This window comes from Pyrus communis, chromosome 13 (genome assembly GCF_041283825.1).
Source record: "Pyrus communis isolate YQ-2024b chromosome 13, ASM4128382v1, whole genome shotgun sequence".
NCBI classification, from domain to species: Eukaryota; Viridiplantae; Streptophyta; class Magnoliopsida; order Rosales; family Rosaceae; genus Pyrus; species Pyrus communis.
The window spans coordinates 27804865-27907935 of record NC_142577.1 but is presented as its reverse complement, the minus strand read 5'-3'; the positions used below and the strand labels follow the sequence as shown (position 1 = coordinate 27907935).

The following is a 103071-nucleotide window of genomic DNA, read 5'->3' as shown; positions in this document are numbered from 1 at the left end:
ACGTGCATGCATGCAGGCGTATCTGATAAGGAAGTCAGTCGGTGGATTGGTCTCACTAGTTTTTGGCATTGCTCTCAAATCTGGTCAAGGAAATGTATGGATTATAAGATTAATCCTGCATGTCATCTCACGGATTAGAATGATCAAGTAGGTATAGGGTAGGTAACGCCTTCATCCTTTATAAGCATTAAGCAACGAGGTGATGATTTTAAACAATTTTTATGACTATAGAATAGTGACTCATATTTTTGGCAAAGATGATCCTATATTGATTTATATATACACAGTTTCGATAAATAAGTACGAAATTTTGTGAATCGGTTATAAAGAGTTTTGAGTATCTGTATCCTAGTATTGTTCATATATTTCCCATATGGCTCGCACTAGCATTGCACACATCATCAATTAACAGATTTTGTAATGACAGGTGGTACATAGCTACAAAACACAAATTTTTGGATGGTAAGTTGTAAAATATTGTAATTCAGGTGGTATTTGGCACTATTTGCACATTTTTCTAAAAGTTCAGGTAGTATTTATGCAAATTTCTCATACATATATATATATATATATTCCCATCCATTACATGCAATTTCTTCATTATTTATTCAATTATTTAAAAAAAAATTGGCCTGGATCGCATCGGATGCAGGCATATGTATCAGTTTAAAGGGCTTTACATTTAAATATCACTGCTTGTGTGTCAGTTTATTATTACATGGGGATTCCAAAACTCTCCTTTTGCTTAACTTCTTTAATTTGTATTTTTGTTTTGTGAGTTTCTTTGCTTTTTATGTTTTTATTTTTTGTTCTGCATATTGCTTCTATTTTTTTTATTTATCTCTACTGCATATGGCCATATGGGAATCCCAACTGAATTCTCATGAAATATAAATTTATAGGTAGGTAAACTATGATGGAAGTAACAGTATCCAATGTGCGTTTGCATTTGCAATATTAAATATTTGGGAGTTCAACTTTTTCTATGTCGTTCTCAAGGAAGGAAACCTAAATAAAATATGACTCATGCATCTTTTTGTTGTCTTCATGCAATGGAGCTCCAAATGGAGTGTTGGGAGAATATTTCTGTGTGTATTTTTATTTTCCTTACCATCTGTTAATATTTTTGCATATTTGCGGATGTGTGTGGTTCTGTCGTCTACCATCATCCAACCATCACTAAGGCTTGCTGCACCACTTCCACGCCGCCGTTCCATCGCCGACAGACTGCAGCGCCATCGCACCGCTTTGCTGAATGTTTCGTCTCACATGGATAAACAAGATTTTCAATACAACAGTTTAATCATTCCAAAGCCCATGATCCATGCATATATCAGTGGGAAGTTTTCTGCAACTCCCCGAGGCTAGATTCAGTTTCACCCTTGCAAATAAGTTGGTCTCGTATTATATAATATGACATTTTGTATTACAATTGGAAGTGCAGTGGTGTATGTACGCAATGGCAAAGAGAACGCATATTCGATATGGCGGTGCGGCAAGACGGAAGTGGAGCAGCAAGACGGCCGAAGTGGAGCTGCAAGCCTTGGTGATGGGAACGATGGTGCGACTTGCGACCGCAAAGTTTGGGAACGATGGTGCTGGACTTTTGATCAATTAGGTTTTAAGTGTTCTTATTTTCTTCCTAAAATTAATTAACCCTCAATTACTTTTTATCGAAAAAATGCAATTAAATCCAAGTTGGAATTGAGTAGTTAAATTTTAATGCCATGGCAAACGCTACATAATTTGGTACTCAAATTTGGTGCACAAGTTTGACACCCGAAGCAATATTATACAATCTAAAATTGTAAATAGAAAAGCCACACTGAATCAATTATACAAATGAACAGATGGACCGACGTTAGCCTGTCTTTTTTAACAATAAAATTTTTTTTCTGGTAGCAGCTGGAGGCTGGAGAGTTCAGTCACCATTCAACGAAAACAAATCACAAGAGAAAAATGGGAGTCAATAGCTTTTAAAGCTTGTACACCTTCATGCAAACCAAATTTTCAAACTTAAGTTTGTTGAAAATGTTCTGTGCTTGGACTAAGAACACGAGATTTGATTTCCACGCCAAACTTAATTAATAAATAATTGTCTTGTAAAATAATTAGGGATGACTGAATGATTAATCATAATGTAATCGTTCACATTTAGTCAATCGAAGAGTTTATAAACAAGGCAAATCTAAGAGTGAAATTAAATAGGAATTCTCTTTAGTTTTTATAACAATACTAACTAGTTGGAGTTGCTGTCATAATGGGTCATGGGATGCAACTACCATGCAAATATATTATGAGAATATATAATTTCATACTTATAACTTACAATCACGATCAACTTTTTTCGTCAAACATCAACTACTTATTCTTTTTAATGGTCACACAATTTAACTATATTTATAAAAACAGATTGACTTTTTTTATACTAATCATCTCGTTTCTTGTAAACCATACATAATGTGTCAATGAGGGTTTGTTGAGATAGTGAGGATATCGTTATCCTTGTTAAACCAACGTTTAGATTCGAGTCTCGCTTCTGATAATCCCTCTTAGTAAGTGATTTGTAAAAATTCAAAAAAAAAAAAACTAAGACCCCCTCTATAAATCCTCAAAAAAACTTGTGATATGTCGTGGCCCTGAAATTGGATAACTTCCCCTTTCCCTAATGAGAAATGATGTTAAAAGTCTGTTTGATATAACGTTTAGCTTTTTATTTTTTGTGTTAGTGATATAGGGGTAATACGTGCATAGACAAAATGCATAAGTCATACAATAAGAATTGAGCCAGCTACGATTATATATTGAACTTGCATCCATTGAAATCAAATTTGAGATTTTCATTTATAAGTGGCAAGATTATCTTTAAAATTGAAGTATTATGTTTAAGGAAAGCTATATTTATAATTTTATATACATGAAATAATAAGGTACCCCAAATTCAGTTCTTAACAATTCAAATAAGAAGAACAACCACTATTGGCGTTACCTCTACCAACATGACTATATAATTAAGTAGTACTTTTTGTTTTTTTGTTTTTTTTTTTTAAATTAGCTAATGGCTTCACCACGACAATTCATTTTAGAGCCAGAAAAACATTATTTCTACTGTTCCATGAGCAATCATTTCATACCAATTCCCCTACCTATACAAATTAATTCCACCAAATTAATTAATAAAAACACCTTTAATTTGGACCACAAATCTATCAATTCTCTCGTTTTAGTATGAACTTAAATCTACTCTCCGACATGACCAGTACCAACAATTCCACTAAGAATACAACACGTCGTACACATACAGAACTACAAAATCTGGTACAAGATTGCGTGCCGAATTTTCTTCCAATCAAACATTAAATTCATAGAGTTCCCACCAAACTATGCTATATAATCATAAAGATAAAACACTATGCATGCATGCATGTGTCCAGTTCTACATGCATTCGTTATTACCGAGATTCATAACTTCAGTGATAGAACACCTTACTCTAGCACCAACACAAGAATCTGACTCTCGTTCTTCTCATGTCTAGCCGCTAGACGATGGAGGATACTTACGCGACCACCATCAAATAAATTAAATAAAAGAAGCATATCTATTTCTGAACGGCAAATAAGCTTATATCCCAGAAGACAATAACAATTTTTTTTGTGTTTCTACCCGAGTTGCGTCTCCCCAAGAATATAACCCCTACAAATGTGAAGGTGACATGGTCCCAGGAGGCCAAAGTTTCCAAATCAAGCACCAACCCTTCACATTAATATTTTATATTTACATATACTTATCACCTTATAGGAAGTCTTTAAAGGAAGAGATCTCTACTTTTTTTTTTTATGAAAATGGGGATTAGTTGTGAGGTCTACACTACATCAAATTTTAACGATATGAACCCTTTATTTTTCAAATTGCACCTCATAGATCATTCTTACAAAATAATAGTCAAATCGGAAATATTTAAGACATCTAATTGGGTTCAAAGAAATTAATGAATACTTTGTTATATAAGAAACAATGAAATTTTATCTTGATAATTAAATAGGCAAATGATTTCGGATTGAATTGAATTTTTGCAAGGATGATCTATGAATTGAGACTTATAAAATAAAAAGTTTGGATCGTTAAAGTTCAATATTGAGTGGGCTCACACCTAATCCCCATTTTTTTTAAAAAAAATTTAGAGATCCTTTTGCATAAAGAGTCTGTCACCTTATATATAGGAAACCTTTAAGGGAAGGGATCCCCATTTTTTTTTATTATAAAAATAGGGATTAGTTGTAGGGTCCACGCCACATCGAACTTTAACTATCCGAACCTTCTATTTTTCAAGTTGCACCTTATAGATCATCCTTGCAAAATATTAGCCAAATCGGAAATGTTTAAGACATCTAATTGAGTTCATAGAAATTAGCGAATACTTTGTTATATAAGAAATAATGAAATTTTATCTTGATAATTAAATATGCAAATGATTTTGGATTGAATTGAATTTTTGCAACGATGATCTATGAATCAAGACTTACAAAATAGACGGTTCGGATCGTTAAAGTTCGATGTGGAGTTGGCCCTTGGATTGTTGACTTCTCCTACGTGATGAACTATGGAAAGCAATGAACTGGTGCTGCATACTCGATCAGACGATCTGTGATGGCATTGGATTGCATTCTTACTAATTATCTTTTTAATACTTAGGGTTCTTAAAGACTTTGTATATCTCTCTGTCCTTGCGTGATTAAAAAAATTTAACATAAAATATGCATGATTCAAAAAAGTTGACATAAAATAAAAATATGCTATGGAAAAAATTCTCCCTAGATCTTTTTTTAGGAATCTAAGAGATTTTATGATTGTGACCGTTTATCGTATATCGTGTTTTCAGAAATCATTTCAAAATTTAAAATTTAAAATTAAATATAAATAATACCTAAAGAAAACTGACTGCACGTATACGATGAACGATCACGATCACGAGATCCCTAATAAAAGAATCCGGCGAGAATCCTTTTTTCAATATGCATGCTTCAAAATAGTTGACACTTGGCATTCTACCATAAGAAGTAAAAATTAGGTGGAAACTTGCAGATAAATGTTCTAAGTACGCTGTATCTTCTAACTAATACCCTTTTCTCAACCAAACCATATTTATGAAAGGAGAAATGCTAAGAAAATTCTCTTAAAAATATAACTCTCCACAGACTTCACTATCTATTTTTGGGCACAATTTTCGTACCAACATTATAAAATATTATGTCAAAAACATGAAGTGGCAAAAAATTCATGAATAGTTTCACTTTTAGAGAGTCTACTTCATGCATATTGGAAAAAGGATTCTCGCCAAATCCTTTTTTTAGGAATCATAGAGATTCTGTGATCGTGACCGTTTATCGTATATCGTGCTGTCAAAAATCATTTTAAAATTTAAAATTAATTATAAATAATACCTAAAGAAAACTGACCGTGTGATATACGATGAACGATCACGATTACGAGATTCTTAGGAAAAGAATCCGGCGAGGATCGTTTTTCCAATATGCATGCTTCAAAATAGTTGACACTTGGCATTCTACCATAAGAAGCAAAAATTAGGTGGAAACTTACAGATAAATGTTCCACATTAGCTGTATCTTCTAACTAATACCCATTTCTCAACCAAACCATATTTATGAAATGAGAAATGCTAAGGAGATTCTCTTAAAATTATAACTCTCCATGGACTTCATTATCTATTTTTGGGCATAATTTTCATAATAACATTATAAAATATTATGTCAAAAACATGAAGTGGCAAAAAATTCATGAACAGTCTTCCTTTTAGAGAGTCTACTTCGCATTCTTAAAATGGAATAATTACTTTGCTTTTTCGTTTCCAATTTTTCAACTTTTGTGTTTTGGCCGCTGAAGGGGGTGAAAGGAGAGAAAAGAAGAAAAAAAAAACAGAATGAATGAATGAAAGAAACTTAACATAATTTTTTGTTTTCGTTTGTATGCCTTTCCTTGTATGTTTATTCTACAACTGTATATACTACCATCCTTCCTTCCCCCTTTTCTTATCTCCATTCCCCGAATCCCAAACACAAAAAGTAAAAACTAAAACAAAACGATCATTACACGAAATCTTAATGATTATTAAAGTAAAAAACACAAATATTTTGTCAAACTCACTCCATCATGATCATCACTATCGTCAAAAGATAAAAAAGAAACTTGCAGCTCAAACTTTATAGTTGACTCCCACCTAAAAAATGAAGAAAATGTTCCCACTTGGGCTGTCTATGTAAGACTAAATATAGGCATGACAAACCCTAATTTTATTGCGGTGGTTCATGCATGCTTTGGCAAATGGCATTAATAATCACTAATTGACAACATAGAGAAACTTCATCACGTAACCGCACTGATGGAGACTAATCCGGCCCTTCAGACCAAGGAATGGTTTATTCACAAAAGCCATGACTGCTTCTTTATTTCACTATATTTTAGGGTCTCAAAGGTGAGAAGAACTCCAATGCAGGAGTGTCACCGTAACAGTATTTAAAACAATTTATGCATTGCTATGTCTAGGAATTAAAATGCATAATAATACATGATTAACTTGAGATGTCGCCACGCGGACAGTAGTATTAAGTAACTTCCGAAAAGCAAGGCAAGGGCTTTGGTCTTTTAGTTTCTTCTTGGGTTGGGTTTTCATAATTTTCATTAACTTCTGGCTCTACTCAAGCCTCAAATCCAAAATTACATCACATCACAAGGACAAACTGATTTGAAAAAAAAATATACATATTTCATTCATAATTCATATTTGCTTCCTGCTTCATTTACCATTTAGCAACAGCCATAATCTGTGTAGTAAACTTGGGTAAAGATCGAACTATATATCAAAGGGATTCATCAAATTTAGTAGAAATCGTTGGGTTTGCCAATTTTGATGTTCTGCTCGCCTAGGAAAGCCGTTATAGCATTCTTTTGCCAGCTTTTGAAACTCCTGCAACGAACAATCAAAAAGTCGTATAAGATAACTTGGCAATAATACTTCTACAAGAGGATCCAATCCCTGCAATCAACGGTTGATGGCTTGCATAAGGGTTCTAGCCTTCTTCCTTCTTGTGTTTCGCACGACAATTTTCGGCATATAAAATGTTTGACGTGCAAGTCACATCTTAAAACAAACCTAACTTACTTCTGATCAAGATGAGCTATAACTTCCCCACCAGGGAAAGCAGACTGGGTAGCCTCAAATGCTGCTTTGATCGATTGTTTCCAAGTTCCACCAATGTCCTTCGTATCTTTTGCATTTGTTTCTGCTTTGGACTGGTTTGGATCTTCCATCGGCAAGGAATAACCCGAAAGTAGATGGCCTACCCACACACCGTCTTTCCTGTACTTGCAAAGAATGGGACTATTTTCACGGAGTAAACCAAATCTCCTCGCTATATCTACCATCAATATTTCTATATAACATATCAAATCAAGACAGCATCCACACTAGTATACGATATTCACAGAATGTGACTTTCACATGTAAAAAAAAGGTAAATGCAACACACTCATTTGATAGAGATGGAAGAGGAAGCAAGAAGGGGCTGGGAGGGTAATGCAGGACTTGGTACTGGTTTGGTACTGAGGTGCTTTTATAAAAAGTGGGTATCAAAAAAAGCTGAACTCAAAAAAGTGTTTGTAAACACTTAAAAACAGCTCATTTCACAGTTTTGGGTGAAAAAAAGCTGAAAACGTGAACCAGCAAAAATGAGCTTATTCTCACAGCACAGTAGAAACAGTTTTTTTTCAAAGCACATCAATACCAAACCAGCCCTAGGGGTGTTGCGGAAGCTGCAGAGACAGAGAAAAGGAAGGAGTAAGCAGATCAAGCCCGAAGTTCCGAATGGGATGAAGAAAGTATCATCTATAGTCTGGTAATCCCATTCGTTTTTAGCAGACTCATTTATCATATTTACTTTGACACGATCAATCAAAATGAAGAGTTTCAGTTCACAGTTAATAAGTTATGCATCAAACCGCACATAGAAGGAAACAAAGAATAAAGCTGGATGCCATGCCACATTGCCACTAAGAAAACAATGCTATATATTTGAAAGAAAATGGACGAACTGTAAAGTGACTATAACTTACAGAACTATATCCATATGCCGAGGAGCATAATGTCCACCGCCTAATCCAAGAAGAACTTTATTCTTATCCTTCTCCCTAGAGCGCCAATAATATAGAAAATGAAGTTAGAGAAGCATCAAACCTTGGTTAAAATTGCAAACAAAGACTTGAGCTTTTCATGAAAATCACTATACCCGTTCCAGTTTCCAACAGCAGCTTCCCCTCCAAGCCCAAGTCCTTCCCAAACTAACTGCAAGCACAGAAATTGCCACCAATTTATTCTCATGAGTTGTTTGTTCTATTAAACTTTATAAGCTCAGGGAAAACCAGAAACATTACGAAGAGAGGAAAAGTATTTGTTAAAAAAAAAAACCAACAGTAGGACGTATCAATGACTTGCTCAAATCATTGAAATTGGTAGTCGTCTACTTAACTAGAGCCATAACTTGTGCTGCATCCTGCCTCTTCCAGTACTCATCCGTGCTGCCTATATCAACCAAGTAACATCAAAAAACAAGAAATCATCAAATGCATAGTAAAAAATACGAAAAACCATGTCACATATAGAAGCCTCAGACTGAGCAGTTACAACGCTACCTTTAGCGGAAGCAGTAAACTTTACCCTTTGAACAAAATAAATCAATCCTACAAACTGATCACCAAAAGGAATAAAAAATATGTTCATACGTTCGCTAAAAACGCATCGGAGCAAACATTCACACTACGCAACCGAAAATATGTATAATTCTCCCTTCCAACCGAAAAAAATAACACCATGCAATATAATTCCACAACTGAAAAGCATAAGAGTAATCGGGTTCATCAAAAACTCACCAATCTCCAAGAACATAGTAAGTGTATTCGTGACCGGTCCATGATGTGTACCCTCCAAAGTAATCTACATTCAAACACGCAAAGCACTATAAATTACAACACACGTTTCCACAAACGGAAGATTAACATATAAAATGGAGGGCAAGAGAGTGAGAAACCTCGAACTCAGGAACCAAGTTGTGGGCTTGGGCAAGCTTTTTCAGGTGCCGGAGCCAGGGACCAATGCGGGGGCTCGGCGGCGCAGCCCAACCGGGCTTTCCGCCTTGCGGTCCAGCCTCGCCTTCACGCAGATGAGGGATCCCGATCGGGTGCACGGTCAGTGCCGGCCGGTTGGAGACGGCAGTGTGTTTGCTCAGAAATATCACCTCGTCGACTCGCTCGCCGGTGGCCTCCTCCCACCGCTTGTCCAAGTCGTCTTCTTCCACAATTCCCCTACCGTGCAGCAAAACCCTGACTCCTCCTCCTCCTCCGTTGACAAACCCCTTCATGTCCTGTTAATTAATTCGTTAATCATGATTAGCGATAGATAGTGTTAATTACGGGTTAATTGGTGATCAAGGAAGGTTATTGGCAAACCTGTAAACAGGAAGGGGAGGGGTCCCAGCCGGGCATGGCTAGGAGGGCATTGGCCGGGTTGACGGAGGCCGGGTCGGTAGTCGTCGCCACGATCAGCGTCACCATCTTCTTTGTCGTTTTTGTGGCTGCGTTGCAAAGGGGAAAGAAGCTTTGTTTACTATTTTCCCGCGGCCGGCAATGAAGTGAGATATCGCCTTAAAAGTGGTGCCGTCCGCTGGTTTTAAAAGGTGGTGTCGTCCGCTGGTTTTAAAAACGACATCAAGAAAGCACACTGATTAAGGGAAGAAGTGTATTTAAATAATTGAAAATGTGTTCAGAGAGAATGTTTTTAAGTTCTAAAAGCATTTGAAGTGCATTTTACTAAAAAAAGTTAATTTTGTGTTTCTTGTTGAAAGCATTTCAAGTATTTTTCCATAATGCATATATGTTTTTAAATTCTAAAAACATTAATTTTCTTCACCAAAAAAAAAAAATATTAATTTTGTGTTTCTTATTGAAAACACTTCAAGTGTTTTTTTCAGAATTAGGGGGTGTATTCAATCGGAATTTTAAGGTATTTTAATTCTTTTAATGAATATAAAGGTATTCAATTAGGATTTGAAGTGATTCCCTGAAATTCAATGTGTATATTTCAAAATTGTTTATTAAAATCCTTAAATATCTGATGTATTCAATTAAAATTTTAAATAAATTTATAATATTCCAAATGAATTTAATTAGAATTTGATTTTCAAGAATTTGAAAAAAAGTTGAGGAATTAAAGAAAATTTGAGAAATTCACTGCTGTATTTTAAGCATCTATAAATATTACATCTCCTCATGAAATTTCGAGAAAATTGAACCAAAACTTTACATGAAATCTCTAAAAATCAATTAAACTACTTAAAAATTTTACATGAAATTTCTACAAATCAAATTCCTAATTGAATACACATCTCTTAATATGCATTTTTACTAAAATTTAATTTTAAAAATATTTTATCTCAAACCGTCGTTTAATACATTTCCCATACGGGACAGACGTTGAAGTTGCAGCGCTTATCTCTGGCGACGGCTCTCAAACCCCACCGCCTCCACTCCAGTCAGTCTCTCTCTCTCTCCTCTTTCTCCTGAGTTTTTATTTCCAATTAGGCTCTTCGTTAATTTACATTGAGAGAGTAATTGGCTCGCTCACAGTAACAAACACGACGTCGCAGAGCGTACCGAAAATGGCGACGACGATGAGCACTGAATCCTCCTCCCTGAAAGACGCCTTCTCCAAACACGCCGATTACCTCAACAATCTCGTAAATCCCTGATTTAATGTCCCCCAATTTGCAGCACTGCGAGCGATTTCAAGGGTTTTACAATGTGAGTTTTTACCTGTTTTGTTTGTAGAACGACAAGCGGGAAAGGGTCGTAAAAGCAAGTCGCGATATCACCATTAACAGCAAAAAGGTCATCTTTCAGGTCCACAGGTAAGAAAGCTGCCGCCTTTTGCTTCAAAATTTGTTACTGTTTTCTGGGTGTTGGATTTTGGGTTTTTTTTTTTTTTTTTTTTTTAATTTTGTTTTATCATCATTGAAATGTTGTTGCTGTGGAATTTGAACTTGAACAGAATCAGTAAACACAACAAAGAGGAAGTTCTGCAGAAAGCCGAAAAGGATTTAGCAGCTGTGACGGATCGGTACATTTCCCGACTGGTTAGAGAGCTGCAGGGGACTGATTTTTGGAAGCTGAGACGAGCATACTCACCTGGGGTGAGTGTGGAACTCTCCTGCTTCTGCTTCTGCTTTCAGTCTTTTGAAATTTCGGGTTTCGGTTATACCTGGTTAATTCACTTATCAATTTATGCTTGGACTTGTGCAGGTACAAGAATATGTTGAAGCTGCAACCTTTTGTAAATTTTGCAGGACTGGGACTCTTTTAAGTCTTGATGAGATAAATGCCACCTTCCTGCCACTCAGTGATCCGTCTCTTGAGCCGTTGCAGATCAATGTACTTGACTATCTTCTCGGGGTATTTTCTTCAACTTCGCTGTTACATTCTTTTTGTGAAGAAGGAAACTATAGGCCAGTTGATTAGTTGAATAAGGTTTTGGGATTAAGCGGACTGAATTCATTGTGTTAGTTTAACACAGGGACACACACATGTTGACATGTATACATACATATATTGGGAAGTTATGTTTTTATGCACCTATTAGATTTAACAAGAGCTTTCGTATAAACACATGCTACATCCATTTCTCAACGACATATATCCATTGGCAGAAAAGCGGGTTGAAGGAGATCATGTTACGTATTCGAATGTTGGGTCTGCTAGGGTCTTCGTACCTACTATGAATAGAGAAAACTTTCCTCATTACCCTCACTAGCAGCCCAGGTCTTTCCATTCCTAATGTGGATGTTATGGAATTATCTACTGGCTCTCGTCCACTTACGGTTGACCTCGCCCCCCATTACAGCAGTAGCGCTGGCATGTAATAAGTTTCTAACGAAGTGTTGTTGTACTATAGCTTGCAGACTTGACTGGAGAGCTGATGCGGTTGGCAATTGGTCGAATTTCAGATGGAGAACGTGAATTTGCTGATAAGATATGCAAGTTTGTGCGTGAAATTTACAGGGAACTGACCCTTGTTGTTCCACTTATGGATGATAGCAGTGACATGAAGTTGAAAATGGATACAATGATTCAAAGTGTAATGAAGATAGAAAATGGTATGTTTCGATGACCGAATCTGATAATTATATTTGAGTTCATGCTTTAGCATACTGCTATCTAATAAAGATTTGAATATTAGGAATAACTAATAAAATGATAAAACAGGGAAATTTTCTACTTCCAGTTTGTGAATTGGAACAAATTTGGCGTCCTTGAATTCAAGAATAAGTAAACTTTGAAACTTCAAAAAACATTTCAGAAGTAGTAATCAACCGTAACTAAATTCTGAATTCATATTATGGTCTTAAATTGTGATTCTATCAATTTTGCGTGTATACTAGCATATAGCCCTAACAGCTTCTTAATTCTTCTTTGTAAAAGTTTTATCACTCTTTATTTTTTCTCCCAAAAGAGAGAGTTTTTGATAACTTGAGATCTTTCTGTAGCTTGCTTTGGTGATCATGTGAGAAGATCAGAGTATATGCCACTACCTGGCTCTGACGATCAAACTTCGTTCTTATTGGCACTGCCCGATGTTGAAATATGAAGTAACTCGTGATCATTACGTTCTCATTCTTACCGCTTAAGTACTTATATTACGTGTGTTCTAATTAACTAAGTAGAAAAGTTCTTGATTTCGACAGGGAAAGGTTAGGATTTCAAGGAGCGTATATGGGCACCTGCATTATTGTTCGGATGTGTTGCGGTTCATCATCATTATCTTGTGGTCGCTGCTTGATGAACAATTCCTGCGTATGTTTTCTTAGTAAATCTGTAAGCTTTAAAATTTCTTCTCTTTGTCAATTTATGGGGATTAGATTTTTAGAGCTTGGAGTGAAACCCTTTCACATGAGGTTCACTTGCGATTTATGTGCATGGTTAGTTCGGCGAACCATGATGGAACACTGATGCAGCTGTTGTACGTACTAAGGCCTTAAATATATAACCATATGGCATAAAACTACGAACATAAGACATGGACACATGTAGCTATGTCAAATGAATGGTGTACCTGACGGACTTTGACCTGTTGCGCCATTTTCGCTACCTACCTACAAGAAGCCACGATGAGCCGCAGTTTTGTATTGAGCTCACTAGAAATATATATTGTCGTTGCATTCATGTGAGTTGAACATATCGATACCTCCTCCGACCAAGTGTCGTTAAATCATGTAATCATGTGCATTTACTGTTACATTGCCACTTGAGGAGATGGACTTGTGCTTCTGATGTTGCATGTAATTTTCATCCCTGGCCACTAGGCAAGAATTTACGATTACAATCAATTTCAATTGGACTACTCTTAATATCACAAGTTGTTGGGTGTTGGGTATGAAAGTCACATAAACAGGAACGCCAAAATGACGGTGTTACAAATCTCTCTTTCTTTGTCATATTACTCTTCTTTCTTTTTCTTCTTCTTGGTGTTTTCTAACTACAACATTCCCCCGCAAGAATTAGTGTATTATTTAGATTCCCTATATTTTGATCTTGAGAAGCCAATTGAGATCCATTCCGAATCTGTGTTCGGAGTCCAATGATTCTAAAACACGGATCATTTAATTTCAATCATATAGCCTTTATTAGTTCATTCCACTGACTCATCTGACAAAATTTCAAAAATTTAAACTGCCCGGATCTCTTTTTCTCTCTTGAACAGTTGGATTTCAGAGTCCTTTAGTCCATTCCACTGACTCATCTTACAAAATTTCAAAAATTTAAACCGCCTGGATCTCTTTTTCTCTCTTGAACAGCTGGATTTCAAAGTCCTTTAGTCCATTTCACTGACTCATCTTAAAAAATTTTAGAAATTTAAATCGTCCAGATTTCTTTCTCTCTCTTGAACAGCTGGATTTCGGAGTCCTTGGACTTTAAACATTGAGATCTGGAGAGATCTCAGTCCTTAAGAAGCAGCCCAAATATGTCGGCTACTTAACCAACATCACCAAAACAAGTACGTGGACGGACGAGCTCATTATTGCATTGGTTTATAATTTAATTGAGTAGTGGGCGAGTCTGGAGCTGGACCCTCTGCCATTGTCTCCGTCTCCATTTCAGTGAGAGTGACCAATCTGAACTTGTGTTTTCTTCACCTAACAAATCGCTCTCTTCTCCTCCATCAGAAGTTCGCATACTCTCCACAATCATCATTCAACGTGACTAGTACTAAATTACCAAGACGGTCCTTATGTTTGTATCCGAATTCACACTCACCGATCTTATTGACTATTAGCTTTAATCTAGCAGTCCAAATCCAGGTGCAAAAGGGGATATCATATTAAATCGCATCCATGATTTAAGTGATTGAAAGCATTTTCATTTTGGATTAGGAAATGGATACGATCAAGGCTAGCTAATGTCCACTATCACCAGCTGGGGAAGATTTTCGTTGATTGACATGATCACGAAGCAATGTATCTGGACAGCCGTGTTGGGACGCATCTGGACATATTCGAGCCATATAAATACAAGCTTCGAATAAGAGAAAAGGATCCTCGATCAAACGCACAGCTTGTCGTTCTATTTTCTCTTCAATTCCTATCCTAGCATAATGAAGCCTTAGTTTAGATTATTTTATTTTCATCCAATTTACTTCCCGGATTTGTATTTGAATTCCTTTACATTATGCAATTTATATTACGTATTGCATGTCAATTTCTTATCTTTTATGCAATTTAATATACACACTTCTTTATTTTAAGCATTTCATTTCCTTCTTGTCATTTTTATTCTATTTAATTAAAAGCACCTTTATTTCCTAAGCACTCTTTATTAGTTTAATTTACTTTCTTGCAAGTAGATTAATTTTTAATTCTTTTTACTTTCTCGCTTGACCTTCACCATGACCATAACATATCATTTGGTTGTTCGTTTGAAGCCTTGTCTTCGAGGAAGAGAAAGAACCTAAGCCGAGAAGAGGTTCCTTGCTCGACCATTCAATCGTTTGATTAGAAGTCAAATCCAAAGCGCAAACACAATTCATATTGACGTCTTTTCTATGTCGACCAACGTGTAGCATGCTCACGCATTTGTTTGGGTTTATATTTGACATTGGGCTTGGTTATAATGGAGGCCCAAAGACACAAAAGCAAATGAAGACTTGCCCGAGCCGAGTCGATATGCCCAAAGTAAATTGGGTGCCATTTTAGCCACAGCATAAGCCACATGCCTATGATTGAAGTGATGGGTGACAGAGGACAACTTACCACCAGCCAAAAAGCACTTTTCCTAGGGCATGACAAGTAAATAGATGATGACTTATTGCCCTCCGAAAGTTATCAACTAAAGGCAAAGCTGGGACAATCAGGCCAAAATGCCTATAAAAGCAGAGAAAGACACCAGAGACAAGGACACTCAACCAATCAATCAAAAGACATACAAACTCTGCTCTCAGGCCAGTTTGTACCCAGAAAGCTGAATTTTGTCCAGATCCAATTTGTTTTAGCTATAGTTCCCTTATAGAAAGCCATCTCTTGTCTAGTTTAAAAGCTCTGCTACCTTCCCTTAGTGTTGTAGTATTGATTCCCTATAATAAAAACCTACTTACTTGTTACTTTTTCATCCCTTAGAGTATAACTTGTAAACATAAAGAGAAGCAGTTGCAAGAAGTTAAGCCTTGCCCGACAAGGTTAAATCTTACCTGAGTCTCTTTTGTTTGTACTTATATTTAGTAGATTTGTCATTTAATGTACTTTCCTTCATGTACTTAAGTCATTTTCAATTGTTTTCTACTTAAGAGTTTCATTTGCATTCGAATCTGGTCAAGTTATTAAGCCTGTTTTCATTAAAGTGAACTTTGATTGAGGAAATGGTTGGAAGGGCCCTGGACTCCCTTCATTTTGGACATACAAAACTATGAATTAAAAGTCCTTGTTTACAAGGCAAGAAAAGAACTTAATGCAGACTTAACCCATTTGTGACAATCCTTTGATAAACAAGAAGTCTAAGTAACTTGTGGCGCAAGTAACCAACTTAATTCACTTCCATTCAACAATCTGTTATACAAAGATAACAGTGGCACGCTCAGATCTTTGTTAGTTTTGATTGTGAGCCTTAAGGCCTACACCAAAAGCCCCACAAAAGCACCTTTCAAACTAACTACAAACTCGTCATGCAACACACCAAGCAGCAAGATCTTGCTTGACAGGCAAGAGAAAGCCATCTCCCTAAGGAGTTGTGCAAAGGACCATATCCAAAATCCAGCCTGAACAACATCTAAATAAAGAAGGACAAAAAATCCTCATAGGCCGCCGGTCCGTCCGAAAAGAGAGAAACACCCTATTAATACTTAATACTTAATAATGCATTGCTTGATTTAAAAAACATGCCTTGATGGTCATAGTTACAAACTTACAATCTTATTATTGTTTGTTTTTTATTTTTTTATCTCATCTTATTTTTTTTCTTCTTCCATTAAATCAATCGATCATTGACATTTCTATTTTAGGAGTTGGACTTGTGCTTCTCAATATTAATATACGTCTCAAAATACTTGCCCACCATGCCAGAATTTATAATTAATTACAACTAATTTTAATTGGACAACTTTGTAAAGTTGGGCAGCAAATGTTATAGCATTAGCTGTAATATTACTATTAATTAAATAGTTTATGTTTGCTACCAAATCTTTTGGTTGTCAAATTAACTCCCAACCAATAAGAACAAATCCTCTTCCATTTGATAAACTCAAGTAGTACGTTCCACCAAAAGATTAGATGATGCTTTAAATTGCAATTACGATATTTATAGGCCATCAAAGTATAAAAAAATCCGTACTTTGGTTTCTATATTTACGTACCATATTTATGTTCCTCATGTTGTCCACTTCGGGGAGAACATTTTTAGTGTATCGGGAATATAGCCCTGTAAATCAAGTGTTACAAAATAATTGGTTGAAAGTTTTTTTTTAAGTTATCCAACTAATTGTTTTGTTACATTTGATGTACCGAATCGTATTTTTGATACACTAATAAATCTCTCTTGAGACCGATGCGATTATGGTGATGGTTTTATATACCGATGGAAGAAAACTTTAGGCATTATTAATTGGAGTAAAAATTCATCAAAGAATCCATGCAAACGTGTTATCCATGTTAGAAATTTCTAGTTGTTAAAGATAGTACATATGATTAAGCAGGTCCACTAAACTAATAGTTTGTGATTTAATACGTAATCAAAAGAAATTGGAACGCATGATGAGTTATTTGGTCTTTTTCAAAGGTAACATGTCGATGAGGAGAGTCAGGAGACATATCATGTTATCGTCGACACCATATTTGTTGTTGGTTGCACACTACAGTTGTTAGCAAATTAAATTATGAAACTTAATTAACCATGGTGAGGTGGTTTAGTGGTTGGTTAGAGACGAATATCAGACTCATATTTCACACAGTACACTATGAATTCAATTCTTAACGCTAGTGAATCACAAGATGGTGGTCAGGGAGAGGCTGAAATACCTCTGTTATTCTTCTTGGCTCCTAAAAAGATAGATTGCTGTGACAAAGCGACCTATTGGTCCCCATAACAATAATCGTTCAAATAACAAATCTTACTATACAACTTATGAGGATCTTACACACATAAAATATGGCTTATTTACAAAGCAAACATTTAAGAGCAATGAATGCTAGTTTAAACATAATTAGTCAGCGAGTTAGGTGGTACCAAATAGTCATATCCACTCACAGATGTAATGCAAGGGAAGGGGACTACGTTTGTTTCTTAGCTGGCTATGGCATATCGGCTATTGTTTTCTTTTGCCACGATATGCATGCATGCGGCATGACGTGCTCTCAAATCCTCCTACCGTCTTTCACTACGGGCTATTACTTAATTAAAGTCACTCATCGTTTAGCCAAGTGTGGATTTATTGTTGAGTTCGGAGAGTTAAGATTTGAAGAGTTTCTTGATTTTATAATCGATGTTGTTCAATTTTTCTTATTTGGTAGTTACCTGTCACATATTCATTTAATATCCTGTTCGGCACCTTTTTTGTGTAGTGAAAGGAGTATTCTTAAAGTCAATTGCTCACAATTTTTCATGCATCAATTATTAAAATTAGGTCGCTCTTAACACTTATATATTACTAAAGTCAGTCGTCCACAATTTTTAATTACAAATCCAAACACATATGAAGATCACATTATATATATTATTTCTTTAAATTCGATTATGGACGGGAGAAAACATAACCTCTTCGCATAGTATTTTCCGAAATGACAAGCAATGGTACAATAGTACTACAGTTCGGTGGTAGAGGAATCCGGATGCAGCCACATCTAGCAACAGAGAGACAGCAGGAGGAGGGAGGTTCTATCAATCAGCATTGGGCTCTGGCCTCTGGGAACGTGGTTCCCTGTCGTTCTGTTGCCCCTCTGGCTGTAGGGTACCCTCTCCTCTATTGAAATTACAGGGTGGAAGTGGACCATATACACGTTCATGTTGGGACCAAAGAGGGCATGCCCAACTCTTCGTAGATTATGTGTAAGAGGTGTTCTACGTTCGAAACGTGTACAGTCTAGACAGGTAGCCCTCGGCTTTTAGGACATCCGGTTTTCCACTTTGGAACTAGCAATAGTATTGTCAATCACAACTCAACAAACGCCGAATGATCTTATAGACATGAGAGGCAACTGCCTATTCCATCTGATTCTCAAGTACAAAATTTGATTCCCTAGGCGGTAAAATATATATAGGAAAAGATTTGTAACATTACTTTTTTTACACAATTTTTTTACACACGGTTTTATGGAAGTCATTACATAATGTATTTGAAAGATCTAAATCGGCTATCTTTTAGACATTATTCATAGATCATTTTTGCAAAAAGTCACACAATTTGAAAAACATTTAAACATTCATTTGTAGTGTAGAAAATGAACGAATAAGATTATATAAAGAAACCCTAAACCTGTAATCTAATGGTCATATAGTTTCATATTTGGGCATTTTCGGTAGACTTGATCTTTGAGAGAATATCTAAAAGATAGACGGTTCAAATTCTAGAAATACATTACGAAGTAACCTCCATAAAAACGTGTATAAAAAAGTTGTATCACATATTCATCCTCATGTATGTGTGCGCGTGCGCGCGCATATATTTAGGTGCACTTATACTCCATTTGATCGTTGTTAATAAATTTTGTACGCATATTATTATCAGAGTCATTCATTTCTTTTAATCACAATTTAAAAATGAAAAACATCAGTTTAATTGGAGATTGTTCAATAACTTATTGAACAAATCAAGTTTGGTAACAAATAATATCAGTCCAAGTTGCATTCTCGACTCCTTTGAAACTTCCAAAAATATAAAAATGACAAAATATCCGTGGATGTCTCCCCTAACTTCATTTTCACATGGATAAGTTACCACATAATGTAATATAAAATGACTAAAAAATTAAAATTTGTTTATCTTTATTGAGCTAAGAAATATTTCATCTAAGAAATGTTTCACTTCATTGACTTGACTTTGAAGTACGTGCACTAAAATCTTGTAATAAGCATTGGTGATCAAAGCCCCTTTTCGATTAGTATACTTCTTATATATCAATTGGGATGTGCTATTCACACACCCCAAATTACTTCTCACACATTTCTTGTTAATTTCTGTTTGTTGATCTTCTTTAATTCATCTGATCCGACGACCGAAAATTAGAAGAGTATTTGAGAAGTAAAATGTGATGTGTGAATATCACACCCCTATCAGTTATGGGGAAAATGGTTTCTAAATATTAAGATTGATCTACACTAAAAATGTTATCATGCGTTCCTAAATGCGTTATGTTTTTTCTGAACAATAAGGAGTGTCAAATTATATTTTCAGAAAAGAAATTTGTATCGAGTTCTTTTAACGTGGTATATGATTCCACTTGAGCTCGTACACTCTTTTGCTTGATACAGGAGGGATCAAGTAAATCTCCAGAATGAGGAATGTTAAGAGGACTATTTTAAAAGTATGACTTTTCATGAACTCGCTACCACCTGTTTAATGTCAATTTTCGTTTAAGCATTACAAACAATTGTGTCAAAAACATGAGGTTATAGAAAATCTATGAATTGGAGCGTCCCTTAGCATTTCTCCTCGAGAATTATTCATTTTCAAATTATCAATGACCCTATTTTCAAAACTTTTGTCAACTATATAAACTACATTGTTTAAAAAAAACTTATATAGAATTAGCAAACACACCGTTCCTTAAAAAAGGGGTCACAGCTCCCAACTCCAAACCGGCTCAGTAGCCCACACAGCCACATTTTACCCGAACCCGGTTTACGCGAACCAGAAAGAAGCTAACAAGATAAAACAGATCGGGTTAGCAGATGTTTAGGAATCGGATTCGGACCACTTCCTTTTTTCACGGCTTTTCTGACGTGGACTGGAACTGGCACGTACTAGAGGACACTTAAAGCCATTTACTAATTTCTTAAAAGAAAAAAAAATTTAATTAATTAAAAAGGGTAAAATACTGAGGGATAATGACATGCACGTGTTACGTGCGTGACTGACATGCCAGCTCCATGTGTAAACCTGCAGACTGGTCTGCCTCTTGTCACGTGCTTTGTACGGCCACCCAAAAAGGTCTTTTTATTTAAAGACAAAAATATACATTTTTTCTTTTACAAAAGTGGTCGGTGCTTGTTCATGCAGACATCGATTATCGTCCATCGTACGATCAGAAATTATTTTAAATTTTAAATTAAATATAAATAGTACTTAATAAAAACTGATCGCACGATATACAATTAATGATCATGATCACGGAATCTTAGAAAAAAAATCCAGTGAAGATCCTTATCTGTTTATGCATAATGCATACCATAGCTATAGGTTGTTTGACCGTTGACCAATACTACTAGTGGGAAACCACCTATATCACCTAGGTAAGCCCATACTTTTTAGTGTGTCGAAATTACGATCTAATAAATAACATATAATTAATATGATTGTTTGAAAATTAAAAAAAAATATAACGAGTTATATTATTAAGCTTAGTGTACCAAATTATGTTACTTACACCTAAAAAATATTTTTCGTAATTATGATTTCGATGTATTGAATATTTTCATGGGATTGGAGACGGTTAGAATGCTAGTTAGTAGTTAACTGTGTGTACTGATGAATCATGATGATACGGATTTGGAGATAGTCGTATAAAAATGAATAAAATGCTAGTCTTATTCACTTGGATTTGATTCAAAGGAATTAGATCCTTTTCAGATTCTTTTATTTGAGATTCTGGAAATCAATTAATAACAACTGTTTATCAAATATTGTATAGTCACAATGTTTCTTTTTTTTTTTTTTTTTTTCACATAAAACAAGGTTGTTTTACTTTTGAAAAATATAAAAATCATTTAATTATGACCGCACGATCTTATATGAACGATTGATATTAATTGATCCTCCTATTCCTCGATGAGAAGATTCGGAGAGAATCTAAATCCTGATTCAAAGACAAGCAATTGTTATATAAAATTGTTGTTTGGGTACACCGACCCGAAGTCTAATGATTATCATAAATTTTAGTTGGTGCACGTCTAAAAAGCAAATATCATTAGGAGGAATAAATATTATCGCGTACTTTTTTTTTTTTTTTTTTTGGGCACAAAATTATCGTTTATTATCTTAAAATCTAAGTTGATATGATAAAGATTTGATTCAGAATTTTCCTTTTATGGACAAAAGGATAGTAAGCCGTTTGATAGTCCTTCCGTTCATGTTATATATATGGACCGAGTTATTGTATAGTTTTCATCTCAATCAACTCTTATTTTTCACAATTATACTTGTTCGATCTTGAGTTTATCTGAAATTTCGAACGGTTTTGGCGTATAAATGAATTAGCATGTATTGACTTAGATTCTTGATTTAACAGATATCTCATTAGAAAAAAAAAAAATTGATCAATTATTCTCCGAATAGCTCCAAATTAAGACTTAGTTTAAGAAAGACCTCTACTCAATTATTAAGGACAATTGAAAAAAAGGGTGGCTGATTAGGACCTTCCATGATACGTACCCTTTTTGGCCTTGAAACTACATATGCCATACATTTCCTAGAAGAAAACAAAGGGTGGCTGATTAGGACACCATTTGCATTTTGAGTAGGGTTTCGAATTTCGATTCATGGACGTGGTTTTTTTACCCGTTCAAATGGGGAACAACACATAGTGCCCGTAGTGGGGTCAGTGTATGGCAGAAAGACAAAGTCCGAGACTTAACGGTTGGTCTCAATTAGGTTTTCTGTGTGTCCCTAAGCTCTACAGCTACGCAGAAATTACCTCACATGATGATGTTAAGATGACGGTGTGTGCTGTTAAATGTTTTAATTTATTTACATTATCGTCATATGATTAATTTAAAACATCATCACTTTAACATTTATGTTACAAGTAAGTTATTTCTCTGTATCATCTCCGCAGAAAAATTTGGTGGACATTTTAAGAGACAAATGGCTAATGCCCTTCTTGGTAAGTTTTCTGTTGTGATGTGCCCTAGGCCAGTTGGCCTCTTGCGTAGAAATCAGGCCAATTGCCAATAAGTCAAGTGGCCGTGGTAATAGATGTAGCACCACTTCCACCACCTCAACCTCTCAGTCTCAGGCCACCCAATCTTTCCATTACCCTGCAATGGAAGACACCAAACTCACACCAAATTTCCATTGTCAACATCGGAATAATTATATCGAACCAAATTTCCAACGTCATCGTTGAAATAATTATATCGGATTAAGTTAACGTCACATTCCTGAAAAATGGGAACCTGTAATTATAAATTTCATCCAACACATACAAATAAATCGAGGCATTTTTTTACTGCTAGAGGGTAATTTTGGTCGGAGGAATTCGTGGGACGGGATAATGGAGGATGATGAGATGAGATGGGATGGGACTGGACTATTATAGTGAGGGTTACCCTGTATGCCCTAACCCTAAAGAAGGAGCAGAGCTAGGGCGGCGTGCGAGGGTGGGCAGGAGGCCGGCATGAACCACAAGACACGCTTAAAGGGCTGGGGTGGAGCAAATTGAAGGGAACCGGTCCATTTTTTGGCCTGGGTGCCGGTGCCGGCCAAAAGAACAGCGGTGGAACTGTTCTTATGTGTGCGCGCACCAAATATTTTTGAGAGTTTTAACGAAATATTCTCAATGTTATTCATTTTTAACGAAAAATTACATTTTTATCTTTTCCTAGTATTATTCACTATACCTTTATTTGTCATTTTTCATTAAAACTAAAGTTTTTTTTTTTCGTTAGTTTTCCTAATATTTTTTTTACTCAAATATATTAATCAGCAATATTATTATTTAAGCAAAAGAGAGATTTGTCCCAAAGTGTGTAGTGTAACATTAGGTATCATTATATAATTAGAGAAACATTTAAAAAAAAATTCTTTCAATTGTATAATGACATATGTTATTTCGTACCGTGTTTTGGTACATTGAAAAACCTCTCCAAACAAAGAGCCAAAGGAGAATGGTATTTACACTTGACCACTGTTCTATTCTAGTATATGATATACTTAATTGATAACTGACATTTTTTTTTGTTTGTTATAATATGGTTTGCTTGCAATTTGCCTAATCATGTGGGATTGGGGTGTGGACGTGGGACGCTCATATCCACTGAAAACATTGACCTATGATTTAGAGAAATATGAATATATGGAATTTCGACGGCTTAATTAGACTGAGTTCTTCTATTACATATATAATCTCTATTAATTAATGAAATTCTCTTTGTCAACCAAAAGATGATGAAAAGACTACTTAGTCTTCTATCGCACTAAAAAAAAAAATTTGATGACCAATAATGTAATTTCACAAGTCCAAATTTTATTGTTTTTTATTAAGCATCACCTACCGGTGATGTTAAAATACTTCCAATATTAAAATAAAAACAAAAAAACAAAAACATCTCACTCCTCCCACGTTCTCTTTCTCTCTCTCTCTCTCTCTCTCTCTCTCTCTCTCCCCTTCTCATTTTCTAAAAAAATGTGTTCATACACACAAAGTGTGTAAGCAAATGCTAATGTATAATTAACTTAACTGATTTGATTAACGAATACATGCATGGGACACCGCTCATTAATCGTGGATTGTAATGAATCGTGACACAGTTAATTGATTCTGAATCTCTAATTATGTTTGTATACGATTAGTATAAGAATTACTCAACACTTATAAACTTAATTGACCATTTATGTATTGAGGTGGGCATTATATAATGAAGATCATGGCAACGTTATGGAGTTAGTTTAGTGGCTTGTGCAGTGAAACCAACCCAAACAACATCAGAAATTGCGATTTGACAGTGATACTGTTTCAGTTGAATATTATTGCATATACAAAATGCCAACTATTTGTAGACATGCAACATGTAACAAAGATAAATAAATGACAAACCAGTTAATTGTTCATTGTTCAATGTTTAAAAAAATGGAACAAGATAACGATCATACAACTGTGTACTATATCTAATGAGAAATGTTAAGGAAACTTTTTTGATATACAAGGACGTATGTATGCAACGTGTTTTCATATTAGTTAATGCCACTAAATATTAATTAAGACTCACAAACATTGATGAAAGTGGGGTGAAACTTGGAGATTTTGCCTCATGGCCTACCCCAAGAGCGAGTCTGTTTTTGTTCACCTCCTAGCTCGAGGTAATTGTCATCCTTACCATCTAGAATCACGTTGGCAAGTGAGAGGTTTTAAATTTGATTCTTGCTAAATGCGAATTTAAACCACATTATTGCTAGCACATTGTGAGGCTAAGCCCACCCCCTCCCCATAGTTTAGATAATATTGATTGCTAAAAAAAAGAATCATGTTACGTGTATAAGAATTGAGACCCTCTCCAAATCTACCTAGGAATCCAGGTTGTTGAAGAGAGAGAGAGATCTAGGCCGTTCAAAAGCTTGGTTTGTGTGAGGTGTATTGGTGAAATGAGCTAATGGGGCCGTATGATTTAAATTGAGTGGATGGATTTCCGAATCTATTAGCTTTGGACAAAGAGATTCGGAGAGGATCTCAATTCCATATCTAAACACCAACCATAGTAAGCTTTTCTATTTAATTTAAAACTTATGAGAAACAATAATAATTGAATTAATTAAGCAAAGGAGCTTACCATTTTCACATTCTTTATTAATTATCATTAATTCATAACTGATAGCAATCATTATTTTCCCTTTCTGCTCTTCAAATCATTATTTCCCCTTCCCTTCTTCAATCTTCCCATAATTTGTCGCCCCCCTTTCTTTGAAGAGAGCATTAAAACTTTTGGGTTTGAGATGAGGGTTTAGAATGTTAAGAGGCTTGTCTGTGGCTGTGGCTGTCGTCGACCCGTCGGTTGGGTTGGGGACGGTGAGTTTTAACAACGAATACGGGTGGGTTGGTAATTGTCGTTGCAATCAATTACGAATTGAATCAATTTTTTGAATTGATGGGGTAATGATGAAAATATAAATGTTTAAGTTTTATGTTAATTCACTCAAAGTTAGTGATTGATGCGATCAAATGCTCTTGTAATATTATATGGCCATTAAAAACCATCATCGAAGACATCAAATGGCTGGCTATTTTTTGGACTCACTTTTTTAGAGAGGCAATTTTTTTTTGCAGATGCGATTACTAATACTGGGTTCTATTTCAGTAATTTTCATGCAATGGGTGGATCACTACCTTCCACGGCCAAAAAGACCTATTTATTTGAGGGTAATGTTAGAGAGACTAAATTTGTAGACTTAAATTCAAACTAAATGATATGTTACTAATAAGAAATAAGTATGTTAATCAAAATAATTCAATCATCAACATACATATTGTTTAATTTACCATTTATTTGATTGTCCAGAAACATTTTGTAATTGTAATCACTCTATTTAATATGTTGTTTTTTTCTCAAAAAAAACACGCGACAAAAATTTAAAGAAATGAGTTAACGGTTTTAGAACGAGAAAAAGGGACTCCCCAATAACCAAATAAAAAACAAACAAATATGGGATTCTAACGTGTGCCGCTCTTAAACAACTAAATATCATTTCATAACTCAAAAAACAAAAGATGCAGATTCAGATTCCACATCATTAACCGTTTTCACTAAGTAAAGAATTAAAAAGTCAAATAAATAACCATTAATTCGTGAGCATTAACTAAAAAGAAAGTTATAAAAAGTTGGCACAAGAGATTGACCGAAACGGTGCGTTTGGCAAAATTTACCCGCGTTCTGAGGCGATGGGGACAAACCGTTAGTAAAAGTCGACAGACCAGACAGTGGTCCAACGTTGACTGCGACCCAATTGGTTCAGTTGGTGCGCTCCACAAACCTCGGAGTTGGAGTCCATGATTATTTTTTGACTTTTCTACCGTTTGCTTCTCAAATCAACCCCCCTGCGCATTTTAGCACGGTGACACGTCATCAGCCGCGCAAAGTCGGAGGTCCTTGCTAAAGTGCGCGGGTGTAGTTGGTTCATTGGATTCAAAGAGTCAAAGCCCCCGCGATCAAGCCATCCCCCAACTCCGTATTTTTTGAAAACTTCCTCTTTAAGTCCCCTTTTTAGAGAGAGAGAGAGAGAGAGAGAGAGAGAGAGAGAGAGAGAGAGAGAGTGAATTTCGTAAGCCACAGAGATTAGAGAGAGAGAGAGAGAGTGAATTTCGTAAGCCACAGAGATTAGAGAGAGAGAGAGAGAGAGAGAGAGAGAGAGAGAGAGATTACAGAGAGGTTAGAGAGAGAGAAAGAGGAGGGAAAGCTGTGCGAGTGTGTTGAGTGGTACTTTTTGGAGCTGCAGGTTTTTGGAGTATTGTGTCGGGGGTGTCTGGTTCCGGGGAGTGTTTTAATGGGTTGGTTTTTAAATTTCTGAATTATTATAGTTTATTTGTTTCCTTAGTGAGAGAGGTCAAGAACAGGAAATCCTAAGATTCTAAGATCTTCTTTCTGTATATATACACACACATATAACCTCCACTTCTCCTCCCTCTCTCCTCCCCCCTCTCTCTCTAGCCCTTGTTCTTACTCTGTCTTGAGACAACCTAGAAGACAGGAACAAGCTTTTTGGTGTTGGAGATCAGGAGATCAGGAGATCACCAATCCTCAGCAAATCGACATGCGTAAGTGCTGTTTTTAACGTTTTGGTTCTCGTGTTCCGTTCTTTGATTTCTGTTGTCTGCCTGCTTCCGGGTTGCTTCGTGATTTTTATTTTCCGGTGTTGGGGCGATGGTTTTCCGAGAAAGTTAGGATTTGAAATGATGGCTTTTTCAATTTTTTAAATTTCTCTTTTATTTCCTGGAATTTACAAGTCTCTTTTCCCGATTGGTTACAATGGTTCTGTTCATCTCTCCGATTGGTTTTTTTTTTTCTTTTAAATTCTGTCTAACCTTTTTGTCTAATTTTATTTTTGATTTTTTTTGGGTGGCTTTCTGCAGAAGTTAACATGAGCTTTTCACATGACATGGATGATGAGTACGAGAAACTCATCCGGAGAATGAACCCACCAAGGTATATGCCAAATATACCTTAAATTCCTCAAAAGTTACTGCAATTATTTACCCTATCCCGTCTCTTCATCCGATGTTGTTTTGTCTCAGGGTTGTAATCGATAACGAAGCCTGCAAGAATGCAACGGTGATAAGGGTATGTCCTTCTTGCTATGTGTCTTTTTTGTGTTCTTATTGGTACGGAAGTTTTGGTGCTTAAACTGTTACTGTGGTTGCAGGTGGATAGTGCAAACAAACATGGAATACTTCTGGAAGTTGTACAAGTACTTACTGATCTCGACCTTATCGTCACGAAAGCTTACATATCTTCGGATGGTGGCTGGTTCATGGATGGTAAGAGTCCTTTGATTACGGGCTTTGTTATTGCTGTGAAAATCGTGTCCGTTTTTGCTCGATGTAGAAACTGATTCTGTGATTTGGCTTTGAAATCAGTTTTTAATGTCACTGATCAAGATGGAAACAAGGTTGCAGATGAGGAGGTTTTGGAGTATATTCATAAGGTAATTTGTGTTGATATTTGTTTCCGCTGTTTCTATGTGAAAAGATACTAATTACTCGCTTGATTTTCAGTCTCTTGGTCCGGAGGCACGCTTTGCATCTTCGATGAGATCTGTTGGTGTGAAACAATCAATGGACAGTACTGTAATTGAGCTCACTGGAAGCGACAGACCGGGATTACTCTCCGAAGTGAGCGCTGTCCTAACCAATCTCAAGTGCAATGTAGTGAGCGCGGAAGTCTGGACGCACAACACAAGGGCTGCATCTGTGATGCGCGTCACCGATGAGGAGACGGGATTGGCAATTACCGACTCTCAGAGGTTGGCTAGGATTAAGGAATTATTATGCAATGTGCTAAAGGGCAGCAACAAAACCAGAGGAGCAAGGACTGTTGTCTCTCACGCTGTTACGCACACTGATAGGAGGCTTCACCAAATGATGTTTGCAGATAGGGATTACGAACGAGTTGATGATGATGTCTTGGATGACAAGCAAAGACCGGATGTGAGTGTTGTTAATTTGCATGACAAAGACTACTCGGTGGTCACTATTCGGAGCAAAGACAGGCCAAAGCTTCTCTTCGACACGGTTTGCACTTTGACAGACATGCAATATGTGGTTTTTCATGCTAGTATTGATGCTGAGGGTCCGGAAGCTTATCAGGTTTGCGACTTTTGCTTTTTCAACTTGAATATGATCGTGTTTTTGGGACGTGCGGTGTGACTATCCTTAAGTAACTTGCCTAATTACTTTTTTTTGATTCGCGTGTAGGAATACTATATCAAACATGTAGATGGATCCCCTGTGAAATCAGATGCAGAGAGACAAAGAGTGATACAATGCCTCGAAGCGGCTATTGAGAGAAGAGTATCTGAGGTTAGTTGGACTATGTTATTGCAAAAACTTTTGCTTGTCTCAGTCTCTTTGGCTGCAAAGTACACATTTGAGATTATTAATATCTCCAATTCATGAGGAGTGAGAAATTTTGATTTTCCTATGTTGTAACCTAGTCATTGTAACCGTATAATTTCGAGTCAAATTGTAGTTTTAAATCCATGGACGTCGATCCTTTTGTCTCATTATGTTCCATTGCAGTCCTCTGTTTGATTCTGTTTCGTTTTTTAATTCGCTTTTCTTGAGAGGCTCCGTTGAATTATGGACAACTAATCTTGTTTCTTCCTTGTTCAGGACTTGAAGCTAGAACTCTGCACTACTGACAGAGTAGGGCTGCTATCTGATGTCACTCGGATCTTTCGAGAGAACAGCCTCACCGTAACAAGAGCAGAAGTTGCAACGAAAGCAGGCAAAGCCGTGAATACATTTTATGTTCGCGATGCATCAGGCTATCCGGTTGACTCCAAGACCATAGAGTCCATCCGGCAAGCAATCGGGCAGACTATACTCAAAGTAAAAGGCAACACTGAAGACGCAAAAACTGGTTCTGAGGAATCTCCAACAAGGTTCCTCTTTGGCGGTCTCTTCAAGTCCAGATCTTTCGTCAACTTCAAGCTGATCAGATCGTATCCTTGAGACATCGGTCAGATCTTGTACATAAGAACCCGTCTTAGTCGAAAACTTCACCAAATTAGACCGTTTTAGTGGTTTAATTATTCACTTGAGTTTAGGAAAACAAAAGCAGCCACTATTGAAGGAAAAGCCATAGAAGTGTGAAGTGCTTGTATATATCTCCCCTTTTCAGCTTCTGCGTTTAGCCTTCATTTGTTACTGTGATCCAACCTTGGGTTGGATCATGAAAGCAAGGAAGGATCGTCTGGTTTGTGTAATGTTCAGAGAAAGTCAGTTTTAGGGTTTTAAGCTTTGTACATAATATTTCTCTATTCAAAGTTTATGGTAGCTTTTGTATTTACCATCAACTTCCATTTAATTGAGTTTTTTTTTTTTATTTTTATACTACCACTAATCTAATTACTCTAATTATGAAGAGAGAACTTTGAGTTTTAGTTCAAACAGACGGATACACGTAAAGAAATGTCTTAATTCACGTCAACTAAATTTTCTCTGGTTGTTGGCTAAGTTTTCATTCAAAGTTTGGTTTTGAGGGTGCCAAACATTGACCTATAAATTCCCAATTGGGCAGGGGAGAATTTTGAATCTTATGGTAGCTTTTATATTTAGTAATTTACCATCAACTTCCATTTTATTGGTATTTGTTTTTATACTATCGCCAATCTAAATTACTCGATCTATAAATAGAGAATTTTAAATTTTGATGCAAAGGGACTGATACACTAACGTAAAAAACTGTTACTCACGTCAGCAACATTTTCTCTGGTTGGTGACAAAAGTTTTCATTCAAAGTTTGGTTTGAAGGGTGCCAAACATTGACCTCTGAATTCCCAATTGGACAGGAGTTTTCCAACTTAGTTTATGCATTCAATCATTATCAGACGACGACAGAAACTCATTCAAATTTGCGGGATTTGAATCTTTGGTGGTAAAACTTTCCAGACAATTCCAAGAAATTGGGCTAGAATTCAAGGAAACAGATTGGGACTTTCTTCACGTTTGCATTACGCATTGGTTTGAACTTGGAATTTTCGCAGTCCAATTTTTTTAACTTTCATTTTTCACCAAATGCTGAGCTGAGGAAGAAGGAAGCGTGTGATGAAAGCACAAAGCACCCCCGCCCCCCAAAAAGCCAAAATATATGGAAAAAAGAAAAAAAAGCAGGAGGAAACGCGCCATCTTTTGAAGTTTTGTAGGCTACTTTCTATGCTAATTTTAAAAATATTGTATAATTTTGGTCGTTGTCTTTGGGAAAAGGATCCTCGCACTAGAGATTCTAGGATCTTGCCATTGTGACAGTTCATTGTATATCGTGCGATCAATTTTCGTTAGATACTATTTATATTTAATTTTAAATTTTAAAATTTGAAATAATTTCTGATCGCACGATATACAATAAACAATCACGATCATGAAATTCTTAGATTTCCACAAAAAAAGAATTCGACGAGGATTCATTTCTGTTGTCATTGTGATAGGAGCCAACATTATTGGCTGGCGCGCAGTAATCATGCAGGGTGCAGCCACTTGGCTGATCAAGGAGAAATCCAGGCCTGATAAGTAATCTTGTTGACCAAAAAACATGGATAAGTAAAATGCAAAAGTAGAAGGATACTGGAGTTGAAGTGAGAGAGAGATTTTTCGGGGATTCTCTGTCATTTTATTATTTTTGGCAAAATTCCTGATAATATTACAATGAAGTTTTAACGAAAAATACTGTTTATTTTAACGAAAAATCACATTTTTTACATTAAAAAGTCATTCCTCGTACTATTTATTTTACCCTTTATTTTATCATTATCGTTAAAACTCAAAGTTTTCAAATATTTTTCATTAGTTTTCCTATATTACAAAGCATTATGATAAAAACGTGAAGTAATAAAGAGTTCAGAAAAAGTTCTATTTTGAGAGTCTTCTTAATACTCTCTTGGTATTTTATTAAGAAATGATGTATATAGTTGTGTTTGATTGTGGCCAATTTGTTTTTGTTGACTGCCTTTGGTTGTCATTGTCAATCTAATTCATGGTATGTAAGGTACTGCGTATTTACTTGATTGATTTTGGTTATACAATACATAATGTGAAAATGAGACAATACCATAAATTATAATTTTATTTTGAAACACAATTGACTCGCATTGTAGAAATAGTATATCTGGTTCAAGTATGCTAGTTTTTAATGAAAAAAATATATCCACAAGCCCTTGTAACATTTAGTACAAGAGTCTAGTTTGACCGTGCAACTCGGCCCAAACTACATGAAGGGAGCGGCTTGTATACTGGATTAAGAGAGTTGATATTACGTGCGACTGAACATATTAGCGAGTTACAAAATGATCATCGCTAGACTAATGTCAATAGAGTGAGCTAACGAGAGAAGCCCCTTTTTGAGAGCAATTTCTACCTAGGAGCTCTTAATAAAATCATATTTTGAGCTATGATTTGGATGAATTTGGGATCATGGGAAAGTAAATACACTTGCTTTCCAAAATATGCACACAATATGGAAGTCAGAACAAAGCATGCAAGTATTAAGTGCCATGCTGCATTCTGCAGCACAGCACTGCAATTATTCGAATTTCCTCTCCATGCTATATATGCTCCCCGTATTTAATTGACCAATGTGCTTCTCTGTTTCTTCAAGTCTAACACTCCCCTCCATTTCCTTTTTCTTTATATGTTTTAAACTCTGATATATTTCACATATATATATGCATCCTGCAAGACAAAGAAACACCAATTTTCAAAGAAACAGATGCCCTACTGCTTCTTCTGTCTTGTGCTTGGACCGGTCAACAGGCAACTCCACTAACATGTCGACTTTGTTTGCAAGTTGTTATCTCCCTTTAAAAAATATCAGTATCCACGTTGATTAATTTAAACCGGTACGATTTTTTTATGCACCGAATTTGAATTACTTTTGGATTAGTTTATGTATATTACAGTAAAATAATTATCCTGTAAAAAAATCGGATTTTTTATGACAGAAAAAGTCCATAAACCCTAGGTAAATTTGATCAGCTAGGTTGGCATGACAATCATCGTAAAATTATGACCATAAAAAACTAGATAAAATATGAATTTAACAGTGATTGCTTGAACCACAAATCGATGGTGAAATTCATCTGCAAACCTGGAGATATTATTTTAAATATTTTGTTAAAATAAAAATTAATAAAAATCCAGATCACACTACCCAATATGTTTTAAAATTCATTACAGTATCATGTGCCACTGAAATTTCTGGCACTGAAAACCATGAGCTTTTGAAGGTGTGCAGTTATTCCTCCTCACATGACAGAAAGTGGGCGTTGCATGATCTGGGCAAATTCCAAGTTTTCTTAGAACCAAAACAACCAAGCAAAACCTGCCCTCACATGAATGCCCCAGTCTCAGCTGACCTTTTCATATTTTATTACGTGCAGCATTCAACAATGCAGCAACTTTGGTGCTAATTCTGCACAACTGCACATGATGTCCCATTCTCTAGCAATATTTAGCGGATTTGGATCCCATCCGGACCCTAATTGTGGGAATAAGAATCATCATATCTTAGTCATTCATCGTATATCGTACGGTTAAAAATTATTTGAATTTTATTATTTAAAATTAAACATAAATAGTAACTAAAGAAAACTAATCGCTTAATATACGATGAACGGTTAGAATGTGAGGATCTCTAGGATCCCCATAAAGAGGATTCAAAGAGGATCTTCATCCACATTTAGCAACTAGTTGTGGGCCCTCACTAGAAATTAGATGGGCAAATCCTCGTCTGCCAAATGGCACAAACCCTAGTTTTTTTTTTTTTTATGTTTAAGGGTTCAAAAAGAGATGGAAGAGTGGCTCACTATTAATCAACATCGTGGATACACTCTATTTCTACATGAGTTAGTGATGAATTTCGTTCAAGTGCAAACACTGATATGAATACAACTAATAGATGGAGACCCATTTGTGCTCAATCAACGTGCTCGAGTAGCACGTTAAAGATTTCAGAGAAATAGAACAACAATCCACTACTAATCAACGCTTTCATCGTCCCTAACATGTATTAAACACTTAATAGCACACATGTAGAGTTTAGTCACAAAATTCTTCTTTATATTTAGCAGTGACTATTCGTTATGTAAAAATAGTACTCCCTTACTTTTTTAGAGACAAGTTTCGATGCGGGATTCTTACATTCTTTAATATCTTTTCTATTTTCTAAAGTTCAATGCCCTTGTCCATAATTATTGAGTCTACCGACACTTAGTCTCCATTATATTATAACAGATTAGCTCATTATTCATGAATGACAATTGTTGAACATAAAAAAAGTCCACCATAGCTGGTTAACGATAACCTTATAAGATGTGGCATGATTCATACCTAAATTAAATAATGCTTACGATCTCTTTCGAAGTTTTATATAGGGAGATCCAAATGACTTAGAAATAGAGGCCAGTAAAACACAATGGGGGATACTGCTGGTCCAGAGTTTCCTGGCTTCCAAACTTGTGCTCACAAAGATGACAACAATGTGTTCAGAAGGCATTTGAGCCGGCTGCAACGACGAGCTCCATGTCCTCTACAGCTGAACCCTAATAAAAATGCCTCTTCTGGTTGCAGTGGTATGCAAAACTCCGCGGCGAGCAGTTCAAATTCTTCTTCTTCTTCTTCGTTGAGTTCGTTCTATCAGAGCAAAGATCCCATTCCCCTACTTTCTCCTCTGGTGTTGTTGCCTTGATTGGTTCCAGAAAAAGTTGCTCAATTTTAGAAGGTTTATGTACTTTGGCAAAATGTTATCTCCTATATGATATATATATATATATATATATGGCTTTGTAAATGGGAAATGTTATTGGCACTCCAAAAATCTCATTCTACACTTGTCACAAGTGCATTTTTCTTTCCTAATATAGAAAGTTTGAAGTGTAGAATGAGATTTTTGGAGTGCTAATAACAATTCCCTTGTAAATTTCGGTACATTTTATATCTACGGTAATGTGGGAACGATTTCACCATCCACATATGAGAATGCAATGTGTTGGGAAAAGCGAAGCATAACAAATCAGACTTCTAGGAATTTTGTTGTTAACTTGTTGATGCGTGCTATATTAACTAAATTATGATCTGAAGAAAAAGATTTGTAGTTTATTAATTAAGAGTAGTTTTTTGTTCGCGATTAGAGTGTTGGTTTCAAGCCACACCTTCTCTAAATATCGATTTTACAAAGAGAAAATTTAAGTCGTGATTAAGAAATCAAAATATAGTTCATGTGGAAATTCGAGAAGCCCTATTGTTCTATGAATTTGCAATTTGAAAACACAAAAATATAATATATATATATATATATATGCAAATAGGCCCAACTCTAGAGTGTTGTAACTTATAAGCCCAATGTTGTTGCAATAGGGGCTTTGAGAACTCAAATATATTGGTCTCTGTCCACATCATTACAATATTCATAAGGCACACACTGTATCATATTTTAACTGTCAAATATGTATCAGTATTGAGTGAATACTTAACCTTTTTTTTTTTTTTTTTTTTTTTTTTGAAAATCAACGGCAGAGTTTTATTCAAAGAGCAAAAAGGCCGAAGAGAGAAACACGTAAAGGGATCAGTTACACAAAAGAGAGACCCTCCTCAAGCAAAAGATCAATTTAGAGATCAAAAACCAATAACGAAAATCATTACAAATACGTGATGTGCGCACAAAATGGTACTTCATTCGCTACCATAATAGTACCCTCCCACAACTCTAACTCTTGGATCTTCACACTTGCAGCTTCTAATATGATCTAAATTAGGTTACAACTTCTGATATGGTCTAAATTGTGTTACCAATCTAAGGGTTGGGTCTTTTTGCATTGTTATTGATCAAATCTAAAGCCTTTGATCACACAAGGATATACCACAAAACCACGCATCCAAACCGCAGTCAAAAGTTAAAACAACGAGAAGTTTTTCAATATGATCGGTATACGGAGTGGTACATTACGTGTTACTCTACAAATGATAGGATATGTGTGTTAAAAAGTTAATAACTTAAAAAATAAAATTTTTCGCCAATTAAACAAAAACATATGGTATATTCTCTGTATTTCGGTCATAATAATATTTTTTCCAAAACAATAAATCCCCGGATGCTAAAATTTACCGTTAAACTTGTAGAAAATCACAGACCAATCATCTTATTGCCTACGACTCGTCAACTACAAATTGTGATGTGGGTTCGTCCGCGACGCTCAATACCTCACGGCTGACGTAACTTAACAACAGTCGGCACATCTTTCATTATTTCAACGTTTTAATTTAATTTATTATCTACTTTTATTTATTTAATTTTTTTCCATTTCTGTTTCGACTGTTCTACTTTTTGGTGCATTACGTTTGGTGCCAAAACGTTTTTGGGTTTCAATTTTCAAAACCCTCGCGAAATATTGACCTCGCCAATCCTCGTTAATCTTCCTCTGGAAGCTCTCTCTCTCTCTCTCTCTCAACATCGCTGCCTGCTGGCTTCGTCTTCGTCTTCGTCTTCGTCTACGAAGAGTTAGGGTTTTCCCCCTTTTCTTTTCCTTGAAAGGTCAGGTTTGATCTTCTGTATATTTTGTGAAGTTTTCATTTTTCGAGTATGATTCTTTCAATTCATCTGTTTTGGTTGTGTTTACTGGTGGATTGATCGGTTTCTGCTAATGGGTTTTATTCAATTATGGTTATCCGAGTGTTTTTAATTCAAGTTAGGGTTAAATCGGTATCCAATTCTCTTCGGCTGTCTTTAAGTTATTGAAATTTGATTTCTTAAGTTAGGGTTTCTAGTAATTGTTGCTGGAATTTAATTCGGGTGGTGTTGCTTTGATTGGGTGTTCGAGAATCCATTGATGTTCGTCACCTGTAATATATTGGGTTTGGCTGAATATAAACTTTAACAGGTTTTTTGGTGAGGAATTTATGTATTTCGAAATTACGCGTTTAGCATGTGTATGGGTTAAAGACTAATGTTTGTTATTGTGAACCAATTTCATTATAATTACAGACACAAACACGAACACATGCTAGAAGCAATATGTAGGGTATGCCAATAATGATATCTATGTACTCTATATCAATACTGGCATGCAAACTTAAACTACAAGATTATTACCGTTGTACATTAGGATTTTTCCATTCCGTGTTATGCTTTTGCAGTTCAGGTTCATTTACGGACTTGTATGAGTTGATTTGTATATATATATATATTTTGGATTACTTTATTGTCTCTAGAGGCCGAAATATCTGTGGTGAGAACTCAACTTTCTGTTGTGTTTATTGATATATGCATTAATTTGATGCAGAACTAGATGAGAAGGAGAGGGCCATCAAGAGAATTTTCTGAACTTAGAAGTTGTTCTGGGAAGAAAACTGTTGAAAGTTGCAAGGCTAAAAGGGATGCTGATAAATTTGTGTTCATTGATCTTGAGTGTGAAGATGTCATCGACATCGATTATCTTGAGTCTTTGCAGGCAAAGTCACGAGGTTCCAGTACATTGAGAAAAGACAGAGAATTTAAGTCTAGTAGTTTCATATATATAGATGATGATGAAGATAATATTGCAAGTCCTGTAATCACTGTTGAGGATGTTGGGGACCTTGATAGTGATGCCACCTCAAGCAAAAGTTCTTTTCTTGGTTCTAGGAAGAGTTCTGTAACCTCAGATGGTGATGAATGTCGGGGTGTCCAGGAAAAGGTTTCTCCAGTAAAGGGGTCAAGGTGCAAGCAAACCCACTCTGGTGGAGCTCCTAGCAGGAATTGTTATGGTTTCGGTTTTGAATCTGAGAGTTGTTCATCTGATAGTGATTATTCTGATTGCGAGCTAATAGAAGATTCTTATGGGAAGCTTCATCAACATTGGGAAAAAGTTTCCCAAAAGAGAAAACATGTTGTTCATAATGGCCAGTCTGGTTCAGATGGTCAATTTAGTGGATCTGGATCTCATAGTGAAACCCATGCTAATGCTGAAGCAGAGAATAGGGCAGCACCTGGAGATGTCCCTGTTTGTTCAAGTTCAAAAAATGGAAATTATGAAAAGGAAAACCTTCCAGACTTTATGGGTACTCATGATGGCAACACTGAGGGTAGTTCTTTGGATCCCCAAATGGATGGTCCTTTTGTTGAATCCAATCAGAATGCCGCTAAAGAAGATCCTCTTATTTATGAGTGGCAGGGTTTCCAAACTGATGGCATGGCTGGTTTATGGAATGAAGGAGAACAAACTCCTGAAGAGCATCCCTTGTCATCAGAACTAGGCGGTAAACGACCTAAACATCCAGGGACTTGTTTTATGGATAACGGGCAATTTGGGGGTGAAACCAATGATGATCAAAGAAAAGCTACTGTTTTGAATAAGGAAGAATCTGTTGGCAAGAACCAACTTTGTGATGAAATGCCTAGTGACAACGATAGAGTTGAACGAAGGGGCAAGGTTGATGAATTTCATGATGCTCCTTCTAGTTCTGAGGAAAAAGATAATGCAGTTTCTGGTCAACAATTTGATGAAATGCAGATGGATAGTGGGCGTGCTCCTTCCGAAGACAAACTTGGCGCTGTTCATAAAAAAACTTATTCCCAGGATAAAGCTAGTGCTAACTTTGAGGAAGTATCTTTGGGCAACACCTCATGTCAGGGAACTAGTTATCAGGGGGGATTTGATTCAGCAAGAGGGAAAGAATCATGTGATTTGAGGGATCGGTTACCTGCCGAGGATGGCTATGTGAGTCCTGTTCAAAGAGATACAGCCATTGTTGGAAGTGATATAATCACTGATCGAGAAAAGCACAAGGAGACTGCTGAATACAAGCGAGCAATAGAAGAAGAAATGGAATCCAGGAAGCGAGTCTTACAAATTCAGGTTTTCAACATGTGTACATTACCTTTTTTGTTTTACATTTTCAGCAAAGTAAATGTTATATTTATTTATTGTGGTCTACATTAGGCACATTGGGACTATAGGCTACACAACAAGAGTCATTATGATCCCTTCTTCACCACTTGGGCTTTGTGCTATTTATTTTTTATTTATGGAGTTCATAGTATGATTTGTTACAGGATTTTTTGCAAGCTCTGATCAATAATTTAAAATATGTCATATGCACGATATTATACATGCTCATTAATCTCAGTTTGGTGCCCTATCTTTTATTTGTTATACCCTCTGTCAAAAATTCTGTATCTTTTTTTTAATAGTCCATGCATACACTTCTGTAACTTCTAGTCTTTGTTCATTTCAATGGCTTGGTTAGGTAGAAGTTGAACTTGAAAGGTGTTCTGTAGCTTGTAGGTGACCACTTGACCTGACATCAAGTGTACTTTAATTTTTTCAGGCAGAAGAGGCACAAAGATTACGGAAAAGGAGAAAGGCAGAAAGCATGCGTTTATTGGATATGCAGAGAAGGCAAAAGCAACGTGTGGAAGAAGTAAGAGAGACGCAAAAGAAGGTCTGGATTCAAGTATTCAATATTTATCGCATCTTATTTTTTACTCTGAATGTTGCTTCTCATCCTCTCTTGACTCCCTCCCTTCCTCTCCCCTCCCCGTACAACAGTTCTCAACTTATTTACTTTCAAGTTTAAAAGACAATCTGTTTGGTTTTAAGATCAAGTTCAATTGATTGTATATCACTGACTTGTTTTTTTTTTTTTTTTTTTAATTTTTTATTTATATCACTGACTTGTTAAGTGTGTCATATTTAGGATGAAGAAAATTTAAATTTGAAAGACCAACTTCGTGCTGAAGTAAGGAAGGAGCTTAAAAGATTGGAATTGACATGCATAGATATGGCTTCTTTGCTTCGTGGCTTAGGCATACAAGTGGGGGCTGATTTCCGTCCTTTGCCCAATGAGGTAAGTTAAAATAAGTTATTGAAGATGATTTAGATTCCTTTGTAGTTTATGGTTCGATGGGTTCAAATTTGATGAACACTATCTTAATGGAAATTTCAGGTGCATGCAGCGTATAAACGGGCACTGCTGAAATTTCACCCAGACCGGGCATCAAGAAGTGACATACGCCAGCAAGTTGAAGCTGAGGAGAAGTTTAAGCTTATATCACGCATGAAGGAAAAACTTCTACCGACTTCATGTTACTGAATACGTAGTTGTAAATTTTCTTCAAAATTGATCAATTTTCCAATGGCAACAGATTAGGGGTTTTTTTGGCTCCTGCCGCAAGGTTTCTGATTCCTCGTTTTGTATCAGTTGTCATTTTTTTTTCAACCTGATTTTAGCAGGTAACGAAGATCTATATTGTAAATCAGTTGTAGTTTCTTGTAGGTGGCCGGAGAAACGATTGTTTCAAATGTGGAAATACAAGTACCTCTGCTTTTGTAATGCCATTTGGCCCCGAGAGGTTTTTCTGGGCAAGAATTTTTAGTAACTGCTTTCTGTTTCTGAATTCTGAGGACTGCGGGGGCGTGTACTTTTCCAATCATTCTTCTATGTACGATATAGGGCAGGGCAGGGGCAGGGGAAAGAAAGGCAGCCAAGGAGGGAACCCCTACGTAGAAGAACAACGGTTCGCTGACCTTTTAAGGTCTTAACATTTCGCCCGGAAGAATTTTAGCACATTACAACAAGTGCTGGATTTATTTGCAGTTCTTGTCTTCAGAGCTCATTCACACTGGGTGTAGGATCACTTGAACTCCATGTTGCGGGCAAACTGTCAGAAACTGAATGGGAGAGTGCACATAACCCGGGGAAAGAGTGAAACTGTAGCGTTGCAGAATCATCGACAAAGCAATCTTTGCTCCAATGACTGCGAAGTTCATGCTCACACAAGTTCGAGGTCCCATTCCAAAGGGCATGAATGCGACTGCGTTGTTGTTAGTAGCTTTCGCAACCCCTTCTGAGAATCTCTCCGGTTTGAAAAGTTGCACGTCTTTTCCCCAATATTTAGGTTCATGGTGAAGTGCCAGATTTGTGACGTGCAACTCAACATTAGCTGGAACAACGACCTGTCCTAGTCTAACTTCCTTTAGAGATTCCCTAGTAAGGGACACAACAGGAGGATATAACCTTAGAGACTCATTGATGATCATACCCATCTGCATGCATCAATAAATATAAAAATCAAAGTTTGATAACGCATCGATCGAGAAGTACATAAATTTTTAATGTGCTTAGTAAGCCCTTGGGATTGATCTTCTTACCGTTTTTAGTTTGTTGAGGCCATCTGAGTCTGGAGTTTCATCTTTACCAAACAATTCTAGCACCTTCTTTCTAGCATCCTCTTGCCAATCTGTATGAAGAGCCAGAAGAAAGACGGTCCAAGCGAGCAAAGAGTTAGTGGTTTCTTGTCCAGCAAAGTAAAACGTCTTGCACTCGTCGACTAAATCGTCCACTGAAATCCGCTGCTTCTCGTTGGCATCATGATGAGCCTTTAAAAGGATTCCAAGATAATCACTTCCAAAACCGTCTGCTTCTCCAGTCATTGCCGTCTTTTCTCTTTTCCGAACAATCTCTGTTATGATGTCGTGTATTCCCTTCTCGAGCTTCTCTGATTTTATCTCATCACTGGTTTTATAGAACATACTGCAAGTTTGAATCACAGACTAATTAGACATATGAAGTGACAATGACACATAATTGACACACCTAGTTGCATAGAGTTAATTTATTAATGTACAACGTACATCATAAGAATTCTTTAATATTCAGGTGACCTTGTTCTTTACTATTATTTTACATAATGATCAGTTCAAAGAAATCTACAGATAAAAGGAACATGGCATTGGTAAGAAAGTACCTGATGCCAGGGAGCCTGAGTTTGAAAGTATTTCTGAATATTAAGGAGGTTAACTCCCTCAAGATTTCAAAAATGTCCCTTCCTTCTAAGAAGCTGCTGCCAAATGCTGTCCTAGAAATCACTTCTGAGGTGAAAAACCTAAATTCTTCATTCACCTCAATCTCCTTGCCTTCATAAGTTTTCCACCTTTGTACCATTGTCTCAGAACTCTACAGTAATAATACCAACATGCAATTAGATAATTTACGTTAAACGTATGAATTTTCTATTTTTTTTTGGTCGAGAACGTATGATTTTCTTATAAACAATTGAAACAAACACTACTATAGTATCCATTGCAAGAAGTTAATTACTTTTAAGCTTTCTCCATGAAAGGCAAGATGCGCCAACTTTCTTAGTTTCACCCACTTTTCACCTTCTGCCATCGAAATGCTGTCTCCTAATAGCTTCTTGACATAGCCTTGAGTTGGGACCTTTGTTTCCGACAGTTTCTATCTTTGTTGTTTAGTACCTCTTTGCACAACTCGGGTTCCGCAATGATCATTTGTGGTTGAACACCATACCACTGAAGAAAATTCTTCCCTGTTGCAATAAAATGACCAAATTTAATCATATATTTGAACATAGAAATATATACATAAATATATATGTGTGTGTGTGTGTGTGTGTGTGTGTGTGCATGCATAGTTAATGAAGAGTTTGTTACCAAAGAACTTGCTCCATGCATGAATATGAGGTTGTACTGCAGAGAATATGTCATGGGTATAAACTTCTAGGCCTGCCCATCGTTTCCCTTTTCATGCTGAATATTTCTTTGGTGTTTCCATGGATAAATTTGTACGAAGGGCCATGGACTCCCTGGGCAGCCATCCGATTCTGTATGCGATTTGGAGTCCACCATAGTTTCTGAAAGTTTTTTATGAGAGCTAAAAGAATTACTAGGAACAGACACAGAAAGCTTGAAGTAGTAATTACAGGCATTTCGAATCCCAACCAACTCATTCTCCAATTTTTTTTTCTTTTTGGTATGTAAGTTTGAACACACCTCTCGACCACTCTCAATAGTTTGATTTTCAGCCTCCACTCTCACTAACTGAATAACAGAGCTGGAATGGGTGATATAAAACGTACAACATACATTCCTGTATATAGGGTGCTTAACAACACTAGAGCCTTGCACTAAGTTCATGACATGGACGAAGAAAATCAAACAAGGCTGCGCAGGACAAGTTAAACATACCAGCTGACAGCTGACCATTCAATGGTTTTACCATATTTTTAGCCCATCCAAGATGCAGCGTTATATTCTATTTTGTGAATTTATTTCACATTACACGTTCACTACATTGTTTGTCAGTTTCATCCTTAAATGATGATGTAGCGTTTAATGGATTTTTAATTTTCAAGTCACCATCTAACTTGTAGATATCAATAATCTAGCAAGGTAAAACATGACAAATGGATAAATCCAAGCAATAACAACTGACAGAAGGAATTTGTTCTGATTCATCGTTAGCCTACGTTAACAATATCAAAAAAGATTACAAATGAGCTTAACTCATAGAAACTCAAATCCCACATACACCCGATCGAGTCACTCTCACACAGACTGTCACATTTTGGCCCTCACCACATCCTGGGTTCGACTCCATTGTAGAACGATATTGTCCTTTTTGGGCCCCAACCACTCCCTCACGGTTTTGTTTCTGGGAACTCACACGAGAACTTCTTAGTGGGTCACTCGTCCTGGGATTGCTCTCGCGTGAACTCGCTTAACTTCGGAGTTCTTACGGAACCCGAAGCCAGTGAGCTCCCAAAAGGTCTTGTGCTAGGTAGAGATGAGAATATACATATAAGACTTACATGATCCTCACTTCTGGGCAATGTGGGATCTTACAATCCACTCCCCTTAAGGGCCCGATGTCCTCGTCGGCACACTTTCGGCCAAAGATTGGCTCTGATACCAATTTGTCACATCTCAGCCCGGACCCCCACCCCATCCTGAGCTCGACTCCACCGTAACACGATATTGTCTGCTTTGGGCCCCTACCTCGACTCCACCGTAGCACGATATTGTCTGCTTTGGGCCCCTACCACGCCCTCACGGTTTTGTTTCTAGGAATTCACACGAGAACTTCCCAGTGGATCACTTCTCCTGGGATTGCTCTTGCGCGAACTCGCTTAACTTCGGAGTTCTTACGGAACCCGAAGCCAACGAGCTCTCAAAAGACCTCGTGCTAGGTAGAGATGGGAATATACGTATGAAGCTTATAGGATCCTCAACCCTGGACGATGTGGGATCTTACACAGACCATCCAAGAAAGCTAATACAAATGTACCAAGGGTGAGACACCCACATACGATTTTTCTCCTCACATTGCTCTCAGATCTCTCTCTTCCTCAAATGGCGCTCTCGGTGCATTAAGAAAAATAGCTATCCAATTGAAGTGCACTCAATGCACTTCAAAAAGACACGGCTTAAAAGAGCCCAAAGATTTATGTAACATGGCCTAGTAAAAGCCACAAAACGTGAACATTTCAATTAGAGCCCAAATTCAACATCGTGCTTATTGCAGTACTAAATTTATAATTATGCGAAGAAAGGGGACATAAAAAGACTTCCTACAATACATTGGTGTATGGAATGCACTAGGCGTTCAATCAATGTACTTACACCAGTCTGTTGTAGTATTTTCGCAGAAAAAAGTCATGAACTACACTAGTTTCAGGAAAAACAAACGCAAAGTGCTGATTGTCTGGTATAAAAGAGTAGCTGTAGTTTCTGTGCTTCATAGCTCACAGTGCGTGTAGAATAACTTGAATTCCATGTTGTGGACGAATTGAAAGATAATCACAGGGTGAGTGGACGTAACCCGGGGAAAGGGTAAAGCGGTAGCGTTGTAGAATCATCGACAGAACAATCTTTGCTTCATTGGCCGCAAAGTTTAAACCAACACAACTTCGAGGTCCCATTCCAAAGGGTAAAAATGCGGGTATATTATCAATGGTAGATTTAGAAACACCTTCCGAGAATCGATTTGGTTTAAAAAGTTGCGCATCTTGCCCCCAGAATTCAGTCTCATGGTGAAGTGCTAGACATGGGATGATCAATTCAACATTAGCAGGAACAATATACTTTCCCAGTTTAACTTCCCTTTTAACTCTCCTATCAATGTTAAGAACAGGAGGATATAACCTCAGAGCCTCATTGATGATCATACTCATCTGCATGAAAATAAAGATTTTTTTTAATCCATTTTTAACACTTGGACAAGCGGTAGATAGGGTGAGTTGTTGAGTTTCTTACTGTTTTTAGCTTGGCAATGTCATCGTGAGTCGGATTTTGTTTTCCGAATAATTGTAGGACTTCCTTTCTTGCTTTCACTTGCCAATCTGTATGAAGTGCCAGGAGAAAGAGAATCCAAGCAAGCACACCATTAGTGGTTTCTTGTCCGGCAAAGTAAAACGTCTTGCACTCATTAACCAAATCATCCACCCAAATCTTCTGGCTATCATTGGTATCTAGATGAGCCTTTACAAGTAATCCAAGATAATCACTCCCAAAGTTTTCTTCGCCCGCCATTGCCTTCTTTTCTCTTTTCTTAATAATCTCTGTTATGGAATCGCGCATTGCTTTGTCAAACTTCTCTGACTCAATCTCATCTTGTGTTTTAAAAAATTTACTGCAAGACGTTTAGTGTGACTATGCATACATAAGAAGTGACAACAGAATACGCAATATTGAGTGATACTACAAACATAGATAAGATGAAAACCTGATGCCTGGAAACCTGACTGTTAAAGAATTTTTGACTAATAAAGATGATAACTTCGTCAAATTGTCAAAAAAGTTCTTTCCTTCTACGTAACTGCTGCCAAATGCCGTCCTGGAAATCACTTCTGAAGTGAACAACCTAAATTGTTCATAAACTTCAATCTCTTTTCCTTCATGATTTTTCCACTCTTCTAACATCATCTCGGCACTAGCTATCATTGCTGGGATCATACTCTAGTAAAAAGATACCATCTTTCTATTACAAAATTTGTCTTCAATTTATGACACCACCTCAACTATATAATTCTTTGAGATACGACGAACTTACTTTTAAGCTTCCTCCATGAAAGGCATGGTTGGCCAGCTTTTTCAGTTTCCCCCATTTCCCCCCCTCAGTTGTACTTGTCCCCATGCTATCTCCTACTAGCTTCTTGACAAAGCCTTGGAGCTTCCTTTTTGGATAAGCTCCATCTTTGTTATGTAGTATCTCCTTGCACAACTCGGGTTCCATAACGACCAACTGAGCTTGAGAACCATGCCATTGAAGATAAATCTTCCCTGCAATCGATTATAGAGATGACCAAATTTAGTTTGCAACTAAACGATTTAGAAAGTGTGTTAAGAAAAAGATTCAGAAAACATAGTCAATGAAGAGCTTGTGAATACCATATATCTTGGTCCATGTGTGAATATGAGGTTGAACTGCAGAAAATACGTTCACAGATAAGTCTCCGGGCCTGCCCATAGTTTCCATTTTCATGCTCATGATTTCTTTGGTGTTTCCATGGAAAAATCTGTAAGAAGGACCCTTGATTCCCTGAAAAGCCATACGTTTCTGTATCCGAGTTGGAGTCCACCATAGTTTGTGAAAGGCCTTGATGAGAGCTAAGAGAATGAACAGACACAGAATGCTAGAAAAAATGACTACTGGACCCAAACAACTCATTTTTCGGTAAGTTTTTCTCTCCAGTTGTAGCTTTGAACTCATACTTATTTATTCTTGAATCAATTGTGGATAACAAAGTTAAAAAAATCATATCTTATGTTCTTCTTGGATGTTTCTTTTCGGCAACAAAGTTAAAATCATATATCCTTTTTCCTGGCTTCGCTGCCATTGAGATGCCATATTCAGATACCGCCAAATGTTCTCACTGCAGGCCGCCCGGAGATGCCAAATAGGACTTGGTTGTGTTTCTCTTGCTTTGTTTGGCGTAACTTTTGTCTTTGTTATTTTTCACTTGACTTTTTTGATTTAGTTGTGCCGTTAGGTTTCGATTTGGTTCGGCTATTATAAAAATGTTACATATTTCACAAAGAAGTCTCCGTATCTGTCACTACAGTTGGCTACAAAAATTTCCAAACAAAACCATGATTGCGCTGCATCTCTTGGACAACTTTGTAATGAACATAGGCACAATCCTTCATGCCGTGGGAATGATATACAAAAACTGAAAACAATATCAAAAGGGGAGAGAAAATTGTACAAAGATAAATTTATAACCATTCACACGGTAAATAAAACGAATACAGCATGTAGTAAAAATAAATGAATACATGAATGGAATCAACTTAAATAGGTTCTCATACTAATGCAACTTTATTGGAAGCTCTGGTTTTCACTGTTCACAGTGGGCGTAGTATCGCTGGAACTCCATGTTGTGGGCGAACTGTCAGAAACTGAATGGGTGAGTTTACGTAACCCGGGGAAAGGGTGAAATGGTAGCGCTGCAGAATCATTGACAGAGCAATCTTTGCTTCAATAAGTGCGAAGTTCATGCCCACACAAGTTCGAGGTCACATTCCAAAGGGTATGAACCAACTCATTTTCCAATCTCCAACTCATTTTCGTTACCTTTTGCTTCTTTTTTGCTTTACCTCCCAACCTACTGACTCCCTCCCCAAGTGAAGTTTTCCTGCTGCTTACTTATTATTGATCAAGTGGGAGATTTTTGGTAAACGATCGTGACACGTTCAAGATGCAACTCTTGTCCATAGATATCCACATTATCCAGATTGTATTAGCTTCCAAAGGGAAATGATCACCACGCAGATTGGCTAATTTGTTAAATATTCTATGGTTGCTCACGTCTGCAATTAGATTGGAGCAAGACAGAGTAGATCGTACTATTTATTGTACAGAAAATGGCATCCTGTTTCTTGAACCATTCCTACTCTACGGATAAAACAGCTGCGTATAGTGAGTAGAAGATTGCTGAAACCAATGACACTGTTATTCAACTTAACTACTAAGCATTTCATAATGTAGTCTTCGCATATGAGAGAAAATAAAAAACAAGCTGCAGAACTGCAAGAACAGGAACTAATATGGTCTTCACAGTTCACAGTGCGTGTAGCATTATTTGAACTCCGTGTTGTGGACGGACTGTAATGAATACAGAGGGCGAGTGAGTATAGGTCGGGGAAAGAGTGAATGTGTAGCGTTGTAGAATCATTGAAAGGGCAATCTTTGCTTCAGTGGTGGCAAAGTTTGAGCCTGCACAAACTCGAGGTCCCATTCCAAAGGGTAAGAATGCGGCGATGTTATCATTAGTAGCTTTAGCAACTCCTTCTGAGAACCGCTCTGGTTTGAAAAGTTGCACGTCCTGTCCCCACAGCTGAGGATCATAGTGAAGTGGTGAAATTGGGATCATCAAGTGGAGGTTAGCAGGAAGAACAAGCCTTCCCAGCCTAGTTTCCTTGTCAACTTTCCTATCGACAACGGAAAGAACAGGAGGATACAACCTCAGAGACTCGTTCACGATCATAGTCATCTGCACTCATGAAAATGAAGAAATCAGGATTTGAAACTTAAATTAAGCATTTCTGCACTTAGAAAAGCAATTCATTGAATTCTTGACTTTCTTACAGTTTTGAGATTGGAAATGCCATTGGGATCTGGAGTTCGTTTGCCGATAAATTGCTGGACCTCCTTTCTTGCTTTCTCCTGCCATTCCGGATGGAGTGCCAAAAGAAAGACTGTCCAAGCTAGCATTGTGCCAGTACTTTCGTGTCCAGCCAAGTAAAATGTTTTGCACTCGTCAACCAAATCTTCCATTGAAATCCTTTGGTTGTCATTGGTATCGTGATGAGCCTTTAAAAGTTGTCCAAGGAAATCACTCCCAAATTTGTTTGCTTCTCGATTTATTGGGTTCCTTTCTCTTCTTTTAATAATCTCCATTACGGAGTCCCTTATTCCTTTCTCAAGCTTCTGAAATTCAATCTCACTGCTGCTTTTAACAAACTTCCTGCAATATTGATTTACTAAACGTTACCCAATGCCAGGAAATATTTTTTATTTTCACTAGTAATGAGGATTGAGGTCCCGGTAAAAGGAAGTCACCTGATGCCAGGAAACCCGGGTTTGAATGAACTTGAAAATGATAAGGCAGATGACTTCAATAACATGTCAAAAATGTTCTTCCCTTCTACGTAGCTGCTACCAAAAGCTGTCCTTGAAATCACTTCTGAAGTTAACAACCGAAATTCTTCAAACACCTCAACCTCCTCGCCTTCATGAATTTTCCACCTTTCTAGCATTGTCTCAGTACTAGCTATCATCTCCGAATGCATACTCTAGTGAAACAATAGCAATATGCAATAAACAGATCCCTTCAATAAATATAATTAACACAAGTCTTATAAGTTATAAACTTACTTTTAAGCTCTCTCCATTGAAGGCATGGTTGGCCAGCTTTCGCAGTTTCGACCATTTTTCACCATCATTTGTTGTCACGAGACCATCTCCTAACAGCTTCTCTACACTGCCTAGGGCCTTGCTTTTCTGATAAGCTCCATTTTTGTTCATCAGTATCTCTTTGCACAGTTCAGTTTCCGTAACGACCAACCGAGGTTGATGACCATACCAGTAGAGAAAATTCTTCCCTAACATTACAGAAAACGACCAAAATTAATCTCGGAACAAGATTTAAAAAGAAAACTGAAGTCAGTTAAAGAGTTCGTTACCATATATCTTGGTCCATGAGTGCATCTGAGGTAGAACAATGGAAAATACATCATGTGACAAACTTTTGGGCCTGCTCATGGCTTCCTTTCTCATGCTGGCAACTTCTTTGTTGTTTCCGTGGATAAATCTGTAAGACGGGCCTTTGATTCCCTGCGAGGTCATCCGATTCTGAACTCGAATCGGAATCCACCATAGTTTGTAAAACTCCTTGATGAGAACCAAGAGAAGCAAAAACAGACACAGAGAGATTGAAAGAATGACGTTTGGATCTCCAAACCAACTCATGATTAGTCTTATTTCTGAACCTACATTCTGAGCTTTTCGACACACTCCACCATTTAAGTATTTTGCTCAGTCCTCTTAATATAATTATTAAATTGGATACATGTGGCAGTTGTTAAATTTCTGGTAGAGAGGCCATGGGTCCACTCCAATGTTGTCCTTATTTGATCATCTGCTCAATCCGTCAGGTGTGAGATTTTAACACAGAAGACCTCGATATTAGTTAGAGTGAGGTAATTCTATTTAAAGGGCTTGTTCTCAAGCCTTCTGGCAGATGTGGGACAGAGGAATTCTAACACTTCCCTGCACGTGAGGCTCCATTTTATGGGTCACACGTGAAGTTCCACACATCTGCAACCATGTGGAGCCAAGCTGAGACTCACCCGTTCACGTGGGGCCAATGGGAACCCACCCATTCACGTGGCATCTCTTGCCTCTTGGCTTACATGGAGCCAAGTCGGGGCTCACCTGTTCATGCAGGGTCAAAGGGGACCCATCCGTTCACGTGGATGTACGGGCCTGTCCCTTTGCTCTGATACTAGATTAAATTTCAAGTATACGACTGTAATTATTATAACTTTAAAATGATCTTCTGTTTATAACTGTTGGATAAAAATTCAACGGTCCACAATTCTTAGTCATAAGAATCCTATCCTTGGGCTCAGTAGAGGATCCAAATCTATTATATCATAAACCAGCCGTCATTACTGACCACTTTACCTAATCGTCATGGTGACTTAATGAAAATCAGAGTGGCATTCGTGAATCAGTTCAAAGATAAATGCTGTATAGACTTTATTAAAGTAAAATTCTATTCTTTGTAATCTTATAATGCTGTATAGACTTTATTAAAGTAAAATTCTTTATAAATTCTTTGTAATCTTATAATGCTGTATAGACTTTATTAAAGTAAAATTCTTTATAGGTTCTTTGTAATCTAATAATTTTATGTTAATCTTGATTCTAACATTATAAAATATTATACAAAATATATAAGATGATAGATAATACATAGCAAATCTCACTTTTAAGTTACCTTAGCATTTCTCACCGTTCAAAACATAATATTAGAGTTACAAATCCTAACAGATATGAAATCAGAAATCATGGCACCATTTGTCAACTTTGGCTGCTCACCATTAATGTGCAGATCACTTCTTAGTATTGTGTTTAGAGGATTTGGTTTTTGAGCTAATGGAGAGGATCATCCTCATCAATCATTGTGGATCGTTGGATTTTTATCCAATGGTTACAATCATTATAATTTTAAAGGGATCTCCTGTTTGTAGCTGTTGGATAAAAATTCAACCGTTCACGATGATTGATGAGGAGGATCCTCTCCATTAGCTCAGGAGAGGATCCAAACCCAAGTGTTTGGAAGGCAAATTTTATGCACTCCTATTTGGGTGTTATTTTTATTCCTTTCTATTTTATACGGTCACGGTTAAGTTACGTTAACATTTTATATTAATTTTTTTTAGAAATAATAAAATAAAAAATAATAAAAATATAAAATATTAGCATAATTTAATCATGACCATACAAATAGAAATGGATGAAAATAACATCTAAATAGAAGGACAGACAATCTACTCCTCGTGTTTGATGTAATCCCTTGAATTAAGGAATCCTTGTTAGGGTATAGCTTTATCCGGTCTCTTGGGTTTAGTCTAAAGGAAGGATCGTTGTAACCAGTCCTCTTTTGCTTTATATGTGTTATTGTACATTCACACAAGGCAACAAATATACCAGAAACTTAAAACTAAATTTCTACACATATGAAATTGCAGCTGTTTATTTTCTAAAGTTTCCGGCTAAAAGAATCACCTTAACATTTCTCACAGCAGAAATTGCACTCTGTATAAATAAGACGCTACCATGTCCGAAGGCATTAGGTTGGTAATCGGTACCAAATGCAAGATTACTGACGCTTCTGTATAAATAAGAAGCTACCATGTCGCAGAACTTTTTGCTGTCGAAAGGGCGAGGACATAGGTCGGGGAGAGGGTGAAAGCGTAGCACTGTAGAATCATCGGCAAAACAATCTCTACTTCATTTTTTGCAAAGTTCAAGCCCACACAACTCTGCGGTCCCATCTCAAAGGGTAATAATGTGACTATATTAGTGTTAGTAGCTTTAGCAATCCCGTGTGAGAATCGTTCTGGTTTGAAAAAGTGCACATCTTGTCCCCAAAATTCAGGCTCAAGGTGAAGTGCTAAACATGGGATGATGAGATGAGATCAATATTAGCTGCAATGATGAGCTTTCCCAGTTTAACTTCCCTTCCAGCTTTCCTCCTAAGGGAAACCGCGGGAGGATATAACTTTGGAGACTCGTTGATGATCGTACTCATCTGCATCAAAATGAAAAACCGAATAGAAGTAATCCTTTTCGTACTTGAATTAATAACATTTATGCTACTTCAAAAATACCATATATCTTGGTCCATCCGTGAATATGAGGTTCAAGTACAGAGGTATGTCCGTTCGATAAATTTTTCGGCCTGCTCATTACTTCCTTCGCCATGTTGGAGATTTCATTGGCATTTCCATGGTTGAGTACGTAGGAAGGGCGTCTGATCCCCTGCAAAGCCATCAACTTCCGTATGCAAGTCGGAGTCCACCATATCTTGTGAAGGAAACCCATTTTATTCTTTTTATTTTTATTTTTATGTTCTTTTGTTATTGTTAAAAATAAATAGTATAACAGATGGTTCCCTTCGTCTCATAATTTTTTATGCCATCTCTAAGACATGATTTTACATAGAATTACATCTTATACCAGATGATGCGTCTTTTGTTTTTAATTGAAAATTAAGGCATAAATGTCTCGAATATATGGATACACCAACTGCAGGGTTTATGGGCAGTTCACAAGAGGGTGTAGAATGATTTGAACTCCATGTTGTGGGCGAAGTATGAACCGAACGTGCGAGTGGACATATGCAGGGGAAAGAGTGAAGCTGTAGCGTTGTAAAATCATTGACAGAGCAATCTTCACTTCAATGATTGCAAAATCCATACCCACACAAGTCCGAGGTCCCATTCCAAGGGGTATGTATGTGGCTATGTTACTGTTAGTAGCTTTAGCAACTCCTCGTGCGAAGCGTTCGGGTTTGAACAGTTGCGCGTCTTGCCCCCAAAATTCAGGCTCATGGTGGATCGCTAGAATTGGGATGACCAGTTCAACATTAGCCGGAATAATGAAATTTCCCAATCTAACCTCCCTATCAACTTTCCTCTCAATGGAAACAGCAGGAGGATATAGCCTTAGAGACTCGTTGATGATCATACTCATCTGAATGCAATGAAAGGAAAAACTAATTAGACAACACACGAAAATTAAATTGGGATTCCAAACTTAGAAGCACTTATTTGATTTACTTTCTTACTGTTTTTAGTTTGGCAATGCCCTCAGGACTCGGATTTTGTTTACCAAATAATTCAAGAACCTCCTTTCTTGCTTCCTCTTGCCAATCAGTATGGACTGCCAGAAGGAAGACAATCCAAGCAAGCTCAATATTAGTGGTTTCTTGTCCAGCAAAGTAAAACGTCTTGCACTCGTCGATCATATCATCCACGGATATCCTCTCCTTCTCATTGGCATCATGATGAGCCTTCAAAAGTAATCCAAGATAATCACTTCCAAAGCCGTCATTGTTTCCCGTCGTTGCCTTTTCTTCTCTTCTCTTAATAATCTCAAATAGGGACTTGTGCATTCTTTTCTCAATTCTCTCTGCTTCAGCCTCATCACTTGTTTTATACAATTTACTGCATTGTTCAGTGAAACACCAAACATGATAAGTGATTAAGATATAAATAATGGCTACCCACTTGAAAGGAAGATAGGTTACCTCATCATACCGGGAGGCCGGATTGTGAAAATGTTTTTCAATGCTATGAAAAACAACTTCATCAACATCTCAAAAATGTTTTGTCCTTCACCATGGTTGCTTCCAAATGCTGTTTTTGCAATCACTTCTGAAGTAAACAACCTAAGTTCTTCGAACACCTCAATCTCTTTGCCCTCATGATTTTTCCACCTTTCTAACATGATCTCAGTACACGCGACCATGGTTGGAATCATACTCTAGAAAAACAGAGAAATTAGGTTCCCATCCCTCTTTTTTCTACTCTACTGATTAAAACCTTATTCCTTTTCAATTTTTAATCAAGATCCTTAGATTTTAATAAACGTCATTGATTATTTTAATAATAAAATATTTACATGACAAGATAATTAAATTTTATTTCTAAATATATTCATTGAATGTTAGAAACGTTACATTTGGTATATTTATATTTATGGCCAAATTTTATATCATATATTTCTATTTTTAGTTTGTACCTATTTTTAATTTGCAACCTTTTTTTTTTTTTAAATTGTACCAATTTTCTTTTCAGTTTTAATTTGTACCATATATTAATTTCTTTTTGACCCCATATTTTTAAACTTTTATTTGTTCCAGTACTTATATTCATAATGTACCCATTTTTCTTTAAAAATATACCACTTTGTTATATACAAAATTTACTAATTTTTTGTTTTGTAAGTACCTTTTTTTTTAATGTAAAATGTACTCATTTTTTAGTGTAAATTCTATTTATTTTTTTAATCTAAAAATATACCATTGTTTGTTTTTATATAAAATGTACCCGTTGTTTTTTTTTATATATAAAATATACCCTTTAATTTATATAAAATGTGCCAATTTTTTGTATGTGAAATTTACCCACATTTTTATATAAATGTACCAATTTTTTATAGTAAGATGTACCCAAAATTTATTATATAAATGTACTCATATTTAATAGAAAATATTTAAAAAATGATATATATATATATATATATATATAAATATTTTATAATCTAGAATGCACCCATAAGCAATTTTTTTTTTGTTGAAACCCATAAGCAAATTTCAATAATTAAATTGGTAGCGTAAATGAAAGCAAAATAACGGTTTGAGTCTTTATTGGTATTATTGCATCTCTTTTGTTATCATGTCATCTGTGTGGCAGGAGAGAGACTTCAATCTAAAATCTAAAATGCATAAGGTTTGAGTTTATAATAGTTAGGGGTCAGGACCACAACTAACCTATCCCAAAACAAAACATCCCATCATGTTGTCAGAAGATTTTCCTTGCAATTTACTCTTTCTTATTTTTTTCCCTATGATGCATGGACACGGACATGAGGATACGATATGACACGAGAATATGTTAAATTAACAAGAAGAATTATTGGATAACCACATGAAAATACGATTGACACGAAAATACGACACGAGAGGATACCATCTTGTCCATCCGTCGTAGTTTTTTCCTTTTATTAAAACAACAATACCACAACAATATATTATTATTACCAGAAAGTAGCTTAATGAGGAAGAACTTACTTTCAAGCTCTCTCCATGGAAGGCATGGTTTGCGATCTTTCGCAACTTCATCCATTTCGCAACATTTAATGCGGTCGCCATGCCATCTCCTACTATCTTCTTCTCAAAGTTACCGAACTCCTTTTTCGGATAAGCTCTGTCTTTGTTATTGAGTATCTCTTTGCACAACTCGGGTTCCATAATTACCAACTGAGCTTGAGAATTATGCCATTGAAGATAAATCTTCCCTGCAATTCCATGCAAAAATTACCAAAATTTACCTTCAAACTAAACTTTAAAAAATGTCATTTTGGCTTCGGTTCCTAATCAACCTAATTGTTGGAATGAAACTTTATATGTTTATATAGTTTGATCAAGGTCCCTAGCATCATTTAAGAGATTTAACTCATCCATTTATGCATTCAATATCCCACAAATTATGAAAATATTGATATATTTTCAAATATAAAATAAACACATATAATTAGTGTGGCGACCCGTCCCAATTTGTTATGTAATTTTCTCCCTGAGTGTATAAAATGACAAATATGCCCTCGTTGGCCAAGTGACATGGATGTATGTATGCATATTTAAATTATCTTTCTCGCTGTCGTAATTAAATCCTACTCGACGTCATGAGTGCGTTGAAGCGAGTTAGAACCGAAATGGAGTCGTAACGAAAAAGTTACGATTATTTAATTGCATAACGAGTAATTTTTGAACTAATGAGATGGGTTTTTCCCTTGGCCCAACCAGGTAGTTTATTTTTATTTTTCTTTGGGCCAATTACACATATAACTCTTTCTCTCTCTCTCACGGCAACAAAAAATATAATTTTCTTCTTCTGCCCAATCACGTACGCACATACGCATACACTTTTCCCTTTCTTTCTCCTTCTCGACTCTTGTCCCTTCGTACACCCGTGACATCTCACACACAACCATCATCAAACTTACACGGATCGAACTTTGGGAAACCATCACCATTCTTCTGATCTCGACTTCACGATTACCACCATACCCTTAGTTTTCCGTTTTGGTGAGTTTTAGCTCGGAAACCAGAAGCTCTAACGAGGAGCTAGGTTTCTCCGGCATGATCACGGACGATTTACAAGGTTTTGAGGCTCGGGATGGTCTCTATGCAACTTCCCTAGCACTTTAGAGTAGATTTGGAGTGGAGTGGATGTCGGAATAGGTGAGTTCGAAAAGTTGCAGAGTTGGCCGGACTTTCCAAGAAGTTTTCCGATCGCTTTTCGTTGGATTTTGGACTTCCAATAGGTACGAACGTGTTCTACTCTTCGAGACCTTCAAATCCATATAAATTTCATGGATTTTGGTTAAGAAATGAAGTAGATATAAAGCTTTGAAATTTTTTCAGAAACTGGCAAGTGCAGATGGCGGTGGATGGCAGAGACCGACGGGTGACTGGAGAAGAAGAAGGTATATTTCGTTAACTTTAACGGAATACTCTAATGGCGTTAGGTAACGCCGTTACTATGTAACGGAATGTTCCGCCTATTTTGACAGAATATTCCTAAAACCGTTAGGGTTTCCATCAGTGTGCCATGCATGTGCCTGCGCGTGAGGGCACGTTCGGTGTTCAAAATTTTTTCTAAAAATTTATGTGGGTTCGTATCATCGAGTAGATCACGTTCATATATTCAAACCTTATATTTGAGCAAACTATGAGGAGTTATTTTTGGATTTCGTACATGTGCTAATTAAGTAACGTAAAAATAGTTGTATCGCATATATGTGAGACGTACCCCAAGGACGAGCATGGACAAGCAAAGCTAGGGGGCTACAATCCTGCTTCTCATTAGTGAGTGGGCATTTGTTATATATATATATATATATATATATATATATATATATATATATATATATATATATATATAGACATATACGGTTTCCAGAAACGTTTTTATATGGAATTATGTTTTGCTTACCATGTCGTAAATAAGTTACATTTTAAATATTGCATTGTTACACTTGTGAATTGTATTGTGTGATGCTGAGGAGAGACTCATGTAAGCTTTTGGTGAGTATTATGTGATTGAATGGGTTGTATTGCATTGGTATGCATACATTTATTTAGAGCTCATCATGGTTGCACCTGGGTATTAGTGATCCCGCCCGGGGCCAGGGCCAACCTTTACGTGATTGTTCACCTCCCGCACCGCATGCTCACCTTGGATCTAAGTCTGGTGCCAGCCTATCGTACATACCACAATAGGTGGTTTCGACTCGTAGGTGACCCATGATTTATCACACAACCTTCACGTGAACATAACATTTAAGTGTACATATTTATACCTAGCTTGTCGTACAGGTCATACTAGGTGACTCCGACTCGTGTGCTAGCCTAGATTGATGAGTTATAGATCCAATTGTATAGGTCATGCAAGGTGACTCCAACTGGCATACTATTTTATATTAGTTGCACATCTGGTTTACATCTTTTAGTGCTGAAATATTATGACATTGCATATCTCAGTTGTCACATCCTGGCCCGGGGCGGATCGTTTCCCACGCTCGCTCCACCACTGTAGCACGATATTGTCCGCTTTGGGCCCCGACCACGCCCTCACAGTTTTGTTTCTGGGAACTCATACGAGAACTTCCCGATAGGTTACCCATCCTGGGAGTGCTCTAACCCCCTTCTCGCTTAACTTCGGAGTTCCAATGGAACCTGAAACCAGTGAGCTCCCAAAAGGCCTCGTGCTAGGTAGGGATGGGAATATACATATAAGGATCACTCCCCTGGACGATGTGGGATGTCACATCAGTTTTCGCTGGTCTTGTGCATTGGTTTTCATACCTACATAGTAGTATTTTCTGGAAACTATACGGGTTTTAGGGAGAAGGGTTATTATATTCATAAAGATAAATACATTTTCAAACGCCTTGTTTTTGCCCACTCACCCTTCTGTTTTACGCCCCTCCAGGTGCTAGGTAGCTGTTCATCTTTGGTGGCTCACGAGGACTACACGGCGGTTTTGACGTTCCATTAAATATTGTAGGGATCCTCTCCTGGTTTGTATAATTAGTTTTTAGTTAGTTCAATTGCACTTTCATGTTACCTATACTCTGATATGTGTGTATCATATACTTGATCACTTTCGCACACTTATATATTATCTCTAGTTAAATAAGTTTAGCTTTGGTTTTTTTATTTATTCACATTTTCTTATTACTATCACTTCTGCTGAGCACTTGGTTACGTCACCCTCATGTGACGACCAGCATGCCTAGATTCCGGTCGGGGTGTGTCAATTAGCATGGGTACGTTTATAAAAAAATATTGGTACAAATTAAATTAAAAATATGGGTACACATTAAAATTCAAAACTATGGGTACAAATTAGATTGAAAATATGGGTACATATTAAAATTCAAAATTATGGGTATATTTTAAAACTAAAAATACTGGTATAAATTAAAAAAAGGATACAAATTATAAATAGAAATATATGGAAAAAAAATACTAAAAAGATTATATTTGAAAATGATTAATAATTGTTCATTTTTAAATTGACGTATAATGACTTGTAAATAATTTAATATTCAAATAATGACATGACGAAAAGTCAAGGGATCTGGATTAAAAATGAAAAATAAATAAGATTTTAATTAATGTGAATGAAAAATGAAGGATGTGAACCTAATTTATCATTTATAAAAATATATTAAAGAAAAAGGTTTTAGATACACCACTGACCGTATATATTGCTCCATGTGTGAACATGAGGCTGGACCGCACATAATATATCGTGCGACAACTTTTTGGGGCTGCCCAAGTTTTGTTTCTGCATTCTCAAGATTTCTTTGGTGTTTCCATGGACGAGTCTGTAAGGAGGGCCTTTGATTCCCTGCAGAGCCATGAATTTCTGTATCCGAGTCGGAGTCCACCATAGTTTGTGAAAGATTTTGACGAGAGCTAAGAGAACCAGAAGGACCAGACACAGAAGGCTTGAAATAGTAGTCATCATCAAAACTTCTTGAAGGCTAGGGTTCATCTGGCTAGTAAATGGAACTGAAAATTATATAAAACAGATGATTAGATAAATGTGTGTGTGTGTGTGTGTGTGTACACGTGATGAAGGTTTATGAACTATGAGTTACGAGCACTCAAACACGTTCTCTACATGCACAGACTTGTCTTCTTGTGTAGCAGTTGTTGGAGGGTTCATCTGCCAAGTTTCCAACATGCTGAGACTTGTCTTCGTGTTCTTTGAGTTTTGAGAAATGTTAAGGAAATTCTTTTGAAATTGAAATTTTTCATAGATTCTCTTGCCATCTTATTTTTTTACACAATGATTTGGAATATTAGTACAAAGAGATTAATGTTAAACTATAAGGTGACATAAAGCTTATGAAGAGTCTAACTTTTAAAAGAATTTCCTTAGCATTTCTCTTGAGTTTTTTGTCTACCAAGTGATTGCTGTGCTTACCCTAGTGGAGCTTTTCCCATGGTTTGATTGCACTCCCGAATTGTAGCGATATTATAGAGCCATGACAATCTTCATCCCCTCCTCAAATTCTCATGAATTCATTTTCTAAATTCTCATACCATTCATTCCTCAAGAAATCTTGCATGTGGTCTAATATCTTTTTGGATAGAGTGTAAGGTTTACACTCATGCGTCATGAGTTTGAAACTTCCTCGCCTCTAAATTATTATAATAATTTCGAACATTAATAATAATAAAATTTAAAAAAAAATTCTTCAAGAAAATCAATAAGAACTTATAACCAGAAATGCTTATTATTGAAGAAGTACTTGGATTTTTTTGCTAAATTTCCAACATATTTATAAAAGTTCTTCTAGCAAAAATGTTTAATAAAAAAAAAATAAAAAATAAAAAATATTTCCTACAATGTCAGCTCTTTACCGGTCGCGTGTCCAATTCGGCCCGCCTTTGGTAAATGCTACTGGGCCTTTTTGCCAGAATTTGTACATGGAATCTAGTCCAAAGCTGTCAAATATCTGGCAAAGCTTAGCCTCCATGTAAAAAAAGGTATTTTGGCCTTGCAAAATAGCGAGCAATTTCGGGCATGGAGATTGCAATTTAGAGCAGCTAAAGTCTCAAAAAAAATGACAAAGCCATATATTCAAGTTACTCAATGTGTGTGTCCTTATCAAATCTCCACGGCAGCACATGGCCGTCTAAAAAAGTAAATTACGTTTGTCTTCTTTTGTTAAACTTAGACAAATTTGAAAGAATATATATGGAAAAAGACATATGAATTGGGAAAACAAACTATTGATGAACCGAGCCTATAAATTTCACGTTGAAACGGCTAATTCTAGGTCTAAACACGTGTAAAGCGTGTTATTTAATTGCATACTTAATTAGTAGTATATATATGGGATTACTTCTTTTATGTTGAAGTGGTATATTTGTACACAATATCAACATCATCAATTTCGTGCTTCTAAGTGTATGAAGTTAAAGCTTAGATAGTGGCTACCTCACTTTCTAGTACATCTACTTCCCTTTCAGCAAAGGCTGATCTTTCAAATTAATAAACAAGACAAACTAAAGAAGGCAATTGCCAGACATATAGCTTTCTTTATGCTTTTTGAGCCTGGATATTCTTGTTTTCTAGGCCTGTGTAGCCTGGGATATGGGCCTTGTAGTTCATTTCTCTTTTCAGTTGTATCAATTAACGATGACAACATTCCACATGCATTTCTCTTTTTTCACTTTTGTGCATTTACCACTCAGACAAAATAAAATAAAGATTACAATTAATCCCCTGGACTTAACATGCCACATACATTCAATTTTCATCCATAATTTCATTCAGTTTCATCGTGCTATTCACACTCTTTTCCTTTATTTTTTTCACGCGCATCTCTCAATTTTCTTTTGTTCAAATTGAATAAATTGAAAAGAATCAAAAGTGAAGAAAGTTGAGATTCTACTATAAAACCAATTGATAATATGAAGAGTAACCCAACCTTTTATAAGCCTATGCAAGGTTTATCCTCCTATCAGTGTGAGATTCATTTTCAATAACACGTGTGGCAAATTTTCAAGTCTAACATGTGGACAACACAACATAGTGGAGCATGTGTGGCCGTTAGGCTTCACACGTGAGACAACCTGCTCTGATACCATGAAGAAAGTTGCTATAACACCAATTGGCAAAATCATTTAGCAATATAGAGAGTAGCTCAAACTTTTATAAGCTTATGCAATGTTCCTTCTCCCATCAATGTGAGACTCATTCTCAACACGCTCCCTCACATGTGACGAATTTTCAAGCCTAACACGTGGACAACATAACAGGTGACGTGGAGCGCTTGTGGCCGTTTGACTTCAAACGTGTTAGACTTGAAAATTCGCCACACATAAGGGGCGTGCTGAAAATGAATCCCACATTGATGAGATGAAGGACCTTGCATGGACTTATAAAAGGTTAGACTACTCTCCATATTGCCAATTGGTTTTATGGAGGAACCTCAACTTTATTTATGGTATTAGAGTAGGTTGGCTCACATGTGAAACCTAATGACCACACTTGGTCCACGTCACCCCGTTTGTGTTGTCCACATCAACTAAATTAATAGAATGTGTACAATAGGTAAAAACATTTGTGTGAATAATATCACCCTTCATCAATCCCCAAGTTGAATGAAAGTGGAAAAAAACCCGACCATTTCTCCATTATCATCTCATTAGATCATGTTCATCACAAACAATCGGATCTATTAAGTTCATACCCGTTTTATAATATACATATATATTGCTGGAATATTTATCGAAGACACTAAAATCTGTGTACTCGGCAGTCGGTACTCCATTCACCAAGTTCAGGAAAAGTTTATGGGCAGTCCACAAGAGGATGTAGAATTACTTGAACTCCATGTCGCGGACGAAGCGTAAGAAGCTGAAAAGGCGAGTGGATGTAAGCAGGGGAGAGACTGAAGCTGTACCGCTGTAAAATCATCGACAGTGCAACCTTCGCTTCGTTGGCTACAAAGTTTATGCCTGCACAAGTTCGAGGTCCAATTCCGAAGGGCATGAATGCACCCATATTATTGTTGGTAGCTTTAGCAACCCCGTCTGAGAATCGATCTGGTTTAAAAAGTTGCGCGTCAGGTCCCCAGAATTCGGGCTCATGGTGAAGTGCTAGAATCGGAATAACCAACTCTAAATTGACAGGAACCATGAACTTTCCCAACCTAGATTCCTTGTTAACTGTCCTTGAAATAGAAACAACGGGAGGATATAACCTTAGAGACTCGTTGAGGATCATACTCATCTGCATGCATGAAAAAATAAAATTATATTGTGACAATTAAAAAAGAAACTAAAAATTGTGTGACATTAGTTAATTCTTAATTTCTTACTGTTTTTAGTTTCGAAATGCCATCAGCGTTCGGTGTTCGTTCTCCAAAGATTTGTAAGACCTCCTTTCTTGCTTTCTCTTGCCAATCCGCATGGATAGCCAGAAGCAAGACAGTCCAAGCAAGCAAAACAGTAGTGGTTTCTTGTCCAGCAAAGTAAAACGCCTTGCACTCGTTGATTAAATCTTCCACCGATATCCTCTGCTTGTCATCGGCATCATGATGAGCCTTCAAAAGTAGTCCAAGATAATCACTCCCGAACCTGTCTTCTTCTCCGTTCCTTAATATTGCCTTCTCTTCTCGTTTCTTAATAATCTCCATTACCGAGTTGTGCAGTGCTTTCTCAATTTTCTCCGTTTCTATTTCATCACTGGTTTTATAAAACTTACTGTAATATTTGAGTGAAATTAATTAGACGGTCTAGTGGTACTTAAGTGAGAGGTCTTAGGTTCGACTCTCGCCAAAGATGAATTTGAACCAAATTATTGCTAGCCTATTGTGAGGCTAAGCCTAACCCCTCCCCCTTAGTATAAATAATATTGTTTGTTAAAAAAAAATAAAAAAAAAAATTAGACCAAACATATGATGATTAGGGAACAGAGTATATTATTTACCTCATACCGGGAAACCTGACTGTATAAAAGTTCTTGAATGCAAAGAAGCATAGCTTCATTAACAACTCAAAAATGAGCTTTCCTTCTAAGTAGCTGCTGCCAAAAGCTGTTTTGGAAATCACTTCTGAAGTCATCAACTTAAATTCTTCAAACACCTCAATTTCTTTGCCTTCATAGTTTTTCCACCTTTCTAGCATCGACTCGGCACTAGCTACCATTGCTGGAAGCATACCCTAGTAAAAAAAAAAAAAAAAAAATATATATATATATATATATATATACACACACACAATTCAAAAAATTGTATCAGAGTTTCCACAAATTGTAGGGAATAATAGCTTACTTTTAAATTCTCTCCATGGAAGGCATGGTTTGCGAGCTTTCGCAATTTTGTCCACTTTTCATACTCGGGTGTTGTCAGAACGCTATCTCCAACTAGTTTCTTGGGATAGTCTTTGATCTTTAATTTTGGATAAGCTCTATCTTTGTTTTGGAGTATTTCCTTGCACAATTCAGGATCTCTAATCACCAACTGAGGTTGAGAACCATGCCACTGAAGAAAATACTTCCCTGTTGTGTGCAAAAAAATGACCAACATTAAATATTCGGAACTAAATAAATTTAACCAAGAACGATAAGATAATTAATGAATGAAGTTAAGAGTTAAGATTTTGGTTACCATATACGTTCGTCCACCAGTGAAAATGAGGTAGAACATGAGATAATATGTCATGTGACAAACTCTTGGGACTGCTCATTGTTTCCTTTTTCATGCTGGATATTTCTTTCGTGTTTCCATAAACGAGTTTATAAGAAGGGCCTTTGATTCCCTGCGAAGCCATCAGTTTCTGCATGCGAGCCGGCTTCCACCATAGTTTGTGAAGGATGCTGATGAGAACTGAGACAAGGAAGAAGCACAGAAAGCCCTCCAAAGAACTCATAATTTTCTCTTATAGCTCTCTAAACCTAGCTACTGTGGTTTTAAGTTTCCTAGCTACTTAGGTTTCCTTACTGGATATTTCTTTCGTATTTATAGCACGAACCGTCACTCAGAAACTGCTAGGATTTCGTCCGCGGAAGGAGCCGAGTATTTTCTGAATCAAAACACATATCAGTGTCATGGAGCTCTATATTTGGAAATGTATATCTCCTTGCTTTGTCAGCAATGGCTATCCTTGTTGGGAAATGGTACATTCTTGCACGCCTTATATAGCTCCAGCTTTTCGGAAATTAAAGTATATAAATTATTTCCATGTGAAAAGATTTTTGGCTTGCAAATAAGTGAGCAACATTTCTGGTGGTGTATCCATTATTTTCCATACATGGTGACTGCAAGTTAGAGCAGCTAAAACCTCATAAATGACATGACGTACTCAATGTGCTTGTCCTTATCATGCATACGCATACCTTTCAACTTGACTGCCTAGAAAACCAAATTACGTGGGCACTTGAAAAAGTCAATTACGTTCACCGCCTTCTATTTAACTCAAACAAATTTAAAAGAATACATATAGAAAAAAGACGTATGAATCGAGCATGCAAACTATTGATGAATTGAGCCAACATATGTCATGTAGATGCTGCTAAATGTATGTCTAAATACATACAAGACGTGTTATTGAAGTGGTATATTTGTATACAATATCAACATCCTTCTAATTACAAGTATAGGAAGTGAAAGATTAGCAAGAGCCTAGCTAGTGGTTACCTCAGTATGTTGTAAATCTACGTCTGTATTAAATAAGCCTCATCTTTATCTGATGCAACGATACAAAAGGTGAATTGGCATTTAACTCTTCATCCACAAGATTTAAATTTAAAAGACATATCTTATAAGTAAAGAAGAATACCACTAAACGTATTACTAGGTGGCTATAAAGAGCCATCTTTAAATCAAAGATCAAATTACATAAGGTTGATCTTTAATAAGGATGAACTGCCGTTTTAGTCCTTGAATTATCACCTCAATAAAAATTAGGTCCATTAATTATTTTTCAGTAAAATAAGTCCCTAAATTCATAAAAACTACTAATCTCATCTCTGACATTATATTGGAGGCTATTTTATCCAATTTTTCGTCAACTTAAGTCACATGACACATTTAGAGGATAATGATGTTATTTTCTTGCCTATAAGACCTTAACATTGCATATAGGTTGCGAATATAACATTTTATTTACCCTCCAAAGTTATTGCGTACACTAGGTCTTCGAAAAAAATAGGTCCTAAAACTATGAAAAACTATCAATCTACCCTTTAAATGTATCATATGTAAGTCAAGTGATTTAAATTAACGAAAAATTGAATAGAATAGCTTCGAATATAATGTTAGGGATGTAATCGGCAGATTTGAACTAGTTTAAAGACTGATTTTTCTACAAAAAAAAAAAAAAAAAAAGTTTAGGGACCCAATTTTCATTTGGGTAACTAAATCGGTAATTTACCCTTAAAATAAAAATTAAATTACAAATGAAGAGGAATATTCTTTGGGCCTTTGATATCTTTGTTTTCTAAGCCTGCGTACCCTGGACTTTCTTTTGTTTGATTTCATTTTATTTGGGCCTTGCAATTCTTTTCTCTTTCCAAATGTGTTTTATTTGGGCCTACAGATTACTAATAGTTTTTTAGTGCATTCCACATGCATTCAAATTTTATCCACAATTTTATTTAGTTCAATAACGTGACTTTCACGATCAAATTCTCGAGGTCAATTTTATAAATCCACAAGTCGAACGAAATTGGAAATAAAAAAACACGACCATTTTTCCCATCATCATCTTATTTACATCATATTTATCACAATCGAATCGGTCAAATGGCTTCATGAAACATCAACCCAAGGTAAGGCATCTTATTTTTGAAGAAAATAAAATGCCAACTAATTACTAATTAGCAAATGCCAATTGAGTATTTGCATTCAGAATATGGCCTTAAGACTTGGGACTGAAGGCACCACGTTCAAAGTAAAATATTTACCCAAAGTAATTTTTTTTGGTCCAAAATTTATCTTTAATATTAGAAAGTCAAAAGAAGAGTTTGGTGTCTCAAGGCTTCACCAAAAAAAATTGGACTATAAAGCTCCTCAAACAAAAAAAAATCCACAACTAGCTGAAAATAATAAAAACAAAATAACAGAGATAATTTTGTGATAAAAAAAATTAAATTAACAAAATAGTAGAAGCAGTTTTCTTCCCACTATCTTGCAAGAAGAACCCGCGTAATGGAAGGAAAAGAAAGCGTCGTTGTCCCGCACATTTGAAAATCAGATGACAGTTTTACATTCATTCATTCTTACTTTGCTGTTCAGGTCACAGGTAACTGCTTTACTTCTTTTTTTCCTTTAATATTTTATGACAATCTGCAACTGATTTTATACAAATTAATTATCGTTGGATCTTTGTGGATATTTGATTGGTGATTCCTTTTTTTTTTTATTTTATTTTATTTTTTTTTCCAATTGAACGAACTGAAATAGTTTTGTTGTGGGAAAATTGCAGAAGCTCGAAGAATTGAGAAAGGTCGACTATTACACTAATTGAATTGAGAAGGTCGACTATCACATTAATTGCTTACTCTGTCGCACAGTGGGTGTTTGGTTAAATGTATTGGTGAGAAACGTGTAGTTGTGAGTCTGTGTTTACCTTCATTGCTAGATTTCCTGTCCATTAAATTTTCGTCTTTCTGTTTTCATGCAGGAAATTATATTTTGGATGCAAAATTTGAAGTTTTTTTTTTTAATATTGCTACCCAAAACAAGAAGTGATATTAGCAATTTTCTCTCCTCCTCCTACGCATTGGCGCCTTCATTGCCATTTCTCCAGGTACCCAACTTCCCAATTTAAAAAACTAGGGTTTTTTTATTTTTATTTTTATTTTTTATTTTTTTTATTTTCTGTCGTTAATTTGGGAACGGTGACTATCTTACGCAATGGGTGAGATTGTGTGTGTTAAAAGAGATTAGGCATCTACAGAGCCACGGAAAATCCCCAAGTCCAGTTCTAATTTTTCACTCTTTTCATTTTCTTTGTTTCTTGCAGATTCGTGAAAAGCATTGGGACTACAAAGTCGAAGCTCTGAAAAATTCAGTGGATCACAAAAAGGGAGCAGCAGAGTAATTGATCATGGTCTTTTTCTTTTTCTACATGGTTGCACTGCTTGAAAATTTTCTCATTTGTTGCTTGGACTTTTGATCAGCATCTATTTTTTATGCATATTTTGTAATGGGTAGTTGGTGGAGGGACGTCGGTGGAGAGTTCATTTACATGGTTGCACTGCTCGAAAATTTTGTTATTTGTTGCTTGGACTTTCTGATCAGCATCCTTTAGTTTTGCTTAAGTTTGGTTTACTTAACCATTCTCCTTTGCTTATATTACTTGCTTATCACTTCAGGCACTTCTCACACAGGAGTGGTCTTCTGTCCTTTTGATCTGCAGTCGAAAGAATACCATGATTCGCTACTGATGTTGTTCGTTTGTGTTTTCATCAATTCGACTATCTGTTGAGCACTTATGGTATTCCTAGCTTGGCTATTCCTCAGTTCTCTGTCGAATCAGAATCATAGTTTTAATTTCAATTCTATTTCGGTTAGTGCAGGTTTGGGATGATCGTTAGGTAATCTACCTCTGTCTCTTCACTTATTTCTAATGCTATTCTATTGCACAGGCACCTTTGAAGCATGAACACCAAGAGATGTGGTTTGATTATGTTAAATCGTCTTTTTGAAGCCATAAACGAATGTGTTGCAGGAAGATTCTTTGGCACAAGGAATTAGAAAGAATATAAAACGTGGTGAGAAAATTGTTGCAGCAAAAGGAAGAAATCAGGATCCAAATTCGATCAAAGTCGAATGTTTGAGTGAGTTGGTTCAATCAGCATGTACAGGTTTGGGAGTTTGTATTCCTAACAATTTTGAAAATTTATCTTCTATTTTATAGGTTCTCAGAATGTTGGAAGATAAAAGTGGAATCATTTTATTCTCATTGGTAGTTTCTTGACTTGCTTACTAATTTGTATGGTACATTATTTTCATTGGAGTATGCATGATTCCTCTGTCTCTTCACTTATTTCACATACAAAAACTCTTTATATTCTTTTGATAATTTATAATGTTCCCTTACTCTGTGCGAGGAATTGTGTAGTTGTATAGAATCAACTATTCACTTTGATACCGAACGGATGTGGCAGCCAAAAGTTCCAACTGTCTTAGATACTTCAGACAATGTTCGCAGAAAATTACTGTTTTATATTCTATTAAGTTGCATTTTGCATTGTCCAGAATATAAAGCCATGTAGGAATGAAGTTTATAGGCTGCTAAAGAGGCCGCTATCAACTCTGCTGCCGTGAAGTACACAAATTCTTATTGGCAACAACCTTTGGAAAAGTTGGAGAGTAGATAGGCCCCAATCAAAATTAATTTTATCAATCCCTTAATATGGAAATTATGGACATATAAAATCAATGCATGTAAAATGAAGAAAACATGTTTTTATGCATGCATAAATGTGGAAGGGATAAAAACTCTGTATGTCACGTGTAGCACGTTGTGATGTAAAAAAGCCTTCCGCACACACATGCGCATGCAGAAGGGTTAGTTTAACATAATTGAAAAGAGTCAAGTGAATGAACAAACAGTCAATATCGGTACAGTTCGATGCTTCAATTATTTGATGCATGATTTCTTCAAATTCCCAGAGCCAAATAAATGCACTGCATTATCTTTCCATCTATATAGATATAGCCATGCACCCTTCAAATAACTTACAAAACCAACCAGATAAGCTAGCACTACGGATTATCTGACTAAACCCGAAACACGTAAACCCAGAAGTTTGGACTAGAAAATGGAAGCCAGCAAAGAATCGAATACTAATGTCCCGGTGGAAGACAATCAAAATGCTGGGGTTGAGGTTTATTCCTCCAATGTGGCACCTGATGGTGCTGGAGGAGCTAAAGCAGGAGGGAGTACTGGTACCGAAGACAAAACAACGAAAGCACCCGAAAGAGATGCTACAATCTCCAAGGACAGCTTTGAGAGCAACCCTACTGCCAATGTCAAATATTTGCGTAAATAAACGACTCCTGCTATTCACCACTCGCTACTGCATGAGATGTTAAAATTTACATAGAATAAAGAGTAGTAGTACTAGTCATCGCGGTTGTGTCCCTATCTATGTTAAGTTATTAAAATTACCATTGTGGTTAAGCTTTCTGTTTCGTTATTTACACTTGTTATACTTCGATGATGAGTTAAACTGAAAATTATGGGGTTTAGTTCTCCTTGTTTTATGTTGATATCCATCCATTCTTCATAAGCAATTCTTGCTTATCTTACGACGTTAGCATTGTTGGGACAGATGTTTACAATTGTAAGATTAAAGCTTTGGATTATTTAAAAATACTGCAAACAAAGGAGAACAATTGTCTTGAAAAGCTTAAATGACAACGGATTAACATAGTTGTGTTGAGTCTGTTGACGTTAAATGATAGTGGATGGAAGATTGCTCAGACTAAAAATACCAAATAAGATAAGTGCACAAAAAGCTTGCTCCTGCTAGTAACTAGTCTCGGTGCTTGATCGATCCACCTAGTGCAAGAATCATGGAAATTCTGGTCTTCGCAGTTCAAAGTGAGTGCAGCATTACCTGAACTCCATGTTGTGGACGACATGTCAGATAATGCAAGGGCGAGTGGATGTAACCTGGAGACAGGGTGAAGGAGTAACGCTGCAGAATCATCGACAGTGCAATCTTTGCTTCAGTGGTTGCAAAATTCAAGCCCACACACGTTCGAGGTCCCAGTCCAAAGGGTATGAATGCGCCTACGTTATTGTTAGTTGCTTTTGCAACCCCTTCCGAGAATCTGTCTGGTTTAAAGAGTTGTACATCTTTCCCCCAGATTTGAGGATCATGGTGAATTGCTATGATCGAGATAACTAAATCAACATTAGCAGGAACAATGAGCTGTCCAAGTCTAACTTTCCTTTCAACTTTCCTTGTAATTGAAACTGGAGGGGTATATAACCTTAGAGACTCATTGATGATCATACTCATCTGCGTGAAAATTTATATAGACAATAAATCAGGAATTCAAGCTTAATCGAAGACATGATTCTTCCACTTAGACAAACATGTGATTGCGTTCTTGATTTTCTTACCGTTTTCATTTTTGCAATGCCATCGTGATTCGGAGTTTGTTTGCCAAATAACTGTATGACTTCCTTTCTTGCTTCCTCTTGCCAATCCGTATGGAGTGCCAGAAGAAACACAGTCCAAGCGAGCGAAGTATTAACGGTTTCCTGTCCAGCAAAGTAAAAGGTCTTGCACTCGTCGACCAAATCATCCACTGAAATCCTCTGGTCGTCATTGGAATCATGATAAGCCTTTACAAGTAATCCAAGAAAATCATTTCCGAAGCTGTCTTCTCCTCCGGTCATAGCCTTCTCTTCTCTTTTCTTAACAATCTCTACTATGGAGGCATGTACTGCTTTCTCAAGTTTTTCTGCTTCAATCTCATCTCTAGTTTTCAAAAACTTGCTGCATATTGAATGACAGACTACAGATAAGGACAGAAGCAATCATCCGAAAATCAAGTTGTGAGAACAGCTTAGACATGATTATGTGCTAGTTAACATCGCAAGGAACAGAATGTATTGTCCCATATTCAATTTTTAATGCTGTTCCATCAGCAGACTCTAGCAAATTGAAAGTTCCAATTGATCAATCAAAAGATCATTTGATACAAAAAACATCGAAGATTTAAAACCCACTAACGAATCAATCAGAGATTCAATAACTAAAGAGAAGTGACTAAATGGATATCCTTTCAATTAAAAGGAGATTACCTGATGCCGGGAATTCTGATTGTGAGAGCATTTTTGAATATCAGGAAGCCGATATTATTCAACATCTCGAAAATATTCTTTCCTTCAATATAGCTGCTTCCAAACGCCGTTCTTGAAATCACTTCTGAACTGAACAGCTTAAACTCTCCAAACACCTCAATCTCTTTTCCATCATAGTCTTTCCACCTTTCAAGCATCGTCTCAGCACTCGCGACCATTTCCGAAACCATGCTCTAGTAAAACAATGACATCATCAAATTCACCTCAAATCCCTCCTTTTTCCTATTCAAATACTTAACAAAAGCATTTACCACATTACAATTAGCTGCAAAAACTTACTTTTAAGCTCTCTCCATGGAAGGCATGGTTCGCGATCTTTCGCAGTTTCCCCCATTTTTCACCGTCGGTCGCTGAGACAAGCCCATCCCCCAACAGCTTCCTCACAAAGCCCTGAACCTCTCTTTTCGGATACGCTCTATCTTTGTTATTCAGTATCTCCTTGCACAACTCAGGCTCCGTTATCACAAACTGAGCCCGAGTACCGTGCCACTGTAGATAATTCTTCCCTGTAAGCAATTCCGTACCAATATCACCAAAAATAATCTCGAACCAAAATATAAAAAACAAAAAAACAATAGTTTACGAAAATTAAGGTTGTTCCGTTTTTCGTTACCATAAATCATGATCCAAGAGTGCATGTGCGGTTGAACAACGGAAAGTATGTCGTGGGATAAATCCTTCGGCTTGCTCATGGCTTCTTTTCTCATGGTGGCGATTTGTTTGGTGTTTCCATGGATGAATCTGTAAGGAGGGCCTCTGATACCCTGAGACGCCATCAACTTCGAGATTCGAGTGGGAGTCCACCATAGCTTGTGAAGGACCTTTACCAGAACGGAGACGAGAACCACACACAGAAGGCTTGAGAGAGTGACTGCCACCCCTCCCACTGCCAGAGTAACCATTTTTGGTACTGATTGGTTTTCTCTTCTCTGAAGCTGAGTTTTCACTTCGGCTTTGTTGTTTAACGTGTTGTGTGCAGAAAGGTTAGATAATTAAAATGTCCGTTTGACCCTACTGGATTGTTGCTTTCGCTTCTCGCACTACTGCCATTTAATGCGACCTGAAGGGCAAATATCGCCGTCCATGCTGACTCGTTGGAATGTTAGGCTGCCATCTGCCAGCTTTTCAAATTAATAATACAACAGTAAATTCTTATTTTAACCCCACACGTGTTAGTTTATTTCTTATGCCGGTCCGCAGTCCGAAAAAAGAAGGGAGAAGGCGTCAGTTTGTTTACAACAGCACTACATTTATCGAATCTTAGTAATACTGAATTTAACTTTTAAAATTAATAAATAAAAATATTTCAACGGTTGCTTTTGAAAAATAAAAAAAAATAAGGAAAAAAAAAAACAGGGAATAGCCTTTTTTACAAAGAGTAATGCTAAGTAAATTAAATTTGTGTCACTTAGTACTACGGTGTAGTGATATTACTCTTCATTTATAAGTGAAAGTTCTTAGATTCTATTCTCGCCAAAGGCGAGTTTGAACCATATTATTGCTACCCCATTGTGAGGCTAAGCACACCCCCTTCCCTTAGTGCAGATAATATCACTTGTTCAAAAAAAAAAAAAAAAAACTAAATGTAATAAACCCATTTTCTAAAAGACAATTTGGAATGACCACTAACTATTGATTAATTGCACATCAACTCATTTCCTTCCTCCTCCCACAAATATATATATAAAAAAAAAAAAAAAGAAGCCCTTCTCTTTCTGAAAATGCGGCCTTTACAGCCTCTGCAATTCCGGCGACTTCTCCTCCTCTACTTTTCCACTTCCTTTTCATCCCCATCAGAACGAGGACTCCATCGGGAGGAATGAATCCGAGAGAGAGAATGGTGATGAATTGATCGATTCGATCACTGCAATTTCTGTGGGGAGGAGATTTGCAGATGGTAGCCTTGAATGATTGAATTCAAGCTCAACTTCTGCTATTAAGCCCCCACACCAACTTTAAAAAAAAATTGTGAATTTTAATTGTAGGAGGAAGTTGTGGAATCTGTGTGAATTTTTTTTTAAAAAAAAAATCTTACATTATGATAAGTTAGAGTTAATGAATGACAAAAATAATGACAACATAATATGTAACTCCAATAATTCAATTTTGATATTCCAATTAAAATGAATTCGAAAATGAAGTGGTATATATTTATATTAATTTGTTTATTCGAGATCAACATCAACAGTTTCGTGCTTCTATGAAAAAGTAAAAGATATTCAACGTCTTTTCAATAAGGCTCTTCCTCGTTAGACATGAACAATACTTGGAGATAAACCTACTTCTCGTTAGACAAGAAAAAACATGATTTGATTTGAGAGTCAACCTCAATTGTATCTTGTAATCTTGTCGACTAAGACCAGGACACACCAGTTCCGACAGGACCCCGGCTCAGGCAAACAACCAGCAATTGAAATTAGGTGCGTGCTGAGGACGGAACTCGAATGAAAGAACAGACATAAGAAAAAGTTAAACGCGTGGTGCCATGTAGAATTACGACTAATTGTATTAATAATCGAAAAATAGTACAATGTGTAGGGTTATATTATTGACTATTGAGGTACAAATCCTACATTAGTTACAATTGAAAGCCATTTAGTATTACGATTTAATGATATTCATCTTTACTTGTAAATAAGAGGTCTTATGTTTGATTATCATCAAAGGCGAAGTTGAGCCACATTATTATGGCAAACCCTTGTAAGACTTAGCTCACTCCTCCACTCCTTTAGTGTAGATATTATCATTTGTTCAAAAAATAAAAATAAAAATTACAATTGAAAATTACATTCCTATATTACATGATACAATCATGAAGAAGATTCAAGATTAATTAATTATTTTCTAACAATCATGCATTAAATGAAACTGAAATGTTTAATTATCTTCCTCCGCTGCTTCTCCATGTCGTTAGTTCTTCACCACCGACCTTTGCTACTTGATCCATCACTTGTCTCCCATTGGCCGCGCACTTTGGTGTTGGGTGGTTGTTAAAGTGCTTTAGCACTAATTGGTAGGATTATGAGAGCGTTTTTTGCGCGGGTGGCTCGCTCACCCCCATTTCTGTTCATCCAGCTTGTTCGTGGCTTCGTCTTCTTGGCGGTGGCGGCGGGTTGGCGATGGTGGCGCAACTGCTGTGATGGAGGTAGCAATCTTTCAGATCTAAAGTTTTTATTTTTGTGGGCTTGCTCTTTTTGAGCATTTATGTTGTATTTTCTTTTAGGCTATGTTTGTATTTGAACTACCTTTGGACTTTCTATTTCACTAGACTTCATGCATGCGCTCACACGCGTGTAGAAGACATTTTTTGAATCACGACGTGCTACATGCAACTTGCACGTTTTAAATGTATTTATATTCGTAAATTGACAAAAGGAAAGTTAAATATTTGAAGTAAATGAATAATCTTAGATCATGCTTGAAGAAACCCCTCATAAACCAATTAAAGCAGCTGAATTCACATAATAAAATCGGTCTATATAGAATTTACATTAAGAATAAAGAAAATAATATTTAATAAATAATTGATTGAATCACATTATTGCTAGCCCATTATGAGGCTAAGCCCACCCCTCCCTTTAGTGTAGATAATATCGTTTGTTAAAAAAAAAAAACAATCATTTGACAACTAACACATTATTATCCGCTTGCGAAATACCTTTTTTATAACCGGCATTACACGCCTCTTAAGATGTTTTGAATGTGTTTAAATATAGAGAAAATAATATTTAATAAACAACTGATGAAATCACATTATTGCTAGCCCATTGTGAGGCTAAGCCCACCCCCCTCACCCTTAGTGTAGATAATATCGTTTGTTAAAAAAAAAAAAAAAAAAAAACAATCATTTGACAACTAATTTAATCACATAAGCGCGTGCAGAAGGTATTTTTTTTGAATTACGGCGTGCTACGCACGACTTGCACGTTTTAAATGTATTTATATACGTAAATTGACAAAAGAAAAGTCAAATATTTGAAATAAATGAATAATCTTAGATCATGCTAGAAGAAACACCTTATAAACCAATTAAAACAGCTGAATTCACATAATAAAATCGGTCTCTATAGAATTTACATTAAGAATAGCGAAAATAATATTTAATAAACAATTGATTGAATCACATTAGCCCACCCCCACCCCTTTAGTATAGATAATATCATTTGTTAAAAAAAAAAAAAAAACAATCATTTGATAACTAATTTAATCACATTATTATCCGCGTGCGACATACCTTTTTTATAGCCAGCATTACACGACTCTTAAGATGTTTTGAACATGTTTAAAAATAGAAAAAAATAATATTTAATAAACAACTAATTGAATCACATTATTGCTAACCCATATTGAGGCTAAGCCCATTCCCTCCCCCTTAGTGTAGATAATTCGCTTGTTAAAAAAAAAAAAAATCATTTTACAACTAATTTAATCACATTATTATCTGCATGCGAAAGCAGCTAACTAATAAACAACTGAAGTAAATGAATAATCTTAGATCAAGCTAGAAGAAAACCCTCATAAACCAATTAAAGCAGCTAAATTCACATAATAAAATCGATCTTTATAGAATTTACATTAAGAATAGAGAAAATAATATCTAATAGAATCATATTATTGCAAACCCATTGTGAGGTTAAGCCCACCCCTTCCTTTTAGTGTACATAATATCATTTGTTAAAAAGAAAAAATAATAATAATCATTTGACAACTAATTTAATCACATTATTATCAACGTACGAAAGACATTTTTTTATAACCGGCATTACACACCTCTTAATGTTGCATCCTGGCCCGGGGCTGCACCACATCCCGAGCTCGACTCCACCGTAGCACGATATTGTCAGCTTTGGGCCCCAACCACGCCCTCACGGTTTTGTTTCTGGGAACTCACGAGCAACCTCCTAGTGGGTCACCCATCATGGGAGTGCTCTCGCGTGCTACTCGCTTAACTTTGGAGTTTCCATGGAACTCGAAGCCAGTGAGCTCTCAAAATGCCTCATGCTAGGTAGGGATGGAAATATGCATATAAGGCTTACAGGATCCACTCCTCTGGGCAATGTGGGATCTTACATTCCACCCCCCTTAGGGGTCCGATGTCCTCGTCGGCACACCACGGCCAGGGTAAGGCTCGTGAGGGGGCCCGAGCCGAGATGTGACACTTAAGATATTTTGAACGTGTTTAAAAATTGAGAAAATAATATTCAATAAACAACTGATTAAATCACATTATTGCTAGCCTATTATGAGGCTAAGCCCACCCCTCCCCCTTAGTGTAGATAATATCATTCGTTAAAACAAAATGACAATCATTTGACAACTAATTTAATGTAATTTAATCACATTATTATGCGTGTGAAAGACCTTTTTTATAACCGGCATTACACACCTTATAAGATGTTTTGAATGGGTTTAAAAATAGAGAAAATAATATTTAATAAACAACTGATTGAATCACATTATTGCTAGCCCATTGTGAGGCTAAGCCCATCCCCTCCCCTTTAGTGTAGATAATTCGCTTGTTTAAAAAAAAAAATCATTTGACAACTAATTTATATCCACGTGCTAAAGATTTTTTTTATAACTGGCATTACACACCTCTTTAAGATGTTTTAAACGTGTTTAAAATAGAGAAAATAACATTTAATAAACATTTGATCGAATCACATTATTCCTAGTGACACACCCCGATCTAAAATCAAGGCGTGACAGCTAGCACGCTTTGATTTTAGATCACTAGGTAGGGATGAGAATATACATATAAGGATCACTCCCCTGGGCGATGTGGGATCTCACTGGCTTCGAGTTCCATGGGAACTCCGAAGTTAAGCGAGTAGCGCACGAAAGCACTCCCATGATGGGTGACCCACTGGGAAGTTTTCGTGTGAGTTCCCAGAAACAAAACTGTGAGGGCGTGGTCGGGGCTCAAAGCGGACAATATCGTGCTACGGTGGTGGAGCGAGCCCGGGATGTGGTGGACCCCGGTCGGGATGTGACATCTAGCCCATTGTGAGGCTAAGCCCATCCACTCCCCCTTAGTGTAGATAATATCGTTTGTTAAAAAATAAAAAATAATCATTTGATAACTAATTTAATCACGTTATTATTCGTGTGCGAATGATCTTTTTTATAACCGCATTACACACCTCTTAGGATGTTTTGAACGTGTTTAAAAATAGAGAAATTGAATCACATTATTGCTAGCCTATTGTGAGGTACTAATTAAAAAAAGAAAAAACCACAAAAAAATTAATTATTAAAAAAATACTGTTAAAATGATGAAAATGATCCTGCCTTATTTGATGCATTATTTTGGGATGCCTTTGAAGATTTTTGTCCAAATATTTTTGTTGAAACTTGGTGACACCAAAATCACTATTCACATTTTCCATTGGCTTTCTATATAGATATAATAGCTTTTTCAACTAATAAAAGTTTCTAATTTGACAAAAAAAAAAAAAAAAATTCTGACTTAAAGGAACAAAACTTTTAAAAAGAAACGGATGCCTGTGTTATTTAAACCCATGTAATATATTTCTACACTCAACTTCTCTTTGAACCCATTTGATTTTTAACTAAACTATTAATATCCCTTTAAACCTTAATTTACTGCCTAATATACCCCCATAAACCCAATTCAATATGTAGATTTATTTTTACACCCATAACTGTTGGTCTCTCCCAAGTTAAGTTATAGAACCATTGAATTTTGGCAATTAAAAGCTCTGATCATGATCTCTTCAAGCTGAGAGATGAATATTGAACACCATTTCTTTAGATTGATTAATTACACTATTTTCTTCTTCTTCTTCCTCCTTGAAATTGAACTCATACAGAACAAGCATGCATGTCTCTAGTTCTGCTTTCTTAAGCCATAAATAATATTTTTTTTTTTCAACAAAACCGATTCCAATAACAGCAACTATGAGCCTGTGACCAAAACTAGAGCCAGGAGCAAACCATATATCTAAAACTACTATAATCTACGGGGAGGAGATTTGAACTTAGGTACAAGGAGGTGGACGCACTGTCCCAACCAACTAGTCTAACCCACAACTGTAGATAGCAAACTGAGTTTAGTTCTCATCAGTCCTATAATCCTATTCAAAAACTGAACCAAGAACACAAAAGAAACAAACTTGACAAAAGCATTAACAAACAAATACACATTTCAAAATTCGAAAGAATTAAATGATACATGTCTAGTTCAATCTTTTAATTTAGCTGCAACTTCACACAATCCCTCAACCTTTTAAATCGTAAATACTAGTTTAGTACATAAAATTTAAAGAATGTACATGTTAAAGAGTTGAAGCCTATTAGGGTTTTAGCCAAAATGAACGTAGGATAAACAAAGAGTGATTGTAGGGTTTAATTATAGTGTTTGGGTTTATTGATAAATTTGAGTTTTATTATTAATTTCATTTTGTACTTAATACTAATTATGCAATAGAGTAAAATAGACGATTAACATTTAAAATTTAAGTTGGGTGTAAAAAGATATTACATGGGTTTAAATAAAATTTCCCCTATTTTATTTATGTTGCAGTGCTCATATTAGGCTGCGTACAGTCCTGACGCCCTAGTGCAGAATTCATGGGCAGTTCACAAGGGAGTGTACAACTACTTTTATGACGTTCAAGATTTCTTTATTATACTTATTGTATTTATCAAAGGCATCAATGTGTAGGTGATTCAGATACCGCAAATGCAAGAACCATGAGAAACTCTGCTCTTCGCCGTTCAAAGCGAGTGTAAAATCACCTGAACTCCATGATATGGACGAAGAGTAACATAATGCAAGGGCAGGTGGACGTAAGACGGGGAAAGGGTGAAGGAATAGCGTTGTAGAATCATCGACAGAGCAATCTTCGCTTCAGTTGTCGAGAAATTCAAGCCCACGCAAGTTCGGGGTCCCAGTCCAAAGGGTATGAATGCACCTACATTATTATTAGTTGCTTTTAAAACCCCTTCTGAGAATCTGTCTGGTTTGAAAAGGTGGACATCTTTCCCCCAGATTTGAGGATCATGGTGAAGTGGAATGGTCGAGATAAACAATTCAAGATTAGCAGGAACGATGAGCTTTCCCAGTTTCACTTCCCTTTCAACTTTCCTTGTAAGGTAAACCGCAGGGGTATATAACCTCAGACACTCATTGATGATCATGTTCATCTGTATAGAAATGGAAAATTGATAACATAATCACTTTTCAAACGTTGTAACAGACAAAAGAAAAAAAGAGTTCTTGATATTCTTACAGTTCTCATTTTGGCAATGCCGTCATGATTTGGAGTTCGTTTGCCAAATAATTGTATGACCTCCTTCCTTGCTTCCTCTTGCCAATCCGTATTGAGTGCTAGAAGAAAGACGGTCCAACCAAGCAATGTATTAGTGGTTTCTTGTCCAGCAAAGTAAAACGTCTTGCACTCATCAATTAACTCATCCACCGAAATCCTCTGGTTGTCATTGGCACTGTGACGAGCCTTCAAAAGTAATCCAAGAAAATCACTTCCAAAACTGTCCTTTTCTTCAGTCCCTGCCTTGTTTTCTCTTTTCTTGACAATCTCTATTATGGTGGCATGTACTTCTTTCTCAAGTTTATCCGATTCGATCTCATCGCTGGTTTTGAAGAACTTACTGCATTAAATGAAAAGACTACCCGTGAGGACCGAAGTAATTGTCAACAAATCTTGTGGTGAATATTGAGTAGGCCACCGTTGCATAGCAGATGGGTAAACGAAAAAGAATAATAGGGATTACCTGATGCCGGGAACCCTGACCTTGAAAGCATTTTTGAATAACAGGGAGCTTAACTTCATCAACATGTCAAAAATGTTCTTTCCTTCTATATAGCTGCTGCCAAATGCTGTTCTAGAAATCACTTCCGAAGTGAACAATCTAAACTCTTCATACACCTCAATCTCTTTTCCTTCAAAAAATTTCCACCTTTCTAGCATTGCCTCAGCACTAGCTACCATTTCCGGAATCATACTCTAGTGAAACAATACCATCATGATATTAGCAGATTCTCCTTCAGTTTATTACACTAAAGTACAAGTAACCTTGAAGACTTACTTTTAAAGTCTCTCCATGGAAGGCATGGGTGGCCAGTTTACGCAATTTTCCCCATTTTTCAGCTTCGGTTGTTGCCGCTAGGCCGTCTCCCAGTAACTTATTAAAAAAGTTTGGGGTATCTGCTTTCGGATAAGCTCTATCTTTGTTATTCAGTATCTCTTTGCACAACTCGGGTTCTGTAATGACCAACTGAGCCGTAGAACCATGCCATTGAAGATAATTCTTCCCTGTAATTAGTATGTAAACAATGATCAAAATTTACCACGGAATTAAGATTCAAAAACAGTAGTAGTCAACTAAAATCGCGAGAGTTTGCTTGTCACCATATATCTTGATCCATGAGTGCATGTGAGGTTGAACAACAGAAAGTATGTCGTGTGATAAAATCTGTGGCCTTCCCATGACTTCCTTTCTCATGTCAGAGATTTCTTTGGTGTTTCCATGGATAAGTCGGTAAGGAGGGCCTCGGATCCCCTGTGAAGCCATCAGCTTCCGAATGCGAGTCGGAGTCCACCATATCTTGTAAAGGATCTTGATTAGACCTAAGATAAGAAACAAACACAGAAAGCTTGCGAAAATGATTACTAAACCTCCGAAAGAACCCATATTTTCGTATTTCTTTTCGAGTTGGAGTCCGTTGTTCTGAAGTTTTTCTGCTCTTTATATTGTAAACACAAATTAACAAGATGCTGCTGATGGTATTTAGCTAGTGAGTGTCACTTACTTATCTTGCTAGTTACTACAATCCAAAGGGCAAACATCATCATCAATACATTGGCATTGAAACCTTAAGCTGCTATTTGTCGACTTTCGATACATCACTTTGGAATTATCCCTTGGATTTGTCACTGATGAGTCGATTTTATACGATATATTATTTCCTATTCTTGGTATATTTTGGTTATTATTTTGGTGAGATTTTGATGTTTTGTTATGTATTTTTAATGTAGAATATGAGAACTTGTTTTGAGCATAAAGTGATCAAACTGTGGAATTTTTGAGTGATTCTAATTGAAGCGGGTTCATGAATCTGTCAAGAAGGTTGTCTCAAAATTTCATAATTTTATCCCGAAGCATTTGATCGTGGCGAATTAATTTATGCCCAATGTGCAGTGCTGGCAGATTGGGCTACAGAGCTTATTTGCAACTTTTCGGTTGGAAGATGATGGATTTTGGACTTGGGCTCTTCTTGGAACTTGAAGAGGAGATCCTATTTGAGTTATTTTGGGCCTGTTTTGGTGTCCTGAAGGTCTAGAAACATGACTATCTCTGTGTTAGGCAGATTTCCTAGTCATAATATAAATGTAATTCCTAATTATCCTTTTATTATTTTATTTCCTAGTCATAATAGAAATGTAATTCCTAATTATCCTTTTATTATTTTATTTCCTAGTTTTTAGAAAACCTTTTCTATGAGGGTTTTAATTTGGAGTAGTATAAATAAGGCTTTTTAGCCATTAGGGTTTGGGGGGAGAAGACACGCATTATTTTAGAGAACTCTAGACTTTTTACCTACAAAGTGTTTTCAATCCTTTTTCTAGTTAATATATTTTCTTTAGTTTTTATAGTTGTTCGTAACTAATTTCCGTTTGCTAGGGCCAAGCATTTAGTCTTAGCATAAATATGTAGTCTTTATTCAATTGCTTATGATATTATGCATGTTTACTTTGAATTATTAATCATTGTGCTTGAACTGTCTCTATGTCTTAATGCTTAGCTACCATTAGGATGTTTAGATAAGTAATTAGATGCAATTCAGTTGGAATATCATTGGAGGATTGAGTATTACTTCTTGTGATTAATAATTGTAATTTCAGTTAAGGCGAATATCATGCTCTTAGGGGTTGCATGGTTTTTCAAAAGGTTTTCATAAAACTTAATGAGTCTTACATGTTCATATTTGATCTGAATATCACAGACGGATTGCACGTTAAATATATGTTCTTGCTTGAATATCACGAGAAGAATATGTATAGGAAAACCTAACCTTCAAAGTTGCATGTGTAATTCAAAAGTAATTGGTAAAACTACGTAGGATTCTTTAGGGGACGGCGGAACCCTAGGCTTTTAACTTTATTTTCAAAACTATTTTCATTAGTTTTTCTGTGTCAATTTATTTAATCATTTTAATTAAATTTGTTTTCATTATTTTTAAATTCAAAATCAACCTTTTCCGATCTTTGTTTTCAAATAATTAGCTAAGAATTAGTTTAAATACATATTATTCATTCAATCCTTGCAGAAAACGACTTGAGCCATTTATATTACAACAACCTTTTTCTCTTGCAAGTATTTTTATCCCTACTTTTACAGGTGGTAAAATCTCTATCAGACACCAAATATGTTTACCGTACTATTAATTTGTTTCCCTACCCTCTCTTTCACCACGTTTTTCTAGTTTCTTTGATGAGTTTTCCTAAGCCTAAAATTTCTTCGTAAAATTAGTGTTTGTGTCCATGTCACAGACTGCAGCTGGCATAACAAATTATGCCATCGTTTTCTACGACTCTTGGATGCATATGGTTTTGACTTGTAATAAGTTGGCTTTTCTAAATTTTGAAGGACATGAACCTTAAGCTGCCATTTCTTGACTCCGCTGTGAACTTCTATATCTGCGGGACAAAAGTAGGTCGCTCAATGTCATGGGAAGTTAAAGGACCTTGTATGTGATTACAAGGAGTCGGACAAAATAAGACAGAAAAGCAGATAAAATTTCTGAAAAAAAAAAAAAAAGAAAATGGAAAAAGAGTGGGTTGGGTGGTGTTACTTACAACTTACACAGAAAAAAGGGCGAAAAGCCTCCAACTTTCCGTTGTAGCACCCTTAACAGAAACCTGAAACTACCTTCCTTCCTAGCCCTGAGAACTGGGTCTCTTCAAATTCCTTCTTGTCAAATTTTGTGGTGTCTTCGGAGCTGTTTATTAGATTTGGGCTTATGTGGATTTACACTTGGGGGCTTAGCATCAGTTAGGCTTAGTTGCTGCTTTAGGTTGGGTGCATAGTGAAGTCACCCATAGGTAAGTACTCTTAACTAACTGAGTATATTCAGGAGAGGAAATCGAACTTGGTGCATAGGTAAGTTGTCACATCCTAGTTTGCATGGTAAAATATTGTCTGTTTTGGGCTACACCCTCACATATTTGTTCTTGGGTTTCGGCACGAGAACTTCTTAGGGGGGGTCACCTATCATAGGATTGCTCTTGCCCAAACTCACTTAACTTCATAGTTCTTATGGGATCCGGAGCCAGTGAGTTCCCAAAACGCGTCTTGCAAAGGAAGGTGAACATGTACATATAAGGCATAGAGAATCCTCTTCCCTGGGCAATGTGGGACACTTTGGGCCAAAGTGGACAATATCTTGCTATGCGGACTGGGATGTCATAATTTGGTATCAGAGCCACTCCCTGGCCGGAAGTGTGCCGAAGAGGACATTGGGCCCCTAAGGGGGGTGGACTGTAGTGTCCCATATCGCCCAGGGGAGATGATTATCTATGCCTTATATGTACATGCTCACCTCCCTTTGCAAGACGCATTTTGGGAACTCACTAGCTCTGGATCCCATAAGAACTCCGAAGTTAAGTGAGTTTGCGTGAGAGAAGTCCTAGGATGGGTGACCCCCCTGGGAAGTTCTCATGCCTAAACCTAAGAACAAATCTGTGAGAACTTGGCCCAAAGCGGATAATATCTTGCTATGCGGACTGGGATGTGACATAAGTACTCTTAACTAACTGAGTCATAAGTATTCTTAACTAACTGAGTCACAAATCTCTGTCCACCATTTCTTATGTTAAGTAAAATGTGTCATTTTTATATAAATAAATGAATCACGCAAATGTGTACATAAATCATTGTTATGTCATTTGCCATTTATGGGCCCATTTAGGACCATTTTTATGAAGCACTTATGTTCATGAGCATTTTATCTAGAAGTGCTTTTATAAGAAATGCATTGATTTTTTTTTATTAAAAATTTAAGTGCTTTCTAAAAAAAAAAAAAGGAATTGTGAAAACTTAGTAAAGAAGCATAGCAAAGTACTGCTTGAGAAAATGCTTCAATGATTTAAAAACATTTAAGTTTTTATGTCAAATACAATAGTGTTTTTATTTATCAGATCGCACTTTTAGTCCATCCAAAAGCAGGCCTCAACATAATTTTTTTTTTTTTTTTTTTTTTGAGATAGTGCTATCAATACACCTATTTTTACTTCTTACACACTCTTCTCAAATTTCAGCCGTCAAATCAAATAATTTGAACAAGATCATGACAAAAAATTAACAAGAAAATGGAGAAGGTAAAAATGAATGTATGAATAGCACTATCATTTTTCTTAATTATTGGCAAGAAAAAGGCATTTCAAAGGTGGAGTCCTTGTATTACGTGTTCAAGCTTTGTATTATGCATTTCTTGTTGGGAAATGGCAGACTTTAACTTTTAATACTACCATCCTTAATTATCCTTCATTTCCAAGCTTTGACTTCATGTTCCAACGTACTCTAGCACTTCCGATGCTTGTATTAATCTTCCCAGAATCAAATCTTTAAATTAGTGCATTATATATATAGCCATGCACCCTTCATGCAGGTCATAAATCAACAAAAGGCAAAAGGAAAGTAAAAGCAGTTTGTAGTAGAAAATGGGAGGCAGCAAGGGCTCTGGAGGGAATCAAAATGCTGGGTCTGGGGGTAATAAGTCCTCCGGTGGAGCAACTGGTGGCGGTGGTGGAGAAGCCAAAGCAGCAGGAGGGACGGGGGCTTCTATGAAAGCGCCAGGAAGAGATTATACAATCTCGAGAGACAGCTTTGAGAGGAACCCTGCTGCCTACTTCAAAGATCTGCGCAAATAAATCTACTATTTCTCACTAATGGCTGAGACATAGGACTTATATATGATAAATAAGGAGCAGTAGTAATTAGTACTGTGCTTCTGTTAAACTGCTTATCCATATGTATTCTCCCTACCTATCCTAATGCAGTTACTAGTTACATATTATGTTTAAGCTTTCTGTCTTTAATTAAGTTTAGTTTACCATTGATGATACGCAGCGGTTACTCTAAAGTCTAAACACATACCAAAGAGTTCGATAGCTAGAAATAAGTTGAAATGATAACGCATAGATACAATTTCATTAGTTGCACTGAGTAGCAAATCCAAAAGGCATCAATTTCCCGGCAATGCCAGCCTTCACAGTTCAAAGTGAATGTAGCATTACCTGAATTCTATGTTTTGGCCGCACTGTCAAATAATGAAAGGGCAAGCGGACATAACCTGGGGAAAGAGTGAAGGAGTAGCATTGTAGAATCATCGACAGAGCAATCTTTGTTTCGATGGTTGCAAAGTTCGACTCCACACAGCTTTGAGGTCTCGGTCGAAAGGGTATGAAAGTGCTTATGTTATTGTTAGTAGCTAGCTTTAGCGATCCCTTCTGCGAATCTCTCCGTTTGAAAAGTTGCTTGTCTTCTCCCCAAATTCAAGCATCATGCTGAAATGCTAGATTTGAGAAAACCAATTCCACATTAGGTGGCACAATGACATTCCCCTGTCTAGGCACACTGACATTCCCCAGTCTAATTTCCCTATCAACTCCCCTTAATAAGGAATCAAGAGGGGGATATAACCTGTGAGACTCATAGAAAATCATACTCGTCTGCATGAATAAAAAAGAAAAACAGATTCCCAAATTAGAATCTCTAATCTCAACTGAAAACATGTTTCCACCACTTCGTGAAGCAACTGATTGAGTTTTTGACTTTCTTACTATTTTTAGTTTGGAAGTTATCAGGATTTGGGGTTTGTTAACCAAATAATTCCATCACCCCCTTTCTTGATTCCTCTTGCCAATCCGTATGGAGTGCCAGAAGAAACAGAGTCCAAGCAAACAAAGTATTAATGGTTTCTTGTCCAGCAAAGTAAAACGTCTTGCACTCATCCACCGAAACCATCTGGTTTTCAATTTCATCGTGAGTTCACAAGAGAAAATCACTCCTGAAACCCTCGTTTTCTCCAGTCATTGCCTTCTTTTCTCGTTTCTTGACAATCTCTGTTATGGAGGCATGTATTTCTTTCTCTAGTTTGTCCAATTCGATCTCATCGTTGGTTTTGAAAAGCTTACTGATGCCAGGAACCGACTGGGAAAGAAATTTTTAATTATACTTTAATCCCATCTAATAATTTGTATGTAACTTAGAGATTTTTTTATTGGATTTTTGTTGTTTTCATGTTGGCCCCCCATATTTTGAATCCTCGTTCCGCCCCTGAGCCATAGCTTGTGAAAGATGTTGGTGAGAATTAAGACAAGAAGCCCACACAGAAAGCTTTAAAAAATGACCGCTAGGCCTCCCAAAGAAGCCATTTTTCATGTGCTTCTCTTTGGCTATCTCCCTTAATCTACTGCAGGATGTGTTTCTTGAGAGTGTGAATAACGGTTGTCCAATGCAATACATAATCCTAAAATACTCGTCCTTTTCTTTTCTTTTGTTTCCGGTCGGCACAGAGGCATCATATTTCAACCAATGTATAATATTCAACAAGGGTTTACAATATATAGGCACCATATAATAGAAACGTATGGCTGAATATTTGAAGGGTTTACAATATATAGGCACACATACCTTATTTCGTAAGGAAACTAATTAGAAAAGATAAGGAAACTAATTACAAAGGATTACTATCAATTACAAATCTTAATCTTACCATCTATTCTCCTAGAATATTTATAATAAAGACTGACGTCAACACATATCATAAGGCTACAATTTCTAGGTACTCCATACTACCAACCAAGTGCAAGATATTTGGCAATTCTGGTCTTTGGAGTTCAAAGTGAGTGTAGCATTACCTGAATTCCATGTTTCGGACGGACTGTAAGATAATGAAAGGGTAAGTGGACATAACCCGGGGAAAGGGTGAAGGAGTATCGTCGTAGAATCATTGACAAAGCAATCTTTGCTTCTATATTTGTAAAATTCATGCCCACGCAGCTTCGAAGACCCATTCCAAACGGCATGAAAGCGCCTACATTGTTGTCAGTTGCCTTAGCAACCCCTTCAGAGAATCTCTCGGGTTTGAAAAGTTGCAGGTCTTCTCCCCAGATTTGAGGATCATGGTGAAGTGCTAGATTTGGGACAATCAGTTCAAGATTTGCGGGCACAGTGACTTTTCCAAGTTCAACTTCCCTTTCGGTTTTCCTTATAATAGTAGCAACAGGAGAATATAACCTTAGAGACTCATTGATCACCATACTCATCTGCATGAAAATGAAAAGTATATAACAAATCAGATTTTAAAACTTAACCGACAAGCTAATTATGATTGAGTTCTCGGATTTCTTACCGTTTTCAGTTTGGCAATTCCATCAGCATTCGGAGTTTGTTTGCCAAATAAATCCACAACCTCCTTTCTCACTTCTTCTTGCCAATCCGTGTGGAGCGCCAAAAGAAAGACAGTCCAAGCAAGCAAAGCATTAGTGGTTTCTTGTGCAACAAGGTAAAACTCCTTGCATAGTTCAAATAATTCATCCGCCGATATCCTCTGGTCGTCATTCGTATCATGATAAGCCTTTAAAAGCAATCCAAGAAAATCACTCCCAAAGCTGCCTTCTCCTCCGGTGACCTTCTCTTCTCTTCTCTTAACAATCTCCATTATGGAGACGCGCAGTCCTTTCTCTAGCTTGTCTGCTTCGATCTCATCACTGGTTTTGAAAAACTTACTGCAACATTAAATGAAAAGAATAAAGTTTAGCTATGTAAGAACATCTCCAAAAGAGATGTCAAATTTTTATTTTTTAATTTTCTTTTGAACGAAAGGAGATATCAAATTTTAAACATAAAATTTAAATTTGACATCTTATGTGGCACTTTAATATCTTTTAAAGTTTTGTTTTCCACCCGATATGTCAAATTTTAAATGTAAAATAAAATTTCATATTTATTTCTTTGCATTGGTAATGAAATAAAATGAATTAAAAGGTATAAAATATTAAAACATTGCATTGGTAATGAAAAGAAATTAAAAGGCAAGACTTTTAACTAATAAAAAAAATTAATAAAAAGCATTTAATAATTAATTAAAAAAAATTGAAGTTGCTGTCAAATTTGACAGCAAAGGGGAGAAATGTCATTCCATATTATGACACATCAGATTTACGTTGAAAAACATTACAGTTTTTTTTTTTTTTTTTTTTAATCGTTATTGCTTGTTAAGATATTTCGACATCTTTTTTAGAGAGGAAAAGAAGTAATAGTCCATAACTCCACTGCTGCGCCAACAGATGGGTAAAAAAAATATCATGGTAGAGAAGTGCTTCTATGCATAACAAGCCGAATGAATCAGATACATAGTGAAATCAAATTGAGCATGTTTCACAACCTTTCTCGATAAACAAGTGGGATATGTGAGTTTGTGCTCAATTCGAATTTCGAATATGCACCGAGATCTCTTCTTGTAATCAGACTTTTTTTTTTTTCTTTTACAGTAAGTTACCTGATTACGGGAACCCTGATTGTGAGAGAATTTTTGAACACTAAGACGCCTAACTTCGCCAGCATCTCGAAAATGTTCTTTCCTTCGATATAATTGCTGCCGAATGCTGTTCTGGAGATCACTTCCGAACTGAACAACCTAAACTCTTGAAACACCTCAATCTCTTTTCCTTCATAACTTTTCCACTTCTCCAGCATTGTCTCAGTACTAGCTACCATTGCTGGAGTCATACTCTAGTAAAACAACACAATCATTCTGTCAGCAGATTTACCTACAACTTGCATGAAAGTGTTGGAATTAGATCGACAGGTCCGGAAGCCTACTCTAACGACATCGATATTATTCCCAACTTGGTACTTATTACTTGCCTTATCCGTTAGATGTAAGATTTTATCACAAAAGCCTCAGTATTACTTAGAGTGGGGTAATCCTATTTAAAGTCATTATTTTTTACTTCCCTGCCGATGTGGGATAGCCAACATGCCACCTCATGTGGAACCCCATTTAGTGGTTCACAGGAAGAGATCCACACATCGACAATTGAAACTCAGAGACTGCCTCCGATGGAATCTAGACTTGTTTTCAATCTTTCCAAGAAGTGTTTCTTAAGAACTCAAGAGGCTGACTCTATGTTAAGAGTCAAGGTTTGTTTCCAAGCCCACACTTCCTTGTGACAAGCCTTTTGGCTTGCACAGGTCTGTAACCAGGGCTCTAATACCATGTTGGAATTCTTAGATCGACAGCCCCGGGGGTCTCATTCTAACGATATCTATATTTGCCCCAACTTGATAATTATCAACTGCCAAATCCTTCAGGTGTGTAGTTTTATCACAAAAAATGTCGATATTAGTTAGAGTGGGATAATCCTATTTAAAGTCATTATTTTTTACTTCCCCGACCGATGTAGGATAGCTAACAGAAAGTAGCTGTAACTGTAAAAACTTACTTTTAAGCTCTCTCCATGGAAAGCATGGGTAGCCAGCTTTCGCAATTTCGCCCATTTTTCAGCTTTAGTTGTTGTCAGAAGGCCATCTCCGAATAGCTTCTTCTCAAAGTAAGGGGTCTCTATTTTCGGATAAGCTCTATCTTTGTTGTTCAATATCTCTTTGCACAATTCAGGGTCCGTAACGATCAACTGAGCCTTAGAGCCATGCCATTGAAGATAATTCTTACCTGTAAATTAGCATGCTAAAGATGACCGAATTTATCTTGATCGAAACTACGATTTAAAAAAGTAGTTAACTAATCGAGATCATTTGTTACCGTATATCTGAGTCCAAGAGTGAATGTGAGGTTGAACTACAGAAAATACGTCGTGTGATAAATTTTTCGGCCTGCTCATTGCTTCCTTGATCATGTCGGTGATTTCTTTCGTGTTTCCATGGATAAGTCTGTAAGGAGGGCCTGTGATCCCCTGCAAAGCCATCAGCTTCTGTAATCGAGTCGGAGTCCACCATAGCTTATGAAAGATCTTGATGAGGAGTAAGACAAGGAACACACACAGAAAGCTTGGAAGAATGACTAATTGTCCTCCCAAAGCATTCATCATCTTTGTTAACTAAGTTTTCAATCAGCAGACCATAGTTTGTAAAGTATTCTTGCTCTTTAATCTGTACTGTTAACACAGATTAATTAACTTAATCCCACTTTTGAACCTTCTAGATCACTTTGCATTATTGTGGAAAACTTGCTGGTCGCAAATTAGTGCGTCCTTGGCGTCTTTTGATTAAAGTCGTAGCCCTATTATTAAATTCCAAAACTTTCGTTATCACCACACTTCGGAAGGTAATTTGAAGGAAATGATGATTTAATCCAACGTTATGGACTTCATCTCGAGTCTTCTTATATCTGCAGCTGGCCACAACAAATTATGTACACCCTCTCTATATGATTAGCTATCTTGGATGGATAAGGGTTTAATATGAAAAATGATAAACCCATGTCATTATTAGCTTCTCATATGTTCTTATTTAATCATATATGTTGTTTTCGTTTGATTTATTTAATCGACTACCAGAAATAAAAATGGGTATATATAGATCTAAAAAGAACGTGAAAATCACTTAATAGCTATGGAAAATATGTCGTGTGATAAATTTTTTGGCTTGCTCATAGTTTCCTTGATCACGTCGAATACTTCCTTCGTGTTTCCATGAGTAAGTCTGTAAGGAGGGCCTTATACTAGTTCATCTGTAAATATATGTACACCCAACCATATTCCAAACCTACCCTCCTTATAACCCAATCTAATTTATACCATATATATATATATGAAATTTTGTAAGTAAACCTACCACACACCCACCCCCAACGTGTACGTGTGACCATTGCAATGAGAAATATTTAGACTTCTCTACCAAACCAAACCAAATCAAACAAAGGGAAAGATATTCGACGCATTATTGATTTGTTTTTTCATAGTTAGGAAGTCAGGCCACCTAATTTGCTTTTTTTATAATTTAGTTTACAGCTAAGCTTACTCAATCATTGCGAAGTGTTTTTGTACATGAGAACAGCACCGGCTATGTATCGGTATAGAGCATCTGTTTCTTTGATGCAAGATAAGGGCATATAACATATGGCAATCAAAAATTATAGAACTAGTATAGTTAAAGGCTAGATCTACTGCGCGGGGACAAAGAAAGACGCTTGGATTTATGTTTATTGATTTTTTACTAGAATAATTTCTGTTGCGATTATTAGTACTACAGAAGGAAGTAATTCTTGATGGAGTAGCCTTCTCCAATGGAACTAATTTCTGGAGCGTTGTTAGTCAATACTTGAATTCACACCATCTGACGGTTCGTATACTTATTTGTTGGTTTATGGATTATTCCTATTTTGATCCTAACTTAATCTAGACCGTTGAACGTTATATAATCTAAAGGCTACTAAGAAGTGTAAAAATGTTTTTAAATATATTTGTCTCTTGATTATTCTATAATATATATATAAATACATACATATATACATACATACAAAAAAAAGAATGGGACAAAAATACCTCCCAAACAAAAAAAATTCACAAACTCTTTCAAAATAATGCATAAAATAATGTAGGGGTAATTTCGTCATATAAGCAGTGTTTTTTAATTTTTTTAATTTTTTAATTTTTAATATATACTTGGAGAAAGTGGGAAGAAAGAAAAGAATAAAAATAAAATAAAATGATGAGTGAAAGTTGTTTGTGTCCACGTGAAGGGAAAAGGAAAATATAATAAAAAAAAATAAGCAAAATCATGAAAGTTGTGTGATGGTGTCAAAAGGAAATGAAAGGAAAATACAATAAAAAATGAGGGCCATGCATCAAATTCTAAATTTTACTTTAAATCCTAATTTATAGAAATCTTTTTTTTCACTTTGCGGAAATGGGTATTTTGAGTAGATAGTAGACAAGAGTTACACAAAAAATCTTCATTTGTGTACGTTGTGGTCCTTTCAAATGTTGCAATAAAGTGTTTGTCACTGTTAAAAGGAAAAATACTTCTCTCAGACCTCTAACAATGCATTTGAGTGATAGAGTTTTAGATCAAGGAAATTCAAAATGATGAAATCTAAAAAAAGAAATTTCAGCATTTTCCTATTTAACGTTTTGCTTTTCATTTTGTTTACATTAGATAGTGATGATGATCGCGTTTCTTTTATGTTCTAATTTGACTCACAAAAAAGGAAAATAATGAAATAAAAAATTATTAAAGCAGTTCATGCATATAAACATATTTAAAATGTGCAAGTTGCTTGTAGCGTCACATAGCACGTGCATGAAGGCTAGTATTTATATATTTGGGCATGTATATGTATATGTATATATTTATATATGTCACATATCACATGCCTCAGTCCTCCACTGTAGCTCCTCTGCTCAAGTCTGCACTTGCTACCAATCACCATCACATGGTTACCCATGCAAAGTCAAGTATCCAGTGTCCTAAAGAACGTTCCGATGGTACTGTTCGCTATCCTCTTCCTTCAATTCTTATTGCCATGGTTTCTTTTTCTCTTATGGAACCTACCAGCTACACCCAAGCTGTTCGTTCTCCTGAAGAGTGGGTAGCGTTGATTGATGACTAATAAGTTTAATGCGCTGTTAAAGAATCATAACTAGTATCTGGCCCCTCCTCATCTATCCCAAAGCCCAGTTGGTTGTAAGTGGATCTTCAAGATTAAGCGACATGACAATGGCACTATTGAGTGTTATAAGGCCCGATTAATTGCTAAAGTCTATTATGAGCAATATAATTTTGACTATAAGTAGACTAAGTCTAATGGTTAAACCCACTACTACTCGTTTGGTACTATGTCTTTTTGTTTCTCAAGGGTGGTCTCTTCTTCAACTTGATGTTAAAAAATACCTTCTTACATGTGGGTTCTTGTGCAAGGATGTCTACATGTCTCAACCCCTAGGTTTCGCTAATCCCTCTTTTCCTTTGCATTTTTGTAACTTCATAAGGCTATCTATGGTCTCAAACAAGCGCCTCGAGCTTGGTTTCACGGTTGAGTTCCTTTCTATGGTGCCATGGATTTCAGCAAAGCCAGGCAGACCCTTCCCTATTTATTCTTTCTTCAGGGCAAGTGTGTTATGTTTTGTTGCTATATGTGGATGACATAGTCCTTATCGGCAATCTTTCGCCATTCAGTTGTTTATCCCCATTTTAAATTCTGAATTTGGGCTTAAGGATCTTGGTCCTCTCCATTACTTCATTGGTATTGAGGTACAACATGCTTCCTCCGGAGTTCAACTAACGCAAACCCAAGTATGCTTTTGATCTTTTAAAACGCACCAACATGCTTGACTGCAAGTCAGCTACTACACCTTTTTCGTCCAGGTCACAACTTTCTAATCAGGATGCTACTCCTTTTTCTGATCCCACTGAGTTTCATCACCTTCTTGGAGCCTTACAGTATCTCACTTTGACTCATCCTGATATTGCGTTTATGGTCAATCATATTACTCAGTTTATGGCTCGTCCTACTATGATTCATTTGATTGCTGCCAAACGTGTTCTTTACTACATTAAGGGTTTGTTAGACTTGGGCTTGGTGTTTTGGCCTCATTATGGTCCACTTATTCTTCATGGTTAATCTGGTGCCGATTGGTCTGGTTGTCCCGAGACACATCTGTCAACATCATGCTATCTTCTTTTTCTTGGTCCCAATCATATCTTCTGGAGGTCTACAAAGCAGCCTACTGTCACATGTTCTAGTGCAGAGTCTGAGTATCGTGCTCTTGCTCACACCTGAGCTGAATCTCTTTGGGTCTCCTACTTGTTGGTGGTCTCTACTCCCATTTTTCTTTTTGGTGACAATCTCAGTACTACCTACATGGAAGCCAATCCAGTTTTTCATGCTCGCACGAAGCATAATGAATTGGATTACCATTTTGTTCGTGAATGAGTTACATTTGGTACACATAAAGTACAATTTATTTTATCCTTAGATCAACCTACGGATGTACTGACCAAAGGTCTTTCTAAGCCACGGTTTCTTCTACTCCGGTCCAAACTTGTCTCCTCTCAACCATTTGCAAGAGGATGTTAAAGGAGTCTTGTCAAAGTCAATTGTATCTCCTAAGAATCAAGAATGAATATTATAATTTGATTTTGGTTGTATTTCCTATATACGATTCTTACTTTTACACCAAAAATATACTTGTATAAATAAAAGCCCTTGTGCAATGAATAAAATCATTAATTATATATTTATTTTCTATACGTGTGACCGTTGCAATGAGAAATATTTAGACTTCTCTAACAAACCAAACTAGACGGAGGATCTTCGACAGATTATCTTATAAAGTGCTGCCAACTGAAATGGAACAGCTTGAAAAGGTTCAAATGGTAACTGAGCGCTACAATCAGTTTATCCATTGCACTGTTCATAAGGTAGCTTCCATCCAAAGGCATCAATGTCCAGCTACTCGACACTACGGAGTGCAAGATTTATGAGCAATTCCGGCCTTCGCAGTTCAAAGTGGGTGTAGCATTACCTGAACTCCAAGTTTGGGGTGAATCGTCACATATTGAACAGGCAAGTGCACGTAACCTGGGGACAGTGTGAAGGAGTATCGTTGTAGAATCATGGACAAAACAATCTTTGCTTCAGTGTTTGCAAAGTTCAATCCGACACAACTTCGAGGTCCTATTCCAAAGGGTATGAAAGCACCTACGTTATTGTTAGTTGCTTTAGCAACCCCTTCTGAGAATCTCTCCGGTTTGAAAAGAAGTGCGTCTTCTCCCCAGATCTGAGGATCACGATGAAGTGCTAGATTTGGGACAAACAACTCACAATTAGCAGGAACAATAAGCTTTCCAAGTTTAACTTCCCTTTTAACGTCCCTCACAAAACCAACAACAGGGGAATATAACCTTAGAGACTCGCTGAGGATCATACTCATCTGCATGAACCCGAAAAATAGATAACAGATCAGGATATCCAATCTTAATTGAGAACATAGTTCTGACATTTAAACAAGCAATTGACTGAGTTGCTAACTTTCTTACCGTTTTCAGATTGGCAATGCCGTCAGGATTTAGAGTTTGTTTGCCAAATAAGTCCATGACCTCCTTTCTTGCTTCCTCTTGCCAATCTGTATGGTGCGCGAGAAGAAAGATTGTCCAAGCAAGCGAAGTATTAGTGGTTTCTTGTCCTGCAAAGTAAAACGACTTGCACTCGTCAACCATATCATCCACTGAAATTCTCTGGTTGTCATTGGCATCATGGTGAGCCTTCAAAAGCAATCCAAGAAAATCACTCCCAAAGCTGTCTCGTCCTTTGGTCATTGACTTTTTTTCTCTTTTCTTAAAAATCTCTGTTATGGAGGCATGTATTCCTTTCTCAAGTTTCTCTGCTTCAATCTCATCACTGCTTTTGAAAAACTTGCTGCAATATTAAACCAAAAGACTAAATGCAAGTACAGAAGTAATCTTCCACAAATCTTGTTCTGACTAGTTGACTGCAAACAATCAAATTTGTTTCATGTCCCCTTCTTGAGAAACAAGTTGCCTAAGCAAGTTTGTGGTCAATTCAAGTTTTATACATGCACCGAGAACTTTTGGTTTATCAATAAGTTCCCAATGCAAGATTTTATTAAACCAAAACAATGGTTACCTGATGCCGGGAAGCCTGATTGTGTAATAACTTTTGAAAAATAAGACGGTTAACTTTGTCAACATCTCAAAAATGTTTTGTCCTTCTATATAGCTGCTGCCAAATGCAGTTCTAGAAATCACTTCTGATGTGAATAACCTGAACTCTTCAAACACCTCAATTTCTTTTCCTTCATAACTTTTCCACCTTTCAAGCATTGTCTGCGCACTCGCTACCATTTCCGTAAACATACTCTAGAAAAACAATACCATGATGCTATTAACAAATTTAGCTTCAGTAGTCTTTGGAAGAAGAGTAAGTACCGGGAGCTGTAAAAACTTACTTTTAAGCTCTCTCCGTGGAACACATGGGTGCCGAGCTTCCGCATTTTTTTCCATTTTTCACCTTCAGCTGTTGTTAAAAGGCCATCTCCTAACAGTTTCCTTAAAAAGTCGGTGGGCTCACTTTTCGGATAAGCTCTATCTTTGTTATTCAGTATCTCTCTGCACAACTCAAGTTCCGTTATGACCAACTGAGGCTGAGAGCCTTGCCATTGAAGATAATTCTTTCCTGTCGATAAAGATGACCACAATTTACCTTAAAATTAAAACTAACAGACCATAGTTAACATGATCAGAGATCGTTAGTTACCATATGTCCGAGTCCAAGAGTGCATGTGAGGTTGAACGACGGAAAATATGTCGTGTGATAAATTTTTCGGCTTGCTCATAGCTTCCTTGATCATGTCGAATATTTCCTTGGTGTTTCCATGAATAAGTCTGTAAGGAGGGCCTTTGATCCCCTGCAAAGCCATCTGCTTCTGAATGCGATGCGGAGTCCACCATAGCTTGTGAAGGATCTTGATGAGAACTAGGACAAAGAACACACACAGAAAGCTTGCAGAAATGATCACTACCCTTCCCAAAGTAGTCATTTTTCTTATATTCTGCTATTATATATCTTTGGCTATGTCTATGAACCTACTGAGTTTTCACCAGAAGTCCATATTTATAAGGTTTTAGTTGCTGTCCATTGTTAACACAGATGAACAAGATGCCAGTTTTGTCCCAAGGTCCGAATACTTGCTACAATCCAAAAGAAAAATTATCACCGATGACATTGCAAGATTATCAAATTTGCTAAACTTTCTCTATCACGGCCTTTTCTATGCTACGATCAAGACCAAACCATCCAATCCGGACCGTGGCAACTCCTAAGCTACTCATTACATTTGACAGTGTATGATTAAAATAATCTCCCAATAATGTGTTGACAAATTGGTAGGGTTTAGTAGAGGGTGTATAAAATAATGGTCCTTAAACATAAACATAGAGTTCGGTCCCGTGTAAGATTTTAAGAGCATCTTCAAAGGGAATACCAAATTTTAAACATCAAAATGATAATTGATAGTTTATGTAGCAATTTGATATTTTGTACAATATTTTGCTTCACCCGATATGTCAAATAATAATGTCATTTAATAAAATTTTTATCTTTTTGTAGAGTCCAATGATTAAAGCAACCAATCAAATATTTCAAAAATATAACAACATTTATTATATATTATATTAATTTATTAAAATATCATTTAATAAATTTAACATCTGCTGTCAAATTTGACATCAAAAGGCTTTGCCTTCAAATAACTCAGCGCCACCTAAGAAACTGAAGACTCGTTTGGAGAGAATTTGATGTCACATTTTACTGTTATATGCCTATATGGCAATTTTGACATCTCTTTTGAAGATGCTCTAACAACTACGAGCATCTCTAATTAAGATGTTAAATTTAGGTTGTAAAATTTTAATTGAGAGCTTTGAAGTTAGATGCTAAATTTTCTTTTTTTCAGAGGATGAGTCTAAATTATTTTTTATTATGTATTGTGGGTCCTACTGTTATATAAATTGTACAAAATTGTGTAAATTGTTTTGGGTACTTCATGTGGTTGGTGTATTGTGAGAGGCATTTCATTAGATAATTCAACGATAATGCTAGTGAGATTAAAATTTTAAATTAAATGATGTATCACCAATAAAAATTAAACATGTTAATTAATATTTAAGTAATAATTCAATTATCAACAATCACATCATATGATTAAGAAAATTTAATCTCTATAACATTATCCATAATTCAAATGGAAGGGATTTGACGTTTTGGGCTATGCTGACAAAACAAACACCTGGGATGGTAGGCGTCAAATCCAAGTCAGATAAAACTCTTGGAAAAAATTTGTTGTCCTTTTATCCTATTTGGCACATTTTTTGTGTTTCCTTTGAAGATGATCTAAAATGTCACATTTAACTACATTAGGCACAAAAAGTACTTAGATTTTTTTACAAAAAGTTTCAACTCATTTATTTTTTATTTTTTGCTCGCATCAAATTCATTTAATATGACTTTGCACTTGACTATAGAGTAATATATGACTTTACCTTGTATAATGCTTTGAAGAGAAATTGAGTTAAATTTAAAATAAAAAGTTACAACTTTTCATGTGCATTGAAGGAGAGATTTTTCGTAAGTTACCGAAACACGGTCAGTATAGCTATGTAATAATATATGTGGAACGAAAGTTTGTTTTTTTGTTAAATGTCCATATACTTGTATTATGATGCATAGTGTATTAACTCATGCTCCAGATATACTAAAAATTATCTCCTAAGAGCATTGCCACTAGTTGGTGGAAGGCAAAGGCAAAGGCAACAACGTTGCCACTACCCAAAAAAACCTCTCCAGCAGTCCAATAAACCAAAGGCAAGTGGTGGACCAACCATTGCCAGCCAAATGCCCAGCCATCTTAAGCCTGGCTTATTGCCTTCGAGCAAGTTGATGCCATCACAAAGTTTTTTTTTTTTTAAATCAAGCGCACACTCACCGAGAAGGGAGAGTCATAGACAAAACCTGCAGCTGTAGGCCCTGCTATGGCAGAAATCCCAACCCACTCCAATGGCTAGATGATGTGGCTGAATATGGACCGATGGATTTCCAACCGTTAGAGGGTCTAGACCGTTGGATTTCCAACGGTAAAAAAAAATTAAAAATCTTATTGTTGCGCCACATGGCGCAATCTAGTGCCTCCGATTTTAAATCAATTTGAAAAACAACGGCCATGATTAATCCAACATTAAAAACTAATATATATATATATATAATATCAAAAAATTTGAAAAAAAAATATGAAAAATTAGAATTTTTTAGATTGTTTCAATTTCATAGTTGGTTATATGATTATGGGAGTTTTTTGCTTTTTTTCAATTAATTATTTTGTTGCAATGCTATGTTTTTGCTTTATATGTGAAATAATTTATTAGAATTAAACAATTATTTTATTTTCAAAGCATACAAAACTAATAATAAAATTTACTTACCCTTACCCTTTTTAAACGGGTGATGTTACACAAAGACAAGTACTATTCAAGAAGGCAACTTGCATGCTCTTACCTTCCACCAACTGGTGGAGATGCTCTAATATGTCATTCAAATTCAAGTCCTTAATGAGCATGCATAGAGTCCCCGTATACTAGGAAATTGGAAAAGCCAAGTTTGAATGACAAACAAACGCACAATGCAGTGCAATCAATATTAATCTGGCAGTTTCCGGTGCTTGTATTAATCTTTTGCCCGACTCTTGAAATTCCTGAATTCATTAGTGAATCAAAATAATGCATATATAATATGTATGTCACAAATTCAACTTATATGGAGTATTTAAGACTAACGGAAGATTTGCGTAAAATCGAGCGCAATAACATTTTAAGATTCAAACAACTAACCCTACTTGGTTGTTGTCTACTTTCTTGCATTTACTAAAACATGGTTTTTCTTTTTAGATATAATTTCAGGCAACTTAATATTTGAACACAACTTTTTAAAATAAACTGTAAATATATGTACACCCAACCATAATCCAAAACTACCCTCCGTATAACCCAACTCACAACAAGCCCAACTCGTACGCGTGACCGTCGAAATGAGAAATGTTTAGGCTTCTCTACCAAACCAAACAAACGAAAGATCTTCAACGGATTATCTTAAAATGCTGCCAACTGAAATGGAACAGCTTGAAAAGGTTCAAATGATAATTGAGCGCTACAATCAGTTTATTAATTGCACTGTTTACAAGGTAGCAAGCACATCCAAAGGACCAAAGGTATCAACGTCCAGCTGCTCGATACTACCGAGAGCAAGATTTATGAGCAATTCCGGCCTTTGCAGTTCAAAGTGGGTGTAGCATTACCTGAACTCCAAGTTGTGGGTGAATCGTCACATAGGGATAGGGCAAGTGCACGTAACCTTGGGACAGTGTGAAGGAGTAGCGTTGTAGAATCATGGACAGAACAATCTTTACTTCAGTATTTGCAAAGTTCAATCCCAAACAACTTCGAGGTCCTATTCCAAAGGGTATGAAAGCGCCAACGTTATTGTTAGTTGCTTTAGCAACCCCTTCTGAGAATCTCTCCGGTTTGAAAAGATGCGCGTCTTCTCCCCAGATTTGAGGATCACGGTGAAGTGCTAGATTTGGGACAAACAATTCAAAATTAGCAGGAACAATGAGCTTTCCAAGTTTAACTTCCCTTTTAACTTTCCTCACAAAACCAACAACAGGGGAATATAACCTTAGAGACTCGTTGAAGATCATATTGATCTGCATGAACCCGAAAAATAGATAATAAAATCAGGATATCGAATCTTAATTGAGAACATATTTCTGACATATAAACAAGCAATTAACTGAGTTGTTGTCTTTCTTACCTTTTTCAGTTTGGCAATGCCATCAGGATTTGGAGTTTGTTTGCCGAATAGTTCCATCACCTCCTTTCTTGCTTCCTCTTGCCAATCTGTATGGTGCGCGAGAAGAAAGATTGTCCAAGCAAGCAAAGTATTAGTGGTTTCTTGTCCTGCAAAGTAAAACGTCTTGCACTCGTCAACCAAATCATCCACCGAAATCCTCTGGTTGTCATTGGCATCATGGTGAGCCTTTTCTTTTTGGTATATAGGGAGAAGAGCTCATTGTTTTCGGGTGTGGGGGGAGCGGCAGATGAGAGAAACCAGGGAGAGCATTCGGCTCTCCCATTTGAATATGAGCTGCTCCTTCCCACCATTTGTAATAATCCCATTTTGTTAGTAATCACTCAATCAAAGATGTTGGTGCTACTTGTGTAGCTTTTGGGAGAGAAGGATTTTGATATGTGTTTCTTCTTCTCCATTTGTTTCTTAGTTTGAGTGAGAGCTATTGGGTGTATGTGGGATTTGGGTTTGAGAGTTAAAACTCTATTTGTAATCTCCTTTTGATATTAGTGGAATTTCCTCGCCGTCTCGAAACTGGATGTAGGCTTACGCCGAACCAGTATAAATCCTTGTGTCTTTTGGATTATTTGTCTTGTAATATTTTGCCGTATTAGCTTTGGTTTCATATTTGAAGCTTCCGCACAACACCAAAAACTTCTTGTGAACGGTTGACTGCAAACAATCAACTTTGTTTCATGTCCCTTCTCGAGAAACAAGTTGCCTAGGGAAGTTTGTGTCAATTCAAGTTTTGTATTTGCACTGAGATCTTTTATTTTGTCCGGAAAAGTGGAATGGACAGAAATTACAGGTCTATCAACAAGTTCCCCAATTCAAGATTTAGTTAAACGAAAAAAAATGGTTACCTGATGCCGGGAAGCCTGATTGTGTAAAAACTTTTGAAAAATAAGAGGGTTAACTTCGTCAACATCTCAAAAATGTTTTGTCCTTCTACATAGCTGCTGCCAAATGCAGTTCTAGAAATCACTTCTGATGTGAATAACCTGAACTCTTCAAACACCTCAATTTCTTTTCCTTCATAACTTTTCCATCTTTCAAGCATCGTCTCCGCACTCGCTACCATTTCCGTGAACATACTCTAGAAAAACAATACCACGATGCTGTTGACAAATTTGGCTTCAGTAGTCTTTGCAAAAAGAGTAAGTACCGGGAGCTGTAAAAACTTACTTTTAAGCTCTCTCCGTGGAACGCATGGGTGCCGAGCTTTCGCACTTTTTTCCATTTTTCACCTTCGGCTGTTGTCACAAGGCCATCTCCTAACAGTTTCCTTAAAAAGTCGGTGGGCTCACTTTTCGGATAAGCTCTATCTTTGTTATTCAGTATCTCTCTGCACAACTCAAGTTCCGTTATGACCAACTGAGGCTGAGAGCCTTGCCATTGAAGATAGTTCTTTCCTGTTGACAAAGATGACCACAATTTACCTAAAAATTAAGACTAATATACCATAATTAACACGAGATCGTTAGTTACCATATATCTGAGTCCAAGTGTGCATGTTAGGTTGAACTATGGGAAATATGTCGTGTGATAAAGTTTTTGGCTTGCTCATAGCTTCCTTGATCATGTCGGATATTTCCTTGGTGTTTCCATGAATAAGTCTGTAAGGAGGGCCTTTGATCCCCTGCAAAGCCATCTGCTTCTGAATGCGATGCGGAGTCCACCATAGCTTGTGAAGGATCTTGATGAGAACTAAGACAAAGAACACACACAGAAAGCTTGCAGAAATGATCACTACCCTTCCCAAAGTAGTCATTTTTGTATATTACACTTAAATATATCTTTGGCTATGTCTATGAACCTACTGAGTTTTCGCCAGAAGTCCATATTTATAAGGTTTTAGTTGCTGTTCATTGTGAACACAGATGAACAAGGTGCCAGTTTTGTCCCAAACTTCTTGTTACTCGTCCGAATACTTCCTACAATCCAAATAGATATTGTCACCGATGACATTGTAATGTTATCAAATTTGCTAAACTTTCTCTATCACTGCCGTTTCTTTGCTACAGTCCAAAAATGTGTGACAAATAGGTAGGGATTATTAGAGGGTGTATAAAATGATGGTCCTTAAACACAAACATAGAGTTCAGTCCCGTTTAGGATTTCTAAGAGCTAAAAGTGATTTTTGATTACTAAAAGGTCACTTCTAACTACATTTTGCATAACAAGCACTTGGATTTTTTTTACAAAAAGTTTCAACTCATTTGTAATAAAAACACTTCTAGCATAAGCATTTTTTTTTTTCTTGCATCAAATGCATTCATTATGACTTTGCACTTGACTAGAGACTCATATATGACTTTTAACTTGTATAATGTTTTGGAGAGAAATTGAGTTTAAAATTAAAATAAAAAGTTGCAACATTTGATGTGCATTGAAGGAGGAGAGATTTTTCTAAGTTACTTGAACACAACCAGTTCTCCCGTGTCATAATACACATAAGGAGAAGGCTTTTGCTTTTTTAAGTGTCCATCTACTTGTATATGACGCGTGGTGCAGTGTACCAAGTACATTAAAAAATCTCTCCTACCATGTCATCCTGTTTATACCTAATTTTGCATTATCAACTCGTGTAATTGATGTCGTTGGATGAATTAATATTTTTCTAGACTTACTACTCATCTCAATTATCGTAGTAATTATTGTAGAGAAATATATGAGTTTGGATACAAGGATAAAACTGAGAGGGCAGTGGATTGATACGTCGGAGGCAGCCAACAAAGGTGATAGTCTGATTAGACAAGGCAGGAATTGTAGAATCAGTTTGGCTGATTTTTTTTTAAGGAGTCCATATTTGTAAAGTTTTAGTTGCTGTTGTTATTTAACACCGATGAACAAGGTGCCACTTTTGTCCCAAGCTTCTTCACTTACTACAATTCAAAGAGAAATTGTCGCCAAT

General features: G+C 36.5%; 13 protein-coding genes, 1 long non-coding RNA gene and 1 pseudogene across 20 annotated transcripts; 4 read left to right on the top strand and 11 right to left on the bottom strand.

Annotated features, from left to right (window-relative positions):
* Positions 1-6677: 6677 nt before the first annotated feature.
* LOC137738138 (D-aminoacyl-tRNA deacylase) lies at positions 6678-9826 on the bottom strand. The gene is made up of 8 exons (XM_088683553.1): positions 9518-9826; positions 9100-9432; positions 8942-9005; positions 8542-8594; positions 8302-8357; positions 8129-8203; positions 7179-7376; positions 6678-6983 (listed from the first exon to the last, which is right to left on the bottom strand). The coding sequence occupies exons 1-8, from the start codon at positions 9620-9622 to the stop codon at positions 6896-6898; spliced, it is 972 nt and encodes a 323-aa protein (XP_088539679.1). The 5' UTR covers positions 9623-9826; the 3' UTR covers positions 6678-6895.
* A 656-nt stretch (positions 9827-10482) lies between these two features.
* On the top strand, positions 10483-13475 carry LOC137737867 (uncharacterized). 3 transcript variants are annotated; one of them, XM_068477436.2, is made up of 8 exons: positions 10483-10598; positions 10694-10803; positions 10895-10974; positions 11115-11256; positions 11366-11515; positions 12015-12216; positions 12607-12708; positions 12805-13475. In XM_068477436.2, the coding sequence occupies exons 2-7, from the start codon at positions 10726-10728 to the stop codon at positions 12705-12707; spliced, it is 753 nt and encodes a 250-aa protein (XP_068333537.2). In that variant the 5' UTR covers positions 10483-10598; positions 10694-10725; the 3' UTR covers position 12708; positions 12805-13475. The 3 variants fall into 3 exon arrangements, with proteins under 3 accessions (XP_068333537.2, XP_068333540.2, XP_068333538.2); XM_068477439.2 differs by having other exon boundaries at positions 10495-10598; positions 10714-10803; XM_068477437.2 differs by lacking the exon at positions 10483-10598 and having other exon boundaries at positions 10605-10803.
* A 13171-nt stretch (positions 13476-26646) lies between these two features.
* Positions 26647-30031, top strand: LOC137737587 (ACT domain-containing protein ACR4-like). Its single transcript, XM_068477119.2, has 8 exons — positions 26647-27279; positions 27595-27667; positions 27757-27802; positions 27885-27999; positions 28099-28166; positions 28237-28827; positions 28936-29040; positions 29353-30031. The coding sequence occupies exons 1-8, from the start codon at positions 27276-27278 to the stop codon at positions 29692-29694; spliced, it is 1344 nt and encodes a 447-aa protein (XP_068333220.1). The 5' UTR covers positions 26647-27275; the 3' UTR covers positions 29695-30031.
* Positions 30032-36009: 5978 nt separating this feature from the next.
* On the top strand, positions 36010-40049 carry LOC137737223 (Chaperone DnaJ-domain superfamily protein). 2 transcript variants are annotated; one of them, XM_068476647.2, is made up of 5 exons: positions 36010-36265; positions 37014-38567; positions 39040-39153; positions 39409-39558; positions 39658-40049. In XM_068476647.2, exons 2-5 carry the CDS (start codon positions 37020-37022, stop codon positions 39802-39804), a joined length of 1959 nt encoding a protein of 652 aa, XP_068332748.1. In that variant the 5' UTR covers positions 36010-36265; positions 37014-37019; the 3' UTR covers positions 39805-40049. The 2 variants fall into 2 exon arrangements, with proteins under 2 accessions (XP_068332748.1, XP_068332749.1); XM_068476648.2 differs by having other exon boundaries at positions 36014-36270.
* A 220-nt stretch (positions 40050-40269) lies between these two features.
* On the bottom strand, positions 40270-42475 carry LOC137736335 (cytochrome P450 CYP749A22-like; annotated as a pseudogene). Its single transcript, XR_015954906.1, has 5 exons — positions 42165-42475; positions 41780-42040; positions 41459-41665; positions 40863-41244; positions 40270-40757 (listed from the first exon to the last, which is right to left on the bottom strand). The product of XR_015954906.1 is annotated as a cytochrome P450 CYP749A22-like (transcript).
* A 1667-nt stretch (positions 42476-44142) lies between these two features.
* On the bottom strand, positions 44143-46179 carry LOC137736464 (cytochrome P450 CYP749A22-like). The gene is made up of 5 exons (XM_088683473.1): positions 45900-46179; positions 45562-45791; positions 45235-45467; positions 44725-45141; positions 44143-44678 (listed from the first exon to the last, which is right to left on the bottom strand). The coding sequence occupies exons 1-5, from the start codon at positions 46177-46179 to the stop codon at positions 44255-44257; spliced, it is 1584 nt and encodes a 527-aa protein (XP_088539599.1). The 3' UTR covers positions 44143-44254.
* Positions 46180-46726: 547 nt separating this feature from the next.
* Positions 46727-49559, bottom strand: LOC137737629 (cytochrome P450 CYP749A22). 2 transcript variants are annotated; one of them, XM_088683286.1, is made up of 6 exons: positions 49197-49549; positions 48889-49115; positions 48574-48806; positions 48100-48478; positions 47746-48004; positions 46727-47029 (listed from the first exon to the last, which is right to left on the bottom strand). In XM_088683286.1, the coding sequence occupies exons 1-6, from the start codon at positions 49480-49482 to the stop codon at positions 46857-46859; spliced, it is 1557 nt and encodes a 518-aa protein (XP_088539412.1). In that variant the 5' UTR covers positions 49483-49549; the 3' UTR covers positions 46727-46856. The 2 variants fall into 2 exon arrangements, with proteins under 2 accessions (XP_088539412.1, XP_068333265.1); XM_068477164.2 differs by lacking the exon at positions 46727-47029 and having other exon boundaries at positions 47443-48004; positions 49197-49559.
* Positions 49560-52071: 2512 nt separating this feature from the next.
* On the bottom strand, positions 52072-58874 carry LOC137736462 (cytochrome P450 CYP749A22-like). Its single transcript, XM_068475728.2, has 5 exons — positions 58577-58874; positions 54878-55104; positions 53333-53568; positions 52871-53249; positions 52072-52776 (listed from the first exon to the last, which is right to left on the bottom strand). Exons 1-5 carry the CDS (start codon positions 58872-58874, stop codon positions 52339-52341), a joined length of 1578 nt encoding a protein of 525 aa, XP_068331829.2. The 3' UTR covers positions 52072-52338.
* Positions 58875-61505: 2631 nt separating this feature from the next.
* Positions 61506-64005, bottom strand: LOC137738358 (cytochrome P450 CYP749A22). Its single transcript, XM_068477995.2, has 5 exons — positions 63508-64005; positions 63172-63398; positions 62829-63061; positions 62218-62602; positions 61506-62129 (listed from the first exon to the last, which is right to left on the bottom strand). The coding sequence occupies exons 1-5, from the start codon at positions 63767-63769 to the stop codon at positions 61689-61691; spliced, it is 1548 nt and encodes a 515-aa protein (XP_068334096.1). The 5' UTR covers positions 63770-64005; the 3' UTR covers positions 61506-61688.
* Positions 64006-66011: 2006 nt separating this feature from the next.
* On the top strand, positions 66012-67883 carry LOC148692038 (uncharacterized). Its single transcript, XR_015954880.1, has 5 exons — positions 66012-66142; positions 66326-66436; positions 66524-66649; positions 66866-66952; positions 67218-67883. It is a non-coding gene; the product is annotated as an uncharacterized LOC148692038 (long non-coding RNA).
* Positions 67884-69185: 1302 nt separating this feature from the next.
* LOC137737151 (cytochrome P450 CYP749A22) lies at positions 69186-96361 on the bottom strand. Of its 2 annotated transcripts, XM_088682881.1 has the most exons (6): positions 96347-96361; positions 71343-71664; positions 71009-71235; positions 70670-70902; positions 69983-70361; positions 69186-69878 (listed from the first exon to the last, which is right to left on the bottom strand). In XM_088682881.1, the coding sequence occupies exons 2-6, from the start codon at positions 71629-71631 to the stop codon at positions 69450-69452; spliced, it is 1557 nt and encodes a 518-aa protein (XP_088539007.1). In that variant the 5' UTR covers positions 71632-71664; positions 96347-96361; the 3' UTR covers positions 69186-69449. The 2 variants fall into 2 exon arrangements, with proteins under 2 accessions (XP_088539007.1, XP_068332643.2); XM_068476542.2 differs by lacking the exon at positions 96347-96361 and having other exon boundaries at positions 71343-71793.
* LOC137736474 (cytochrome P450 CYP749A22-like) lies at positions 78470-80407 on the bottom strand. Its single transcript, XM_068475738.2, has 5 exons — positions 80125-80407; positions 79802-80028; positions 79487-79719; positions 78985-79363; positions 78470-78898 (listed from the first exon to the last, which is right to left on the bottom strand). Exons 1-5 carry the CDS (start codon positions 80405-80407, stop codon positions 78470-78472), a joined length of 1551 nt encoding a protein of 516 aa, XP_068331839.2.
* On the bottom strand, positions 86301-90000 carry LOC137737985 (cytochrome P450 CYP749A22). Its single transcript, XM_068477578.2, has 5 exons — positions 89544-90000; positions 89227-89453; positions 88281-88513; positions 87132-87507; positions 86301-87045 (listed from the first exon to the last, which is right to left on the bottom strand). Exons 1-5 carry the CDS (start codon positions 89827-89829, stop codon positions 86617-86619), a joined length of 1551 nt encoding a protein of 516 aa, XP_068333679.2. The 5' UTR covers positions 89830-90000; the 3' UTR covers positions 86301-86616.
* On the bottom strand, positions 94004-96325 carry LOC137736473 (cytochrome P450 CYP749A22-like). The gene is made up of 5 exons (XM_068475737.2): positions 96018-96325; positions 95710-95936; positions 95388-95620; positions 94781-95159; positions 94004-94674 (listed from the first exon to the last, which is right to left on the bottom strand). The coding sequence occupies exons 1-5, from the start codon at positions 96298-96300 to the stop codon at positions 94246-94248; spliced, it is 1551 nt and encodes a 516-aa protein (XP_068331838.2). The 5' UTR covers positions 96301-96325; the 3' UTR covers positions 94004-94245.
* A 3224-nt stretch (positions 96362-99585) lies between the features above and the next one.
* Positions 99586-101823, bottom strand: LOC137736486 (cytochrome P450 CYP749A22-like). Its single transcript, XM_088683472.1, has 6 exons — positions 101646-101823; positions 101343-101569; positions 101021-101253; positions 100964-100967; positions 100122-100346; positions 99586-100014 (listed from the first exon to the last, which is right to left on the bottom strand). The coding sequence occupies exons 1-6, from the start codon at positions 101806-101808 to the stop codon at positions 99586-99588; spliced, it is 1281 nt and encodes a 426-aa protein (XP_088539598.1). The 5' UTR covers positions 101809-101823.
* Positions 101824-103071: the final 1248 nt, after the last annotated feature.

Excerpts from the sequence above, each read along its gene's own strand:
- LOC137737629 (XM_068477164.2), bottom strand. The coding sequence starts at position 49,482 with ATGAGTTGGTTTGGAGATCCAAACGTCATTCTTTCAATCTCTCTGTGT. Across the intron at positions 49,116-49,196 it reads CTCATGGACCAAGATATATG|GGAAGAATTTTCTCTACTGG; the intron begins GTAACGAACTCT and ends CTGTAATGTTAG. Across the intron at positions 48,807-48,888 it reads TCAATGGAGAGAGCTTAAAA|AGTATGCATTCGGAGATGAT; the intron begins GTAAGTTTATAA and ends TTGTTTCACTAG.
- LOC137738138 (XM_088683553.1), bottom strand. The coding sequence starts at position 9,622 with ATGGTGACGCTGATCGTGGCGACGACTACCGACCCGGCCTCCGTCAAC. Across the intron at positions 8,358-8,541 it reads CAGCACAAGTTATGGCTCTA|TTAGTTTGGGAAGGACTTGG; the intron begins GTTAAGTAGACG and ends CTGTGCTTGCAG. Across the intron at positions 8,204-8,301 it reads GCTGTTGGAAACTGGAACGG|GGAGAAGGATAAGAATAAAG; the intron begins GTATAGTGATTT and ends TTGGCGCTCTAG.
- LOC137738358 (XM_068477995.2), bottom strand. The coding sequence starts at position 63,769 with ATGAGTTCTTTGGAGGGCTTTCTGTGCTTCTTCCTTGTCTCAGTTCTC. Across the intron at positions 63,062-63,171 it reads TCCATGGAGAGAATTTAAAA|GGTATGCTTCCAGCAATGGT; the intron begins GTAAGCTATTAT and ends TTTTTTTACTAG. Across the intron at positions 62,603-62,828 it reads GTCAGGTTTCCCGGTATGAG|TAAGTTTTATAAAACCAGTG; the intron begins GTAAATAATATA and ends CAAATATTACAG.
- LOC137737985 (XM_068477578.2), bottom strand. The coding sequence starts at position 89,829 with ATGATGAATGCTTTGGGAGGACAATTAGTCATTCTTCCAAGCTTTCTG. Across the intron at positions 89,454-89,543 it reads CTCTTGGACTCAGATATACG|GTAAGAATTATCTTCAATGG; the intron begins GTAACAAATGAT and ends GCTAATTTACAG. Across the intron at positions 88,514-89,226 it reads TCCATGGAGAGAGCTTAAAA|AGTATGACTCCAGCAATGGT; the intron begins GTAAGTTTTTAC and ends TTGTTTTACTAG.
- LOC137737223 (XM_068476647.2), top strand. The coding sequence starts at position 37,020 with ATGAGAAGGAGAGGGCCATCAAGAGAATTTTCTGAACTTAGAAGTTGT. Across the intron at positions 38,568-39,039 it reads AGCGAGTCTTACAAATTCAG|GCAGAAGAGGCACAAAGATT; the intron begins GTTTTCAACATG and ends TAATTTTTTCAG. Across the intron at positions 39,559-39,657 it reads TCCGTCCTTTGCCCAATGAG|GTGCATGCAGCGTATAAACG; the intron begins GTAAGTTAAAAT and ends TGGAAATTTCAG.
- LOC137736474 (XM_068475738.2), bottom strand. The coding sequence starts at position 80,407 with ATGGGTTCTTTCGGAGGTTTAGTAATCATTTTCGCAAGCTTTCTGTGT. Across the intron at positions 80,029-80,124 it reads CTCATGGATCAAGATATATG|GGAAGAATTATCTTCAATGG; the intron begins GTGACAAGCAAA and ends TACTAATTACAG. Across the intron at positions 79,364-79,486 it reads GTCAGGGTTCCCGGCATCAG|TAAGTTCTTCAAAACCAGCG; the intron begins GTAATCCCTATT and ends CATTTAATGCAG.
- LOC137736462 (XM_068475728.2), bottom strand. The coding sequence starts at position 58,874 with ATGAACCCTAGCCTTCAAGAAGTTTTGATGATGACTACTATTTCAAGC. Across the intron at positions 53,250-53,332 it reads CGGCCTCCCGGTATGATGAG|TAAATTGTATAAAACAAGTG; the intron begins GTAACCTATCTT and ends TGAACAATGCAG. Across the intron at positions 52,777-52,870 it reads GCATTGCCAAACTAAAAACA|ATGAGTATGATCATCAACGA; the intron begins GTAAGAAAGTAA and ends CATTGCATTCAG.
- LOC137736473 (XM_068475737.2), bottom strand. The coding sequence starts at position 96,300 with ATGACTACTTTGGGAAGGGTAGTGATCATTTCTGCAAGCTTTCTGTGT. Across the intron at positions 95,937-96,017 it reads CTCTTGGACTCGGACATATG|GAAAGAATTATCTTCAATGG; the intron begins GTAACTAACGAT and ends CTTTATCGACAG. Across the intron at positions 95,621-95,709 it reads TCCACGGAGAGAGCTTAAAA|AGTATGTTTACGGAAATGGT; the intron begins GTAAGTTTTTAC and ends TTGTTTTTCTAG.
- LOC137737587 (XM_068477119.2), top strand. Across the intron at positions 27,668-27,756 it reads CGGAGAATGAACCCACCAAG|GGTTGTAATCGATAACGAAG; the intron begins GTATATGCCAAA and ends GTTTTGTCTCAG. Across the intron at positions 28,828-28,935 it reads AGGGTCCGGAAGCTTATCAG|GAATACTATATCAAACATGT; the intron begins GTTTGCGACTTT and ends ATTCGCGTGTAG.
- LOC137737867 (XM_068477436.2), top strand. The coding sequence starts at position 10,726 with ATGGCGACGACGATGAGCACTGAATCCTCCTCCCTGAAAGACGCCTTC. Across the intron at positions 11,257-11,365 it reads GACGAGCATACTCACCTGGG|GTACAAGAATATGTTGAAGC; the intron begins GTGAGTGTGGAA and ends GGACTTGTGCAG. Across the intron at positions 11,516-12,014 it reads TACTTGACTATCTTCTCGGG|CTTGCAGACTTGACTGGAGA; the intron begins GTATTTTCTTCA and ends GTTGTACTATAG.
- LOC137737151 (XM_088682881.1), bottom strand. The coding sequence starts at position 71,631 with ATGGTTACTCTGGCAGTGGGAGGGGTGGCAGTCACTCTCTCAAGCCTT. Across the intron at positions 71,236-71,342 it reads CTCTTGGATCATGATTTATG|GGAAGAATTATCTACAGTGG; the intron begins GTAACGAAAAAC and ends AATTGCTTACAG. Across the intron at positions 69,879-69,982 it reads GCATTGCAAAAATGAAAACG|ATGAGTATGATCATCAATGA; the intron begins GTAAGAAAATCA and ends ATTTTCACGCAG.
- LOC137736486 (XM_088683472.1), bottom strand. The coding sequence starts at position 101,808 with ATGGCTTTGCAGGGGATCAAAGGCCCTCCTTACAGACTTATTCATGGA. Across the intron at positions 101,570-101,645 it reads CACTTGGACTCAGATATATG|GAAAGAACTATCTTCAATGG; the intron begins GTAACTAACGAT and ends CTTTGTCAACAG. Across the intron at positions 101,254-101,342 it reads TCCACGGAGAGAGCTTAAAA|AGTATGTTCACGGAAATGGT; the intron begins GTAAGTTTTTAC and ends TTGTTTTTCTAG.
- LOC137736464 (XM_088683473.1), bottom strand. The coding sequence starts at position 46,179 with ATGAGTTGTTTGGGTCCAGTAGTCATTTTTTCTAGCATTCTGTGTCTG. Across the intron at positions 45,792-45,899 it reads CACATGGACCAAGATATATG|GGAAGATTTATCTTCAATGG; the intron begins GTATTCACAAGC and ends AATCGATTGCAG. Across the intron at positions 45,142-45,234 it reads GTCAGGTTTCCAGGCATCAG|TAAATTTTTTAAAACACAAG; the intron begins GTTTTCATCTTA and ends AACGTCTTGCAG.